Source organism: Brassica napus, chromosome C5 (assembly GCF_020379485.1).
Source record: "Brassica napus cultivar Da-Ae chromosome C5, Da-Ae, whole genome shotgun sequence".
NCBI classification, from domain to species: Eukaryota; Viridiplantae; Streptophyta; class Magnoliopsida; order Brassicales; family Brassicaceae; genus Brassica; species Brassica napus.
Genome location: NC_063448.1, coordinates 18,552,352 through 18,654,843, shown reverse-complemented (window position 1 = coordinate 18,654,843; position 102,492 = coordinate 18,552,352). Strand labels below are relative to the sequence as shown.

Below are 102,492 nucleotides of genomic sequence, written 5' to 3'. Positions count from 1 at the left end.
CAATTCTGCAGATCCTAAACTTACTCTTATCTCTCTCAATATGTCAAACGTAACAAAACTCACACCAAGCAATTTCATTACTTGGCGTATACAAGTTCGTGCATTACTTGAGGCACATGAACTTCACTGTTTCATCTCAGAAGATGATCAAACACCACCAGCAACCATCTCAACAACTGAAAATTCTAATGAACCAAACCCTAACTTTGCGGCGTGGAAACGTCAAGACAAGCTTCTCTTCAGCTCACTTCTAGGTTCGCTAGTGGTGGCAGTACAACCTATTGTTGCAAGATCAACAACATCACGTGAGATTTGGGAGACTCTTCATCGTACCTATGGTAAACCAACAAGAGGTCATGTCAAACAGATCAAGCAACAACTCAAGCAAATATCCAAGGGTAACAAGACTATCAATGACTACATGAGGTCTATCATTGACAAATCTGATCAACTAGCTCTTCTTGGTGCTCCTTATGATCATGAAGATCTACTGGATATAATCACTGACGGTCTTGGAGAAGTTTACAGAGCTATTACTGAGATGGTAAATGGCAGAGACACTCCTATCTCCATTGATGAGCTACATGAAAAGCTCATTAACAGAGTAAACACCTTAAAAGTGTCTTCTCCCAAAGACTCTGTGGTTCCTGTAACAGCTAATGTGACTCAGACCAGACCTCAACATAACTTCTCTACATCACGCGGAGGTTCATCAAACAGAGGAGGGTTTCGACCACAACGTCCGTACTTGGGAAAGTGTCAACTATGTGGGGTTCAAGGACATGGTGCTAGAAGATGTCCACATTATCAACCTCAATCTTCAGGACAACAATATGGATCAATCTCGTATACTTCACCACGTCCTACACAACAATGGACAGCTCCTCACTTACCATTACCCACTCCTCAATGGCAAGCTCATCACACAACAACATCTCCGCATCCTGACTTCTCTCAATGGATTCTTGACAGCGGTGCTTCACATCACATTGCAAGTGACATAAGTAATCTGTCGCTTCACTCACCTTACAATGGTGGCGAGAGTGTCATGGTTGGGAATGGATCAAATCTGCCAATAACTCATACTGGTTCCATATCTCTTCCCTCTAATTCTCGAACACTTCTTCTCAATAATGTTCTTTGTGTTCCTGAGATAAAGAAAAATCTCACATCTGCCAACAAACTATGTAAAACTAACAATGTGATGATTCAACTGTGCCCTTATGACTTTCAGGTGAAGGATCTTCACACGGGGACAACACTTCTCAACGGCAAGGCCAATAAGGGAGTGTATGAGTGGCCGATTTCTTTCTCACCAAACACTTCTCAAAACAAAGTTTCTGCGTTTTCGTGCATTAAAACTTCTTCAACAGATTGGCACTCTAGATTAGGCCATCCAAACTCCTCTACTTTAAGATTTATGCTTTCTCGGTTTTCTTTACCTACTTCTTCTTCATTGTCTTCTACTTTGTTTTGCAACTCTTGTTCTACTAATAAAATTCATAAACTACCATTTTCTACTTCAACTTTAAAGTCTACTTGTCCTCTCGATATTATTTTCTCTGATGTCTGGACATCTCCGGTACTATCAGTAGATGGTTTTAAATACTATGTCATATTTGTTGATCATTTCACTAAATATACGTGGCTTTATCCTCTTAAAACCAAATCTCAGGTTGCTCACATCTTTCCAGTCTTTAAAACTCTAGTGGAAAACTGATTCAAAACAAAGATCACAACTCTCTACTCTGACAATGGTGGTGAGTTTCTTGCTCTCAAAGAGTTCCTCTCTGAGTATGGAATCTCACATCACACTTCACCTCCACATACACCGGAGCACAATGGGATGGCTGAAAGGAAGCATCGGCATATAGTCGAAACTGGCTTGTCTCTTCTCACTCACGCCAACATTCCGAACAGTTACTGGACTTACTCATTTGCCACAGCAGTTTACCTCATCAATCGGCTCACAACTCCAAATCTATCCAATCAGTCACCTTTTCACGCACTCTTTCGCAGTGAACCCAACTATACAAAACTGCGAAGCTTTGGATGCCTCTGCTATCCTTGGATAAGACCGTAGGGCAACAACAAATTCAGTCCAAGATCAACTGCGTGTGTCTTTGTTGGATATTCTCTAACTCAGAGTGCATATCTCTGTCTTGAGGTTGCCACATCAAGAGTATACGTGTCGAGGCATGTCGACTTTGTTGAATCGGTTTTCCCATTCTCCACTCTTCACAAAAACATCTCTGCTTCTTCTCTTGAAAATTCCACTACATCTAACTCTTCTTCAGCCTCTCTAACTCCTGTTTTTAATCGGTCACTCTACTTTAATACGTCTCAGTGTACTGATTCTTCACCTGCAGATTTAGTGTCCTCCTCAGCGACACAAGAGTCATCAACGGCTTCTCAACAACAACAATCGTCTACAACAACTCACATCTCAGAAGCAGAGCACTCTGTATCCTCCACACCAGCTGATCTATCAACGACAGTTTCAACACCATCTACTGAGCCAAACAATCACTCAATGGTTACTCGAGCCAAGAACAACATTCGCAAGCCTAATCCTAAATATGGATTGACGGCTATTCTTCATGAAGTGGAACCTGCGAATCATGTTCAGGCTCTCAAAGATGAGAAATGGAGACGGTCCATAAGTGAGGAAGCTGATGCATTCATACGTAATGACACCTTTGAACTAGTGGATCGATCACAAGCAAAGAACATAGTTGGGAACATATGGCTGTTTCGTATTAAGAGAAATCTAGATGGTACGGTTCGTTGCTACAAGTCTCGTCTAGTTGCCAAGGGTAACCATCAGCGTCCAGGCATTGACTTCTATGAAACATACAGTCATGTGGTCAAACATGCTACAATTCGTCTTGTTCTGGCAACAGCAGTTGCTCATGGATGGCCTCTTCTACAACTTGACGTGAATAATGCCTTTTTACAAGGTCCTTTAGATGAGGAAGTATATATGCTACAGCCTCCTGGAATGATTGATAAAGACAAACCAAATCATGTCTGGAAACTTAAAATGGCTGTGTATGAATTGAAACAAGCTCCAAGAGCTTGGTATCAATCCCTCAAAGACTTTCTGATCAGCATTGGATTTAAAAATTCACTTGCGGATGCTTCTCTGTTCATTCTACAAACAGGTTCTTCATTCATCTACATCTTAATTTATGTTGCTGACATTGTCATCACAGGTTCTCACGCTCAAGAACTTCAGAAAGTCACCACTAAACTTGCTGCTAAATTTTCGCTGAAAGAACTTGGTGAACTGTCTTACTTTCTTGGTATGGAAGCTACAAGAACGGAAAAAGGACTTCATCTCACTCAGACTAAATACATCACGGATCTTCTCAGGAGAGCAAAAATGGCTGATGCAAAACCTGTTGCCACGCCAATGTCTTCAACTCAAGTGCTAACCTTGAACTCTGGTGATCTCTTGTCTGATCCATCTGAATACAGAGTCATTGTTGGTAGTCTTCAATACTTAGGTCTCACGAGGCCTGATATTGCATTTCCTGTAAACCGTCTTTCTCACTTCATGCATCAACCAACATCTACACACTGGGAGGCAGCTAAAAGAGTGCTTCGGTATCTTGTTGGCACTGCTGACAAGGGAATCTTCTTCTCAGCTAACACACCATTCAATCTTCATGCATACTCTGACGCTGACTGGGCTGGAGATCATGATGACTACAACTCGACTGGTGCATACATTGTGTACCTTGGGAGACAACCGATCTCGTGGTCAGCTAAGAAACAGGGTGGTGTGGCCAGATCTTCTACAGAGGCTGAGTATCATGCTCTAACTGAAGCTGCAGCAGAACTAATGTGGGTTCAATCTGTTATATCTGAACTAGGAATCAAGTCCACTGACACTCCAGTTCTGTACTGTGATAACATTGGAGCAACATATCTATCAGCAAATCTAGTTTTTCATTCAAGAATGAAGCACCTTGCGCTGGACTATCACTTTGTTCGACAACAAGTACAAGCTAAGAAACTTCGGGTAACTCACATAAGCTCTGTGGATCAGCTTGCTGATGCTCTCACCAAACCATTGGCACGCTCACGATTCGAAACACTAACATCCAAGATTGGACTTTGCAAGCGACGTCCATCTTGAGGGGGCATGTTAGTATGGATAAGGCTTATCATTAATATTAGTCTTTATCTTGTAAAATCTAACTATATAAAGATCTATGATTATCTCTAAGATCTATGTTGATCTATAAGTTAGAGAAGATGTATAAATACTCTACACACAACGTGAATAAGATCATCCATTCATAATCTCTCTCTATATATATATATGCTAATATTCAATGCACATGTTTATAACATAACAAAAAATTCTTAGAAAAAAAAATTGTAAACATAGATATATGTCCTTTTAGGAGCTGTTCCACCATCGGTCGTGGTTCTTGCCTCACCATTGGATTGACGTCGACAACGTGATTTGCTAGTGTGTTTTTTTAACATGACATGATATCTAACGAACAGATACAAAATATGATGTTATTTTCCATCTTAATCTTGTTATGATATAGAGCTCTCTTAAAAATTATAATAAAAATGTTATCATTTGTTTGACAAAAAAAAAGTGTGCGTCTTGACGGTAAAACTCTGTACTCTTGTTTAGGTTAGGTTGAAAGAATAATTCTAAGAAGCAATGAACGTGGATCACTAATGAAAATGTTAATTTTCTAGTTCATGTTAATACATATTTACCAAGTTTTGTTATTTTCCACTTAGTTCCTTGTCAAAGTTGATAGGGAATACTTTTGTTCTATCGTTCTATATACAAAGAGGAAGAAAAAGGAATTGTGTGTGCATTTATGTCAAAAATTTCTAGTGAATGTAAAAAGAAAAGGGAATTATTAGGAACGCAATATTCCCTCTCGTTCCTTTAGTTCAAGTTGGTCACCATTTAGGCCAGTAAACTTGTAATATCATAAATCTCTGCTAAGTAATGCATGAAATTTAACCAATAGGTCAATTCGTTGTTTTTAGGGCTGGGTACGTATTTGCCCCATAAAATCGAGTACTCGCAGTAATCAAGCCAAGAAACAAATACCTCAAATCAAAATCTTGCAAGTAAAAACCAAGTACCGAATATTAAAAAAAATTAACGAATCGGCTCATTTGGAATTGTTACTTGTTTCTAATATATATTTTTTTGTTTAAGAAACATTGACATAAGTTCTTATAGTTTCAAAATCTTAGTCCACTTAAATTTTGAGATTAGATGAGCCATGATTCTTTTTACTTGGCTTATTTGTCTTGTTTCACCTTAAAAATCAAGTACTCGACATTGTTAAATCGGATCATAAGCCGACAAGTCTTATTATTTGCAAATGTAAGTCAAGTGTCAAATATCTTTACATCTTTAATATTTGTCATGTTAGTTTTTTGTACCTATCATTCACTACTCGTTTCTAGATTTTATTAATTATCTATTAAAAGTATTTTGTCTTTTATTTATATTGTAACTAAAATCAGATAAACATATTAGATTTGGTAATATTTTTATTTTAGTTACTTACAATTTCCAAGCAATAGATATTTTAAAAATGAGTAATTGATTTTAGCAAGTAACAAATCGGTTCAAATAACTTGCAAGTACTATTTTTTCTCTTGGTAGTTGATATAGAAAGTATTTGTTTTCAACAAGTCAAGTCCAAATCCTAATTCTGATTACTTGAACGAGCCAAGCCCAGTACTAAGCCTTCGAAAATCAGCGAGTATCTGGCTTGTGCCCATCCGTAATTTATTTTTGTTGTAGACCATTGTTTTATAATAAGGTTGGTAATTCTTATATGGATGTGAACGAAAGAAACTCAATAATGTACAAAATAATTGGGACAATTGGTTACAGGAGCTAATGATGCCTGAGAAAACCTTAGGATACTCCATCTCATACATGAATGAGACTGCTTCATCACCTTGCATGTGTAGACGACTTGTTTACTGTTTCAGCAGAGCAACAACAAGAGTTAAAACACAACTCGAAGAAAGTTGTGAAGAAGATTAAGTTCTTCAATCCTGTATAATATACATATATACCAACTAAGAGTTGGCCTAGTGGCTAAAACTCTTAGATTGTTAAATATCTATGGGTCATGAGTTCAATCATATGTTAATTTAAAAATGGATTGGACCTCGGCTTAGAGGATGTACAGGTTTTTGGGCCCAAAAACCTCCAGACATTTAAAAAAAAAATCATATATGTCTTATCTCCAATGTTTTGAAATCCGATCTAGACCCGCGGTCGAACCGGTAAACCCGATGATCTGGCATGTAATCTTGTTTTGTTTTAGGAAAAATCCTTTATTTAAAAACCCGATAAACTCACAAAAACCGTTAAATCCGGAACCCGACTACCGGTTGAACCAATATGTAATTTTTTTTTTATTTTTTTTTGGATTTTTTAGTTATATTGTTAGAATATGTTTTGTATTCTAATTAGAGTTAAGTTTTTAGTTTCTTTCAAAAACAAAAAGATCATATGATCATGTGGATTATGAATCTATTAAAAAAACTAGTTGATGTAATTTGGCATTAATTTATTTTTGTTATCGATAATTTATTACAATTTTATATTTTACTTTTGGTTTATTTTGGATTTAAAGTTTAATTTTATCATTCACAGTAAACATTTAAATACTTATAAATTTTAAATCTTGATATTTTTTATTCTGTGTCATAACTCTTAAGTTGTTACAAAATTGTTAAATAGTATATTTTACATATATTTTGTATGTGAAATGAAAAAAGACAAAAGTTAATTAAGTATTTTTCAAAATGGTTTTAAAAACAGAAAACACTTTTATATTTTTCAATAGCTAATATATTATTATATAACAAAATTATTTAATTTATTAACCTGCGGTTTGTCCGCGGTCGATCCAATAATCCGGTGACCCCTTAAATCATCCGGTTCAGTATCCGGGTCGGGTTTAAAGGCATTGACTATCTCACATTGCAAGTGTAAAAATGTAACATTTTTCTTTTGTTTACTTTACTGTAAATTTGGATGTAGATTAAATTTGATTGGTGTGTTTGTCCAAACTGAACATATGAAAACGTTGTAGTAGTAGTGGGTTTATCAAAGATAGCATCAAAAGGCTCAACAAGAAAAGTCCACTAAAGGCCCAATTACAATACAAAACGTCATCCAGCGGCGGCTGTATACAATCGAAGGTCTTTAGTTTCGTTTCGTGGCGATCTTGTAATAATTCACACAGAGTCCCAACCCTAACTTTTCTTTCTCGCTGTCCCCTCCCACCGGCATCTCACGATGGAGTTCTCTGCCGCCGACTTTGAAAGGCTTGTGATGTTCGAGCACGCTCGCAAAGCTTGCGAGGTTCAGTACGCTAAGGATCCTCTCGATTCCGAGGTTCCTACCACTTGTCTCCTCCTCTTCTTTATTTATCGTTCTTGATACTTGTATGGAGATCGAATACTTGATTGATTGATTGTTTATAGGTTTCTTTGATTATTTTGTTCTGCAGAATCTGCTGCAGTGGGGTGGAGCATTGCTTGAACTTGCTCAGTTCCAGTCTATTCCCGAGGCAAAGCTCATGTTAAATGGTATCACCTTCTTACAGATTATATTATTGTTCACTGTGCGTTAAAACAAAATTAAACATAAAAAGGAATTTGATCTTTTCTTTGTAGATGCGGTTTCCAAATTGGAAGAGGTGTTGACATTAAATCCGGGGAAGCATCAGGCTCTTTGGTGTCTTGGCAACGCCTACACTGCCCACGCCTTCCTTACCCCTGATATCGATGAAGCCAAAGTTCACTTTGATAAAGCCGCTGATTATTTCCAAAGAGCTGAAAACGAGGTGTTCATCTTCACTGTTGAATGTTTTATGAATGTGGTGTGAGACAAACTTCTTGATCTCTTCTTTTTCTTTTGAATGTTTTGTATCTTAGGATCCAGGTAATGAGATGTACCTCAAGTCCTTGGAAGTTACAGCAAGGGTACTTACTATTTCATCTTCAGACCTGATGTTGGGTTAATAAGAGATAACAATCGTTTGACACATTTCGTCTGTCCTATGTGAATTATTAGGCCCCGGGGCTGCATATGAACATACATGGGAATGGGACGATGCAGCAGTCACTGGGTGGAGGTGGTGGAGGAGGAGGTCCCTCAGCTTCATCAAATGCTGGCGTAAGTCATCTCCTTGCTTCTTTGGTACAAATGAAGAGATTAGCTGAATCACTCATACTTTGGTGGGTTGGTTATGCAGGGTGGTAAGAAGAAGAATAAGAATAAGAACAATGACTTCACATACGATGTATGTGGTTGGATCATTCTCGCTTTTGGGATTGTTGCTTGGGTTGGCATGGCTAAATCCCTTGGCCCTCCTCCTCCTGCTAGATAATAATAGCCCTAGTAGCCACGGCCATTTCCATAAAGGAAATAATGTCTGCTAGTTCACGTTTTCCAAACAGAGCGGTCCTAAGCCCTGTGACTATGGTTTTGTTTTTTTGCTTGGTGTACACCTCCATCAAATTTTTATTTTTATTTTTACTTAATCTAGGATGTCTTTTTTTTTTACTGATATTTGATTTCCTTTATCTACGTGGGTAGTTATGTTTTGCACGAACTCAAGGTGTGTACACACACGATTTCTATATGAGTCCGTAAGAATTGACAAGTTAAGCTCCAAAGAATAGGCAAAGGGGCTTCTTCCCTTTCCAATTATGTTTTCTTACGAATCACAGTTCTTGGAAGATTGGTGATCTTGTTGCAATATGATTTGTGATATGCGACCTGGTCGCATTTGGCAGTTTGTTTTAATCAGTTTTGTGTTGTGCGACTCTAACTAAGTATAAATCTGGATCTTATAAAGACGATCCGAAGAACAACGGGGAAAAAAGGACCCGACCCATTTTTTCGTAACATCAGTACGAGTCTAGCTCGACTTCTTCGATCAGACTTGAGTCATTTTCATATTTTTTCTTACTTAGAATTATTTCAGAGTGTTAGTTCTTTTTCAGACAGTCAAGTAAAGCATAATACAATTTGAATAGATAATCTGAGGTTCGAGTTAACAAGTCACTTCGCTATAGGCTATTACATGTTAAACTCGTCCTATATCTACCCAAACCCACCATCCTTCCTTTCTGCCTTTGTCTCGCGTTCAAGCTATGTCTTTACCTTTTCGGGTCTGGTTCAAGATATGTCTTTACCCTTTCGGGTCTAGTCTGGTCACTAAGCATACTGTTTGCTTATGCCTCCTTGTTTGCTTATGCATCCAAACAAGGAGGCATAAGCAAACAGTATGCTTAGCGAGAGCGGTCATTCTGTCCCACTCAGCCAAGTAAAGCAATCGAGTCAATCAGTCAATAAACGGACATGCTTGTCATCAGTCAGTTACTTAGCCGACCCAATCGTTCCAAGCCAGCGCGCCATCAGATTCAGTCAAGCCCTAGTAGGCCAATACGGCTTTAGGCGCATGATCTGATCCAGATGCGTCGATGGAAGGAACCGATTGTTCGGACCAAGCCAGAACTTAGTAGATAATTCGAATTAGACAAGCAATCAATACATAGAACATTTCTATCAATCAGACTACGATTCAGTACGATAGGCCACGGTCACGCACTCACCTTTGTCTTAGAGTCGGTTTGTTCTGTTTGATTCGGTCTATTCTGACACCTCTTGAGCGGTTTCCGTCGGATCTTCGAACGTTCAGACAGTCGGATTCACCCCACAGACGATCGTTCTTGACTCGGACTTGATCAATCCAGCCAAATATCGAAAGCTCTCTCTTAATCGAACTTTTCTCTCTCTGAGTTTCTCTCTGGTTCTTTCTTCCTGTTTCCGCACAGAAAATGGCGGAATAAGACAAAGGAGACGATTAAAATGGGCAGTTGGGTGGTTTAGGCCCGAGAAACTGCCAAGTTAATCGTTCCCGCTTATTTTACGCGCGGCTCTTAATCCGTAACCGCCACCCCGCGCACCAAAGCGTTCCAGCGCGAGTTTTTCCCTTTTTTCGGACTTTAACTGTTCCCGCCAGTTTTACTTAGACGAAACTCGAGCTAGAGCTGACTGATCCAGTCGACAACTCTAAACGCCTTGTCCGAATCAGACTGATACTACTAAATCAACTCATCTCAGCTTAGCCGACAGTCTTAACCGCTTTGTCTGATTTCTGACAATCGTTGTCTAGCCGACCAGTTCAACCGTCTTGTCCGAATCCAATAACACTTGTCCGGATCCGACCATCGCTGTCCGAAAATTCCGCTTTGCCAGGATTTTCATCGAGTTGTCTGAACATCCTGAATTCCACAAACCGAACAGCCTGTCCAATAACCCGAGCATAAGACCGACTGATGGATCTTTGTTTGGCTCAAAAACAGATCTGTTCCTAGCTTTAATCGGGTACATGGTTCCGCTCTAGTCGCTACTAATCAGGCGCCGATCAAAGTTCTCCCATCCACCCACGGAAAGTCCTTCGAACTCTTATCAGCTCTTTCTAGAATCATCCAATCCATTCAGTACGTTCCCACAGTCCGGCCAGTCAGTCCTCAGATCATCCTAACATCGATCTTCGGAACACGGTCGCTACAAGTTCTCCCCCACTTTGCTCAGACTCGTCCTCGAGTCTTTCTTCCTGAATCGTCCGTGAGTTTGTCAAACCACTTTGGAAACTCAGCTTTCATTCTCGCCTCTGGCTCCCAAGTCGTTTCTTCTTCTCCATCGCAGTCCCAAACGACTTGGATCATTTTGATATTCTTTATGCATTCAGGTTTGGTTTTTTTACCAATGATCCGGACTGGTCGTCCCTCCACAGTAAGGTTCTCTCTCAAGTTAGATGGTGGTTCAGGAACCACATTGTCTTGATTCCTTATGCATTTTCGCAGCAAAGATACATGGAACACGTTATGGAACTGAGCCATCGATGAGGGCAGCTCTAGTTTGTAGGCGACCTATCCAATCCTTTCTAAGATCTTGTACGGCCACATGCAACTTGGACTCAGCTTGGCATTCTTTGAGGATCGGTCCTTGCATTTGTAGGTGACGGTTTTGAGATATACCATGTCTCCTACTTCGAACTCAAGGTCTTTTCTGCGTCTGTCTGCATAACTCTTCTGTCTATCCTGAGACTCTTTCATCTTCAGTTTCAAGACTCGGATTCTTTCAGTTCTCTCTTCTACAAAATCTCGGCCAAATATGATGCGCTCCCCCACTTGGGTCCAGCATAGCGGTGTCCTACACGACGTCTGCACAATGCCTCGTAAGGCGACATTCCAATGCTTGCATGATAGCTGTTGTTGTAAAAAAACTCTGCTAGATGCAAGTACTGATCCCATTTGTCACCCCAATCCTGAACCCAAGATCGCAGTAAGTCTTCAAGTGTTCGGATTGTCCTCTCTGAACGTCTGTCCCGCTCGGTCGCTACGTAACGAACGAGTGTGCGTTCCGTTAGCGACCGAGCTCTTCCAAAACGTCGATACGACACGAATCCATGCATTCTCGTCTACCCTTCCATGCTGTCTCCCGAAGACCGTAGCGAACCCATTTCATGTTTTCCGCCATTCGAAGTCATCAATCAAACTTTACGATAAAAACCCCAGAAAGTTCGTTTTTATCGAAAGAAGTCGTAATAAACGCTTCAAGTCGAAAGACGGTCCAAAGGGACCTAAGGCATGACTCGAAGCCCACCTTACGATTTCTTAACCAGCAGCCCGTAAACCATAGGACGGTTTACGCTTGGTTCGCAAGGAAAGATAAATGTCAAGTTTCCGCAGATAAATACGAAATTTTGAAGATAATTACGAAGATCGGGAAAAATAGAATATCTCCATTTTTAGGCTATGACGGCTTTAGGGCAGAAGGGGAAAAGCGTAAACCGACCTAGGAGCGAGTATATAAGGAGTCCTAGGCGAGATGCATGAGAGACCACTTTTTAGACTCAGAACTCTCGGCACTTAGAAACTCTGAGGCATTATTCTCGATATGCTCTGTTTCCATGACTGGCACCCGATTACCAGACGAACGTGCACAAGCAGTTCGATCTCTTGGTTCACTCTTGAACTACGTTCGGCTTGATCCTCAAAAGGGGTACGTAGGCAGCCTTTCATAAGGTTCAGTCCGAAATCAATCAAAAACCTTTTCTGAATTATCTTCGTCTTTTGTTATCGAGCTGCGAGTCAACTATGTTTGAGCTTTTAGGCCTCTAGAACTAGGTAACTCGCTGACAGCCTTTACGGCCAAAGCTTTTATGATCTCTTGTAATAATCGCCACGCGACAGTGCGAATTTTGGTTTCCACAGTTTGCCGCTAGAAGGAGGGGAGGTACGGATTACTCTAACTCATAGCCGCAAAACGCTTGATCAAAAAAATGTCTGGAAATACGAAAGAGAAAATTGCGGTTCGCAACCACGCTGGTAAGAAAACTCCAACCGCCACTGCGCCTATGGCCAACGCCTATGCAAACGCCACAGTTCTTGAGCAAATCGAAAACTTTGCTGCGACTTTTCGCCACAGGAAGTGCAATGAAACGAGCTCGCTATTTCTCTTTTTAACATAAAGGGAAGCGATAAATCTTATCAAACCCCGTAAGTTTGGCTCATTACCGAACAAAAAAATCTCAATACGTAAGGGTTTTACCAAAACACGTTTTCTGAAAACATTTTGGAAGGGTAAAACTTGTTCTCCCAAAAATCGCGGAAAACCTCAAGGTTAATCGCGGAAAAAGGAAGCGCAACAAATCGATTACACGTAGCGACCGAGCTCAAGCCAACTCTCCACTTGCTACGTAGCGACCTGTCAGGCCTAAAAAGGGTCCTCCTTTGCGTTCTCTTTTGAATCCTCATCGTAACGCTTTTCGTTTCGTCCCAATCGGAGTTTCCGTTGAGCTTTTACGACGAAAACAAGTAGGACCCTTCTTAGCTTGCTTCCACTCCCTATGTAGAGACCTGTCAGACCTACAGCTCGCTACATAGCGACCTGTCAGGCCTCAAAAAAATCTCCTCCTTTGTGTTCTCTTTTGAATCCAGATCGAAACGCTTTTCGTTTCGTCTCAATCGGAGTTTCCGTTGAGATTTTACGACGAAAAAAGTAAGACTCGTCTAAACTCCTTCGCTTGCTCCTACTCGCCCTTACCTCCATCTTTGTGTTCTCCTTCAAATCTCGATCGAAACGTCTCTTGTTTCGTCTCGATTGAAGTTACCATTGAAACTTTACGATATAAAAAAAAACCCCGCAAAGACTAGTTTTCTCGCGTGGATTCAGATCAATCGTATAATACGGCAACGGTTAACTTAACACCTTAGCCGCCTCAACTATACGATTACGTTGAACCTTTTTATTGACTTCGTATCAGTCAAGTTCGGAAGATAAATGTCAAGTTTCAAAGGATAAACACCAATATCGAAAAAGGCGAACATACACAAGAAGAAGAAGGGGAAATGAGCAAGCAAAACTGAGAAGAGACAAAACTGCATCTTCAAGAGAACTAAAGTATTTGCGACTTGAAATTTTTGAAATCAGAGTTGGAGTTTTCGTAGGAAATTACTAAGAAATAAAAACGCATTTGAGACTGCCATAAAACTTTAGGGAACGTAAAACCTAGGTGGATAGTCTAGCGAACAAAGTCTTAGGTGATTTTTCCTGTCTCGATATATTGTCCCATAATTGTTCGTCCAGATCTTGCAAACCGATCTAAACTCTCTGAAAATCGAGAAACGATCGCCACGCATATCAAGCACGCTTCCTAAGGAGAGATAAAACTAGAGACATGAACGTCGTCTTTAAACCGATTCGTTTCTGGCAATTCTCTCGGAACCGACATATTCCATGTCTTCAACCTGGAAACAACCAAATCACAGTCCAAGCGTCGTCTTCAAACCGACTCGGACTGTCGATCATTCTATTCCTCGAGAAAAAGGGACGGAGTAGGTGCGTATACTATACTCGTATACTCCCATACTTCAAAAATATATTCAAACAATGCGATGTCTCGTCAAGATCAAGAAAACGCTTTCGACAAGAAAACGCTTTCGACAAAGCAAACTCTCCTAGAAATATGGGGAAAAATATTCATACAATGCGATGTCTCGTCAAGATCATCCTAAAAGCAAACGACAATCTGAGATTCGTCTAAACGCTAGGAACTGATCCAAACCATGTTGGAAAAATTCTCAAAGACTATACAGCATCTATCATCGCAATCATTCGTTTAGAAAACCTCTGCCAAACTTCAGGATGAAAGTCGATGATTTGCTGAAGTCATAAAGACCTTTTCCGATTTGATAAAACGAGTTTCGTATAAGAATCATTATACGAGAAATCTTCAGGCATCAAAGCATCACTCTCATTTTCCGTTGATCCAACCGACTCACGGAAAAACATCAAAAACATTTGCGACAAAGCAAAATCAAAAACAAAAGTAACAGAAAATACGACAAAGAGAACACGTCCTCCCCGCTCGTCGACTAAGTCTATCGCTGTTTAACTGATTCATTCAGGAAACCTGCAAAAACGTTTCGCGACTAGATCTCAGTGAAAAAACCTTTGGTAAAACTCCATGAGTGACTCAGAGAAACTTTCACCGAAGAATAAAAACAAAAGCGAAAACGTTTTTCAAAAATCTGCGGAAACATCGTTATTTTGACATCTCCATATGTCGCGTCAATTTAATAAATTCGTAAAAACCGGTCGCCTGCTACTTACGCAAAAAATCCTTCGTATAATCAGATCATGTCATACGAAGTAACTTTCAAAAGTAAACGCAACAGGTTTTACGAAAAAGTACTTTCCTTATAGCAAAAAACCAAGTTGTGTGATCCGACATTGGACGACCAATATAAACTTTACTTCCTCGCACCACGATCTGAAAGGTCTCATTCTTTAGCCCTGTGACTCACTGGCATCCGCTCTCATTCTGTTGGTCACGTCCGAGCAGGGAATCACCCCGCAACTGACTGCGCACGGGCTCTGTATCGAGCTTCTTAGGCTTTATCTCCCTCGGAAACAAAGGAAAAAACTTCCATACGAATAAAAGAAACATTATACGAAACTTTCATCGTATAAATTAACCCTAAAGTGGAAAAATGTTTTCTACCACCATGGGCATACTCGGCCTATCAATCTCGATAAACGCCATTCGTCACTCGCCCAATTACGCCTTTCCTTCGAAGCCGAACTAGGTTACAGCATCCCCTTTAAGGACGATTCTAACCGACTTGGCCTTATTGACAGCAAGAAAGTGTCATGGTCTAATCCTTTGGCAACAACGTCCTTGGCTATAAAGCCGAGCACAGCCTTCATGCAAAGCCAAAACAATTGAGCGACCACTGCTCCAATAACTTGACGGCTAAACGGTAATCCGGAATTGTCTTGAAACGCCAAGTAACGATTACACAAACAATTATCATACCACCCAAAAACGGGAATCATACGGTAAATACGTCATAACAAAACTCAGTCCTAACAACCAAACAGTTAACGGAAAGGTTCCACTTGTCAAAAATCGACCAAGTTCCATATACTACGATTCACTTTAAGCCCGCTGTGTTTTACTTGTAAAATGCGGCATGTAAGGAAAACTCGTAAAAGAGCTCCTATAGTTATACGGAACATCCTCAAATAGACACGAAAGAAATCTCGGAAGGCCAACACCGTACAAAGCACAGTACAGGAGGATGCCTCTTTCCGGGGACAAATTTATGCGACCCCTTGGCCCTAACTCCTCGATCGCATATCAAATCCAAACTGGAACAACAATTCTGGCTGCGAACATCCGTAGTCAAACCAGAATGTTTCCCAAACGATGGGCTAAGACTAATCTCTTGCAACATCGCGAAACATCTTCAAGCCCGCGAACATTTCAAGCACGAAATGCGGCATAGGAAAGAATAACAAATCTTCAGGATCGCGAGACCTCGCAGACGCGTGAAGATTCGTTCTTTGACGAAATTTCCTTCCTCGATAAAAACACTTTCTTGGAAGACCAGACAGTCATACGCACTAACATCTCCTCAAAACATATCCTTCACGAAGACTCGAAACGGTAATTTTAACCATTATGTTTGTTGCTGATCACAACAAACTCTTAACGTCCTAAACAGACTTAGCCATCACGTAGAGATGACACTCGTACATTCGACACAAGGATAATAGCGCTATAAAAGAAACTCACAAGGATAATAGCGCTACGTAGCGACCGAGCTCTTCCGAAACGTCGATACGACACGAGTCCATGCATTCTCGTCTACCCTTCGATGCTGTCTCCCGAAGACTATAGCGAACCCATTTCATGTTTTCCGCCATTTGAAGTAATCAATCAAACTTTACGATAAAAACCGCGGAAAGTTCGTTTTTATCGAAAGAAGTCGTAATAAACGCTTCAAGTCGAAAGACGGCCCAAAGGGACCTAAGGCACGACTCGAATCCCACCTTATGATTTCTTAACCAGCAGCCCGTAAACCGTGGGACGGTTTACGCTTGGTTCGTAAGGAAAGATAAATGTCAAGTTTCCGCAGATAAATACGAAATTTTAAAGATAATTACGAAGAACGGGAAAAATGGAATATCTCCATTTTTAGGCTATGACGGCTTAAGGGTAGAAGGGAAAAAGCGTAAACCGACCTAGGAGCGAGTATATAAGGAGTCCTAGGCGAGAGGCATGAGGGACAACTTTTTAGACTCAGAACTCTCGGCACTTAGAAACTCTGAGGCATTATTCTCGACATGCTTTGTTTCTATGACTGGCACCCGATTATCAGACGAATGTGCACAAGCAGTTCGATCACTTGGTTCACTCTTGAACTACGTTCGGCTTTATCCTCGAAAGGGGTACGTAGGCAGCCCTTCATAAGGTTCAGTCCGAAATCAATCAAAAACATTTTCTGTATTTTCTTCGTCTTTGGTTATCGAGCTGCGAGTCAACTAGGTTTGAGCTTTTAGGCTGCTAGAAATGGGTAACTCGCTGACAGCCTTTGCGGCCAAAGCTTTTATGATCTCTTGTAATGATCGAAACACTCTCACGCGGACTCGAAATAAGATCTACTGTTTTTTCTAAACTCGTTTGTTATCTTTTCATGATTTCCGCATATATTTTGTCACTTGTCGTTGGCTCTCGCAGAGATCCGGGACCTCTGGGAAATTAGGTTTTTCCTAGTTTCCTAATTTAAAGGTAAATCGACAGTGCGAATTTTGGTTCCCACAGGCATGATGGCCTGCCTCTTTGCCGCCGGCTGAGGCCCATCACTCAGACGTTTCCCAGCAGATTGCGCGTTCTTCGGACACTGATTCTTGTAGTGCCCCGTTTCGCCGCAGTTGTAGCACACACGTTCCCCAGCACCCTTGTTCTGGCTCTTCGGCCTTAGATCTTCCTCAGGGCAATCACGCACCTTGTGATCCATACTTCCGCAACTCTGACAAGCTCCGGTAGCTGCACTGCAGACACAAGAGTGCATCTTCCCACAAGTCAACACGCACTGCGACCTGTTGCATTCGGCTTGCTGGAAGAGCCAGCCTTCACTGGCTTTTGATTCTTTCCCGCATGCTTACTAGGGTGGACATGCGCCACTGTGCCAAACACCTTGCCTTCCTCACTGATTCCAGCTTCCTGTTATGCGTCCTTTTCCACCAGTTCGGCCACAGTATCATAGTTACGGATCTTACAACGAGTTTGGAGATCAACCCTGAGTCTGCGCATGAATTTGCGGACCAAGGAAATTTCCAACTCAGCCTCACGCCCAGCATACTTCTTGAGGCTATTGAATTCCGCTTCATACTCCCTTACAGTCATAGATCCCTGTTTCAGTCTGAGAAAAGCTCCCTTGAGCTGGTCAAATGCTTCCGGCGGAAAATACTTCCCACGAAATTCGGTCTTAAAGTTGGCCCACGTGCAATTCTCAGCACCAATCCGAGCCGCTACATCTCGCCACCAGATGTGCGCATCACCGTCCAAGTAGTGGACATCAATGTCCTTCTTGTAAGCAAGAGGACAACGGATCGACTTAAAGTTCCGCCCTATCCTGTCAATTCATTGATCTGCTTCCTTTGGTTTGGAACCACCCGAAAAGAACTTTGTTCTCAGTTTCTGCTTGTGGTCCATAACCTTGAGGTAAGACGGATTCCTAACAACGTGTGCCTCTTCTCCGTCAGGCACCACATTCTCCACTTCCTCCGCAACAGGTGGAGCCCCTGGAGGTGCCGCCGCAGCAGGCAATCTTGCCAAGACTTGCGCCAATATAGCCAAAACGGCTTCCAATCTAATCGGAGCAGCAGTAACTCCAGCAGCAGCACCAGCCGTTGCAACATTGTTCAAATTCGTTGCATTCTGAGCAGCATTCCGAGCCTCTTCCGTACCACCTTCATTCCTGGCCACGTTGCTCGCAGACCCCTCAGCGGTCTCATTCACAGTCCTTCTTGTGTTACGGTTACTTTTTGCCATCTGCAACAAGATCATAGGCAAGTTAGTCAAAACTAAATTGAGATTAGGACTCGGAAAACAAAATTTACCGCAAGACGTAAGGCTTGGAAGGATGGTTTGCCCCAATAATCCACTATACTTAGATTGTCCTAGAACTCGACTCCGCTCTGATACCACTTGAAAGGACCCGACCCATTTTTCATAACATCAGTACGAGTCTGGCTCGACTTCTTCGATCAGACTTGGGCCATTTTCATATTTTTTCTTATTTAGAATTATTTCAGAGTGTTAGTTCTTTTTCAGACAGTCAAGTAAAGCATAATACGATTTGAATAGATAATCTGAGGTTCGAGTTAACAAGTCAGTTCGCTATAGGCCATTACATGTTAAACTCGTCCTATATCTACCCAAACCCACCATCCTTCCTTCCTGCCTTTGTCTTCTTGTAAGCAAGAGGACAACGGATCGACTTAAAGTTCCGCCCTATCCTGTCAATTCATTGATCTGCTTCCTTTGGTTTGGAACCACCCGAAAAGAACTTTGTTCTCAGTTTCTGCTTGTGGTCCATAACCTTGAGGTAAGACGGATTCCTAACAACGTGTGCCTCTTCTCCGTCAGGCACCACATTCTCCACTCCTCCGCAACAGGTGGAGCCCCTGGAGGTGCCGCCGCAGCAGGCAATCTTGCCAAGACTTGCGCCAACATAGCCAAAACGGCTTCCAATCTAATCGGAGCAGCAGCAACTCCAGCAGCAGCACCAGCCGCTGCAGCATTGTTCAAATTCGTTGCATTCTGAGCAGCATTCCGAGCCTCTTCCGTACCACCTTCATTCCTGGCCACGTTGCTCGCAGACCCCTCAGCGGTCTCATTCACAGTCCTTCTTGTGTTACGGTTACTTTTTGCCATCTGCAACAAGATCATAGGCAAGTTAGTCAAAACTAAATTGAGATCAGGACTCGGAACACAAAATTTACCGCAAGACGTAAGGCTTGGAAGGATGGTTTGCCCCAATAATCCACTATACTTAGATTGTCCTAGAACTCGACTCCGCTCTGATACCACTTGAAAGGACCCGACCCATTTTTTCGTAACATCAGTACGAGTCTGGCTCGACTTCTTCAATCAGACTTGGGCCATTTTCATATTTTTTCTTATTTAGAATTATTTCAGAGTGTTAGTTCTTTTTCAGATAGTCAAGTAAAGCATAATACGATTTGAATAGATAATCTGAGGTTCGAGTTAACAAGTCAGTTCGCTATAGGCCATTACATGTTAAACTCGTCCTATATCTACCCAAACCCACCATCCTTCCTTCATGCCTTTGTCTCGCGTTCAAGCTATGTCTTTACCCTTTCGAGTGTGGTCCTGATCTGCATCCAAACAAGGAGGCATAAGCAAACAATATGCTTAGTGAGAGCGGTCATTCTGTCCCACTCAGCCAAGTAAAGCAATCGAGTCAATCAGTCAATAAACGGACATGCTTATCATCAGTCAGTTACTTAGCCGACCAAATCGTTCCAAGCCAGCGCGCCATCAGATTCAGTCAAACCCTAGCAGGCCAATACGGCTCTAGGCGCATGATCTGATCCAGATGCGTCGATGGAAGGAACCGACTGTTCGGACCAAGCTAGAACTTAGCAGATAATTCGAATTAGACAAGCAATCAATACATAGAACATTCCTATCAATCAGACTACGATTCAGTACGATAGGCCACAGTCACGCACTCACCTTTGCCTTAGAGTCGGTTTGTTCTGTTTGATTCGGTCTCTTATGACACCTCTTGAGCGGTTTCCGTCGGATCTTCGAACGTTTAGACAGTCGGATTCACCCCACAGACGATCGTTCTTGACTCGGACTTGATCAATCCAGCCAGATATAGAAAGCTCTCTCTTAATCGAACTTTTCTCTCTCTAGTGTTTCTCTCTGGTTCTTTCTTCCCGTTTCCGTACAGAAAATGGCGGAATAAGACAAAGAAGACGATTAAAATGGGCAGTTGGGTGGTTTAGGCCCGAGAAACTGCCAAGTTAACCGTTCCCGTTTATTTTACACGTGACTCTTAATCCGTAACCGCCACCCCGCGCTCCAAAGCGCGCGAGTTTTTCCCCTTTTTCGGACTTTAATTGTTCCCGCCAGTTTTACTTAGACGAAACTCGAGCTAGAGCTGACTGATCCAATCGACAACTCTAACCGCCTTGTCCGAATCAGACTGATACTACTAAATCAGCTCATCTCAGCTTAACCGACAGTCTTAACCGACTTGTCTGATTTCTGACAATCGCTGTCTAGCCGACCAGTTCAACCGTCTTGTCCGAATCCAACAACACTTGTACGGATCCGACCATCGCTGTCCGAAAATTCCGTTTTGCCTGGATTTTCATCGAGTTGTCCGAACATCCTGAGTTCCACAAACCGAACGGCCTGTCCAATAACCCGAGCATAAGACCGACTGATGGAGCTTTGTCTGGCTCAAAAACAGATCCGTCCTAACTTTAATCGGATACATGGTTCCGCTCTAGTCGCTACTAATCAGGCGCCGATCAAAGTTCTCCCATCCACCCACGGAAAGTCCTTCAAACTCTGATCAGCTCTTTCTAGCATCATCCAATCCATTTAGTACGTTCTCACAGTCCGGCCAGTCAGTACTCAGATCATTCTAACATCGATCTTCGGAACACGGTCGCTAGAGAACGCCCAAGGCCTAATAACAAAGAATATATGCAATTACAGGGACATAATAAGTGTCCTTATCCCTCGGCAGTGTTATGTCTTATAAATAAAATAACAAAACAAAATCCATTCCGTCTCATCTCCCCGTCCAAAGCTTTGAAATAAAAATGGCTTGCAAAACGATCTTACGCTCCGTTTTCATATCGGAATCACGTCGGGCTTCCGCCGCAAGCAGATGCTTCTTCATCCCTCCTTCTCTCTCCGCGTCTGGTCCCGTCCCTGGTTTGTTCCCAGCGCCAAAGGGTCTAAGTTTCAATAATTTTGCCTCCCTCCCCGACCGCCGCCTCCCTCGTCTCAATTGCACTCTCAGTAACGACCAATCCGAGCAAGGTCCGCCTCAAGAAGCTGTCCTCAAGGCCATTTCAGGTTCTTGCCTCCCTAATTTCTTCTTTTTGTAACTCTCGTGTTTTGAGTGATTGTTTGGCCGAGAAATGGATTTGATTATCTCGGAATCGATATGCTTGGATCGAAATTTATATTATTATTTAGGGTTAATAATTAAGCTTGGGTGGTGAAACTAAGAAACATATGATGTTTCAAGTCACTGGTACTATTATTAGTTTATTGATCCCCATATATATATATATATATATATATTTTATTATATTCATGCTGATGGGATGATGGTGCAGAAGTGTCAAAGACTGATGGGAGGGTTGGCAAAACTACTAACATGATTATCGGAGGCACTGTGGCTGATGATTCTGCTCAAGACTGGCTCGAACTTGACCAAAAGGTAGCTCTCTCTAATTTTCTACTAGAGTCTCCCCTTTCAAATACTATGTAGATTTGGAATGCTTTCACTAATATTTTTTCAAAGACGATGTTTGGCTGACTCGAGCGCTTTTGTTTTTACCTGGCAGGTGAATACTTACCCAACAGATAGAGGGTTTACTGCAATCGGGACTGGTGGCGATGACTTTGTGCATGCTATGGTTGTTGCTGTTGAATCTGTTATTGAACGTCAAATTCCTGAGGTATTTTTTGCTTTTCCTCTTGAAATGCATCTTGTACACATCTTCAAAGCTTCTGCTTACCAATCTGGATATGAGATCCTTCTAGCTCAAGTTGAATCAATGTTTCTCTATCTAGAGTCGTGGTGGGCATATTTTGCATTATGTGTTGCTTATATAGCATTCGCGGGCTTCTTGATTTTACACCAATTCTTTGTCTACTGTTTCACTGATGCTTTTTAACATTGGTCCTTTACTTTGGTACGCAAAATCAATAACAATTGACTAGACTACTTTGTGTTGTGCAGATACCTCATGATGATTTAGACTTCTACACGGAGATATAATTAGTAGTTAAAAGTAGGAATTCTTTTTTTTTTAATATATATCATAATTCTTCTGAAGTCATTTTGGAGATTAGTGTGCCCTGATATGTGCAATTGATGTTGTTAGTGGTTCCAAAATTTATAATTATCAGAAGCAGAGATGCTATATATATATATATATATATTATCTTGTGTTGTGAACTATTGTTTTCATTTTGATTGGCTTCAACTATAGTTCTATGTATTGGGAACAGACATTTCTGCTAGTTTCTTGGAATGTACAGACTTGATTATTACAAGCATAACATGTATAAAACTGAAAACAGTATGCACACTGCTATGCCTTACTTTTGTTCTCTTGCTTTGGTCATTATTCTTAGTCTTGTGCAGTAGCTTAGTTGCTAACTTTTTGTTCCTTCATATTCCATTAAAGAATAAGATAAGAATATCTCTTCATTTAATATCTTTCAAGCAATTTTACACAAGAATCCTACTAATTATTTATATCTGTTTTTTTTTCCCACATCAAAGGATTGTGTAAAGCAGACATTATCAAGCAAAGGCAAATATGTGTCGGTGAATATTGGCCCTATTCGAGTTGTCTCTAGCGAACAGGTTTTTCCCTCCTTCCTCTGTTTCTCTATCTCTCTTTCACACACACAGACATACAGACAGATATGCAAATCAACATGAGTAAATAGGCACAAGAAGCATAGATAGGGATTCAAACCCAAATTAGCATAGACGATGAGAGAAAGTTTGGAGATGAAGATTGGTTTGATAAAAAGAAGTTTTGTGGTGATTGGTTTGACAGGTACAAGCCGTGTATAATGCAATGAGGAGAGACGAAAGAATGAAATATTTCTTGTAGGTTTTAAAGTTGTGGTAGAATCACGGGTCTGCCCTCTTCCTTCTTTTCCACTGCGACTATGTAAATTATGCGGTGTAAGGCGCCATCATTTATATTATTATTTTTGCTTATCTACTACAACCAACTAAAAGTCTTCCTTATGCCTTCTTATGCATCTGGGGGAATTCGACATTTATTATATTAAAGATGAACTTCGCTGCAAATGAATAGTTGGATAAACGCTTATTAAAAATATACTTTTACTTTAGGTGGGAGAAGTCGTTTTATCTCTCTGAAATAGAGTTGGAAGAGTTGGTTTTAAAGTTAATGCCCAGAAAGTAGTGGCTTGCAAGAGAGGCCCAGACTCTTGAGGGAAAAAAAAACTCTTGGACCATTATTCAATTTTGTTTGGGTACAGAAACGGTTGAAATGTCGATATATTATTGATCTGATGAATCAAAAACTCTTTCTACGAGTGTTGAAAATTCGAAGGTTGAGAGAAAGCATATGCGTGTGGGTCTGTAGACTGTAGGACACAGCAATACGAATCAAAGTAGAACTCAAGGTATCAAACCGGGTTTGATCTGACCCGGTTAGTCATAGGTTTACCAGTTTGCAGGCCTGGTCACCAGTCCGTTTTGTAGCAACCTTAGTAGTGTGTAAATTCATATAGATGAAAAGTTGTCATAGGTTTAGTGTAGACGCAGCCGTGATTCCCTCCGCAGCGTCTTCAGGTGTTTGAGAGGGGACAATAAGTAGTCTACTTATGGTATTGATTAAATTTACGAAGATGGATATTATTGATTAGACAAGGGGAAACAAAGAGTGTAAGGTGAGAACTGAGAAGGATCCTGAATGTTTAATCTAGAAATTAGGTTAAGTGGCACTGTTGGCCAACTAAAAGCAGCCTCAAATATACTCAATAATGACTCTCTCTGTCTATTATTGTTCTATTGGGTTAGGAATTACAAGAAACAAATTCAAGGAATGAATGATTCTAACTTGCTTACAAAGCCATATACACGCACGAGATTGCAAATAAAAACCCCTACTAAAATCCAACTTTTTCCATCATTTCATGCCTCTCGCTCACGCATTGCATCACTTCATAAGCAAGAAGCATCCAAAAAAAGAAGAGATGAAAGATCGGATGCAGCGATGTGTGGTATTGCCGTTTTCGTTTGGGTGCTCGAAGCAATCTGGCGTCGCCGTGGCTGATTCTACACATCAACACAAGAAACCAAACCAACTCATCAAAAGTACCTTGCTTCTTCTCACACCAAACCTCGTACTCTCTTTTTTTCTTTTCCCTTTTAATTCGTCATCTGATTTTTCTTTGTTTGTCCTTTTTGGTTTTCTAAGGAAAAGATGAAAGTGAGGATAATGGCTTCTTGGTTCAAAAAGAAGACGCAAAGATGGATAACAACAATGCAAATATCTCAGACAAAATAATTTGAAGCTTCAAGAGTTTTTCTCACTTTTTCATTTGTATATCCTTTTTACTCACTACTCTTATTTATCATTTCATAACATTATGATATAGCACTCTATATAATTTTATAAGCTGTTTTGGATAAAACGGAATTAAACTGGTCACTAGATTCATCATCTTCTTAATATTTGGTGATATTGCTTTGAATCTATAAATATGTGGGACACATGCTTTACTTACCTTTAACATGCATTACATGACCAGGTTACGAAGACGAGGAGAGGGAAGAAAGAGAAGGGGAGATGGAGATAGGGTTTCCAACGGACGTGAAGCACTTGAGCCACATTGGAGTTGATGGAACCATGACCACTTTCAATGTCTCATCCTCATCTTTTCCATTCGCCGGTCTCCATCTCACTGCCGTCTAACTGATTAACTGCATCTTTAACTAAAATCAACTCTATGATCCATTTATTTTACATGTATACACTTCTGTTAATATGTAACAGTTTCGTAGTCATATACGTAAGATTAAAATCTTTTTTCGCTTGCAAGAAAATTACCACAAAGTCTACTGACTAACAAAAGATGGTTAATTACCGTTTCAACAGTTTTAACTTAAGATATATACTGCAAATAAATGGAGTAACAAATTGCAGTAAATTGTTACCGTTTCCATCATTACTCGTTTATTGTATTGCAACCATGAAAAAGCGAAACAGTAACAGCAACAACAAAAAGCGAAACAGATAAACAACAATTTGATAAATTAATTCCAATATGAAAAATGAAAAAAAAAAAAAAAAAAAAGAAGCGAAACAGTAACAGCAACAAAAGGGTGAAGAAGAAAGAGAGAGAAAAAAAAGGACAAAACAAAAGAGAAGAAGACACAGTGAGGATGAAGTTATCGGAAGTCCTGTCCTGAACCACAAGCTCCGAATCCTTCGGTTTCCCTGAGGCGATTATGTTGTCTCCTCCTCTTCACTGTCTCTCTTAGTCAAACGCTTCTTCTCCGATCACCGCTTTTCTTTTTTTCTCCTGAGATTTGGGGTTTTACTATTTGAAATTTGAATAAATGCTTGTCGTTGGAAAAACTGATCGATTCTAAATTGAATTCTTCTTCAAAGTTGTTTAATCTTGAAATGGTGTTAGAATGTCGAATCGTTTTTGTTGTTGCCGTAGATAACAAAGACCACGACTGTGTGTAATTGTATTGTAGCATTCCATTAACTTAACTTTCATTCCCATAAATTGGTTAGTTAAATTGAATTTAATTGGTGTTTGGGGGACCATTGGCAAACCCTAGCTAGAGGGGACCCCTGATTGGGATCGAAACCTAACTTGTTGTCACATTCTATTTATTAGTTTGCTGCAGATAGATCACATTCTTTTTGACTTTGACAAGTTGCTCGTGTTCATTTGTAGAGCTTATGACAGTAGATTTGAACTTTCTGCAAAGTACAAAGGAGGAGTAATTGGGGGTTTAGCGATTAAAATAGTGATTCCGTTTACATTTTGTTTGTTTCTATCGACAAGTTGCTCATATTCTGGGCGCACTCTGATTCGAGGACTCTCTCTCTCTCTCTGTGTGTGTGTGTGTCCATTTGAATAAATGCCGACTTTGTCATTGTGTGATGGAGAGTTAAGAAGAGTGAGCTTAGAAAAGGAATACACTTTCTCTTGCCCATTTTTGCTGGTCTCCCTGAAAAACATAGAAAGTTTTTCTCTCTTTGCTCATTGTTTATATGATTAAACTGTGTGGTTTCTTGAAAATCCAAAAGCCTTTTTTCTTATCTTATTTGATTTCTGTGGTTGGGTTCTTGCAGGATTTTGGTTGTAGGCTTATGAAATCAACCCACATCTTCAATGGACTGCAACATGACATCTCCGTTGTGGGACTGGGATCATTTCCTCATGTCCAACCCCTCAAAGACTGAAAATGACAAAAGACAGCCATCTACTGAGTGGGGAATTGAGAAAGGTGAAGGAATTGAATCTATATTTCCCTCGTTCGAGAGAGTCAGTAGTGGCTCTACCACCGGCTTCTCCACCAACTCATCATCTCCCGTATTCAGACACGCCAAGCTCGCGTCAGAAACTTCCCCAGGAGATTCTTGCAGCAACATAGATTTTGTCCAGGTTAAGACATCCACAGCTGAATCAGACCTTTGTTTGAAACTTGGAAAGCAGACTTACTGTGAAGATGTTTGGGGTAGAAGTAACAATGAGGTTTCAGCCGTTTCTGTGAAGCTCTTGGCTCCTTCTGTTGTTGCTCGGAAGAAATCCAAACCGTATGGTCAGAGCAGCATGCAAGTCCCTCGTTGCCAAGTTGATGGCTGTGAACTGGATCTCTCATCTGCTAAGGATTATCATCGCAAGCATAGAGTCTGCGAGAACCATTCAAAGTGCCCCAAAGTTACTGTGGGTGGCCTTGAACGTCGATTCTGCCAGCAGTGTAGCAGGTAAAGCCATCATTATATGCTTGTGACCGGTGGCTATGTTCACATGCCTGCATGATATTATGGTAGAGAATTGATTTTATATTCTGATTTTCAGGTTGCATGCGGTCTCTGAATTTGATGAGAAGAAACGAAGCTGCCGTAAACGTCTTTCGCATCACAATGCTAGGCGTCGCAAGCCACAGAGGGACTGCAGTAAGAACCTACAACGAACCTCTCTATATCATACACAGACACAACCTGAATCTAATGTGAAAATGTTTACTCCTGCCAGATGGAAGACAGCATCCAAATATGTTGTGGAATGGGTTGTCCCTTAACACCAGCCCTGTTGAAAAGTATATATGGAGTCCAAGTTATGATACAAAGCCTACACAGATGGAAAGCGGCTTTACCTTGAGCTTCCAGAGAGGCCGTGGCCCTGAGGAGCACTTGTATGCTGGTAGCAGCCGCTCCTTCTCTACGTTTCAAACCTCTGGAGGGTTCTCTGCAGGGAGGTCCAACTCTCAACTTCCTGGCAAAGGTTTGATATATTCACCCTCTTTTTTTTTACTAGTCATCTTGGTATTTTGTAAATCTCTGGTGTTGAAGCTGAGTTATATGTATTAGCAGGTGTAGGTGAATACTCAGGAGGCCTCCATGAGTCGCAAGACATCTACAGTGTTCTCTCTCTTCTGTCAACGTCTTCGGATTCGCATGGGACCAAACACAATCCCACGGTCTAACCACAGCCAACAACACATGGTACTTTCCCTACTCATTTCATATGAGTAAGGAATGCAAACTCACTCCATTATGTGTAACGTTCATTTGCTCAAGTGAAATACATGGTTAGGTTTGGTTTCATCTACTTTGCCAAAGCTAATAAGTTATCTTCTTCTTGGATCATGTTGTATCGTATCTCAACTTCTTCTTGAATCATGTTGTATTATTGTATGTACTTGGATTGTTGGATGCCAATTTCGTTACTCTTATCAGCCATGTCTACTCTCTCATTAAATGATGCATCTTGTGACAAAAGAAGAATAGATAAAGTGAATTTGGTATAGTGTTTTTTAGCCTCCAGAAGCATCACTTCTAACATCTCCCTCTAGATACTACACTTTCTAATTTGAGACAAAGAGGCATCTCCACAAAGATTGTATGTACAGGTGACAAGTGTATCCAGCAGTCTAAACTCTAAAAGAAAGACCCAGATACTTTGCAAAGTCAACAAGAGTTATATCATATATATATATATATATATATTCACTGTTTAGTGTTTCGTTGACAAGTAACTTTGTTTACTAATTAGTAACGAAACAAGAATAAAGATAACAAACAAAAGGAGGCAGCTGATCTGATAGGTTTGGATTAGTATCCACTAGCTGAAGCTAACTGGTTTTACAAATTCCAAATCACTTACTCGCCTATTTTGGCACACCATCAAATGAAAAAAGTAGAGACAGTGGTTGCTGTGCATGTGGGTGAACCAGGGGACCAGAAGAAGTTGACAGAAGAGAGAAAGCACGGTGGAAATCTTGAGATTGATGGAGGACTTCTGAGCATTCTCCCGCACCTGCCAAAAACAGTTCACCTAATGTCAAAGGAACTAGATATCTACAAGACCCATATATATATATATATTAAAAAGACCAGTGAAGAAGAGCAAATACCAAGTTGAAACTTGTTCTTCCCTGCTGAGAACCCGCCTGAGGTTTGATACGCAGATAAAGAGTGGTTGCTACTAGCAAACAACTGCTCTTCCTTAGATCCATTGCCTCTCTGGAAGCTCAAGGTAAAGCCACTTTCCCTCTGTGTTGGCTTTGTATCACAAGTGGTACCCCACACAACATTTGTATGCTGTCTTTGATCTGCAGGAATAAGCATTTCACATTTAGATCTCCATCAAATGAAGTTGTGTATGTGCGTGACAGAGACAGATAGAAAAATCCTTAGGAAGACATTGTTTATGTCACTAGAGGTCATTCGCTCAACTAGAAAGAACCCTGGCCATTGTGTCAGAGGTCCGAGGAATTATGGGCTCTGGCCCGAACCTCTCGGTATTAAAAAAAAAAAACATAGTTTATGTCAAGCTATGGTGTGGGTTCTTACCATACACCCTCTCTGGATTAAATGGAAAGACTCCTTGTGACTTGCGACGCCTTGCATTATGATGAGAAAGACGTTTGCGGCAGCTTCGTTTCTTCTCATCAAACTCAGAGACGGCATGCAACCTGAAAATTACAACATGTTCTCAACAATGAGCATGCAGCTTCAGAATCAAATGAGAGGCCAGAACATAATTATAATAATGGTATTTACCTGCTACACTGTTGGCAGAATCGTCGTTCCACGCCACTCACAGTAACTTTGGGGCACTTTGAATGGGTTTCACAGACTCTATGCTTACGATGATAGTCCTTAGCAGATGAGAGATCCAGTTCACATCCATCAACTTGGCAACGAGGGACTTGCATGCTGCTCTGACCACAGGACTTAGATTTCTTCCGAGTAACAACACAAGGAGCCAACAGCTTCGTAGAAACGTCTCTACCAGAGTACTTCCGCTTTCCAAGTTTTAAACAAAGGTCTGATTCAACAGCTGTGGATGTCTTCACCTGGACAAAATCTATGTTGCTGCAAGAATCTCCAGGGGAATTTTCTGATGCAAGCTTTGTTTGTCTGATTATGGGAGATGCTGAGCTCGCAGAGATCGACTGTGAGCTTTTTGATACAGAAATGGTGTGCCTGAAACTGGTGGTAGAGTCATTACTAACTCTCTGGAGGCCATCCAAACAGGGAAATAAAGATTCAATTCCTTCACCCTTTTCAATTTCCCACTCACTAGTAGTAGTAGTAGTAAGCTGCTTTTTGTCATTTGAAGGATTGGAGATGATCAGATTCTCCCAGTCCCACAGCAACGGAGATCTCATGTTACAGTCCATAGCAAGAAGATGTGGAGAGACCTGCCAGAGTAACAACAAATCCTGCAAAGCTTTGCATATAAGAAAATATCAAATAAGAGAGAAGACTAAGCAAAATCCTTGTAATGCTTGCTACCTAACAGAAGACGTCAAGACCTTTTGTGAATATCAAGCACCACACACACACTCTCCTTTGAAATAAGCAAAAGAGAAAGCTTTTCTATGTTTCACACTTAGAGACCATCAAAAAGGGGGGGGGGGAAGAGAAAGACTAGATATCTTTTTCTTCTTGGGTGCGTGCTCTCTCCATCACACAAAAACTAAGTGGCATTTATTGAAATGGGGCCAAAGAATATCAAATGCAAGGCAAGTTGAGAAGAAACCACACGATGTAAACGGAATCTAATTTAATAATGCACATTAATTTAAAACGTTTTTACTGTTTTTTTTTGTACTTTGCAGAAGGGTTCCTAACTAAACCACCCAAGGAGGTTACCTAAAAGCTTTTACTCATAGGGTCTACACAGTGAATGAAAAGCAATGTCAAAGAATACGGCACCAAAGTGATGTGTCTTAAAGAAAAAAACAATGTGACAGTAAGTTAGGTTCCGATCCCAATCAGTACGGTCCCCATTACCCCCTAGTATGTTTAAAAAAAAGTGGTCCAAAAACCACCAATAAATTCACTTAACTAACTAACTAACGAACGAACGAACGGTGGATTCTTTTTTTTTTAAAAAGAAAAGAGGTTATGAATCAGTGTTACTGTCAAAACTCCTCCTAGTAAAATCACACACATCTTCTATCCGGAGAAGCAACAAAAATGCTTAAAAGAAGACATAAAAAAGGGGAAGCTACACACAGCTAAAAAAAACGTGTAGAAAATGAAGACTATTCATATTCACATTTATTGATTCGTCCATCTATCAGAAACATACAGCTAGATTGTAGTGAAAGATTAAAATCCCCCAAATCTCAGGGTTTTACCTAGCTAGAATATTGGGGGGAAGTAAGTAAGAGCAGTGAAGAAACGTTATTACCCTCAGAGAGTAAAAGACCGCCGATCTGACAAGATGAGACGTTTGACTAATAGCGATAGTGAGGAGGGGGAGATGTACCAATAATCTCCTCTCTCTATTTCTTCTTCTTCTTCTTTCCTTCCTTGCTTTTATTTTCTTTAATTAATCTGTTTCTTACTGTTTTCTTTTCCTTTTCTTCTTGTTTCCTTCCTTGCATTTCATTTTTTTTTTTTTTTTTGCAACTGATTTTTAATTTTTCTTTTGGGCGTCTTTTATTTTTCAAATAATTTTCTGCTGAAACAAATGTTTTTCTCCCGCTTTTCCTATAAAAAAATGTTTTTTTTTTCATCATGAGATCGGTAACGGGGTTTCAATATTGATTTCTCTGTATGCTACAATCATAGACAACAAAATGATGGTGAAAATGATGGATTGCTTCTGTAACTAATTCAGCATCTACTAGCTCTCTAAACAAAATTATTAATCCATCAAAAAAAGGTTATCAAGTACCATTCATTTTAATGCCATGTCAATGTCATTCGAATTAATTAAAATAATGGATTGATGAAGTATAATGTTGTTCTAGCTATTTTTAATGTATTTTGCTATATTTTCCTTTAAAACATAGGATCCTTATAGTAGAGATAGAGTTTACTCTAATGTATTTTTTTTTTTTTGATCAAACTCCAATATATTCTTCTATAATAACAATTTTCAAAATATAGAGTAAAAAATAAAGATTACTATTTCTTCCCTTAAATGTAGAAGAAAAAATAGCAATCTCTATTTTAGAAAAAAAACAACAACAATGGATTCGAGTGAAATTGATTTTAGAGGCAAAAATAGCAATGGATGGAAGATGACATGAACATTGTTAAACTTGGTATTCAACAGATGGGAAATTGACATTTAAATTCTGAATTTCAAAAATAAGTAAAAAAAAAACTCTAAACTCTATACCAAATTCTTTTATTCCTTAACTCTTAGTCAACCAAAATATAATAATTATATATTTTCATTGACCAAACTTTTTAACACTGTGTTTAATCATCTATTAAATAATAATTAACAAATGTTTAGTCGTTAAACGACGTTGTTTTGACAAAACAAAACAAAAAATCTTTTCTACAAACGATTTAAAGCCTCAGTTCATCTATTTTCTCAAATTTTCTAAATTCGATTGTAAAGACCTCCTAAAATTTAGCTCAAATCCCAATTCTTTTTAAAAATCCTTTGGTTTTAGTATATATTAAAATTTTCTCAAATACTCAATTCAATAAGCTTCCAAAAAGCTTAAGATTAAAATAATTTGTTTTGATTGGATACATCTAAATAGGGAAAAAGCTAAGTTCGATAATGTTTTATATAACCTAAAAAAGTTATAATTCATTTAGATTTAATGGTTGACTAACAATATCTTTATCAAAATAGTTTTAAGTATTAAATAACAAGTCCAGAAAAAAAAAACTGAATTATAATTAGGTTGCGGTCGTAGTTAGTACGGTTTAGTTGTTCGGATCGTAGAGAAAACGATTGAAAATGTTAAGTTTGTAATAGGTTTTTTGCTCATGTAAGACCATCTCCAATCACTACAAAAAAAAGACTGGATTGTATCACTTAATTTGAATCACAAAAATAAGTGATATTATTTTAAATTACTTATTTCTAAATGAAACAAATATTCATTATTTGGAATCAATTAAAGTCAGAACTAATATCGAATTTTTTTGTGTGTTGTAGGCGCAGGCTCACAACGGAAGAAGATAGATATTGAAGTTTCGTGACGAATTCTTTTTTCTTTAACAGATTCTATCTTCAGTGTAAAGAAAATAAGAAATGGTGATTTAATAATATTTTTATTTATTATTTATTTTCATAAATTTATCTATTGAAATGATTTTAACATCAATTAAATACAAATAATAATAACTAAAATTAATAATTATAAATGATAATTAATAAAAAAATCTGATATAAATTTTGCTTCATTTATTAATAAATGAAATAAATAATTAAAATCGATTTAAAAGATGTTAAGACTAACATCATTTTAAAAAACTGATATAAGTATTAACATCATTTTATTATAATTGATATAAATTGACAACACTTATAATAACTGATTCAAATATTTAATATTTTTACATCAATTATCAATCAAATGATGTAAATTATTTGCATCACCACTTTCAGAATCATTTATTTAAGTGATGTAAAATTATTTTACATCATTTATAACTAATGCAAATATTAAAAATAATTGATGCTAACTAATTCTTTTTTGTAGTGAATGGTTTACTCTATTTTTTTCTCTAAAATAGAGTAATTCTATAGTGGAGTTGGATATTGCTACAATGGTACTATATTTTAGAGTTGGATATAGTGGAGTTGGATATTGCTACATTAGTTGCTACAATAGTGGAGTTGGATATTGCTACAATGGTACTATATTTTAGAGTGAAAAATAGAGTGATGAACAAAAAGTAAAAAAAAATTACTCTATATATAGAGTAAAAAATATGTTTACACTGTTAAAGAGTAGAAAATCCCCTATATATTATTTGAGAAACATTACAACTTCTTTTTGTAGTCACATGTCATCACTAGGATTATTCTTAGAATTATTAGAGAAATAGGTTAGTACATCTAATTATATAATAAGATTTTTATTAAACTAACCATAACTTTATTATTAATGTCATTTATTATTTCCTTAAATAAAGATTACGGAATTGCCTAATGTGGCTAAAATATATATGACAATTAATGATTTTGAATAATAAAGATCTGATAAAAAATAGGGTATCTTCTATCAAATTTGTTTAATTTCAAACTATTAAAATAAATTAAAAAAACCACAATAACCGTATTACAAAAATTTAGATTTTTCCGTATATGTTATATTTTGAATTTTAAAAAATTACTATAAATTACTAAAACTGTTAAAAGTCTCACATTTAAATTTTGCGATTCATGGTTTAAAATTTATTTTATACAAAATACAAATGATTACAAAATCATATAAGTAAAAGTCTAATTTAATTAATCATTAAGATTTAATATATATATATATATGTATATATATCATTCTAAATTAAACTATAAACCATATTGAATAAATAAATATTTTAGTTTCAAAATTTAATTTGAATAATTTTTTTGATAAAAGTTTTGAACTGACATTGATAATTTTTTAAAATTATAAATTACTAAAATTATTAATCCCACAATGGAAATTTTGTTATCAGTAATTTAAAGTTTTTGCTATTAAAGATACATATGATCAAAAAAACATATGAGTAGAAATCATCATTTAATAGACATTGATATTAAAAATATACTATGTATGTTAATATCATTTAAATTTAATTACATATCCTATCAAATTTTTTAAAAAATTAGATTAATAAAATTGATTTATACGTTCGTACCAATTTAATTATATATGTAATAGTTACTGATTTTTAATTATTCAATATATATTTATTATTTCATAATATGTAAGAACATATAATACATAAAATAATTTATATATATAATATTAGAGTATTTTTACCCTTTTTTTTTTGTCACGAAAAAGTATTTTTAGTGTAAACTTCCTACTATATAAAAGCTACTAATTTTGAGGCTTCTTAGGAGTGCCACATAGGATAAAATATTCCTCACCAATCAAATTGCCACGTCATCGCGAATGTTTAGATGATGGGTCTCGAACCATCCAAACCCATCAAAATAGTCAGTCCATTGTATAACTTATAGCTTTCTTTTCTTTAGTCTACTCGCCTCAGACGTCTCCAGCGACTCTAAACCTGTTCGTCTACCCAACTTCACCGGGGTAACTCCTACGACTACAACAATGGCACTTCAATGCTCCATTATAACTCATCAAGTGAAGACTTTAATGAAATTTTTTAATAGTTAAATTATATTTAAAATGAAATTTATTAATATTATATATTTTATTATTTTTGACTAATATTTAATATAAAATTGATTATTTTTGAGACTATAATGTTTGCTGTTGTGATCAACACCTTTTTACAGTACTCTGTTTGTATCTTTTTTTATTAATCATCTTCCTGTTTTTTTTTTTGGTAAAATGATTAAAAAAAAGACTGAAGCTAAAATTAATTTTTTTGTTCTTGATCATTCACGTTATCTTCAAAATCAATAACATGGCCAACGTAAATAATCGACGTTGAGATTTCAGCTTTTCTGATTTTTATTATTCTAATGTTTCAATATAATTACTGTGTAATTACTGTGTAAATTATTGTGTAATTGAATAAATTTATATATTAAATGACAGTTTTCTAAAGTAATATATTTTAAATATTACAGATTTTAATTAAAATTGATTACATTTTGAGACAGATAGAGTAGTCTATAAACTAACTCGATATAGATGTGAGGACAAAATTGTAAAATGGTCTTATCTTGAATTTCTCTCATTCTGTGCATTCTTAATTGGGAGGAGATAATCAACATCTAATTTTATGTTACTCAGTATATTAGAAATGGTCGAACCATAAACCAATTAAGGATGATGTAAGGAATACATAAAGATGTATTTTCAGTTATCACAAATATATAATTAATTGACAACAACTTAATTATGTCCAGCGTAGGACAATATAGAAGAGTTTTCATACCTTCTAATATTATAATATCTCACTATATTAGTGGTTAAATCAGTTTTCTCTAGCATAAATACTCATTCCATTCTTAGAGTTTAAGCTTTTCTATCGGATGATATTAGTAGTTTGATCAAAAAAAAAAGAAGAAACGGTCAAACTGTACATTATAATTGGAGAAAGAAAACAAACAAAAATCAACCGAATACTTTTAAGGTATATGAAACAAAAAATTAGAAATATCAATTCTCTGCAATTAAAGAATAATGCAATAAAATTGTAAAAAGACAAAATAAAATAAAAAATACACAGAAAGAAATATTTAATAAAACAAAATCATAATATAATTTTCATAATTGATAGTGCTCAGCTATATTAAAAAGTCTAAATTTACAACATACACAATTTTATTTACATCTTGAAACCTATTATGTAATTAAAATGATTCTAAAAAAAGTGCCAGCACGAAGAGTTAAAAAATATACTATAAAATATAATACATAACGTTAAAAATACATTATCACTTATCACTAAAAAATCATGTTAGTAGTAATAAAAATGAAATGACAACACATTTATTAAAACCGTAGAATGACATGCAATAAGGTGTTATTGAATACACAAATTACAAATTAAATATGCTCAACGCAAACACACATAAAAATGAGACATCATATTTGGATATATTTAAATATATTATATTCTTGATAATTTTAAAATTACTTAAAAAGAAACTAAATTATTAAAAAAATAATATACAAATAAAACTAAAGCAATATTTTGTAACGTCAAAATAATAAATGAATAAAAAATATAGTATGTTAATAAAATAGATTTTAGATTTTAAAGACTTCCAATTCATGTAATATTACAAAATTCAAAATTTGTTTATTAAAATTAATATTTTACATTAGATATATTAAAAGAATATTATAGATCGATATTCAATTGTCAGTTTTCAACTATTACACGTAAAAAAATATTATTGAGTACGTTTTTTTTAAAAGGAGGTTTTATATTTGAAGTACGTTATTGGAGTACTTTTTCTTTTCGTAAATTTATTCGAGATGAGATTCCGGTCTTTTAAACTAAGATCATTTGTGTTCTATACATAATTATATTTATTTTACATAACTTTAAAATCTCAGACTTGATTCTTCGTATTTTATTAGTTAATTGTGTTACATATAATAGAAATATTTACTTCAAATTTAAAATATAAAAAAATCAAATTTAAAATTAGTTATATATAATTTAATTTAGAAAAATTCACATACGAATAAAAATGATAAATGTAACAAATTTAAATATATTATCCGCGCGTGGCGCGGAGAAAGGATCTAGTTTATTTTAAAAGGAAAAATAAAGTGGAGTCGGAGACGTGGGATTAAAAATTACTTCATTAATTTGACATGACACGGCAGATTTCTTTCCCCTGATTCTAATCTTAGAAAGAAAAAAATCTCCAAAAGAACGGTACACGTATCGATTGCCACGTAGATATCACACGTATGTGTAACCAATTAGAAAAGGGCTGTGACGAGGTGGCGGTGTGAGAATAGCAATCGGTGGAGATTGATCCCTTTCTTTGTTTAGCTGGTGGTGGTGAAGAAACACGGGAGAGTAGCGGTACACCGTATATTGATACATATTATTAGCTGAAAATTATAAGGTGAAGAAAAAAAAAGGGGTTTGAAGTATTGTTGTTCGATTCCTTGTTTCCTCTACCAAGAGTGTTTCTTCTCCGGAGTAAAACAATGGTATAGTTCGATCTTTGCCTGTATTGTGTCAGTATGATTCGAAGATTTACTTTTGCATTTGAAATATAATTAAATTAAAGCCTAACTTTGAATCTCATGTCAGAATCGCACCCCCTCTTCGAAATTTGAGTCGTATTAGCTGACGTCTTATCTGCATTTATGTTTAATAATAATGATTATTGACTGTGTGTGTGTGTGTTGAATTTGATGGATTGAAGACAACTTCAAAGAGGCTCGCAGACAGGAAGATTGAGAAATTTGACAAGAACATCACCAAAAGAGGCTTTGTTCCCGAGACCACCACAAAGAAGGGTAAAGATTACCCCGTTGGACCCATCCTCCTCGGCTTCTTTGTCTTCGTCGTCATTGGCTCGTGTGAGACTTCCAGTCTCTTTCACCAAATAGCTTCTTTTAGGGTTCGGCTTCGTGTTTCTTCCAGATTCGTTTTTGGTTCGACGATTACGTCCCTATGTGGCTAGTAGCCTAGCTACTATCACTTTCATACATCACCATTAACCAACCATGATCAATCATTTGATTATATGTGTAATGTGTGTATTAATAGAGTTATTAACCTTCTTGTATACTTTATTTATTACAGCTCTCTTCCAGATCATCAGGACTGCAACTAGTGGAGGCATGGCATAAGAACCTAATCATCATTCAAGCTAAGAAGAATCCATTCTCAATATGATAATCTCTCTCGTCTCTTTTTCCCTTTCTTTATACTACTTGTAGAATGTGTCAACTTTGTATTTACTGCAAGTTAATGTTATCAAGAATATCTTCTTTATGTTATGCTTTAGTTCACTTGGAACGCCACACGTGGTTGATTCTGAATACAAAAAGGGTTCAACAGTTTTCACTGTGTTTAGTCAGATCCCACCAGTTATATCACACAACCCAAAGTTATTTATTACACAACACGAATCCTTTGTAAAGTATATTACAGTCCCGAATATTCAAAAAAAAAAAAAACACCAAAAATCAAAACAACAGAAAACAAACCAACCAACCGAGTGGTGGAACCATACCATTCGATTCCAAGAGGACACAAACCTCAAAAGAGATGATCAAGCCCTAGCCGTAGGGGAGGGATGAAACGCCGTTCCGCAAGCGATCCAAAGCCTTTTTCTCCCACGAGGAACGGTACAGCCAGGGACCTTGGCCCATTCCCTAGTAACAGCATTGTAGGTAATCAGACGGTTCATCTGTCTGGACCTCAAGGACAACATCATCAGACAACCTTTGTTGCCTAGACAATTCATCCTCACGTGCTTTCCGTAAAACTCCAAGCACCATATGTTTGGCATTCTGTCAACCTCCTTCCACAGCAGCGTCATCTTCTGCAGCTCCCATATGCACACGCACGTGGCAGCGTTTTTCGTCAGAAGACCCACCAGCAACAACCTCTCCCCGCACTCCGCTAGCGTGTGATCGCTCAGGTCCGGTGGACCCGGTATGATGTACTGCTTCCACTGCCCTGAGACCATGTCGTAGGACAATATCCCTTCGGGCTCCGTTAACATGAAGTAAAGCGTGCTTTGGATAGCCACCGGCTGCGACTTGAAGTTGAGCAGTACGGGGAGCTTTATGTATGACGGGATGGTCCCTCGTTTGGTCCATACGTTGCTCGAGGAATCATAAACTTCGTACTCTCCTTCGCATCCAACCCACAAGACCTTGTAGCCATCGCTGGTGGAGTTTCCGTTAAGAGTCATTCCTACTGCGACACGAGACCACACCTTGAACGACCTCGCTGGCAACTCTCTGAAAGACTTGGTCAGAGGGTTGCTCACGTAGAAGTTCCGGTGGCCAATGTCGAGGAAGCACACTAGACCTCCCGCGGATGCCATAGGCAAGACAATAGTCTTCTTGGGAAGTGCAGGGATAACGGGATGGTGCCATTTCTTGGAAGAAGGGTCGTAGACTTGTCCCGAGTTGACATTGTCGTGGGTTATGGTGTAGAACCATGGGATGGTCTGAGGGAGGTTGGTGCAGCAGCGGGAGAAGCTGTCTGAATCGATGAGAGCGTTCCATTTACGACAAACTGCACGGAACTGGAAAAACTTAGGGATGGGGAGTCTGGAGACAACAGATTCGAAGAGATCATGAGGAAACTCCTGCCAGATTTCTTGATCCATGTTTCCATCTCCTTCGGTGGATGATTTTCCTTGATTCTTCTTGTCTTTTCGAGAACGTTTGACAGGTTGCTTGACGGTCTCTAACATGTTGAAGATCCCCCCAGGCCTCTTTCCAGGAGCCATTAGAAGATCACAAGAATCATCAGCAGAAGTTTCCTCAGTAAAGGGCAAACACCATCTGCCATAACAACAGGAAAGAAGAAAGAAAACATGACACTATCTATCAGTAAATAGACACATTCGGGAACAAAAACCATCAACAACATATAAAGCACTCACACCAGAGAACAGCAGTAAAAGAACAATCAATCCTTTTTTCCAGTTTAAGCACTGGAAACACTAAATATGTAGTGTGACTTCTTATAAGCAAAAAAATGATTCCCTCTATGACCAAATCGGAATCAATTTCACATCTTTCAGCTAATTCAAAAGGATGATTCCAAGAAACAATTGAAATTGCACCAAAAGCCCTAAAAGAATTACACATTTACGAACTTCCCCAAATTTGCAAAAGAGGAACGAAAGCACACACTTAGTTAGATCTAGATACTCACCCGTTCTGATAGTGAGGGTTGTGTAGAACTATAAAAGACGACGAAGAAGAAGAGGAAGAGGAAGAGGGAGGTGAAGAAGGAGGATGAGAGCCGTTGTGCAAGAGCTCTTGAAGCTGGCCGATGAACTGTTTGAGCATGGCAAGCTCTTCTTCCATGCCCCGACCAAAAATGAAAGAGAGATAGAGAATCAATGGCAGTTAGCCATTCATCACCAACACACCGATTTGAAGACAAACGAAGAAGAAGAAGAAGAAGGGCTTCAGAGTTAACCTCCCACCATCTCTCTCTCGGTCTCTTTTTAAAACCAATTCTTCTTCTTCATCTTCGTCTTTTTGTCTTGAATTGTCTTTTTATCTTTCTTTTGCTTCTTCTTTTTCCATGTAACTTGGCCCCATCTGATTATTTCCTTCTTCCCAATTATTCTTCACATTTCCTCTTTTACCCCTTCCTTTTTCATTTTCCCTTCTAACTTTATTCTTCTGTACGTTATGCCATTTTTTACTACAGCAAATTAATTTTACAAAATACTTCTTCATTTTCTTGTTATAACTGTATGTGGACCAACCAAATGTTTCTAGCAGACCAAACAGTACAACCTTTGTTTCTTTCTCTCTTGTAAATTTTAACCTTCCTTATGACCAATATCAACAAAATAGATCTACTAGTCATACTTGCAGTTGCAATCTTCTTGGTATCTTATGTTAGATTCTTACGGAAACAAACATTATTCGAATACAATGCTAAGTTGCATAAGAACTCCCACATGTAAGAGAGGAAGAAGGCAAGAATCATGCATGTTGTTGGAAGATAGAGAGATATGTTGCAACATTATGTAGAGTTGGAAGCTAGAGATGTTTACATACATATATGTCTAAGTGCCAGACATCCGTCAGAAAGAATGACTGCAAATAACTTGATTCCTTACACCAAGTAAAAAAAAAACTTGATTCCAAAAGTTATGCTGTTGTAAGAAAGTCATTATTGAATGGTGCAAGTTGGAAAAAAAAGGAAGAAAATGTGGGTGTGCAAGGAATGTAATTAAGTACATGTGCATAATAATTTGGCTTGGGTTATCTTTTTCTTTAGGTGTAATAATTAAGTTTTGAAAATCATGATTCCACAGGGAATGTAAAGTAGTCGTAAAGCGTGGGGGTTCATTTTTGTCATCCCCATCAAATATGATGCCTTTGTTCAATCATGTCACTTCCATTTAACCATACCAATTACCATTTTATAATTTTAAAAATGAAAAAAAATGATTGATGAGATAACTCATGATGATAACCTCTTATTAATGTTTCCATTCTTTTCCAACTATTATTACATATCAATACATGACGGTCCGGTCCAATTGATGATAACAAAAGAATTATTAGTAATGAATAATTTGTGTGTGTTTTCCCATCATGTGTTATCATTTACTTCCAATATTTTGCTGAATCAGAAATTTCGTTTCAAAAGCATTCTTGATTCTCTTGACTATTGATTGGACTAGAATAGTTCACCACAACTTTTTGACTTTTGTGCAGGGCATTCAAAAACGATTGTGTAATTTGGTGTGTCGGGTCCAGATCATCGCGGTCCATCCAACTGTTGGCCGACCATGATCTAGCTTCACCAAACTGTTTGGAAGAAAATAGTTTAACTAAACGCTGGGAAATAGTTTTAATCGTAGTTGCATTTGGTAGGCGAACCAAGTTGAGACAAGTCAACAAGTAGTATAGAAAAGCATCATAACAAGAGCAATTTGCAACTAACTTCAAGACAAGATTTTTATAGAAAAAGATTCTCAAAATTCTTTATAACATGTAAAGTAAACAGAAAGTTAACGCATTCTACAGTATAATGGAAAAACAGTCAAGACAGAAGAAGAAGAAGAAGAAGAAGAAGAGATTCAATTTTGAAAAAGGCGTTTCCTCTAGCTTGAACTGTGATTCGATTTATGCCATGCCTCCGCTAGTTGCGGTCCTGATGATCTGGAAGAGAGCTGTAACAAAGCATATGGAAGGTCAATATATATATACACACAGTATAATCAAAATGGTTTATATTATAAATGGTTCGTTACTGGTGATGTATGGAAGTAAAAGAAAACGTAGAACCAAAACCAAAGTTAACACTTGGAAGCTTCCAGTATAATCAATCAAAGAAACAAGAAACCTAACTAAAAAAAGAAGAAGCTCATTTTGGTGCCTTGCATGAATATGGACTTTCACCTAATAAAGTGAAGAGATTTAGAAGAGGAAACTCACATGAACCAATGACGACGAAGACAAAGAAGCCGAGGAGAATGGGTCCAACAGGGTAATCCTTGCCCTTCTTGGTGGTGGTCTCAGGAACAAAACCTCTTTTAGTAATGTTCTTGTCAAACTTCTCAATCTTCCTGTCTGCGAGCCTCTTTGAAGTTGTCTGCAATCCATCAAAATCAACACCCATAGAGTCATCAGAATCACTTCGTAACATTATTGAAATCATGTATCTATGCAAGGTCAGATAAGATTTAGCCATGAATTCCAAAATCAAGCACCATAATTGCAGATAGCTGATCCAACTCAAAAGAGATCCAACCAACTGTGTCGTCATTTTATAATCGGTTTCATTTTTAGCTAATTGATTGATAGATTAGTTTTGGCATGATGCGAAAGTTCCCATGGTTCGTATTTCAAACACAGAGTAAATCCTTTGATACATATATAGCTAGTCAGATTCTACCGCACATACTAAACAAACAAAGCCCGATGGTCCGATAGACGGAACAAACCATAAGAAAGTCAATGAGCAAAGATAGAGATCGGAGCTATACCATGATTACGCCGGAGATGAAAAATAAAAACAAGGAATCGAATTGACAATCTCGCGAGCAGAAGAAAAACTTTCCGCGTTTCCTTTTAATTTTCCTTTTTTTTTTCAAAATCTGTGTTCTCTCATCGTCTTTTAAAAGGATCGTTACTGCGTACGTCGTGCTCGTCACAGCCATTCTGTGATTGGTTAACGAGACGTGAGATATCTACGTGGCGGTCAATGATTGGACTTCTATTATTGGGCTTCTGAAATGCTCGAGAAAGCCTCATGGTCACGCACAAGTCCACCTCTAAATGGGAATCCATCTACCGGTCGTGTTTAAAAGTCAAAGTCAAACTAGCTATTTTCGTTTGTAACCATTTCTTTCATGCAAGTAAGATGTGTTTGAATGTTGTATAGAGCTAACCACCAGCGAGGCAACAATATCGATTAGTTACTTGTACGAAACATTTAAAATCATTTCTAGAGTAAAGAGAAGGAGAAAGTAAAAGCTATCTTCAACCTTTATATCACAAGCACTAGTGTGTATAACTAAAATGTCCACTTCCTATCTTGGACGAAGATGCTGCACTCTTCTAACACAAGAATCCTAAATCATTCACATTCATACTATCAATGCCTCTCTTCCCTGTCCAAACCAACTTGGAAGAGAAGAACGAGAAAATATAATTTTACAGTGGAAACTGTTCTTAGTTTCTTGGTCTAGCTGCCACAATATCGTCACACTGGCCTTTCTACATATACACTCTTTTGCAATCGTCATTCTGTTTTTCTTTTTGTTTCTTACAAGAAAGTTCAAAAAGGCTTTAAGAAAGATGTGGTTTCTTAAGACAAGAAAGAGAGAGATATATATGGGCTTACTACTACTTCAAGTTGCAGAAGAGACAAGAGTTTATGTCTTCCTTCACCATTCTTCTTCCAGCCCATTCCCTCTTTTATGATTTAGTATGCGAAGGAGAATTGAAAAAGCGAGATACTTCCCTGTTCAGCTGCTCTGCTTCAAAGGGCTTTGATACATACCCATTCATTCCACACTTTGGACACTCCTCATGCGTTGCCTGAATCACGTCTAATACCGGAAGATTCCAACTTGACTTCTTACCTTCCCCAGACTTAACTCTCTTGTCCATCTCCTCTTCTATATCACGTATCCTCCGCGTAGTCTTAAATATGCAGAAAAAGAAAGACAGAAAATTTCTCAGGTTTTTATTTACATGTTTCAAAACATATCACAATAAGACATATACCCATCCAGTTCAGGGATCTGGATGTCAAAGATCAGAGACGAGTAAACCAATCAACGAGTTATCAAAAATCAGAGACGAAAACAACAGAAGGGAATGAATTGCAACCCTCTAGAGAAAAGAGGAGGCATGGAGACGTTGAACCCCTGATGCCAAGGTGCCTAAGGCACTCTTCTAGCCGCTAGACTAAGACCTTCTCGGCAAATTAGTACTATTTTAAATCCAAACTAGATTTTGACCCGCAGATTCTTTTGTTATAACAAATTTTGATATGAATTAGTATTTTGTGATTATTTTACATTATTATGTTACAAAGTCGAATTATATAAAAGAATTAATTTTTTTTAAAAATACATAATTCATGAATTATTTTATTTGGAATTCTGTATAAATCTTATGTAATTCTCTCTTACGCATGGGCATTTTACATGAACCCCGAAAAACAAACCAAAATCAACTCAAAAATACTGGTTCACATCGGGTCCAGAGAAAAATACGTATTTTTTTTAGAAATGTGGGTCTCTGTTTGCGTCTGAGACCTACCCGAAACCCGTTTGGGAGCGAAAGTACCCAAAATGTTTGTGTATATTAGATATATTTGTGTATTTTGGATATGTTTTCGGTATACATATATTTTTTGAGTTTTTGGTTTGAATTTTCGGTTATAGTTTTGGATTTCGAGTAAAAATTCAAATTTTAAAAATATATTTTTGGGTATTCAGATACAATTTTGGGTATTCTTTGGTTCCTCGGGTCAGATTTCGGGTAAAATTTTAGGTCTTTTGAGTATTTTTTAGATTTTCGGTTATTTGTTTAGATTTTTGGATATTTTTTTTTTGTTTCGAGTATTTTTATGTTTATTGAGTATTATTTGAGTCCTAAATATCCGAACAGATCTATACCCGTTACGTACAAAAAATAACAGATATATGATAGGTATTTGAATTATGGAGTCGAAATCATCCAGATTCGAAAGAAACCGATCCGAACCCAAATATATTTTTTCTAAATACCTAATTAAGTCCAAAAACCCCAGACCTAGCAAAATTCACTGATTCGTTTTATAAAATTTTGGGTGGAAAATACTCTTGAGGTTTGATCAATAATGTTTAATAAGACATGGCTTATTTATATTTCAAAAGTTGATCTCGTAAGAAAATTTTGATCTAATGGAGGATGATGGTATATAAGATAATGACCCCTACGTATTGAAACTTCGGTGCCGTTTATATCAAATGTATATATGTTGGATTGAAGAAAGTTGGTTTAAGTAAAATAACCATTTGAAACATTCCATATATGTAGTCATGATCTTATTAAAGTGGGTGAGATTTATTTAAACATTAGAGGACATTATATGATTGCTATATAATAGGGGATAGTTAATAATATTTAGTTGTATACAATAGGTTGGACTAAAAAATGAATAGGTGTAACAACCTTTTGTAAGTAGATTTTTAGGATTTCTTCCTTTTTAAATAGTATTGACTAGATCTCGATCCGCGGTTGTTTGTTTTCAGTTTTATATACATATCTGTTAAATCATTCATGACATATATATTTAGCGTTAATTATATACTTAGATGTTTGTATAACTATTCCAAATATAATAATTTTATAATTTACATGTTATCATTAATCAATTATTTTAAATCGTCACATGTATTTGTAAATTTTTAGTATATATTTTTCTTTTTTCTTATATGCATGAAAAAATATATTTAAAAATTATTTTGTATTTAATTTATGTTAAATTCCGACTAACCGTTTAAAGGTAGATTTCTTTTTACCAATATTTTTTAGTCTTATTCATTTAAGATAATATATTATTGTATATACAAATGTCTAAGATATGTTAATGTTTAGACATACATGCATGTATGATATAGTTTGCTAATGTTAAGCCGTTTTTTCATCGTACTATATTTTACTATAAATATTTATATTTATGAAAATAAAATTTATAAATTTATCAATCTAATATACTTATCATATTTAGTTTCTGAATTGTATTTTAACATGATGATTATGATTAGAAAGTAGATAAAAATAAGATAGAGTTTTAATTTTTCATTTTATAAATGATAACTTAATATATATATTAATGCATAATAATAGTTCATTGCTAATTATGAAATTAGTGAAAATATTTACATAAACGTTTTGAAAATTAGGATATTTTCAAAATATTTTTCAATATATTTATTAGAATTTTTAAAATATAATATATAAATATATATTTATATTTAAAGTGGAGAATGTCATGATTCAAGCAGTTACAAAAAAATTATACTATTAGCTTTAATGAAATACATTTTAATGTTTATACATGTATTATATAGTTTTTTAATATCAACCCGTCTTACCAACATATTATATTTTTATTTTTGAACATAAATATTTTATACTAATGAAAATAAAATATATAAATTTATCAATGCAATATAATTTTATCATATTTTGCTCAATATAATAATTTCTTTAATATGATTGAATATAATTATATAATAGATAAAAATATGATAGAATTTTAATTTTTCATTTTATAGATGGTAACAGAATGTATTAATGTATAATAATATTTCAGATCTAATTACAAAATTAGTGAAACTATTTAAATTTAATTTTTGAAAATTAAGATCTTGTCAAAATCTTTTAAACAGATTTTTTAGAATTTTTTAAATAAATATATTTATATTTAAAATTAAAAGATATCAAAAGATAGTAGGATTAAAATAGTTCAAAGATTCTATGTATTATTAGTCTTAATAAAATACATGCAATAAAATTTCTATATGATGGTCGAAATTAAAAAAAAATCTCACATGAAAGAAGTCATACTTCTATTTAATAGATAAGATTAAACTTGATCGGATGATCAGATGATAAGATGATAAGAAATAAAAAAGAGAGTTTTTTTGTATAGGCCCAATACAATGATCAAATGCTTTTATCATGAAGTTATTTTGTAAATGTTTTTGTGTAGACTTTAGAAAATATAAAAAGTTATAATAATTCATTACCTACAAATCTAATTCTTTTATATAAGAATATATAACCATTAAATTTCTTTCAATAAAAAAAGTTAAAGTATTTTATTTAATTATATATAAAAATTGATAACGAACCAAAATTGATAAAACATATATATTATTTCTCCAATTCTACAATTAGTTACAATAAATCATTATTTTTATTATTACTTGTGTTATTTGGTAATTTATATTAATTAGTTCTATATTTACATTTTATTTTTAGATCTGATTAAAATAATAACTAATAAACATCAACACCCAATCAAATCCCTTATATACTAAAGCACAAGTCACTTCACCAATAAAAATTTGACACATAATCATGTTTAAAAACTTAATATCAATAAAAAAGAAAAACAATTGTTAATCGATTTATTTTGAAACCAAAATCTAAATCCCTTAATTTATGTATCACGTTCAAATTTTCCACTACAAGTTAGTAACTTCCCACTAACTTTCACTTATGTTGCTTCTACAGAAGTAAGAAACCTCTGAAGAAAATGACAACAAAGAAATGCCGACTTCTTCAGGTCTCACAATTATGTTAATCGGATGACTAACTTTCCTTTCATTTTATAAATATTATGTCATCACTCGAATATTTTATCTGGTCAACGATTGGAGATACAAATAAAAGGTAATCACTTTTTATCTATTTTTATTGCTAAATTTTTATAAACAGCATTTAAAAGTCCATGGTTGCTTAAAAGTCTTTGCTAAACATGCATTATTGTTGTCGAGAGTGCAAGAATACTAATATGATTTTGATGTAAATGACATTCTTATATTCATGTTGTTCTTTGTCAATATTTATCCTTTGTTTTCAGGTCTGAAAAACGTTAGTTAGGATTCACCCCAAAATCCTATCAATGTGGAACCAACCTAATATTCTCTGGTTACAGTAAAGCACATGTTTTCATCTGGTATTTTACATTTTCCATCCATTATAAATTATGTTAACTTTTATTATATTTAGCCTTCTAAATATATATATTTATACTTTTAAAAAAAAAATAGATTTATAATAATTAACAATAGTAAAATGAAAAAAAAAAGAATTATTTTCCTCAGCACATTTTAGAAGTGAAAACCACTTAACGAAAAGATAACTCCACTAATGAATGGAAAATGCAATTATTGTTATTTGAGACAGTATGAAGTTTTCAATCTCTGGGTCTAATTACAGCTGCTTTTGCCCTCTCAGTATTTCGTAGGTAGCTGTAATATGTTTTAGGTTTTAGTTTTATTTTCAATTTGTCGTCCAAATTGATTATAGTTTTCATGAATTGCCAATAATTTAAAACATTTTTTTCTTCGGGAAATCAAAACATGTTTTTCTCTTACAATTAAATTATAATGATACACTTTAAACAATTACTAGATTTTGACCCGCCCTTTCAAAAGTGCGGATATATTTTTTGTTTTTTTTATTAATTTATTTTTAAATTTGTGTTATTTTTTGTAATCATATTTGTGTTTAATATTAATTTAATTTAATATATTTTTCGATAACTATATTAAATATGTCAAGTTGCATAATCATACACTTATGTCATATGTATTTCAGAAATCATTTTTAAAATTTATTCCTAAAGTTTGGCAACATATTATATTTTTTTTTAGTTACCTAACATAATTAGTTAAAAATATTTGTATCCAAAAAACCAAACTCGAAATCAACCAGAAAATCAAAGTCTCATAATCTATTAGGTTTGGTCTATATACTCGAACGGTTTTTAAAGTATTATATCCGAAAATCAATATCAAATCCAACCTACACCGAAAGCCGAAAAAAATCTTTGAAAAATATATGAAAAAGTAACTTTTAATATATTTTGTTAAATATATATAAGTAAATGGGTTAATAAGGTCTTCACTAACTTTAAGTAAAATCACATTTAATAAATATTTTTAACCGAATAACCTATTTAAAACCCGTTAAACTAAAACCCATAGAAAATATTTTTATAAGTAATAACTTCTATAATAATATCATGTTCCTAATTTAATAGAATAAACAGATTAAATAATTTAATTTTCTTATAAACAGCTATTTATATTTATTATTTATCTTAATTGATTCATGAATTTTTATTGTTGGACTAAACCTATATAAACTGGTCTTGTTTCTAATTTAATAGAATGGATATTTATATAAATAGATTAATATTTAGAGTAGATGAGAATATTTATATAAACAGATGAATATTTTGAATAAAAATTACAATTTTTTTAAATTTTGAAAATGTATTTGAATTTAATTTTCAAATAGATTTTAATTTAATTTTATATAGAAAAGGTGAAAAACAAAATTATTGAATCATATATGACAAAATATTTTTAATATATTCAGTTATTATATTTATAGTCGTAACTACAATGAGTAATTAACATATCATTTTAGAAAGATGTATCAATAATGTAACTGCATACATAAATTAATTATATAGAGTAACATGTTATATTAATCAAATAAAAGATTGAAATTCTCAGAAAAAGGTTCAGAATATTAAATAACATACATAAATAATTTGGGTGGAATACTTACATAGCAAACGTAACCGAATAACATGTAACCGTTTTCAATAATAATTCTGGTATAATAGAGTATTATTATAGTTAACAATCTACATTTGTTAAAAACCCAAAAGGAAAGAATAACTGTTGTATATATATATATATATATATATACTAGGGTAGACTCGCCCTACGAACGGAAAATTATAATAAATACTATTTTATATAAATTTATGAAGTATTTAAAATCATTATAGAAAATGATATTACAGAAAAACAAATAATGAAAAGAATTCCGAGATCATATTATTATTTTTAATAAATATGTTTGGTTTGAATTAAAATAACAACAACCTTCATTATTCTCTATTTTTAGAGACTACAAAATTAGCAAAATAATTCAGAAAATGTAATAATATATATAATATTATTTTTTCTATTTCAATTTGACATAATAAAAAATATAAAGTTTAAATAAATAATACTTAATTTATTTCAAGAAGATTTAAGTAGAGTTCAAACCGTTAAGTTTAATTATACATAAATTTGTGAATTTACTTATATAAATAATAAAAATCAAATTCATTCCGTATTTGAATATATGTGGTTTCATTAAGTAAAAATAATTTAAATCAATGGAAAACTTAATTGCCATACATTACATAATTTTTATAATGATTGATTTCATAAAATAAAATTAAAAATTATAATATTTTATGATTTTTTTAAATCCAATAGATTGATATCTTGATACATTACAACAAACAATTGTATTGAAAAGAAAAACTCAAAAAAAAAATATGGGCTAAGATATATTTTTATGGATTGAACGTATTCCGTTTAATTATACCAGATCAGGAAAAGAGTATACAGTCATCAAATCTTAGGACACATACATAAAGAAGACAAAAGCCCTCAAAAATATCTATATCATTGTTTTTATTCATTGTTTTTCTTCGTTATAAGACAATACATTTTTTGTTGCTCACATTTTTCCTCCTAAACAACTTCTTCAAGAACCCTAATCCTTCTTCATTGGCACCATCTCCATCTTCTCAGCGTAAGATAAGATCAACCCAATTGTTATACTTCATTACAAACATCTGCTTGAGTACTAAAATGAATGCAAAAGGAAGAGATTGTGCTCGAGAGGTAACCAAAAAGATCAACAGGTGAGAGATGATAAACATAATGGAGATGCTATAAAGAAGACATCTAGATGCCACACAACATGCTCCAATCGTTCCTCCACAGTTCATAGTGGTCCACTTTTCTTCTATACCAAAATGTCACATTAATGCATCCATCATCCATGTTATATGTCTCTGGCGGCATACAACATCCATTCTGAAACAACAATAACAAAAGACAAAACAACTTGTGTAATAAAACTACTCGTTTGAAGATTGTATCGTACATGCATGATCCTCTCAAGCAATTTGAATTTTTTTTGTTCAGATTTGTATAAAGATCTTCCTTCATTGTTTTGTTTCCATGTCAGCCTTTAATTTTTTCTTCTTCTCAACGCTTTTTCCTCTGTTTCAAAGCTTTTAATATCTTCCTCTTCTTTCCCAAGATTATCTTTCAGTTCTTGCCTCTCATCAGTTTTAATTTTCTTCCCCTCATCTGTTGTTGTTAAACCTACATATTTAATCGTTTCACCTTGCCGCCAACTACACTCAAACTTGTTAAACCCTTGGGACCTGCTGCTGGTGGACTCAATCCAGGAACTCACATGCCATACCAAAAACATAACATTAACTTTGATCTAAAATAATTTACAGGTGGTGATGAGAACCTAAAGAAAAGAAGAAACATAGAAATTAAGTTGAAAATATATAACAACTTATTCACTACCTTTCATGTTTTTGTGTCGTTGGGAACATGATCAATTCAAGAAAATATGTTGATGGACTTGAGGAACTGAAGAATTGATCTTTCTCGTTTCTTTTAAGAGAGAGTTTATTTAAACATCAGGTGCATATAAAATATATGCATGAAGATTAACATTCTGTGACTATTATCTATAAAATATGCATATAAAATATATGCATGAAGATTAACATTATGTGACTATTATCTATGTGATTTGTATGTGTTCTTACATAAACTTAAAAATAAGCAAGTGCTGGAATATGCATGATGTAAAACGTATGATTTCAGTAAATAATTTAATAAAGGATTTTTATGTGTTCCTATATAAACTTATCATTTTATTAACAATAAATAAGTACTGGAACAATAAAAAGATTTTAATATTACATAACAAAGTTGATTAAATATTTTCTAAAAATAACAGCAAGTGCTTCCAGGAACTTATATGGCATCAATGGATTAGTTGGAGTGCCAGAAAGCTTGTTTTCTCCAATGTTCCTGTAAAGTTCACATAATTTCATATCAATTACCGCACATATTTAATGGGAGGAAACTCAGAAAAATGGAAAAACAACCTAAACCCATCTCATCCATGATTGTATTGGCAACACAGGTGGCTCCAATTTCAAGAGGGTTGTCACAACGACATCAGTTTCCTGTGCAGACTCGTGAGTCTTCTTCCATTGTAACTACCACTTTGTCAAGCAAGCGGTTATAACTCTCAGCTTCTTCATGTATGTCTCCAGTCATACTGATGATATCAGACAGGAGTATGAAAAGAATAACATCAACATGGTATTGTCTTTATAGCTCAAGATTCAATAAGGGTCTACACATACAAATCCTTGTTGATATACTCCTAAGAACTCAGATCCGTTCCCAGCCTTCAACACCAGAAGCCAATTCATAATCAAGAATTACAGATTATAAAACGTTTATAGATCCTAATGTTGATGTTTGTAGATATGAAAAGAGAATATTCACTTTAGAAATGAAACTCTGTCCTGCAGACTTTCCAGTGCTTCATCATCGCCGCATTCACTTGTACCATGAGAATACGAAGAGGAAGCCTTTATCATTGCCGCGTTCACATGTAGAAGAGATGATGATTTCGAGAGCCAGAATTCGGACCTATTTATAATCGCAATGCACCGCCTCACTGATGTAAATAATTATACAGAGTATCTGTATAAACATCCAAGACACCACTATCAAAGGATAACCATCCAAAACATCAAGGGACCCACATGAGACAAGCATGGGATCCACCCGGAGACTTTGAAACAACACGACAAAGGTCTCCACCAGTTACCCAAGACCTGACACGTAGCAAGCAAAGTGTCGGCACAATCAGAAGACGACACGTAGCAAGCCGAGTGTCGGTCAAATTAGAAGACGACACGTGGCAACCAATCAATACGCAAACCTCGCCTATAAAAAGAACCCTTGAGGAAGAACGAAGCACGGGCAATTTTCGAAAAGCTCCTTCTCACTTTAAAAATCGCTCTCCCTTCTCTCTAGAAATTCTGTAAACTTTTAAGTTCTATCAGCAACTCTGTAACCAAAGATTGTAACATCAAGATCAATAAAAGTAAGTATTAATCACAATCTTGTCATCATAAGTTTGTTTTTAATCCAGTAAATAAATAAAATCAAAATAAATTAAGAACTTTGTAAACAAATTAATAGAAAGAAATAAAAATAAAACTGCTATCAGATGCTAAAACGATGCAAACTGGTCTAAAGAATTTGACCATCAAGATATCTGACTTTAATCCATTTTAAACCCGTTAAAACAACCTCACCGTCTAAGTAAAACTCTGTCACTGTAGGTGTTCCAGGCAGCAAGTCCGAAGAAGGCAGTAAGACCGTTGGCAAGCCAGCAGTTGAGTCGAATTAAACGGTTAGTAAAATTTTATAAGTTTAAAATCGGATTAAAATCATGGCATCCTCGATTAGAAAATTCTTTAAACCAAGAACCGCGTCGACCTCAGCGTCTTATTCAACTATTAATTCTAGAGAAATAATGACTAAGATAACGACCTTTAATCAAGAAATATCAAAGAATTAATTACCGCATATTAACCCTGAGAATATATATCAAATAGGAACGTTTGATTTAAAAACGGCTTATTCAATAAAAGAACATGAACAAACTCTGTCTTTACAAAAACGAATTTGAAGAAATCAAATTATTATCCTCATTAGCTTTGGAAAAATATAAACAAAAAGGATTCAACTACATTCATTTCGGATTAATTCAAGTAGCTATAAAACCATTATCAAGAACAGGAATTGACTCACCCATCCTTATGTTATTAAGAGACAAGACTTTATTAAAATTCGAAGATTCACTCCTCGGATCAGTCCAATCAAATCTATGCAACGGAGCCGTATATTTTAATTGCGCTCCTAATTTTCAAGTTAGTCTACACGACCCAACTATACTCAACACTCTGACCTTAAATGTTCATTTACCCGAAATTAAATTTCAAAACGAAAGACATGGATATTTATTACTCTATAGAGTATATTTTAAACAATCAATTTCAGAATTCAACCCAAGATGTTTACTACAAGATAATAAAGGTGAAACAACAATTTTGGCCGTTCATAGCAAAGACACTCCAACGGTTACATACACACCTAAACAACTAAACTGGGATGAAATAACTATACCGGATCAATGGAAAATTGAAATTACGCAACCTCCCAGAAACTTTGAACAGAAGAATATATCAAAAATAATTGAACAAAGAGACGAAAAAATATTGTTACAATTCGGATCTTATAGAGATCCGTTACCACCTAGAATAAGTCCCTACCACTCGAGAGCTTCCTTTTCTGAATATCGCACTGGTCAATCCGGTACAAACTCAGAAACAGAAAGCGTAAATAAAAATGTTAGGCAAGAAGAACCAATTAAATTCAAAGCTCCAATAGCCGAGCCTCATCAAGATATGTATCCAACTTCACCAACTTTATCAGACTTTAAATCAATAAACGTTATAACCAAACCATACGAAATAAATAAACAATACATAAAAGAAGACTTTTATTCAAAACAAAATGAGGAAAAAAGGAAATAGTATTTTAATATCTTTCCTAAAGAAGAAACTATATTAAATCGAGAAAATTGGTACAATTTTATGAAATCTAAAGAAACGGACATTCCATTTTTCAAATGGTTTGAAGATTATGCAAACACAAATAAAATAAATTATCCATTCAAATCAATTAATGTAAATTCAACATTAAGCCAAGTTTGGGAACAAACGGATGGAAAAAAAATAAGATCAATCCATCCACCTCTAAAGGATTTAAAAATAAATACTGCAAACAGACAAGTTATTGCAACACCGTTCAAAACCGGGGCTAATAAAGATGATAAAGACCCAATCCATATGCAAGATATAAAATCCATATATCAACAAAATAATTATCAAAGCCAGATATTACACACAATATCAAGACAAATAAACAAAATAGATATAAAAATCAATAATAACGAGACTAATAAACAAGAACAACATCCCTTTTCATCCATAACTCCACCAATATTTAAACCAATGAACATGCAAGTAAAATTAACAGATAACCCTATTTTAACATCAATCGCAGCCAGACTAGACAAATTAAACAGAGGCAAAAATATAAACATTATAGATGAGGAAGACAGCGAGTCAACTTCAGCTATAATATCCGAAGACAAACTAATAATCAATCGAATAAAAAACTTTAAATCAACAAAACCATATTATAAGAGAAATACTCCACCAGATTTATTATTCGAAAAACACCATAGATATTCTGCAAATATGTATTCCGGAGATGGGATATACGAATGGAATATTGATGGAAGATCAGAATACGAGATAATGAATTTATTACAAGAAATGAGAATGGCCGCCATGGCCTATAAAGCAAAAGGAAATGATGATAAACAATCATGTGTCCTATTAATAGTAGGATTCAATGGAGCATTGAGATACTGGTGGGATAACTCACTGGACAATGTTACCCGAGAATCAATTATCAACCATACTGAATCAAGAACAATAGAAAATACTGAAGGAGAATTAGAACAAGTGGAAACACAAAACGCAGTAGAAGTATTAATTCATACCATAACCATGCACTTTATAGGAAATCCAAAAGAAGAATTAGAAAGTAAGAAAATAATCTTAACCAATTTAAGGTGTACGACATTAGAAGATTTTAAATGGTATAAAGATGTATTTGTAACAAACATATTTCAAAGGAATGAATGTACTCAAGCCTTTTGGAAAGAAAGATTTATAGCAGGGTTACCAACGTATTTTGCAGAAAGAGTAACAAACAAATTAAAAGAATACTCAGGAGCACAGCCAATCCCCTGAAATTCAATAACTTATGGTCAATTATTCGCATTTATCTAAAAAGATGGATTAGCAATATGCCAAGACCACAAAGATAAAAAGAGAAATGAAAAATTTCAATTTAAAACTAATATGGGATCGTTTTGTGAACAATATGGATATAATCAACTCAATCCCCCATCGAGATCTAAAAGAATTAAATACAAAAATAATCAAAGAAAATTTAAAAGACATTATCAAAAATATAATAATCAAAATAAAAAATTCAATAAAAAACCTAATGATCAATATTATTCAAAAAATAAAAGATCTTACAAACCTAACGATAAACAAAAAATTGTATGTTGGAACTGTAAAAGGCCAGGACATAAGTCCTCAGAATGCAAAATGAAAATAAAAATCAACAAAATATTTCAGGACCAACCTGATATTCAAGAAAAATTAATAAAATTACTAATATCAGAATCAGAATCGTCCAACGAATCAAGCAACGAAACCTCATAAAATGAAATAGACAATATAAGCAATTCTTCAGAAGAACAGCCAGAATTATCTAACAACCTATGCAATTGCAAACTAATTAATGTCATTACAAAAGACAACGATAAACAATTCTTATTGGAAATAATCGATAAAATTGGCAACCCTGATATCAAAAGAGATTATTTAATAAAACTAAGAGAAATAATTAGTAGAGAAAGCGAATTACTAACTTCAGACACTTTTAGTTTAAACAAGATATTCGAAAAATATCCAACCCAAAGTTTGTTTAGACAAGTAACAACAGGAGAATTGCAAACCGAGGTTAAACAAATAAAAAGTCAAATAAAGGAATTACAAATGATAGTTAATCGACAAGAATTAAGTCAATTCCATATGGATGCACGACTAGCAATAATAGAAAATAATTACAATAAACCAAACGGCACTAATAATACTGAACCATCTACAAGTAACCAAAATACGTCTTTAGACAAACTAAAGGGAATAGTAATAAACGAACCAAATGAAGATGAAACAGAATATATACAAATGATCAACAAAATAAATTACCAAAAATGGTATACAAAAATAACTTTACATATCGGTAACAATTTCAAAATAAATGTAATAGCATTAATGGACACATGAGCAGACTATAACTGCATCCGAGAAGGAATCATACCAACCAAATATTATGAAAAAACAACTGAACGCTTAAGTGGAGCCAACGGTACCAACTTAAAAGTTCAATACAAATTACTAAGCGCTAAGATATGCAATCAAGGCTATTGTTTTAAAAATCAATTCATAATGGTTAAAAATTTATCACAAGAGTTAATTCTAGGAACTCCATTTTTTACGCAAATATATCCATTTAAAGTAAATGAGATAGGAGTAACAACGAAAATAATGGGAACCAAATTAACATTCGAATTTTTATCACCCATGAAAACAAAAGAAATATTGAACCTACAACAAAATACAATAGGAAAAACGATCAATTTAATCAAAGACAAACAAAATCATATTCAATACCTACAAGAAGAAATAACATACAAAAGAATAGAGGAGCAACTCAAAACGCCCTACACAATAAATAAAATAAAAGAAATAGAAAGCAACTTAATAAAACAAATATGTTCTGAATTACCAAATGCCTTTTGGCAAAGAAAACAACACATGGTGGAACTACCGTATATAAAAGAATTCAACGAAAGAAATATACCAACAAAAGCAAGACCTATCCAGATGAATAAAGATTTATTAGAAACCTGTAAAAAAAAAATAAAAGAATTATTAGATAAAAAATTAATAAGGCCTTCCAAATCCCCTTGGAGTTGCGGAGCTTTTTATGTAAACAACCAAGCAGAAATAGAATGTGGAGTACCACGATTGGTAATCAACTATAAACCACTAAACGATGTACTACAATGGATAAGATATCCAATACCCAATAAAAGAGATTTATTAAAAAGACTATATAATGCAAAAATTTATTCAAAATTTGATATGAAAAGTGGATTCTGGTAAATCCAAATTTCAGAAAAAGATAAATATAAAACAGCATTCACAGTACCTTTTGGTCATTACGAATGGAATGTAATGTCATTTGGCCTTAAAAATGCGCCAAGTAAATTCCAAAACATAATGAATAACATATTCAATGATTATTCTAAATTCACAATCGTATACATAGATGATGTTCTAGTATATTCAACATCAATAGACCAACACATAAGCCATATCAATGTGTTCCTTAATATAATAAAAAAACATGGATTAGTTGTATCCGCAAAAAAAATGACATTATTCCAAACAAAAATAAGATTTCTAGGACATATTATATACCAAGGAACTATTACACCAATAGCAAGATCAATTGAATTTGCAAATAAATTCCCTGACGAATTAAGGGATAAAACTCAATTACAAAGATTTTTAGGATGTCTAAACTACGTTTCAGACTTCCTACCAGATCTAAGAAAATCTATTCAACCTTTATTTCAAAGACTTCAAAAGAATCTAAAACCTTGGACTAATCAACATACTTTACTCGTAAAACAAGTAAAAGAAAAGGTCAAAACTCTTCCTTGTTTGACACTTCCAAATCCTGAGGCAAATATGATCGTCGAAACTGACGCATCAGAAATAAGATATGGAAGGATACTAAAGCAAAAATTACCAAAAGCAAAAACAGAATCAATAATCCGATTCCATTCAGGAATCTGGTTAGGACCTCAAAAACATTACTCAACTGTTAAAAAAGAAGTGCTCGCTATAGCCAACTGTATATCCAAATTTCAAGACGATTTAATTAATAAAAAATTCTTATTAAGAGTTGATTGCAAATCAGCAAAAGGAATATTACAAAAGGATGTAAAAAATCTTGTATCAAAACAAATTTTTGCAAGATGGCAAACAATATTATCTACATTTGACTTTGATATACAATATATCAAAGGAGAAAACAATTCTTTACCCGATTTCTTAACAAGAGAATATTTGCAGGGAAAATCTAATCAAGATGAGTGAACAAAAAAGCAAGAAACCAATGACGGCGTCAGACTATGTAAAAAACCAACCACATTTGCAAGGAAAAATCCTTACACCAAATCCATATTCAGCTTTGGCAGAATATCCACCACTGTCTTATGCAAAAGCAGCCGCAGAAGGATCTACTTCAAAGGCGACTGTTCCAACTACCAAATAACCCGAAACCTCGACCAAATCAACCTATTATGTCAAACCCCAAAAACAGCACCTAATGACTACCCAATTCACCAAACCCATAACCTTACCCCAACTAAAAGCCTTTGTAAACAGAGCCTTTTATCCAGACTGTCCTTATCCAACCGATAATATAACCAAAAACCACACCTTCTATGAGTTTATCCTAGTAGCCTCTAGATCCATCGAAATAACTCATTACCCAGACCAGAAAGACAAAAACACTATTGTCTACTCAACCTGTAAAATCCTCAACATATATTAGTCCAAAGACCTTGGGTTCATCCACCATCACTCAATAAAACCCTTCGTTACACCAGGCTTTCATATTCAAGGATATACCTATACCGACTATCAAAACGCCTTTTTCAGGGCATTCTTCATCAGACCCTATGACCACTCCTGGTTCTTTAGCTTTGACCAAAACTGTTCAAAAGCGATACCCGGATGGTTTGCAGAATGGTGGTACTGGTTCGGACCATCAGACGCAATCTACCCAACTTACTTACTCAAGACGTCTTTCGAGTTTTACAAAAAGCATATACCCGATCAGCCTATCAGACCCTTAAACAAGATCTATTTCCACATCGATATGGGCATTCCCTGGATATGTTCATGGCACTTCCAGCTAGCCCTACATCTTCAAGATATGCCCTATTCTCTTGTCAGAGAATTTAGGGTAAAATGGTGAGAAAAATATAATCAAGACCGATGTAGCTACTCCAACATCCAAAAATACTTTGACGCTATAAAACAAGCCAAACAAGTCGTCCAATCGGTTTCAAAAGCAGTACCCCTACTCTTACCAAGTCAACTACATCAAACTTCTCAGAAGAAATCAAGTCCTGATACTTCAACTACATCTTCTTCTAGCCAAAAAATATCTAAACAATCAAAGAAAGAAAAACTTGCACAACTCATAGATCAACACATGAACTCAAGCTCCGACGAAGAAGAAGTTAACAACGATACCAACGACCCGTTCGGAGGACCTCTCGCACAAGATCCTTTCGAAGAATAATTATTAAAAAAAAAAAAAAAAAAAAAAAAAAAAAAAAAAAAAAAAAAACCTAATAATATGTCCGTAGTTTAAATTTTGAATTCTGTTCTAAAAAATATCCTAGTAGACTCTGTAAATTATTTTCTTTTCGAATTCCTATGTTTGTAACATGTACAAAATAATTATACAGAGTATATCTGTATAAACATCCAAGACACCACTATCAAAGGATAACCATCCAAGACATCAACGGACCCACATGAGACAAGCATGGGACCCACCCGGAGACTTTGAAACAACACGACAAAGGTCTCCACCAGTCACCCAAGACCTGACACCTAGCAAGCAAAGTGTCGGCACAATTAGAAGACGACACGTAGCAAGCCGAGTGTCGGTCAAATTAGAAGACGACACGTGACAACCAATCAATACGCAAACCTCGCCTATAAAAAGAACCCTTGAGGAAGAACGAAGCACGGGTAATTTTTGAAAAGCTCTTTCTCACTCTAAAAATTGCTCTCCCTTCTCTCTAGAAATTCTGTAAACTTTTAAGGTCTATCAGCAACTCTGTAACCAAAGATTGTAACATCAAGATCAATAAAAGTAAGTATTAATCACAATCTTGTCATCATAAGTTTGTTTTTAATCCAGCAAATAAATAAAATCAAAATAAATTAAGAACTTTGTAAACAAATTAATAGAAAGAAATAAAAATAAAACTGGTACTTTAGAAGAAGTCCACTCGAGATTGTCCACATTAAAGCTCCAAAGCGTGTCCCAAAGAAAGTTGCAGAACTCGTTTGAATTAATGATTGCTGTCTTTGAATAGATTCACTATTGTTATTGATATTTGTGTTTTTCTAATTTTATTAGATTCTAAAGTATGTGTTCAAATCAAGTTAGGATAAATGGTGTATAAGTCGTTTCACAAGTCTATTTTTTGTTTCAGAAATGATAATGAATAATAGTGAATGAGTTTAGCGTTTCTACTCAACCTTAAATCACATAGGGTCCAAACCCTATACCCTAAATCAAATAGGGTTCAAACCCTATACCCTAAATCAAATAAAAGTGAATAATAATCTTGTGTTTAACAAATTAGATTTTGTATTTAACAAGTCAATTTTAGTGTTTTAGAAATTATAGTTTAATGTTTATTAAGTTATAGTTTAATGATTTCGAAATATAAATTAATGTCTTGGATTTTTGTGTTCTTATACATGTTAGAGTTAGAGTTGATTAAGGGTTTTAGAGTATAGTATTTAACAACTCGATTAGTGTTTTTAGATTAACCCCATTTGTGGTTTATATCCGCTTGGACCCACCCGAAAATTTTAAATATCTGACCCGAGACCCGGATCCACACCCTCCCAAAACACGTGAATTGTTGTCATTTGTCGAAACAAAATAAAACAAACAATAGAGAAAAGGGGATTAGGGTTCTTCCTTGGTGAATCTAGAAAATATGATTAACTCAGGAAACACGAAAATTTAGGAAATTAGAGATTTAGAATATATTCTCTTAACAGATTTGGAGAGATTTAGGAAAAATATACATTTCTAATTTGGCAGAACATACATTTTGTTGTCTGTAGAATATAGAAAACATGGTAAATTGTGTAACCCGGCTGCGGTAAGATAGAGTATTTTGGTAGATAAAGTAATCATACTTTTGTAGAGTATTGGTACACATGCAGATTTTGTGGTTTCGTCTTCGTAGATATATTGGGAAATAGTAGTTAATGAAATCTACTGTAGTTCAGAAATAAGGAAAATGGCATCTGATTTATTCTACGAAGGTAGAATTATAACCATTGGTCGATTTTATGTTCTACAAGCTGCATATATCCATGTAGTTAACCGAATCTACAATCTACGAGCTCGTAGATGGTAGATCATGTTTTCTGCGATCTGTAGATCAAAATATAAAATTGTGTTTACTAATAATTAGTCAACCAAAATATTTTTCATATGATTGTGTCTTCTTTATGTAAATTTTTCCATATTTCTCTGATCCTTAAAATAATTGATATGAATTTTTAAAGTTGGTCAGGGGTATCTAAGTTCAAACGAGACTAAAAAGAGATTTATGGCAAAGAGATTGTTTTTCTATTCCGTTTTGGTAATATATAAGATGAGAAACAAAAACAACAAGAGAACAAAAGCTTGGCTGTGTTAAGAAATAACTTATAATTTATAGTATCGAGAAATTTAAATAAGAGTAGAATTTGATACCCGTAGGAAGCAAATAACACTAGTATAAGGGAGAGAGTTTATTATAAGGAAGAAGAAGAAGATGTAATGGTTCTTTGATTATAAACTCTTGTTCTTGTTTATGGTGTACAAAAGAGTGAGATGGGGTGATGGTATTTATAGTGAACAACAATACATAAAATAAATAAGATAGTGCTTAATTTGGTAAATGAGTGGGTGATCATAGTGTTTGATGAGTAGATGATCATAGTGCTTGAGTTGGTAAAGGAGTGGATGATCATAGTGCTTGAGTTTGGTAAAGAAGTGGATGATCATTTCAATGCTTAATTTATAACACTCCCCCTTGATCATCCATCTTGTATTACGTGGTGCCTCGTTAAAAACCTAGTCATGGAAAACCCAATACGAAAAACCGTAGTAAAAGTAAAAAGAGTACAACTACGTAAGCTCCCCCTCGAATGAGTAGTCATAGAACCTTTAGAACAATGATAGATTTTCATCTCTCAAATTGTAACATTCTCTTTGGTTGTCTATCTTTTGTATGTTCTTTGTTGCCTCGTTAAAACCTTGTCATGGAAAAACCCAATGGGATAAAAAAAAAAAACCTGATAAGGAAAAAGAGTACAACCACACTTAATATCATATTTCTTTCCCTGGAAACAATATCTTCAGGATATGCATTCCAATCAACTCTCTTCAGAGAATTAAGCTTAAGAGAATAAACTCTATTCATTTCTATTATGATATCTAGGTCCTTTAGACTTCTTGTCCATAATTCTCTTTTGACTTAGACAATAGTTTATTGGTCTATTTGGATTTCAAACCAAATTTCTTACATATAATCGTATAGAAATTCGTCTCGTACATACGAATTATTCATTTGTAACTATAGAAGTTACTATTATGATTTTCTTTCTTTTCATATGAAATTACATCTTTCAGTAATGAAAAGATTAATAATTTTCTTCAATAACACTCTTACGTATGGTATTTCAGGACCAAACATATACGAGCGTCTTAAATAAAATACTTTAAGGATCTTTATGATAACATCTTAGTTTTAGATCTCCAGTTTAGGATACATAAAACAATATAGTATTGTCAAGAGTTTTCTTTCAAAATATAATTTTTCTATAACTCTTCAGGAGTTTTGATTATATTCAAATCATGATTCTATTGATTTATAATCTCTTGATAAATACAAATGGATACATTTGTTAACCTTATAATATTTCATATATCCCATAAAATAGTTTGTTTCAATTCGATCGAATATGCAGAGTTCCCGGGAACATGATTTTGATATCATCAATCCTTCATGGATTATACTTTCAGGGATTAACATTTTTCAAGTGGATTGTTTCATTCAAGTTCTTCCTTTATTACCAGACTATAAGGAACTTGAAACTAGTTGCATCTACCACATGAAATTATGTCTCTTCACAATTAATTTCATATTGATCCTTCTTTGTGTGCAACGGTTCATTTACATCTCACTTGTTTTACACCTTTTAGTGTATGGACTACTGGTCCAAATACTTCTCTATTTCACAAGAAGTTTATATCTTTGTCTATTGCATCTTTTGATTTGGCCAATCATTTCTTTGTGTACACTTTTCAATAGACTTTCTTTCATGATCCTCTTTCTCATTTATTATATCAACTGCTACTTTGCATGTATAATATCATCGACGTCAATTTTCTTATCGGTTCCATTTTGTTTCATACATGACATAACTTATTGAGATCTCTTCATTTGTCTCAGGTACCTGAATTTTCGTCAGTCATGTTTAATTTCTCTTCTGGAGATCATACAAAACTATATTGCCTCGTTTTGACCATTATCAATATATGCTCCTTTTCATTTACGAGGATTTATCTTTGGAACCAATCTGTCTACCACGCTGCAGGCGTGACTAGCAGTTTGATATTGTTCTTGTAGAACATTTATTCTTATTGGAGCATTTACAGCTGGTATATGTGACTTGATCACTATATTTATATGGGTCGTGTCTGGCAACTGCTTTAGTAAGTTTTGAAATGAATTATCTTTTGGACTTCTATTTCACATTGTGTTTAGCCCGAGGATCAATGATAATTCATTTCAACTTATTTTCTTTTCCAGCTGTTTATTTTCTCCCCCTTATGTTGGAAGTACTAACTCACTTTTAGAATTCATGTATAGCCTTACTTATATTTTTCGGGGATGGCTCTGGATTCTTAAGTGTCAATAGAGATTTATATCCAACATATATTTCCAACCTCATTTGAAAACACATCTTCATTTGAAGCTCTGTGGCGGAGCAACATCCAACATTCTTAGATGAAAATGATTGGTTTCTGATCCTATACCAATGATGGGGAGAACTAGTGAATATTTATTGGCTTGATGCGAACCAGTGTTGCTCAAAATGTTTAGCACTTATCTCAGTGAATGTGCTATAGTCGTTAAAGACTTTAAGAAGTGAATTCACCAATATTATAAAAATGCATAGTGGGTGATCAGTCCACTAACATCTTCGTTATTTATGCCAATATCTTATTTTGGCTGGTGAAAACCATATTACCCTTTTATCTTATGGGTAAGCAACATATGTCAAATCATTCGGAAGAATCTTCTGGTTCCTATGCATATGACCTTTAAGTATATATTCGCATTATTAATGAACCAAAATGGTCTAACTGATTCATGCCAAATGTAAACTTCTAGTTTACTATACATTTATCTTCATTATACTAATCTTTGTGTAGTACAATATATAAGAGGCTGTAGATATTTTCTCTAAAATACTTATACTGCTTTGAGAATTATTTCTGATTGAAATGTATATATCATTTCGTTTGCTTATTGTCTCAACATAAGTGTCTCAAAATCTCATGGATTTACTTTGAGAAAAATTCATCAATCTTAGTTTTAGTGTAAACATAATCTTCTGGATGTTTGACTTATCATAAAAAGTGAGATTCTTTAACTCTTCCCCTCGAGATGATAATACTACAGGTTTATCAATCTCGAATGTATCTCATTTTCTTAATCAACAACATATCCTACATGGGTTATGTATTTTTAACTTTTGATACTTATAAAAATACAATACCTTAAGAACTTTTGCATTCTTAAGAATTTTAAATTGAATTTTTATGTGCAGTAATACTATGTACACTTCTGGAGCATCATATATATCCTCTTTTTAAGCATTCTATAAGTTTTTACTACCTTGTATTGTACACACAATAAATTTTCTTTCATCTTCAGATGAATTCATAATTTCTTTTCTTTATTACCATGTTTATTTTCTCAACTTTAAGTGAGAGTATGAGTTCTATAAAGAAACTCTTTGGACCTTGACCTCATTTATGCTCACGTCTAAAACCACTATTTATGAGTTTTTTAAATGTCATATTCTCTTCAGGAGAATGAATCATAATCAACTAGACGTGATTTATCAATAGATATTTTTCAATATATATGCATCATAAAAAAATTTCTTGAAGAAATTTTACTTTTAAACTTAACATCCAACATAGTTGGCTTTATTTACAGACTTCAGGTCTTGTAATCTTTAAATGCAAAATACAAAATGAGCTTTAGGTAATCACTTCAGGTGATAATACCTTTTTTATATATATTATCTTCCAAAACTTATGGATCTTTTAGAGTCAAGCTTTAAACTTAAAATCCTCAATATAAATGGTAATAAAATCAAAATATTTCAAATATATATAAATATGTATTAACAAAGGTGTCTTATTATATCAGAAAATAAATAAAACTTTCATAGTAATTATTATATAGACTATATTATTACTCTCATGCTTTTTAACAAAGTTTAACCTATCAATCAATTTAATGAACAAATTTATATCACTGCCAACTTCATGCAAATTGATTTATCTAATCAAGTTTGTTAAACTTGTATATAAAGCATAAAAATACTTATCTTATAAACAGAAGTATATCGGCGATGAAAGTTTCAGCTGTTCACGTTTCTGAATTGGCTGATAACTTGTACATATCTTTCCGAGAGAATACACAATCCTGAAAACTTTAAATTTTTGCTCATATAAACATGGCCATTACATTAGTAAATATCAACATATAATCCAAATTCTTTTATGATATTAGACCAAAGACTAATCGACAACAAAACTAACCGATTACAAATAATTTCTTTTATGATGTTAGACCATGAATCATAAAGTATGTTTCCTTAATACCATTAAATCATGAAGCATATTAAAGTATAATAAGCAAAATTTAATTCATAAAATAACTATTATTCTTACATATAGACAAGCGTTGATATATATATATATATATATATCATCGTCTAAAATGACTATATATATATATATATATATATTTTTTTTTTTTTAGAATTTCGCAATTTTAAAATGAATCATTTATTATGAACTTCATAATTTAAAAACCGTTTACATTAATCATACAAGAAATTACAAGGAGAAGCGATGTAAATAAAATTAAACCGATATTCACTCGGAGTAAATTCTCCAACGAATAAACTATAAATAGAAATACAAATAAAAATGGCACATAAAAACAAAAGTGCGCGAATCATCTTTCTTGAAATGAAAAATCGGAGGAGAGCGATTTGAAATTTTTGAGAGAAGATGAAATGTTTTGGATGATGAAATGGAGTGAAAATGAGTTGTATTTATAGATGAAAATTACTGTTCATGACCGTTGGAGAAAGGGGAAATTTTTGAAAAATTTTCTTTGTGACCGTTGGGGTTAAATTGAGTGCACCAAAAATTAGTCTGAAAATATCGTATTAAACGGTCAATCAAATCTATAAAATTTCATAAAAGTGAAAAATTATGACAATGAAATATTTATGTTATATGACAACAAATCATGCGACGGCTCAGCCGATCAATGCAGAATAATAAATAAATTATACGGCGGCTCGGCCGACCAATTAATAATAAACAGAATATAAGGCGGCTCAGCCGACCAATAAATAATAAACAGGATATAAGGCGGCTCGGCCGACCAATAAATAATAAACAGGATATAAGGCGGCTCGGCCGACCAATAAATAAATTAAATTACTAGTAAATAATATAGGCGGTATTCCGGCCATTATAACATGATATAAATAATAGTAGAGGCGGTATACCGACCATTATAACAGGGTATAAATGATACAAATAAATTTTACCGAATCGCAGAGTGATCGTGCTGATAACGTGTTAAGAAATAACTTATAATTTATAGTATCGAGAAATTTAAATAAGAGTAGAATTTGATACCCGTAGGAAGCAAATAACACTAGTATAAGGGAGAGAGTTTATTATAAGGAAGAAGAAGAAGATGTAATGGTTCTTTGATTATAAACTCTTGTTCTTGTTTATGGTGTACAAAAGAGTGAGATGAGTGATGGTATTTATAGTGAACAACAATACATAAAATAACAAAGATAGTGCTTAATTTGATAAATGAGTGGGTGATCATAGTGTTTGATGAGTAGATGATCATAGTGCTTGAGTTGGTAAAGAAGTGGATGATCATAGTGCTTGAGTTTGATAAAGAAGTAGATGATCATTTCAATGCTTAATTTATAACAGGCTGGTTTAATCGAGTCACGGATAAAAGACGGTTTGATCATTGATCCAAACATCAATATCATATATTAACGGGACTGATACTGTAAAGATAAAGGCCCATTACGAAGTATCTGTTTGTCTTCTTGATCTACTGGAAAATTTAAGTTTTATCATCTCACCCTTTCTGTTTCGTTTCTCTCTGTAGACGCTTTGAAAGGACGACGCAAAGAGAGAGAGAGAGGGGAAGACGATAGAGATGGATCCAGACGCAGTAGCCAAGGCTTTCGTGGAGCACTACTACACCACCTTCGATTCGAATCGTGCAGGATTGGTCTCTCTTTACCAGGAAGGATCCATGTTGACCTTCGAAGGGCAGAAGATCCAGGGCTCTCAGAACATCGTCGCCAAGCTCACCAGCCTTCCTTTCCAGCAGTGCAAGCACAACATCACCACCGTCGATTGCCAGCCCTCTGGTCCCGCCGGCGGCATGCTCGTCTTTGTCTCCGGCAATCTTCAGCTCGCTGGCGAACAGCACGCTCTCAAGTTCAGCCAGGTCCCTCGATCTTGAGTGTTTTTCTTTCACATCGTTTTAGCTCTCGATCATGTTACGTTAGGGCACTTGACGCTTGTTTGATCTTGATTTGACTCGAAATTTCAAACCCTAACTGAAGCATTGAGTGACGGATCTATGACTAGGCGGATGTTGAGAGCCGCATTGATTGTGTAGATGTAATCTCAGTGTTCTGCTTTGTTAATCTTGCATAGGAACCATGCTTCTTCTAGGTTATGTTAACTATGCTATGCATTCGATTACATTGTCTATATAAGTGTTCCTTGTGGTATGCGTATCATCTTCTGCTCTAGACTATATCTTTGTATTTGTAATGTCGAAGACTCTTCTTACCTATGCCTGCAGCATTAGACTCTTACTTCTTACTTTCGAGGTACTAGTTACGTCTTATGTTATCAGTTCTGTGTAAAAATCAGAGTAGGTGTGTGCATTCATTTCAACTTGACCTACTCATGTTGTGAATCACGCATTGGATATTGTTTGCTACACTATATAAAAGTAACATACATCTGTTGGCTTCATGTTGTTTTGGTTTTTAAATAGTAGCCTGACGTACCTGTGTTTTTGTGCCCCAGATGTTCCATTTGGTATCGAATCAGGGAAACTACTACGTGTTCAACGACATATTCAGGTTGAACTATGCCTGAGGAATCTAGTTGCAGAGACTGATGGATCTTTGGTGGGTTAATTCATGTTGGTTTTTAGTAGAATTGAAGCTTGTTTTGCTCTCTGTCTTTACTTTAATCAATGGAGAGCTCTCTGTTAACTTTGGTTGAGATGACTCTGTGTGATTCAGCAAGCGGTTATAATCAATTATTACAATGAAAAGGTGCTTCTCTGTTGGAACCCTTTTTCATATTGAAAAGTTTGCTGAAACAACTACATTTTTACATTTTGCCTAAAACTGAAAGTAAAGAGATAATGAGTATTTTTGACCCTGTCTCCAGATAGTAATTGTATGACATAAACAAGTTGCAGAAGAAAGATATCATTCTTCATCATCGTCGAAACCGAATTCTCGCAACAGATCGGGCACTTGGATATGAACTCCATTGTTTGTTCCACTCCCATTGTGAAGGTTGTTTTCCTCCTTGTCGTTGGAAGTCCCTTGAAGTCTGTTCTTGATTGGAAGTAACTTACCTTTGAACACCCCTGAAAACATACCTCCGATGGATCTGATTGGGTGGGTTAATCTCTCTTTCATCATGTAAATCATTGAGTACTCAGAGAGCTGCCACGTCAGTGTCAGGATGATCAAAGCCGAGAGCAGTATGTGGGTTACTTTGTTCTGCCTCTTCACTTCCTTGATGTCTTTAGCTATCTCTTCCAATCGTCTCTTGTCCTCTTGTTTTCCTTTGGAAGGTGAAGAAACTGGCGATGGTTCTCCTTCTTCATCTTTGGCAGTCACAACTGTCTTTTGGATTGGGTTCGGTGATTCCAACTGAGTTTATAAACAAAAATTAGCATCAGCCCTGAAATTGTAATATAGGTCATCAAGTCATGCCATTAGAGAGAGAAGTCTTGGCCAATGGCCATCATCAAACAACAACTTGTCAACAACGCATCACGTTTTGAAAAGAAGAGTTCACTGTTACATTCCAAAGACCCAAGTTGTTCAAGTACCAATAATGATACACTGACAAAAAGAATCCTGTTCATTTACTTTTCTTTTTGTATTTGTTCAATTCATGAAACAAATCAGGCCAGGCGGATTTCACTAAATCAAAGCACTTATCACAGAAGAATAATTATTACACAGCCTCGTTTAGTTTTTTTTTTTTTTGCAGTCCATGATGATTCAAACATCATGTTCAACCTTGTTGAACCCAGAAAACTTGATTAGGGGCAAACATCAGATTAATCAATTTAAACCAAAATACATCGGATGGGGTGGGGGGGGGGGGGTGGGGGTGAAGAAAAGGCACCTGGGATATAAGCTTAGTGAGGAGAAGCTGGTCGTCGTCGTCTTCGATGAAGGAGTCACCAGCAGCTTCTCTCTTCCTCTTCTCATCAAGAAGTTTTTCGATGGCTCTGCTCAGAACCTCCACGTCCTCACTCGACTCCATATTCATAAACACAAAACCCTTGCTTCTCTTACCTCTCCGCCGCTCTCTCTATCTCTCCTCGAAAGATGTTTATTGTTGCTTATATTTCTCCTTTTTAATTTATTTAAGCTATGACTTTGTTTGCGAATGTGAACGTAAGTCCGGCCCCGACACGTAACATCTATAGACCAGTTGTCGAATAACTCACGGCACCTCACACCATTTCTTTTCTTCTTTTATCTTAATTAAGAGACATTGATGGAGATAGGAAAATCGATTTTTTGTTTGTTAGGCTTGGTTTTGTTATTCGATTAATTTAACTTAAACAATTTTGATTTGACACAGTTTAGTTGCGTAAATTTCCTTATTTGGCTCTACACAGTTGAAGCTTCTCCTCACAGTGTAACACTTGATGTTTTTGAGATTGCCAATAACATGGATCAGGACCTGACACCTTTTTATCAACTACACCAACGTTACTTTGACGGCCAGTTGGGAAAAGAAATAGAGAATAAAGTACATATCAGAATATTTCTAACAGAAAATAAAAACTACCAAATTGGATTGTTGTGTGTTATGTTATATATAATCAAATCCATCATTTTTGTTGTCCTGCTTCGAGATGATAATAGAGCGTTTTGCAAGTCTCGCTCGCCACATCACAAAAGCTTCCAATCTGCGAATGGACACGCACATTGTAACCACCACAGACATGAAACTGGCTTCAAAAACAAAACTTGCTCAAAGAGTTTTCCAAAAATAGTGTGTACATGAAGGGTAACACAAAGATCAATTTAATTAGGGAAGCCCTCTAAACCAGGTGGACTCAATTATCTCGAGATCGTGAGTTTAAATTTACCAGAAATCTCCTTTGTGGAGGAGGGAGGAGGCGTCAAGACGTAACAGAGCATGGATGGACCTCCAGGCTATGGAAATGGCGGAAACGATCCCGGCGACGTAGAAAACAATGATCAGAGCCAGAACCCAAGGCAACAAGAGGAAACCGATGAAGAAGGTCAAAGATCCACATAGCATAAGAGCCACAGATATCCCGAGAAGCAGCGACGCGAATCCAGACGGATGAGATATTTGCGTCTGACGGAATCAGGGAATTGAGTGGGGAGAGAGTTCGGCATTAGGAGGAGAACGAAGGAGACTCAGGACTAGAGCCGATAGGTCGTAGAAAGCCCTAGACTCTTCATCTCCTTGTCTTCTCATCATCACAAAAACCACTCTGTTAATTCAAAATATTTTCTCGGTAAATTACTGCCTGTTGAATGTTGGAGAGGAAAGGTTTTAATGTCGATTTGCTTGACAACTGTCGAGAAGTAAAGGTGAACTTTATCCAAAAAGTTTTCGTCCATCGAGTAGGTCACAGATGCTTTCTTCTTAAAGTTACAAATGAGAGAACAAGGAATGTACTCCTTAGTCGGCCGGCATGGATGATAGCAGGGAGCCCGATGTTCGTAGCCCCATGGTCTTCAGACTTTTCAAAGGAAGAGCCTCAGCTGACCACTGCGGTTATTCCAGTAGAGCTACACGGAGTACCATAATTACTATTCAACAAACAGAGTCTGAGTAGGCTAACAACTGCTATCAGGAAACCAGAGTCTCTTGCCCCGGAAACTGAACGAAAGGAGAACTTCGAGGTAGCAAAGATATGGGTGTGGGTCAGTTTACTAACGGATCTACCAGATAAGATTATCACGGGGTTCTCCAATGGGCGTGAGGTAGAGATCGATGTATCATATCCTTGGCTACCTAAGAAGTGCACTCATTGCGATAGATATGGACATGACTCAGCTCGGTGTCCACGTTCTACTGCTATTTATAAGCAAGATGACTCTCGACGTTCTAACGTACCTGGAGAGCATAGTGGTCGTCCTCGAGAAAACAACAGTCGTTCTCGAGGTAGACAGTCTAGAGGAAACCGACGATCCAGGAGTGCTCGCTCTCTATCTGTTAAAAGTAATCATCATAGTCGGGAAGGGGGTCCAACTTTGGCGTCTCACGCTGAGGCTCAGGACACAAGTGGTTACGCAGCTGGGAATGCACGAGCCGAGTAAATCCTACCTGCTACAGGAAATGTCACACATGGTGCGGATATTACCCCACTTGAAAGTGCACCTGAAGAGGGACAAACTTCAACGGAACAGGATGTTTCGCGTAGTACTAATCAGTGTTCAAAACAGAGTATGGGTGTTGTCGACAACACTTCAGAAAACGAAGACCCGGGACCCAAACGAGTAATCTCCCTAGACAGGCACATGGGACATTCTTCAATCTCAGTGTTTTATGAAGCAAATGAGCCCTCACCAGCTCATGGAACTCTATCAACGGGTAAAACCGAGAAACCTTTCTTCCTGGTCAACAACAGGAAGAGCGGCCGCAAGGCTGCAAGACACTAATCAGTATGTTAAATATGTTTTTTGTGTGGAACGTCAGAGGACTCAACTGCAATCGACGCCACAATATGGTCAAGGAGTGGATAAATAGCCACCGACCTCTTTTAGGAGCTTGTCTTGAGACGCATATACAACCAATAAACTCAAGCCGGATATCTTCTGCTCTTCCAGTTGGATGGAAGTTTTTTGAAAACTCATCTTACCACGGTACTACGAGAATCATCGTCGTTTGGGACCCTTATGTCGTGATGACCATGTACTAAGCTTCGGCTCAAGCGGTTACCTGTGGATTTTTTATTGCTGCACAGAATGTAAACCTCACCGTTACATTCGTCTACGCATTCAATCAGGTAAAGGAATGGCGCCACTATGGGAGGAGCTGTCTTCGCTAAATGCATCAACTCCTGTCTCTCGCTATCCTTGGGCAGTAGTGACTTTAATCAGATTTTACGGACAGAACATCATTCTAATCACCATGATACTGATGTTGATTCTTTTGGGATTGATGACTTTGCCTTAGCAATTCAGCAGGCATACTTGTTTGAATCTCAGACAAAAGTCTTACCTTTTACATGGTATAACAACAACGATGCAGCACCCATCTCGAAAAGGATTGATCATCTTTATGTAAACCAGCAGTGGGCTCAAACATTTCAGGACGCCTATGGAGAATTCTTGGAACCCCAGCAATCTGATCATGCAAGTTGTCTAGTGACAATGCCTTCAATACGCTGCCGGGTGGTAAAGCCCTTCAAGTTTTTCCACCACATCATAGATCACCCAGACTACTTGGATTCAGTAAGGGAGGCCTGGAACTGCGACAACATACAAGGATCACTGCAGTTTAAACTCTTTCGATCTCAGAAACTCATGAAAGGTGTGCTCCGTAGGCTGAACAAGACACATTACAGTGGTATTTCTCAGCGAGTGAAGGATCAGTCAGCTATAGTTTCTGAACTCCAGTGTCGCCTGCTCTCTAATCCAGACCCAGCTACTGCCCGTCTTGAACATGATGAGAGGGCGAAATGGAACACACTGAAAAAAGCTGAAGAAAAATTCTATAGACAGAAATCGAGAGTGAGATGGCATCACCTTGGTGACCGAGATACCTCGTTCTATCATAAGTGTGTGGTCCAGCGGGCTGCAAATAATCACATCTACTATCTCCGTGACACTGACGACAAACTCATTGGTAACGCGGAGGAAATAAAGAGCCACGCTGCTGGTTATTTCAAGGGAATTCTTGGTCATACAGATTTGCAGGAGTCGCCTTGCACGGTTGCAGAGTTACAAGACCTTTTGTCCTTCCGTTGCTCAGATACACATTGTTAGGTCTTAACTCGGCCTGTCTCAGAAGATGAAATAACCAAAACAGTCTTCGCTATGCCTCTAAGCAAGAGTCCCAGACCAGATGGATGCTCAGTGGAATTCTATAGATCAACTTGGAGCATAGTTGGCAAAGATGTTATTGCTGCGGTCAGCGAGTTCTTTCGCAATGGGAGACTGCTAAAGGATATCAATACCACTGCAATTGCTCTTATTCCGAAGCAACCTCAAGACCGCAAGCTTGGTGATTTTAGACCTATCAGTTGCTGTAACTTGGTATACAAGATAATCTCAAAGATTATCTCAAATCGCCTTAAGGAGGTGTTATCTGAGAGCATCAGCCCCAGTCAGTTAGCATTTCTAAAAGGGAGAAGCCTCGGGGAGAATGTTTTACTATCTTCTGAACTGATTTGGCATTATGACAAACGTGACTGTGCTAAAAGTTCTATGCTCAAAGTGGACATTAGGAAAGCATTCGACACGGTATTCTGGGACTTCGTGCTTAAGCTACTCGAGGCTCAAAACTTCCCTCCTCTCTTCAGAGTGTGGATCAAAGAGTGCATCTCATCTCCGCGGTTTCTGTGGCAATCAATGGAGAGCTTGCAGGCTTCTTCCCCGGTAAGAAAGGGCTACGGCAAGGTGACCCGTTATCACCGTATCTCTTCTTATTTGTCATGGAGGCACTCAGCAGTATGATATCGCAAGCTGCGGACAGTGGGCAGATAAGGCTTCATCCTAATTCCTCTGATCCAAAACTAACTCACCTACTCTTTGCCGATTATCTACTTGTGTTCACTGATGGCTCTAGACATTCACTTACTGGGATCTGTTCAGCGATGGACAAGTTTAAGCGCAAAAGTGGGCTAGCAATGAACCCTGATAAATCAGAAATTTTATTTGGAGGTTATGATGATATCTCAGCTTCAGTACTTTCAGATATACCTGGGTTTAAACGCGGGACCTTCCCAACGCGCTATCTGGGTCTCCCTCTGAACCCCAGGAGACTCACGATGGCCACTCTTCAGCCATTTATCGACAAGATAACTGGGAAGTTGCATTCATGGATAGTTAAATATTTGTCTTTTGCTGGAAAAGTGAGAATGGTAGGGTCTGTGATTTACCGAAAGGTAAATTTTTGGAGTGCGGTGTTTGTTCTTCCCAAAGCTTTTTATGCAAAAGTTGATTCTCTTTGTGCCTCTTTCCTATGAAAGAACAAGACTACTTCGGCTGCTGGCTCTAGAGAAGTTTGGGAGGATGTTTGTCGTCCTAAATCAGAGGGGGGTTTGGGTATCCGCCTTCTAGAAGACTTCCAGCTTGTCTTCAGTCTAAAAAGGGCCTGACATTATTTCTCTAACCCTGACTCGTTATGGGTGTCTTGGCTGCGCAGCAATGTGTTTCACAGGTCAAACTTCTGGAAAATTCAAGAATCTCAAAGACTCTCTTCCACGGTTAGGAGTATGCTCCAGCTTAGACCAATGCTAAAGGACTACATGCGCTGCTTGATCAAAGATGGTACAACTGCATCATTCTGGTTTGATACATGGACTGAGTTGGGTCAGCTGATCTCTGTCATTGGGGATAATGGACCTCACGACCTACGAATCCACAAGGAGGCTACTGTCGCTGAGGCTGCAAGTAATGGATCATGGATTTTGTCCCCAGCCAGATCTCCCATCACTGAAATTGTGCAGATTGTTGTTACGACGATACCTCCACCATCTCCTATTTCGGGACATGACTAGTTTCTGTGGCGCAAACCCGATGGTAGCTTCGAACCTCGTTTCTCTTCCAATACCACTTGGGAGCATATCAGACAACACTCTCCCAGTGTCTTCTGGTCAAAAACAGTGTGGTTTAAAGAACATATACCTAGCAATGCATTTGTCGCTTGGCTTACTCTGCTGAGGCGTCTACCAACTAGGGACAGACTCATACGGTGGGGTATGAACGTGCATGCTTCCTGTGTCTTGTGCTCCAATGGTATCGAGACTCATCACCATCTTTTCTTTGAATGCGAATACTCCACATCAATATGAACTCACTTCAGTCAAAGCATCCTTTCGGGAACTCCCTCTGATTTGCACTCTGCAGCTGCTCTGATCAATCGAAGCACTCTTCCTCCTCGCCAGGTGGCCGTTATCAAACTTATCTTCCAATCAACCATCTATGCTCTATGGCGTGAGAGAAACTCAGCAGATCTTCACAGCAGTCTCCACCAATGCTCCTGGTCTCCCTCGCGCTCTTGACAGACAGATACGCGACCGACTCATCTCCTTTCCATCGCCTGACACCTCGCCTTCCATGCTGGAGTTTTATTTTTCCTATATCCAACCTCCTTCAGGTTTCAACTTGACTTTGGTTACTTTGGTTGTTTTGTTTCTCTTTTCTGTTCTCAGTAAGTTGTAATCAACATCGAAAAAACTCAAAAATAGTATAAATCTTAACATTTTACCAAAAAAAAAAAAAACTGTGGAGAAGTAATGGAGATGATAAACTTCCTCCCCTAATCATTACAGACAAGGAATTCAAACTTGTTTGCAAAACCCGACTTGTCTAAAAATGATGGACACGCGAAGGTGAGGGCAAGTACGGAGAAGACAAATTCCGAAAGCATGGAGGTGGAAGACAATTGGTGGGTCCTCTAAGGGGCCTTCCTTATCTTCTACTACTGCATTCTTACATCTTATCTACCACCCTTCTGTTTCAAAATATATTAAGTTTTAAGATATGATACAACTATTAAAAGCTTTTGTTTTTCATTTAAAAAATATTATTAAAATATAAATTAAAATTTATTCAACCAATCATCCTACAAAATATGAATGATTACACAAATTTTAATAAAGTTAAAAAATACATTGAAATATAAAAATATATTTATTTTGAAACATCAAAAACTCTCTAAAATATCATTTATTTTGAAACGGAAGTAGTAAATTAGTTCCGGTCAAACCAGAGAAGAAGTCGTTTCCTTTTCTTTTTGTGCTATTTCTTAGTTTTTTTTTTTGGTTATTTGACTCGGATGTGTTGTTTGAATCAAATACTAATAAAGAGTTGCTCTCATGGATTTTAGGAAAATGGCATTGCACTTTACAGACTCTGTGTATTCAATCCAGCTGTTTGGGTTGAATTTTAAGGCTTTTTTTTTTTTGAACACATGTTGAATTTTAAGGCTAAGAGTGAGATTTTGGTGATAATCAAATAATTAGTTGATATTAACCTCGTTTTGCTACTAATAAATACTATTATTAAACTTAATTGATTCACCAATAAACTCGCGATGAATTTTCAAATAATTTGCATGTACTTTGAAGTTGAGCAGATGTCGTTTTCTAATCATTTTTTCTCTACTCTCTCTGACTTATGGTTTAGCTGATGTCAGTTTAGTAAAGTTTCCATTGCGTTCATAGAATTAAATGATATCTTCCATTGGCCCTATATTAGACCTGGGTTCGCGGGTCAACCCGCTCCGCCAACCCGCGGATCGATTCATTTTTTTTCACACAAAACTTCGATCCACATAATCTGCAACGAAAGATTCTCATACCCGCACCCGCCCCGTCCAAGTTTGCGGGTAATCGGTGGGACCCGCAGGTAATATAAATTTTAATAAAATAATTATTTTAATTATATTTTAATTATATATTACTTATTTTTCTAATAAAATAATTAAATTATATATTATTTTCTGAATTTATAGTATTTTATAAATTTTTTACGAAAATATATATTATTTTTTGAATTTTTTTTATTTTTTTATTTTTTTGCGGGTTAGCGGGTACCCGCGATTCAAAATCAACCGACTCGCCCCTGCCCCGCGTAGAATCAACTCGACCCGCACCCGCATATTGAATTTTTCGAAATGGCCGACCCGCACCCGCTCCACAACGGGTCAAACAGAGCGGGACCCGCGGGTAAAAACTAAAATTTCCAGCTCTACCTATATAAAAGTATAGAGATAGCCCACGAGTATAGCAGGTCTGGGCCTTTAGATTTTAAACAATGGGTTTCTTGTTAACAGATAAGTTTTATCAAGTTCTCCTTTTTGTTGGTTTGCATATAATACAAGAGCCTCTTGATAGCTTAATGTGTGAGTTGTTCTAATAATGGTTAATATATAATTTATACAAAGACTTACAAGACATAAAATGGTTGTTAAAAGGATTTTGGAACTGGAAGCATGTATATATAATGCATGTAATCAAGATTTTAGTGTCACAGTATAGGAGTATTGGCCAAATCATATGATAAGTAGCAAATTATGTTGGAAAATTATTTAATTGTAGACCGACAGAATAAACATTACACACACATGCACACGAGACAGAGTATAGAGAGAAGGGCAAATCATAAAGAAGCCTAAGAGGGGAGGAGAAAGTTTTAGAAAATAAAAATGTCAAAAAGTGAAAGAAAAAAAGGAAGAAAGTTTCAAATAGAGTTGGTGTCATACGGTAACCAACCCAACATGTAATTATTCACACTGGGTCCTGCTCCCATTCCATGATCTTGCTGCCCCTGATACCTGCTCCATCGTTGCATAAAAAGACATTTAAGATGCTAAAATAATGTTTATATGTACACAACAAAATTAAAAGGAGAACAAAATTGATTATAATTATATATAAAAGTTGGTTAGTTGATGACGACCGTAGACATTTAAGATTACCCCATTTGAAGAATGGGTTCGCATTCCAAAGGCTGGAAGAAAGCTTGATGATGAGAGTGTTCATGTTGTTGATGACGACCGTAGTCATGATCTTCTGGGTTCGGGTTGAGTTGGAGTGGCATCTGATACCCATCAGCTAACTGTACACACTTGTTAGTAGACCAAACCAAAGCGCACTATATATATCGACTTATTATGAATGAGAAAGTATATATTACCCTTAGCCTTAGAGTTTTATTTGTCTCAGCCAGCATGCGTTCCTGCTCCAAATATTCATTGGAGAGTGGTTACTAGTGTAGATACATAAGACATTTTGCTTCATCATCATTCAATTCTTTTTTATTTAATTACCTTACTCTGGAGATCATTGAGCTGGTCGAGCATGAATTGTGTCTGCAAATTTAATATAGCCTTTTACTTAATATTGACCTCACAGTGTGTGTGTGTATATAAATAGTACCATATATGATGAGAGAAATGGAGGAAGTAGTACCCGGAGAGCTCTGATCTGCTTCAAAGAAGAATCAAGCTGTCTCTCAAGTGACTCAAGCTCTTTTGTGCTAAGAGGTCCCAGATCTTCTCCCAATAGATTCCTATGATATTCCAGAAAATAAATACCATCAAAATTAATTTCTTTGTGTAATTAAAAACACTCTCTAGCTAACTAGCCCTTAATTTGTCAATGAGTTTAACCTTTGAGTTCTCTGTAAGGCGTCGTAACGCTCCTTAAGCTTGAGATACTCCTGCTGGCTATTAAGTTCCTGGTTGCCAAATATATTAACATTAGGAGATTCTCAACTAATAAAAGCAATTAAAATGATTTAATTAAGCAGAAACAAATGAAAGCAAGGCAAGAATTAAGAAAAAGAAAGGAGGGGGTACAACTGCTAAGGCCTCTCTTGAAGGCACATTGGGCTCTGGAGCTCCGTAATTGCACTTCTGGTACCTGTCTAGTGTCCGAAGCATGCTGCATCACACACAATTTTTTTTCACAAAATCAAGATTCAAATCATTAAAAGAAAATTGAGGGGGCTATAAAATGATTCCTAGCTAGGGTTTACAGAAAAGTGTGGGAGTCTTTTCAGAAAAAAAGATCTAATTAAAGAACCCATAAATTAAACTTGGGTGAATCTGAAGTAAGATCCGATGGATATATGAGATGAATTTGAATTTCTAACCAAAATTGGAAGTCCTAAAGGACTACTAAAGTGGGTAGCTCTAGCTTAGATGAAACACACCCCCCCCCCCCCCCTCCCCCCCCCCCCTCCCCCTTCATCACCCCTTCCCCCTCCCCCCCCAAGAACTTCTGCAAAATTGATGAGTGATTTGATTGGATTGAAAAACAAAAGGTGGACAAATATTAGTTGTGAAGAAATTATTCAAGAGAAAACCCTAATTAATCACTAATTTCACTAGCTACCAGAGAAAATAACCCTAATTTTATAAGAGATCAAATGCCTCTTCTGAGATAAACAAAAAAAATTCATGGTATCAAGTAAATTTATATGCAGACATTCTAAGAAAAGACAAGCAAAAAGGGCTTAGTTAGGATCCTGCAACAGAACTTTGATTAATAAGATGGAAAAAAATATAGAAATATAAAACATCATCAAAACAAAAATGGAAATCATCAGAAACTCAAAAACATAAAAGAAAAGCTATTTAGTTAATCTTTTAAAATGATCAGAAATGGGTATTCCCTTCCTCTTTGCTTTTTTCTTTTAAAGGATGAAAGAAAAGGTACGACACAACAACACATCAGAAGCCTACCCATACAACATATATAACGTTTTTGTTTAATATAAAAATCAAATCAAATCAATAGATGAAAGTGGGTATATGAAATACCTCGAACTACTGCAAAACTCGTACTGTTTTCCTCTACTAGAGAAGATGATGAGAGCAACCTCTGCATCACATAGAACGGAAAGCTCGTATGCTTTCTTCAAAAGGCCATTCCTTCTCTTTGCAAACGTCACTTGCCTATTGATCTTGTTCTCTATCCTCTTCAACTCCACTCTCCCTCTTCCCATTTTCTTTTATTTTCCCTCTCTCTCCCGTTGTGAATCCTTTATATATATGAATGAAGCCTCTCTCTCCTCTTTCTTTCTATTTTTTTCTTATTTTCTAACCTTTAAAGCGTACATGTATAACTTGGTTCAATGTATCTATATATCTCACAACACTTCTTTCAAGTACATTAACATGTCAGCTTCATTACTTGAAATCTTTGATAAATATTCTCTTTCTATATATATTCACTCTTACTTCAAAGTTCAAACTATATACCCCTCAATTATTGTACGTGTACTACTTACAAGTTACAATTTACAAGTTACAAAACCACCACATAGGATTTATGCAAATGTTGCAAAACAGCATAAGTTAATTACTCTATCGATGTTTAGATTTTTTCCTACCTAAATAATTGAGACTTTATTGTTTATACATAATTGGTAAATGCCGTAAAAGAGGAGAAAGAGTTCCACTTCTCTTATCAAACACTAGTTGTAGTTTCAGTTTCAATCTTCTGTTTAGACAAATGTGGTTTTTGGCCCAGGTAAAGAAAGTTACTTGTTTCTTTTACATTGATCACGAGTTATTATTGGGGATTTATTCCTACATAAAATCCTAACATTGAAAACCATAACTTGAATATTTTATTACGATTTTAAATTAAATATGTTGAGAGAGACATAGATTTTTAAGGAATTATTCTTGGCTTCACCCCTAGTACGAACTTCTAGTTTCACCAACCAATAGTATTTTGTTATTTTATATTTGATATCTTTTAGAAAAGAAAACAAAATATTTTCAAGTTATATTATGTTTTTAAAATAAAAAAAAATAAAAAAAATTAATAATAGTTACAAAAAAAAAAATTTTTAAAAAAAATATATTTTTAACGTCGTCGACTAAACACTAAATCATAAACCCTAAACCTTTGGATAAATCCTAAACTCTAAATTAAAAACACTAAAACACCGAACCCTAATCCTAAATCTTAAACCATAAATCATAAATCCTAAACTCTTGAGTGTTTTAGTGTTTAATGTTTTTGATTTAGAGTTTAGGATTTATCCAAAGGTTTAGGGTTTACCCAAGAGTTTTGGGTTTATGATTTATGGTTTAGTTATTAAGATTTAGGGTTTAAAATATAGTGTTTATATAGTGTTTTGGTGACGAAGTTAATTTTTTTTTTTTTAACTACTATTAATTTTTTCTACATTTTATTTTAAAAATAATATAACTTGGTAATATTCGTTTTTTTTAAGATATCAAATATAAAATAACACAATTTTATTGATCGGTGAACTTTAGAGTGACTCATTTTTAAGTGGATGCTTCCTAAGGAAATAGTTATGTTGAAAATGAGAGACTGATTTTCGTGACAAAAAAAGAAAAGAAAATAAGAGTGATTAAATCAACGGTGTAGAATCGATGAGGAGATGAGTGATGGCAACTCTAAGCTGAAAAGAGTAGGGCAATGAGTGAGGGTAGACACGTGTTGATACGTGAATGGTAGACTCTGATAAATCCACCTGAATTTTATTTATTTTATTATTTTTACTTTTCTAATGGGGTTCAGGCCTTCAAGGAATCATGTGACCTAACCTTAACTAGGTGAGCCTCGTACGATTATCTCAACTTACGGAACTACCCTTCTGTTTGGTGAAAAATGTCAAGTAAAACACAACTCTTTTTTGACCAAAAAAAAAAAAAAACACAACTCTTTTTGTGATTCATCTATGTTGGTGACGATATCTAAATTCTTACTGCTAGATTTGTTTTCTTTTACTCAATTTAAAACGTATTTTGTAACTGAAGTTAAACTACTTCTATAAATAAATTGATAACTTTAGTTTGGTATGAGAGTATCAGAGATTCAGTCCAGAAACAAAGAAAAAACTGAAGAAAACATAAATGGATAAAATAAACAGAGTTTTGAATATGTGTTATAGTTTATTTTGGTTATCTTAGGGTTCGTCCGATGTAAGAGATCTTGTCTGACCAACACTCTTAGTGCTTTTTGTTTGCAAACGTGATTGCTTTATCTTGACTGGTAAGTAGGTGATGGACACAAAGGTATGATTCAATTAGAAAAACTAAACATGTCATTAATATTATGTTTGGTCATATAAGCTTATTTTCTCTGATTTTGAAAGTTAAATATCTAGAGCATTTCAAGCAAACGTGTAGGTGCTCTATATTTTGATTTGCTTTAATTAAACTATGTAAATAATGGTTAACTTACAATAAAAATAGTTAGAAAGCGTATCTAGAAGCCAAGTACGTATTCACGATCTTATCAGATCTGGTCATATATTTTAATGAGAGATGACGACAATTGATAAACATGTTGTACACATTAACCACAAGAGAAATTAAAGTACATTCAACAATTCATTTACAATTGATGTCACACCAATGATTTACCTTCTATTTTTCCTTCAATTGTTGTACTATTTCCTTCGTTTTTTCAAGAACTTCAAATAATTCCTCACGTATATTATATGTGGTGGATCTACATGGTATGAGAGAGCAAACAATAGTACTATTTTTAGTTTTTAACATGTCAACAAAATAAAGACATTCTTGAAGTCTCTATAAGGAATTTTATCCGAAGGAAAACAAATATACCTGCAAGGCATATACTAATATGTTAATGATAAGATGTGAGATTTTGTAAGTTATATCATTCGTAACGCTGGATAAATTTATACGTCTAAAGCATAGAAAAGGTTAACGTGAAAGAGAGAAAGAAAGTAGCACTTGGGAATACTTTTTGGCTTTGGGATCTTATGCCCTGGACCTGGAGCACACACAGAACCCACCAAGTACATAGATAGATATCAATGGATGAAAACCAACGGTTATAATGAGTTCTCAAAATCAGAAATGCGATTTTACACGTAAGAAGAAAGAAGAATCTGGATGCTGAGGACCACACATCAACTTGCAAATTGCACTACGAACTAGAACAAATAAATGCCACGTGAAATCCTACAAGACAGCTACGTTGCGGAGTACTGGTGATGTGGTCCATTAGCGCGAGATCGTAATCGGACGGTTATAAAAGGATATGGTGGAGGGTTAAAGAAAGAAGAAGAACCGTCGGATTATGGTGCTAAATATAGCCGGACATGGTCCACATCAAGACATAATGGGAAGTGGACCTCATTGCCAAAAATAGAAAGACGGGGTCGTATTCAAATAAGTTACGTCTTGGGTTTATTGAGTGGGGCTTTTTTAAGTTCTGGGGACCAGCCTCTTTATTTTTCACCATCTGGCTGCAATATATGGTAAGTTACTGTAGTCTTAGCCTCATAGTCATGAACAATACTTAGGTTCACCCTCTAAGTGTACTTTTAAATTCACCCCCACCATTTATGACCAATCAAAGTAAGTCATAGATTATTAATTAAAAAATATTAAATTGAATAAAAAATAGCTACAAAAAATAAAAATGCTAATTTTAATTACGCTAACGCTTTCATCGAAACCTTAAACCCTAAATCTTAAATTCTAAACCTTATACCCTAAATTTTAAACCCAAATCCAAACCCCTAAACCCAAACCCTATATCCTAAACCCTAATCCTGGACCCTAAACCCTAATCCTATACCTTAAACCCAAAAATAGACTATAAACCTAAACCATATATCCTAAACCCAAGTCTTAGACCTTAAACCCAAACCGTAAACCTTAACCCAAACCCTATAGCATCTAAGTTTGGAGTTTGGGTTTAAAGTTTACCGTTTGGGTTTTAGGTCTATGATTTGGGTTTAGGGTATAGGTTTTGGGTTTAGGATTTACGGTTTGGGTTTAGAATTTACCGTTTGGACTTATGGTTAAAGTTTTGGGTTTAGGGTATATAATTTGGGTTTAAGGTTTACGGTTTGGGTTTAGGGTCTAGGACTTGGGTTTAGGGTATATAGTTTAGGTTTATAGTCTAGTTTTTGGGTTTAGGGTATATAATTTGGGTTTAGGGTCTAGGATTAGGGTTTAGGGTATAGGGTTTGGGTTTAGGGGTTTGGATTTGGGTTTAGAATTTAGGGTGTAGGATTTAGAATTTAAGATTTAGAGTTTAGGGTTTAACTGGAAGCGTTAGCGTCGTTAAAATTATCATTTTTATTTTTTGTAGCTATTTTTTATTTAATTTAATATTTTTTAATTAATAATTTATGTGTCACTTTGATTGGTTTTAAAGGGTGTGGTTTTGAACCTAATTTATGTCCCATATATAGTCATTATGCATCAAATAAAAAGGTCTCAGCTTCCAAGGAAAATGGTTTACACTTATGTAAACTTTATAATGTTTTAATTTTTTTTTATTACTAACAAAGTTTTATAAACAGATGCATCAAGATTTTTCTTTTAATACTGTTGTGCATGATACTTACATAAAGTTTAAGAAATACGAACCACTAAACTTGTTGGCACTAATGTAGGGATTGATATATGGAAGATAATTTTTTAAATCCTTGCTAAACATCATAATCTCTATAAGTTTGTGTTTGCTTTATACGAGGATAAGGTCATATGGACTCATGTTTGAATGCAAGACATGGCAGGTATAAGCATACAAATGAGAAATAACCCACTAAAGATTTTCCAGTTTGATATTTTACTAGATCTGGTCTTTGGCTAAAGCTAGTAAAGCAATGGTTAAAAAAAAAGAACAGAAATATTTTAAGTCTATTAACTAAATATTTATGTGTCATACCTTTGATATTGATTATATGTCAATAGCTACAGGTAATGAGACTGGACTTCTCAGTTTTAGGTTCAAGTCAATCATCTCCTTCAGATTTTTGAGTGTGGTATATATAGCTACGGTATATATAGCTACGGTACGGATGCGGATAACGGTTTTGAACATGCAGATACTACTACTTTGTTGGGCCACTGGGGTTTCGTTTCTGTTAATATTTGGGCCACTTATTGGTGGGTTCCCTTTGTATTGATATTAACTGTACAAAATGTTAAGTTAACCGGACTGAGAAACCAATCAAACCGAAGGTAACCAAAGATGATCTCCACCAGCTTCTGATTTGATTAAGATAAATTCTTCTTTTTTTTTTCCGTGTTTCTGTTTGGTTAAATATGGGGAGAATGATAAATCTTTGTTTTCTGTTAACGAGAATTCTATTGCTGATAATGCAAGAATTATAATCGACTAAGCTAATAATTAATTTGTTCATTAAAACTGTTCCTGACTTGATGAAAGTGAAATTCACTTGATAAATTCAACCAATCAGAGAGCATTGTTCAGTCACGTCGTATAAGCTTTTGTCGACCAGATTTTAAACAGGCCATTCCTGTTGATTAGGGGTGGACGTTCGGGTACCCATTCGAGTTTGGTTCGGATCTACTCGGATTTCGGGTTTCGGATTTTCGGGTTTAAAGATTTCAGCCCCATTCGGGTATCTCTAAATTTTGGTTCGGGTTCGGTTCGGATCTTTGCGGGTTCGGATAACCCATTTAAAATATTTTTAAAATTTTAATATTCAATATATGCTTAAAATTTCTCAAAATCTATAAAACAAAATAATATATTACATATAAATTTGTATAATATATGTCAAAATACCTAAAATTAACATATAAATTGGTTTGATTTGAATATTTGGATTGAAAATCAATAGATATTTCAAGCATTTTGGTGTTTTGAATATATTTTAACTATTTTAGACATTTACTTTTGACTATTTATGTATATTTTCAAGTATTTTAGACAACTTAAAAGTATATTATATATTTTGGATGTTTTTAATAAATATTAAATCTAAAAATAAGTAATATATTTAGGTATATAAATCTATTTCGGTTACATTCGGGTACCCGAGATATTTCGGTTCGGGTCGGGTTCGGTTTCGTTCTTTAGATACCAAAATTTTGAACCCGTTCGGATATTTAATCAATTTCGGTTCGGGTTTGGTACTACTTTTTCGAATCGGGTTCGGTTCGGTTCTTCGGATCCGGGTTTTTTGCCCAGCCTTACTGTGGATTCATAAAATTCCTCACTGGTGGCGCAGCGTACAAACTGTTGAACGGTCGATCAAAAACCTTTAGGGTTCTAGAGACTTATTATTGGATCGATCAAAGAGTTTCTTGCGATAGCTTCTTTGAGACCAACTTAATTCATCAAATCTCACAAGGAATAAGCAAAAGCTCTATTTTTAATTATCAAAGTCTGCCAAGCATAAGAGGCTAGGCTCTGTTTATATAGTCTTTTCCCCTATTAGGAAAAAGATAACATAAACTAATCTAAAAAGGAAATAAAAGAAGATAAAACCAAAACCCTAACTTTAACGAATGAGCTTAAAAGCCGACAATAATTAGTAAAGCCTAAAAGAAAGCCCACAAACTCCTTTCTTTTGTAAACGTGTAGAAGAGGTTCCTCCGGGTTTGAAAGATTCGACCTCGAATCGAAATGGAATCTCTTCGCCCAAACCTTCAATTGTAACATCCTCGTTGCTTTAACTGCTCTCTCCTCTGAACTCTCTAAGTCCTCACTCTTCTCTGTAATAGGGCAATGTGTAGTGTATAGTACCTGATTACATGTAAAAAGATCTATGGCCACACAAATGATGTTGTAGAACTCGTGATGTTGAATACTCATCCTAAGATCCCCACCGTCAAGCATATTATGTGAGAATAACTGAACACCCACAAATGCACCTTTCCTTGAATGTAAAGAGATATATCCATGGAAACTGATCACGTCTTCATTCAAGATGACACACAAAGACTTGCTTGAGTTGCAAGTAAAGTCACTCCACCAATTGACGTAGCTAGTGCCATGGAGAAATCTTCTTCGCCTTATGCTGTAGAGATTATGAATGCTCACCCAAAAATCTACCTTAGCACTTTGATTTACGGAAAACAACCCTGATTTGTCTCTTGGAAACACCACATCGAAGTGTATACGGTCACAAAACTTCAGTTTCCCCTTACTAGCTCCATTAGTAAGTATGGTATCAGAGAGATCTATTACACCCACTAGTAGAAGTTCACGAAGGCAACTAGGTGGTCGCACCCATCGATAGAACCACTCCAATATATATATAAGACGTGTGCAACGCCAAACACTAATTTCTGCAGCCATTAACCATGCGACAATCGAGAAGCAAGTGAACGATGGTGGAGGAAAAACAGAGCTGTCGAAGTCAATGAGAAAAACAGAGTTTGAACTCCTAAGCAGTATCTCTTGATTCCAAAACGAAAACAATTTTTCGTGTGTAGAATCTGAAGTCACTATGACCCTCCCAAATCCAAGAATAAGAACACAACTTAAAACATTCTTGCTTGTATCTTCCTTTTCACCCAAAGTGAAACCAGACATGAAATTTGATGTACAATCCGAAAGCAGATTTATTCTTCCTCCCACTTGTGTACCTTCTTCATCAAGTTTCTCTGACCACAGCAACATATGCCACTGTAACTCATACAAGATAGACAGAGGAAGGAGAACAACAGATTTCAATTCCATTAGAAAAAGCTGCAAAGGATTTAGTAAACGTCTCGGTATTCTTGCACACAACCCAAACAAGCTTATGGAATAAAATATATGGAGAACAACGCCATCGCCAACATCCCATAACGTCATCAACACAGACTTAGTAATTTGACAGATGCGAACACTCAATGTAGTATGACTTACTCCTTGTTCTGATGTAGTAAACAAATACCTTAAAAGCACACTTCTTATATATAAGCAATCATCACCATTGACCTTTTCTACACACACCATAAGAAGCATTCCCCAAGTTGATTGGTGGTGACAAGCAAAGGTTTCGGAATGATATAACAACACATTAGCATAGCCAAGATCATGGTAGAAGTAAAATCGAAAGTAAAACCATACTGAGTATCTCAGACCAGAGTTCCGAATTTCTCCTCGCTGAACAACATCGATCAGTGGTGGTATTTCAGTATAACAAATCTCCAAGATTAATCTGTCAACCTTGTACTTATTACGCCTTTCACCTTGTATCACGTCCTTGAAATCTTGCCATTGTATATTCCACCACAGCTTTATCTCTACCACGAGAACAAAGTCACAACAGAATCTTCTCACGTAGAATCTTTTGAAAGAAAATACCAAAAATACCACTTGTGTCATGAGAACTGTCATCTTCTCTTTCCCCCAAGTCAAACCCCATGTCAACATACCCTTTTTCTTAATGCCATGTTCGAGCAGCAACTTACGTTGAACACGGATGTTCCCAAAGACGTCACTACGTGTTCGTTTGAAGTTGACATATTCCTTCCCAGCCATCTTGCTATTGTGTCCAAGAATATCAAACATGAAACCCCTCATCAATCTTGGATATAAATGATACTGGTGTGGAGAGGCACAACCCTTGCAATAATGAATATGCAATTGCAATCTCCTTATTTTTGTTTTTGGCATCCTCTAAAACAACTGTTGTATTTTTGTCAGGTACAACATAGTTACCTCGAACAAAGACAGTATGCGACCTAGATGTACTTCCTTGATAACCTAGACCCGTTGTTGTTTTCTCAGTTCGTCCCATGCTTAAAATCTTGTCTAGATTTATGGATCCCTTGTTTAACATCCGAATCTTCTTGTGTGTTTCACGCAACTCATGTTCCAAAATCTGATTTTTCTCTTGTTCTAACACAAGTGCCTTCTGAAGATTAATGATCTTGTTTTCCAGTATATATTTCTCCGAAAGAGATATTTCACTCACATCATCTCTCTGATCATGCTTTATTTTCAGAATACTGATATGGAATCAAAGTAGTATTTTAGATGTCAATTCATTTCTAGATGTTTCAATTAAAAGAGAATTCAGGTTCAAACTTAAGCTAAATACATTCAATGTAATGAAGTGATTTGATTAAGCTAACAAGACTCTAACACAATTTACTAGCAATTTTCAAGCAAATGGATAAATGAGGAATCATGGGTATATGAATTTAATTTCGAATGATTAAGATTCAATCTAAAATGGAAATGTTTCAATCAACACATTTCTCTAAGTCTAGATAACAATTCTAAACAAGTTCTTTGTCAAGACAAAAGTTCATTTACTCTCATTGATCAAACATCAAATGCCTTTGGTTTGTGTCAATCAAACAATCATTAAGAATAGATCATTCAACTTTCTAAACTCCCCTAACGTCAAATGCCTTTGGTAGGGTAAGCTAAGAGCTTGTTGAGTTGGCTCAGACATTTCATCGAACAACTTCCGGACAATGAAATGTCTAGATTTCTAATCTAAAATGGTCAATTCTAGATTAGCATTAAGATCACTCAATCAAGCAAAGAAAAATATTAATCTACTCTAAACATTCTAAATCATCACTCAATCATCCTAATCATCCTAATCATCCTAATCATCCTAACCCATGAATCCAAAAAAAGTCTACTCACTAATCTTCATGATTAACCTTAAACCCATAATAGATTCAAGAGAAATCATGTTAAAAAGATGAGATAGACTCAAATTACTCTAAAAAAAAAGATTAGATTAATAAAGATTCAAATTTTCTCCAAAGTCTCAATGTATTTTGAGAGAAAACAAGATAAGTAATAAATTTGGGTCTAAAATATATTTATAATAGCTTAAAAGTCGAACTGAGTTGACCTGACAAACCCGAGTTTGACCCGAAAGGCAAAAGGATTGGCTGATCTTGTCATCGACCGCAGACGGCTCCAACCCGCGCCCGTTGTCCGGGGCCCATTGCTTCAGAACTCGACGTCTCGGATCGAAATCCGCGGCCCGGCTTGACCCGCGCCCATCGCTCGCGCCTTTCGTCATCCAATCCCGCGGACATGACTCCCCCGCAACGTGAGTCCACGACTAAAGCTTTTCAAATCTTGAGTCTCTGCCCTTAATCCGTGGTCCGTCTCAACCCGCGCCAGACATCCGCATTTCTCCACTGTGTCTTACGAAGCTAGCATCCTCCGTCATCGTCGTGGTCGACCTCGTGCTCCACCGTCGTCTCTCCTCCGCCAAGCATAGCCTGTGTCGTCAGCCAGTCGTGCTCCAGCTCCTCCTCCGTAACCGTCCGTCAGCCTCAGCCAAGCTTCGTCTTCCTCGTAGTCATCTCGCTGCAATCCAATCTCCAAGCCACCGTGAAGCACCATCCGAGATCCTCACCGTATTGACTCTGCTCGTCGACACGGGTTGACTCCAAGCCACGGTTGTTCTCGTGCTCAACTCCTTTGTCGTGGCCGTGCTCGTCGTCCCCGTCGAAGAGAAGCTTCGATCCTCTCCAATGGTGAAGTTTTAAGTATTTGGAAGACAGGTTTCTGAACTTATGGTGCTTTACAAAATGGCCCCCAAGTTTAGAATTTACAGATATGCCCTCTCAAATCAACCCCAATCTCTCATCTGTGCGATTTAGCCCTTCCGTGTAATTGCAGGACTGGTCCCTCGCCTTTTGATTGTTCTCAATCTGGCCTGTAACTTCTGAAATTGAAGATTTAACCCTTGATATCGCCATCAACTTCCAATTGTTACCTTGTCAAATGCAATTATGTATGAAAATACAATTTAACACCTAAATGCAACCTAGAATGATCATAATAAGCATAACTATGTTTTTAAAACTCATCAAAATCAACAGATATCAAATACAAACCCTCGTTGTCAACAAATCCATGTCCTCTTCAGCACGTTCGGACCCACTATTTGATGGAAGATTCTGTCTCATAGAAAGATCTGCATATTCACGTATTGTGCTTCGATGAGGATCTGGTGGTTTACGAATGCTTTTTCTATGAAAATCTTTTCTCCAGACACCACAATTCACATATTGCTTCATCGCATCTGCATATGTATTTTTGTCCTTCACCTCCAAGACCACACGTTCAGGTTTTGGCTCTGAACTATCTTCTTTTGTTGACAATTTTTTTTATCCCAAAATAATTATACCTCTGGCCAGACGTTTCAGACATCGTTTGCAAGGGAGGAGTTGTATCCTTGAGATCAAAGTTCTTTGTTGCACCATCACTTTTCCCAAAAGCTTCATGCAAACATAAAGCGTAGCCAAAATATGTTTGTTGCGAAGGCATTGTAGTGTCTTCATAATAAATTGGATTGTCGTAGAAAACTCCAGCATCAGTCTCTCTTTCCGCTCCCAATATTTCTGGCTTGTCTTTGCCTATCAGGTTAAAAATTGGATCGCTAATCTGATTACTGAAAGGGTTCTTATTTCCTTTGACGTCTTCACAGCTTGGATCAATAATATGTTCTGAAAAAGATATTGTGTAGACACTAACTGCATTTAATCACGAGCCATTCTACTCCTCCATCTTCGTCTTAGCACAATGTATTTTTAATCTCTTTACCAAAGGGTTCTTATTACCAACTGGGCTATCTAAAACGCGCCTCTCCAAAGGTGATTTCCCCATTTTCCAACAGTGATCTTCGTAGACGTTAACAATGGTGATGATCGACTATGGCACTTCCACTCCCTGCAAATCACCGTTTCTTCTCTGAATTAATCACGAGCCACTCTCGATCATTTACTTATGTTCTTAATCCATTCTTAATGATTTGTTTCACCTCCTACTGTACCTCTTCCTAATTCAGTTCCACCCATAAATCCTAAATAGCCTAATTCATAAAGCCTCGCTTCTACTCCTCCATCTTCGTCTTCTTCATTGTCTCTCATTCGGTGAGATTTGATTTACAATCAGCGACGATGTCATTCTCGCTTTGGTGGAATTGAGTAAAGAGATTAAAAAGTTAAGTTTTTTTTTGGTTTCTGATGTTTATTTTCTTTCCTTTCTAAAATTCTATGTATCAATAATGACTGATGAAATAATGAGATGAAGGAGGTGAAGGATGAGTAAGAAGTAATTGTTATGTAAGAGATCCTTTCATATTATGATAGCGCACAAGTTAAAATTGGTCTTTCTAAATTTGTTTGTCTGATTCCGTGGTTTTAATTGTTTGCTCATCCTCAGATTTCACCATTTGACCCAACCAATAAGAAGAAGAAAAAAAATCATTTTGGAACCTATCGAGGACTTTACGGAGTCACATGCGGAGAAATCCGATTCATTGTCTGGTATGTTGACGCGTATATGTGTCATGAATCCTTTTTACTTCGCTCATTGGTGTATATATGTTATTTTGTTTTTATTTATTTTCCCTGCAGCTAACTGTGGTTTTGATAATTCACTTTCTACACTGAAAGAAAAGAAGAAGCCAGTGCATGTTTTAACGTTTTGTTGTCTTCTAAGCTCTTTAAATGTTTTTTAAACTGATGTGTTGATGATTATGTGCCTTACATTGTTTTTATTTCTATGGATGGGTTGAATCACACCTCATTGAATGAAAAACAATATCATTGGTGCAGAAGATTTAAGTAACTAACTCCGTATTTTCCAGTGGTCTTACTTGAATGTCTCCACTGAGATAAGTGGGCTTATGCTATTGTCTATATACTACAGATTCCAACGACATCATATCTTCACAGCTAAAAATGGGGGAAGATGAACATGGCGAGTTGAAACCAGCCTTTATCGCTGAAAGTGGAAACTAAATCCTAGAAGGTGCTCGCAGTTAAACACTACATCCTTTGTATTACGTCTTATTTGTATTTTTTTTTTGTTATTCTCCCTTTCTTTATATGGCATCTAACCAGATGTTTCCAAATGAAATTTGGTAGTTCATCATGAAACTTCTTTATTTGATCAACAAAGGGGAGTTATTCACCAAGGTTGTTTTATGGTTAAATGGATTCCAGTTTTATACATTGAAACTCTGATACATGATTATCGAACAAAATAATTTTTAGCGACATTTGTATATACATTAGTGAATTAAACGTTTTACATGGTTTCTCATATTGCTTCATGTGCAGGTTGAAGCAAAAGAAGTTTTCTTTTCTGTTACAAAGCTTCCCCAATCTAAAGACACTGGTTTGGGAGAAGAAGGTTTACTTGATCATAACAGAATTTTCTCCACCAGCTGATAAGGTTCGTAGTTTGTAATTTTCCTAAGTAGCGGAATGCTAACACTTATACTGTAGATAAAGTTTCTGATAAATTGTTTGTCTTTCTATGGTTATTATTGTTACAATTTCCCTGATAAGGGATATGAACAACAAGATTGATATGCATCTTGCTAATGGTAAAACTCTCCTATTACGAATAATAGACGAAATCCTTTTCACACAAATTAAGCGGTTGTTGATAAGAGCTATGTTGTTTCAAGCTATCTACTAGAAAGTTTTTTGCATGCTTCTTAGTTGCAAAACCATTATTTTCCTGAGATGGCTACACTACCATGATAAATGCATACTACTCAGGTTATGCTGCAAAATGATCAGTTTCATAAATTTCACCTTCTACATTGATATATATGTAGAAAAAGAAGAGAAAGAAGAAAACCTTACAAGGAGTAAGGATATTAAGGGTGGTTAAAAAGATAAAGCACTGCAAGAAATGAACGGCAAGAGCAGCATTTTGAAGTATTGGACGTAACATATGTTTTTTTTTCTGGGGACTTTTGCTAATGTACTGCTATTAGATTACGTTGGTAAGATAAGATATGTATTTTTTTAATTTTCTTCACCAGTGTCAACAATCACGATTACAATTTGTTCTTTCTTCTTTTGGCTTCTAATGATTGGTTGTTATTTGAGTTGTTGTGATTTTTAGTAGGCATGTTTAAGAAAGATATAATCTAACAAGGATGGTGATAAATAGTTTTGTAGTTGATATTTGTAAATTTCGTTTTATTGTGTATAATCAAATTTATGATGAGAACAGTGACTAAAAAGTTGAAGTTTGTAGCATAAGTACAGATGGCTAATCTCTTTGTCTACTTTTCTTAATATTGTTATGGGAATGATTAAAGAGAGTGCATTTCTTTATCATTCTCCTTGCTTTAATACTTCCACATAATGGTTTATTTTCTACATGATTTAGATCTCATATTTTGTTTTCGCATGTGATCAATTCAAATAAAATTGTAGAAGAAATTTGGTAAATAAAAATGATTTATTTGACCAAGATAATGCATGATTAGTAGAGTTGATTTGATGACAAAGCAGTAGCAGTACACTATAAAAGTTGTATGTTCTTATACATGCAATTAATAATGATTGGTGGAGTAGTTGATGATTAATATATATAATATATAATTTGTTTATTTCATAATATAGACATATTATATTTCTAATATATATGTATATTAATTTTTAATTCGAAATAATGAATTATATTTAATAATATATATTTAATTATATTTTAAATGTTAAATATTTTTTTTAAAACATTTATTTTAAAGATTTTTTGAAAATATAAATTTATTTTTTGGATATAAATAGTTTTTTATATTAGTAAATAAATGAAGTATATTAAATTATTTTATATATTCTAAATGCAAATGTTTTACCAAAATTTTAATATAAAAGAATTGAATAAAAAGCATTTGAAGAGCATATGCATCATCTAAATACTATTTTACATATTTTTTTAGAAATTATTCATTGGATAATAAAATATATATATATATATATATATATTGTTTATGCTAATGCTTTCCCAATCTAACCCAATTCATAATTTTCAAACTCATGTATAATTCTGAATTTACGCATTTCTAACCTATTAAGTATAATATATTTGTGTAGATAAGTTATCAATAAAAATTAAAAGCAAAAAAAAAGTAAATCAGTATAAAGAATTGAATTAATCTTTGATGATGCAATTAAATAAAATATAAAATACTCAGAAAATTACAAAATATAACTATGAAAAATTAATAAATTATTAAATAAATTGAATAAACAATTGATATCTAATATCAACATACAAAGCAGAGTAAGACAAATCATTAAAGATTATAAAATGAGAAACTAAAGAAGAAATAAACACATAAATTTATACACAAATTTTATATTACTTCAATATATACGTAAAATAAGTTTGACCCAAGTAATAAACAATAAATATATTAAATTTTAAAAGTTTATTATTAATTATACTGTTACAAACATTAAAATTTATAATTAAACATCAATATTTATATGTATAGTTAAAATAATATTTTGAGGATTTTTGATATATTATGTATATTATAATATATTTTTACAAATGATTAAAAATACATGCTAACATCGTAATCACATACCATTCAAATAACTGAAACAACAACAATAATTCTATTAGAAAAATATACTCAAAATACATTCATACATGTTCTTTTTTTGACTAAACATTCATACACGTTATGGCCAAACTTGCAATCAAATGTTACGTCTATCCAGTTACAAACATATTCCTATTAGATCATTTTTCTTTATAAAAAAAATCTGGTGTTTAGTTATTTAAATTTCAAAACAGAAAATTTCTTATTTTCAAGGTCCATCTAAATGTTATTGGGAAAACACACTATACAAAAAATATACCACAAAAATCTAAATACAAAAGCATAATTTGTTATAGGCTTCCTTTTCAAGAGGTATGCACAAAATATAAATAGAAAGAAAAAAATTACAAAACAGTGTTTCAATCTTGAAATATCTCACATGTAACTTTTGTACATTTCTTCATATGAAATGACTAAACGACAAATTTTAGACAATTTCAAATGTAAAAATAAATTAACTTGATAACAAGCACTAATCCAAACATATATAAAAGGAGAGTGGAAATAAGTTTCATTATCATGTTGATTTTTGCTAACTAATTTTCTAAATAATACAAAAAATTATTATTCACCTCTACACATACTGTATAGAAGACTAATATCAAATTCAGGAAGCAGCAATACATACCAGCAAAAAAAATTCAACCTATCTACATTTGTTTTACTGTTTTAGATATTTTCTGATTTATTAATTCTGAATTAATTGTTTTAAATATACACAAATAAAAATTAAATGATTGAGGAAAAAATTATACGGCATAATCCACGGTTAAAAAAACTAGTCATATAATAAAATCTCTTAATCATACTAATAAACAATATCACTAGTTAATTAAAAAAAAGAAATACCCATCCTAGGTTTATTTATTTATAAATAAAACCGGATCAAGAATTATTAATTTGTTTGTGATCACAGTTAGACCGGAAATTACGGTACAGCTTCCTCTGTTTCAATCTCGGTCTTTCACCGTATAAGCTGGTCGCTAGCTTTAGGCATGGCTATGGCTCTTCCGCTCGGGAAACTAACCGTCCTCATCGGTGCAGGTCCGTTGGGTATTTCTTTGTAATAACACGACTAGTTTGGTCGGGTGCTCCTCGGGTTTTTTTTTTATCTTTGATTCGCAAGAGCAAAAGCTAGGGTTTTTGATAAACCCTTTTGATCTCTGTAGAGGAAAACGATCATCAAAGTTACTACCTTTACTGAAGTTTGTGTGTGTGTTCTGAATGTTACTTTAGGGCTTGTTGGGTCTGTGCTTGCTAAAGACGGGAGCTTACCAGTTGTCTCGAGCCTGGTCTCTGGTGCTTTTAAGGTAACCTGTTTATATTTCTCTATCTTTGTGCAAACAGCTTGACGAGTCCGTTGTGTGTGATGCTGTTGGGCCAACGGTTTTGTTTGTCTTTACAGATTGTATTCAAGCAACTGAAACAAGAGGAACCTAGCAAGTCTCGGAATGATACGGCACTTGTAGCTCAGGTTAGTTTTTTTTTTTTTACATGAATCTTTTATCTGGCGAGGAGGATTTTCTCAGGAATTGAATTTCCATTGTTCTTTTCTGATCTCTGATTTTTCTTGTAGGTTAACAGTCTTCGGCATGAACTGCAGCTGCTGGCTTCAAACAGGCCTATCACTATTGTTACCACAGAAGGATCAGGTTCTCTGGAGTTTTTTTTTTAATTTCTTAATATACAAGTTTTGTATTCCTCTTGTGCATTGAAAATGAAAAAGAAAAAGATTGGTTTGATATGAAAATAAAAAAGTTTAGAAACATTTTTAATTTACAGTTTCCTTTTTGGCATCAAACACTTATGATTCTGTGCTTACTGTTAATCGAAACTTGGATGAAGTTAGCTTATAGTTTCCTTCCATTCACAGGCAGAAAGTATGGTGTCATCATTATCATTGGGGTGATAGGCTATGGATATGTGTGGTGGAAGGTAATGCTTAACCATAAGTAACCAAGCTACTTAAAATAGTTTTGCTTGTTCACTTAAATTAATGCTGGGCACTGATTTCTTGTGGAAAATTCTCAGGGATGGAAGCTTCCAGATTTTATGCTTGCGACAAGGCGCAGCTTATCAGATGCTTGTGATAGTGTTGGCAACCAGATCGATGGTTTTTACTCATCTCTCTCGGTAAGTTCTACTTCCCATAGTTTCTCTACCGCTTTCAATGACTTTTCCTTTATGATTTCTTTTGGAAAAAAATTATCACGGAGCTCTATTCTTGTTGGTAACGATGGCACTCCCGTGAGATGATATATATCCTTTTTTAGCTCAACTATGTTTGTCTCTGTTTTGGTCTGTTAATATTTCATGGCAGGATACAAAACGGGAGCTAGGTTCAGAATTTGACAGGATGGATTGTACTTTGGATGAAAGTTCAGTAATTATTAAACAAACAGGAAGACAAGTATGTTAGACTGAGAATGTATACAAAACGCTTCTACTTCACTGCGTTGTCAAAGGCTTTCTAATGATTCAAAAATGTTTAGGTGACTGAGTTACGGGATGGAACAGCAAATATGAAGGATGAAGTTAGGTCTGTTTTCGAGGCTGTTGAAACTCTGGTGAGAACATTTTAGTGATACCACGAGTTTGTTCCTCCTAAACAAAATGAGTTGATCTTGTGTTCTTCATAATCTCAGGCCAGCAAAGTCTGTCGCATTGAGGGAAATCAGGTAAACAATTGTTGGAGATTTGTTTTACTCATTAGTCAGTGTTGGTTTAATTTGAATTTGTATTCGCCATTCATAAAGGATCTCACGCTTAAAGGAGTTGGAGCTCTGCATGCTCAGTGTCTCGAGCACAAAAGAATTCAAGATTCTAATCAGGCATGAGCCTTCTCCAGTGTGCATTGAGTTTAAGTGAAATGGCTAACATTTTCATTGTATTTACCGAGATTTTCTTCTATGTACAGGCGTTGCTATCAACTTCATCATTGCCAGCTATTGAGGCAGCTTCTTTGACACATTCGTCCAGTGTAAATGACTAAATATTTCATCTGGTCTTGCAATGAAATTTCAATCGTGTTCATCACATTACTGGATCTTGCTCTTTCTATCTCTTATTTTTTGTCTTGATATTTTGATGTTAGGAGGAGACTCTATTATTGCCTCCTGCTTCACCCCGTGAATCCCAATCATCACCTTCAACCCCTAATGGAGCTCAACAGGTTTTGTTCCATCTCAATCCAGAATTGTCTATGAGAAACTAACTTTCCATTGTACTAAGTACTTGACTTTTCATTTGGACAGTCACATGGTCCGCTTCAGCACACTCAATCTATTTCTGGTTTGAAGGTAAAAGGATATTCCCTATCCCTCAAGTTCTGAACATCAATATGCGTCAAACCTAACCTTTTAAAAAAATTTCTATGAACTCTGGTGTTAGGACATAACTGAAAGCTCTAGCACAGGAAATGGTATATCGGGACAGCTTGGTAGGTTCTCAGTGCCAAGAACAGTGAGGACTATTAGTGCGGTCAACACAGTGCCTACTAACTGAAGAGAAGAGTTTGTTCATTCCGATACTAGGCTAAGTTGACAAGTGTATATAGTATAGATGATTTTTGCTGTGTTTGCAAGTGCATGGAGACAATGCTATAGATGGTGCACAACTTTTGTAGGGATAGAGCTTTTTTTTTTTTTTTTTGGGTCAAGTAGGGATAGAGCTTATTATTCAATTGCGTTATATGTTACAGTTATGGTTCGCTGCTTTCTTTGCAGTTCAGTTATATATTAGATAAATTGCAAATACTGTGCTTGAATCTATTCATATAATCATATCATGTTCTAATTGTGCTATTAATAAAAATTAAATAAAGAAAAATATGTTTTTAAGGTCACTAAAACTAAAACATGATAGTCTCACGATTAAACAATCCCTATATATTAATTGAGAAGCATTTGAAAAATCCGAACCTTAATTTTGTATTAATTAAAAAAAAACCTCAAATCATAGGTGGCACTCTAAATGCCTTCTAAATTCTATTTCAAAGAATTCTAGAGCATCTAATATAAAGTATAGTTTAATCTAATAGTGTCACATTATTCCATAATTATATAACACTAGATAACATTATATTAACCTAAAATATAAGAAGTGTATATTCTTTCCTTAAATAAAAGCTACAGAATTACCTAATATGATTTACATATATATGACAATTAATGATTATGAATAATAAAGATTTGATAACAATTTTTGCATCCTTCTTCATTTTTGTTTAAATTTATATTATTTAAAAAAATTAAACAATCACATTAACCATATAATAAAAAAAATTAGATTTTTTTTGTTATATGTTATATTTTGAATTTTTTAAAATGACTTTAAATTCAAAAATGAGGAAACCTTATATGTTATATATATTTTTTTAAAATGACTTTAAAATACAAAAATGAGGACACCTTATATGTTATATTTTTCTTATATGTTAGAATTTTCTTATATGTTATATTTTGAAAATTTTTAAAACGACTTTAAATTACAAAAATGTAAGTTTTCCTTAAGTATACGACTAAAAACATTAAAATGACATGTATCAATTCGATGGTTGATTTTAAAGCTTTCAAAACCATATGGATGATAAAAGTCAAAATAATTTAACCGTGGAAACAATACTGTTCATTTTTTTCAAGAATGTGTTCGAGGGAAAAAATAAGGTTTTTATGTCATAATTTGTTTAATGTCCACTAGAGAACATTTTATTAACCTAAAATATAAGAAGTGTGTATTCTTTCCTTAAATAAAAGCTACAGAATTACCTAATATGATTTACATATATATGACAATTAATGATTATGAATAATAAAGATTTGATAACAATTTTTGCATATTTCTTCATTTTTGTTTAATTTTATATTATTAAAAAAAATAAACAATCACATTAACCATATAATAAAAAATTAGATTTTTTCTTATATGTTATATTTTGAATTTTTTAAAATGACTTTAAATTACAAAAATGAGAAAACCTTATATGTTATATTTTTTTTTTAAACGACTTTAAAATACAAAAATGAAGACACCTTATATGTTATATTTTTCTTATATGTTATATTTTTCTTATATGTTAGACTTTTTCTTATATGTTATATTTTGAATTTTTTAAAACGACTTTAAATTACAAAAATGTAAATTTTCCTTAAGTATACGACTAAAAACATTAAAATGACATGTATCAGTTTGATGGTTGATTTGAAAGCTTTCAAAACCATATGTAAGATAAAAATCAAAATAATTCAACTGTGAAAACAATACTGTTCACTTTTCAAGAATGTGTTCGAGGGAAAAAATAAGGGTTTTATGTCATAATTTGTTTAATTTTCACTAGAGAACATTATATTAACCTAAAATATAAGAAGTGTGTATTCTTTCCCTAAATAAAAGTTAGAAAATTACCTAATATGATTTACATATATATAGCAATTAATGATTATGAATAATAAATATTTGATAACAATTTTTGCATCCTTTTTCATTTTTTTTAATTTTATATTATTAAAAAAATAAACAATCACATTAACCATATAATAAAAAAATTAGATTTTTCTGTTATATGTTATATTTGTAATTTTTTAAAATGACATTAAATTACAAAAATGAGGAAACCTTATATGTTATATTTTATTTTTTAAAACGACTTTAAAATACAAAAATGAGGACACCTTATATGTTATATTTTTCTTATATGTTAGATTTTTTCTTATATGTTATATTTTAAATTTTTTAAAACGACTTTAAATTAAAAAAATGTAAGTTTTCCTTAAGTATACGAATAAAAACATTAAAATGATATGTATCTGTTCGATGGTTGATTTGAAAGCTTTCAAAACCATATGTAAGATAAAGTCAAAATAATTCAATTGTGAAAACAATACTGTTCACTTTTTCAAGAATGTGTTCGAGGAAAAAAATAAGGTTTTTATATCATAATTTGTTTAATGTCCACTAGAGAACATTATATTAACCTAAAATATAAGAAGTGTGTATTTTTTCTCTAAATAAAAGCTACGAAATTACCTAATATGATTTACATATATATGACAATTAATGATTATGAATAATAAAGATTTGATAACAATTTTTGCATCTTTCTTCATTTTGTTTAATTTTATATTATTAAAAAAATAAACAATCACATTAACCCTATAATAAAAAATTAGATTTTTTCTTATATGTTATATTTGAAATTTTTTAAAATGACATTAAATTACAAAAATGATGAATCCTTATATGTTATAGTTTTTTTAAAAACGACTTTAAAATAAAAAAATGAGGACACCTTATATGTTATATTTTCTTATATGTTAGAT

At 35.1% G+C, this 102,492-nt stretch overlaps 11 protein-coding genes, 1 long non-coding RNA gene, 1 other non-coding gene and 1 pseudogene across 21 annotated transcripts; 7 read left to right on the top strand and 7 right to left on the bottom strand.

Moving 5' to 3' along the window:
* The first annotated feature begins 7,165 nt into the window (after window positions 1-7,165).
* LOC106402221 (mitochondrial import receptor subunit TOM20-2) lies at window positions 7,166-8,690 on the top strand. Of its 2 annotated transcripts, none has more exons than XM_013842914.3 (6): window positions 7,166-7,417; window positions 7,533-7,611; window positions 7,699-7,868; window positions 7,960-8,007; window positions 8,099-8,200; window positions 8,280-8,690. In XM_013842914.3, the coding sequence occupies exons 1-6, from the start codon at window positions 7,319-7,321 to the stop codon at window positions 8,412-8,414; spliced, it is 633 nt and encodes a 210-aa protein (XP_013698368.2). In that variant the 5' UTR covers window positions 7,166-7,318; the 3' UTR covers window positions 8,415-8,690. The 2 variants fall into 2 exon arrangements, with proteins under 2 accessions (XP_013698368.2, XP_048615012.1); XM_048759055.1 differs by having other exon boundaries at window positions 7,222-7,417; window positions 7,507-7,611.
* A 12,500-nt stretch (window positions 8,691-21,190) lies between these two features.
* LOC106401273 lies at window positions 21,191-23,508 on the top strand. 2 transcript variants are annotated; one of them, XM_022702796.2, is made up of 5 exons: window positions 21,191-21,521; window positions 21,791-21,891; window positions 22,019-22,132; window positions 22,966-23,049; window positions 23,249-23,415. In XM_022702796.2, exons 1-5 carry the CDS (start codon window positions 21,263-21,265, stop codon window positions 23,303-23,305), a joined length of 615 nt encoding a protein of 204 aa, XP_022558517.2. In that variant the 5' UTR covers window positions 21,191-21,262; the 3' UTR covers window positions 23,306-23,415. The 2 variants fall into 2 exon arrangements, with proteins under 2 accessions (XP_022558517.2, XP_013697213.2); XM_013841759.3 differs by having other exon boundaries at window positions 21,197-21,521; window positions 21,788-21,891; window positions 23,249-23,508.
* A 200-nt stretch (window positions 23,509-23,708) lies between these two features.
* On the top strand, window positions 23,709-25,275 carry LOC106401274 (annotated as a pseudogene).
* Window positions 25,276-25,513: 238 nt separating this feature from the next.
* Window positions 25,514-28,156, top strand: LOC106401271 (squamosa promoter-binding-like protein 10). 3 transcript variants are annotated; one of them, XM_048759054.1, is made up of 5 exons: window positions 25,514-25,682; window positions 26,543-27,178; window positions 27,273-27,370; window positions 27,450-27,698; window positions 27,785-28,156. In XM_048759054.1, exons 2-5 carry the CDS (start codon window positions 26,583-26,585, stop codon window positions 27,898-27,900), a joined length of 1,059 nt encoding a protein of 352 aa, XP_048615011.1. In that variant the 5' UTR covers window positions 25,514-25,682; window positions 26,543-26,582; the 3' UTR covers window positions 27,901-28,156. The 3 variants fall into 3 exon arrangements, with proteins under 3 accessions (XP_048615011.1, XP_013697207.2, XP_013697208.2); XM_013841753.3 differs by having other exon boundaries at window positions 25,526-27,178; XM_013841754.3 differs by having other exon boundaries at window positions 25,531-27,178; window positions 27,788-28,156.
* A 228-nt stretch (window positions 28,157-28,384) lies between these two features.
* LOC106401272 (squamosa promoter-binding-like protein 11) lies at window positions 28,385-30,402 on the bottom strand. Of its 3 annotated transcripts, none has more exons than XM_013841757.3 (5): window positions 30,218-30,378; window positions 29,480-30,144; window positions 29,270-29,391; window positions 28,831-29,028; window positions 28,385-28,733 (listed from the first exon to the last, which is right to left on the bottom strand). In XM_013841757.3, the coding sequence occupies exons 2-5, from the start codon at window positions 30,100-30,102 to the stop codon at window positions 28,585-28,587; spliced, it is 1,092 nt and encodes a 363-aa protein (XP_013697211.2). In that variant the 5' UTR covers window positions 30,103-30,144; window positions 30,218-30,378; the 3' UTR covers window positions 28,385-28,584. The 3 variants fall into 3 exon arrangements, with proteins under 3 accessions (XP_013697211.2, XP_013697212.2, XP_048615010.1); XM_013841758.3 differs by having other exon boundaries at window positions 29,480-30,152; window positions 30,218-30,280; XM_048759053.1 differs by having other exon boundaries at window positions 29,480-30,402.
* A 6,863-nt stretch (window positions 30,403-37,265) lies between these two features.
* LOC106401801 (stress-associated endoplasmic reticulum protein 2-like) lies at window positions 37,266-38,287 on the top strand. The gene is made up of 3 exons (XM_013842391.3): window positions 37,266-37,494; window positions 37,713-37,869; window positions 38,096-38,287. Exons 1-3 carry the CDS (start codon window positions 37,492-37,494, stop codon window positions 38,140-38,142), a joined length of 207 nt encoding a protein of 68 aa, XP_013697845.2. The 5' UTR covers window positions 37,266-37,491; the 3' UTR covers window positions 38,143-38,287.
* A 99-nt stretch (window positions 38,288-38,386) lies between these two features.
* Window positions 38,387-40,551, bottom strand: LOC106401800 (F-box only protein 6). Its single transcript, XM_013842388.3, has 2 exons — window positions 40,193-40,551; window positions 38,387-39,816 (listed from the first exon to the last, which is right to left on the bottom strand). The coding sequence occupies exons 1-2, from the start codon at window positions 40,345-40,347 to the stop codon at window positions 38,568-38,570; spliced, it is 1,404 nt and encodes a 467-aa protein (XP_013697842.2). The 5' UTR covers window positions 40,348-40,551; the 3' UTR covers window positions 38,387-38,567.
* A 1,395-nt stretch (window positions 40,552-41,946) lies between these two features.
* Window positions 41,947-43,254, bottom strand: LOC106399290. Its single transcript, XM_013839761.3, has 3 exons — window positions 42,996-43,254; window positions 42,445-42,601; window positions 41,947-42,179 (listed from the first exon to the last, which is right to left on the bottom strand). Exons 1-3 carry the CDS (start codon window positions 43,167-43,169, stop codon window positions 42,133-42,135), a joined length of 378 nt encoding a protein of 125 aa, XP_013695215.2. The 5' UTR covers window positions 43,170-43,254; the 3' UTR covers window positions 41,947-42,132.
* Window positions 43,255-51,947: 8,693 nt separating this feature from the next.
* LOC125587822 lies at window positions 51,948-52,799 on the bottom strand. 2 transcript variants are annotated; one of them, XR_007324212.1, is made up of 3 exons: window positions 52,650-52,799; window positions 52,505-52,549; window positions 51,948-52,416 (listed from the first exon to the last, which is right to left on the bottom strand). It is a non-coding gene; the product is annotated as an uncharacterized LOC125587822 (long non-coding RNA). The 2 variants fall into 2 exon arrangements; XR_007324211.1 differs by having other exon boundaries at window positions 51,948-52,549.
* A 15,343-nt stretch (window positions 52,800-68,142) lies between these two features.
* On the top strand, window positions 68,143-69,516 carry LOC106402132 (nuclear transport factor 2A). Its single transcript, XM_013842805.3, has 2 exons — window positions 68,143-68,568; window positions 69,162-69,516. Exons 1-2 carry the CDS (start codon window positions 68,272-68,274, stop codon window positions 69,231-69,233), a joined length of 369 nt encoding a protein of 122 aa, XP_013698259.1. The 5' UTR covers window positions 68,143-68,271; the 3' UTR covers window positions 69,234-69,516.
* On the bottom strand, window positions 69,425-70,782 carry BNAC05G21220D. Its single transcript, XM_013842804.3, has 2 exons — window positions 70,512-70,782; window positions 69,425-70,027 (listed from the first exon to the last, which is right to left on the bottom strand). Exons 1-2 carry the CDS (start codon window positions 70,656-70,658, stop codon window positions 69,575-69,577), a joined length of 600 nt encoding a protein of 199 aa, XP_013698258.2. The 5' UTR covers window positions 70,659-70,782; the 3' UTR covers window positions 69,425-69,574.
* Window positions 70,783-71,461: 679 nt separating this feature from the next.
* Window positions 71,462-71,852, bottom strand: BNAC05G21210D. Its single transcript, XR_007323621.1, has one exon. It is a non-coding gene; the product is annotated as an uncharacterized BNAC05G21210D (transcript).
* A 6,755-nt stretch (window positions 71,853-78,607) lies between these two features.
* On the bottom strand, window positions 78,608-81,490 carry LOC111198100 (developmental protein SEPALLATA 3). 2 transcript variants are annotated; one of them, XM_022714754.2, is made up of 8 exons: window positions 80,877-81,490; window positions 79,914-79,995; window positions 79,722-79,789; window positions 79,522-79,621; window positions 79,380-79,421; window positions 79,247-79,288; window positions 79,029-79,168; window positions 78,608-78,884 (listed from the first exon to the last, which is right to left on the bottom strand). In XM_022714754.2, the coding sequence occupies exons 1-8, from the start codon at window positions 81,059-81,061 to the stop codon at window positions 78,791-78,793; spliced, it is 753 nt and encodes a 250-aa protein (XP_022570475.2). In that variant the 5' UTR covers window positions 81,062-81,490; the 3' UTR covers window positions 78,608-78,790. The 2 variants fall into 2 exon arrangements, with proteins under 2 accessions (XP_022570475.2, XP_022570474.2); XM_022714753.2 differs by having other exon boundaries at window positions 79,911-79,995; window positions 80,877-81,246.
* A 15,576-nt stretch (window positions 81,491-97,066) lies between these two features.
* Window positions 97,067-99,928, top strand: LOC106399588. The gene is made up of 14 exons (XM_013840052.3): window positions 97,067-97,219; window positions 97,412-97,485; window positions 97,581-97,649; window positions 97,752-97,827; window positions 98,049-98,110; window positions 98,207-98,308; window positions 98,496-98,585; window positions 98,668-98,742; window positions 98,821-98,853; window positions 98,932-99,006; window positions 99,093-99,155; window positions 99,270-99,347; window positions 99,430-99,474; window positions 99,566-99,928. The coding sequence occupies exons 1-14, from the start codon at window positions 97,171-97,173 to the stop codon at window positions 99,677-99,679; spliced, it is 1,005 nt and encodes a 334-aa protein (XP_013695506.2). The 5' UTR covers window positions 97,067-97,170; the 3' UTR covers window positions 99,680-99,928.
* The last annotated feature ends 2,564 nt before the right edge of the window (window positions 99,929-102,492 follow it).

Excerpts from the sequence above, each read along its gene's own strand:
- LOC106401800 (XM_013842388.3), bottom strand. The coding sequence starts at position 40,347 with ATGGAAGAAGAGCTTGCCATGCTCAAACAGTTCATCGGCCAGCTTCAA. Across the intron at positions 39,817-40,192 it reads AACCCTCACTATCAGAACGG|ATGGTGTTTGCCCTTTACTG; the intron begins GTGAGTATCTAG and ends TTGTTATGGCAG.
- LOC106401271 (XM_048759054.1), top strand. The coding sequence starts at position 26,583 with ATGGACTGCAACATGACATCTCCGTTGTGGGACTGGGATCATTTCCTC. Across the intron at positions 27,371-27,449 it reads CAAGCCACAGAGGGACTGCA|ATGGAAGACAGCATCCAAAT; the intron begins GTAAGAACCTAC and ends TACTCCTGCCAG. Across the intron at positions 27,699-27,784 it reads CTCTCAACTTCCTGGCAAAG|CAGGTGTAGGTGAATACTCA; the intron begins GTTTGATATATT and ends TATATGTATTAG.
- LOC106401801 (XM_013842391.3), top strand. Across the intron at positions 37,870-38,095 it reads CTTCGTCGTCATTGGCTCGT|CTCTCTTCCAGATCATCAGG; the intron begins GTGAGACTTCCA and ends TATTTATTACAG.
- LOC111198100 (XM_022714753.2), bottom strand. The coding sequence starts at position 81,061 with ATGGGAAGAGGGAGAGTGGAGTTGAAGAGGATAGAGAACAAGATCAAT. Across the intron at positions 79,422-79,521 it reads AGCAGATCAGAGCTCTCCGG|ACACAATTCATGCTCGACCA; the intron begins GTACTACTTCCT and ends TTAAATTTGCAG. Across the intron at positions 78,885-79,028 it reads GAACCCATTCTTCAAATGGG|GTATCAGGGGCAGCAAGATC; the intron begins GTAATCTTAAAT and ends ACGATGGAGCAG.
- LOC106402132 (XM_013842805.3), top strand. The coding sequence starts at position 68,272 with ATGGATCCAGACGCAGTAGCCAAGGCTTTCGTGGAGCACTACTACACC. Across the intron at positions 68,569-69,161 it reads ACGCTCTCAAGTTCAGCCAG|ATGTTCCATTTGGTATCGAA; the intron begins GTCCCTCGATCT and ends TTTGTGCCCCAG.
- LOC106402221 (XM_013842914.3), top strand. The coding sequence starts at position 7,319 with ATGGAGTTCTCTGCCGCCGACTTTGAAAGGCTTGTGATGTTCGAGCAC. Across the intron at positions 7,418-7,532 it reads AGGATCCTCTCGATTCCGAG|AATCTGCTGCAGTGGGGTGG; the intron begins GTTCCTACCACT and ends TTTGTTCTGCAG. Across the intron at positions 8,201-8,279 it reads CAGCTTCATCAAATGCTGGC|GGTGGTAAGAAGAAGAATAA; the intron begins GTAAGTCATCTC and ends TTGGTTATGCAG.
- LOC106401272 (XM_048759053.1), bottom strand. The coding sequence starts at position 30,102 with ATGGACTGTAACATGAGATCTCCGTTGCTGTGGGACTGGGAGAATCTG. Across the intron at positions 29,392-29,479 it reads TTCTGCCAACAGTGTAGCAG|GTTGCATGCCGTCTCTGAGT; the intron begins GTAAATACCATT and ends TGTAATTTTCAG. Across the intron at positions 29,029-29,269 it reads TAATCCAGAGAGGGTGTATG|ATCAAAGACAGCATACAAAT; the intron begins GTAAGAACCCAC and ends TTATTCCTGCAG.
- LOC106399290 (XM_013839761.3), bottom strand. The coding sequence starts at position 43,169 with ATGGCTGTGACGAGCACGACGTACGCAGTAACGATCCTTTTAAAAGAC. Across the intron at positions 42,602-42,995 it reads TCATCTCCGGCGTAATCATG|ACAACTTCAAAGAGGCTCGC; the intron begins GTATAGCTCCGA and ends GATGGATTGCAG. Across the intron at positions 42,180-42,444 it reads CTTCGTCGTCATTGGTTCAT|CTCTCTTCCAGATCATCAGG; the intron begins GTGAGTTTCCTC and ends GCTTTGTTACAG.
- LOC106399588 (XM_013840052.3), top strand. The coding sequence starts at position 97,171 with ATGGCTATGGCTCTTCCGCTCGGGAAACTAACCGTCCTCATCGGTGCA. Across the intron at positions 97,220-97,411 it reads AACCGTCCTCATCGGTGCAG|GGCTTGTTGGGTCTGTGCTT; the intron begins GTCCGTTGGGTA and ends ATGTTACTTTAG. Across the intron at positions 99,348-99,429 it reads CCCCTAATGGAGCTCAACAG|TCACATGGTCCGCTTCAGCA; the intron begins GTTTTGTTCCAT and ends TCATTTGGACAG.
- BNAC05G21220D (XM_013842804.3), bottom strand. The coding sequence starts at position 70,658 with ATGAATATGGAGTCGAGTGAGGACGTGGAGGTTCTGAGCAGAGCCATC. Across the intron at positions 70,028-70,511 it reads TCACTAAGCTTATATCCCAG|TTGGAATCACCGAACCCAAT; the intron begins GTGCCTTTTCTT and ends TTATAAACTCAG.
- LOC106401273 (XM_013841759.3), top strand. The coding sequence starts at position 21,263 with ATGGCTTGCAAAACGATCTTACGCTCCGTTTTCATATCGGAATCACGT. Across the intron at positions 21,892-22,018 it reads GGCTCGAACTTGACCAAAAG|GTGAATACTTACCCAACAGA; the intron begins GTAGCTCTCTCT and ends TTTACCTGGCAG. Across the intron at positions 23,050-23,248 it reads GAGTTGTCTCTAGCGAACAG|GTACAAGCCGTGTATAATGC; the intron begins GTTTTTCCCTCC and ends TTGGTTTGACAG.